Raw genomic sequence first — 144179 nt, forward strand, 5'->3', positions numbered from 1 at the left:
TGCAACGCATATGTTGGTGTATTAGTCTCTCCCCCCACAGTTGCAGCCTCTATAATAGCTACACAAAAGCAGTCATTTGCCGCCCCCTCCTGGTGGGCGCAGTAATGATTGCTTGTTACATTACGTCATAGTTGGAAAAGAAAACAGTTTATGGGTCAAAGTGTCTATGAGGTCATTTTAAAGAGCCCCATAGTGAGACCTCAGCAGACTATTTATTAAAGCATACTGTCTTCTAAACTTTAAACCACAATACTATGGTTTAAAAATATAATTTAGACGATATTTATCTAAATAAATATGATTGATATTTAGGAATATAAATATAAGTAATTCGAATATGTTAAATTGCAAGTCAAGTGTCAATGTGTAGAGCAGGCTAACAAACAGGGCTAAAAGAATTTGAAAATCATCATTAACACTTTCGACAGTTCAGTTATGGCTTCAATTCTTAAATTGAGCAATATTCTAATTTTACCATTCAATTTTGTTCTCACACATGTGTTGCCAGGTTTATCTTTTGTAAATACAACACAAGTTAAATAAATGCCCACGGTGATAAAGCATAGTCTTATATGCTTTATCATCGTGGGCATGTATTTAATAAAAATATATAATGTCACATTTTCTCCAAACTCAGAGAATCACGTGAACGACGTCATAATGTTCGGAATGATTGCGTGTGCGACCAGAACCCTTTTCGTCATAACCGAGCGGCATGACGTCGAGCCGCATCAAACAGTTCCATTAAGGCAGGGGCTCCATTATGCAGAAATACCCAAATGATTGGTCTAAAATCAAAAGGAATGGTCATAAATAATAACGCGAGAGTTTGTAAGTTTCCTGCCGACTGTAGACACAACTGTCAAAGGCAGCAGCGGATCCGCGCATGACCCAGCACCCATACTGTTACTGTACACGGCCGCGGAGATAATATCCGTATCACACAAAAAAATTACGGCATAATTCCGAGGTAAGGAACGGAATCGAGAGGCTGCGCCGAAACTGCGCGACGCTGTGTCTTCCCCTCCGCTTTCCATCGCGGGCACTTCTTCCAGAAGATTACTGCACTAAACATATTCCTGTGCCTCCTTTAGCAACAGCGCAAGGATTTTTTTTTTACTCCTCCTTCGTATTAAAGTCGCCATTTTGCTTCACTCCCTAAAGCTTCTTGTATTTTCATTTTTTTATTTTTTTTATTCGCGGCGTTTCTGCGTATTTGTGCTTCTGAGTTGGCATTTAATCAGAGGTTAAAGGGAGAGCGCGTGGATTACATATTAATGAAGAGGGGCACCGACTGGAGTCTGCAAACAGAGTGAAAGTGTTCGGCTTGTGTGCATCAGCTTTTTCTCTTCTTTTTTTTCATCTTCCACATCCTTCATCATCTACCTCCGCGGATACAAGCAGCTGGGGCCGTGATTGTGGCGACCGATCGTGACGCTCGTCCTTCCGCGTCGGACGCGACCGACCCACGCGCCGCAGGTGTGTTTGCCATGTAAAGTCGCGCGGCTTGACGCGAGAGTAAAGGCTACAGCCTGACCCCACGTGGGTGACCCCGCTCACCCGCTTGTGTTGGGTGGATTGGGCTTTTCAGGTAGGTGTGGTCTTCGAGAAGTCCATCAATATCGGTATCTGTCAATAGTGTCAATAAAGGCATTCCTTTGCTTTATCTTTGCAAAGCATTATTGTGTTAGGCATAACGGATGTATACAGACTGATCTGGTAATGAATTATAAAACAGAAATGTGTTATGATGTGTACGTGAGAACTATAAGACATGAGACAACACACACACACACACACACACACACACACACACAGACAGACAGACAGAGTTTGATCTCTGGGAAAGCCATATTTGGGTCATTCCTACTATGGTGTACAAAGTGTATTGTTCCCCATGAAAAATGTCTCAATATATTGGATAACATCTTAAACTCTTGTCTAATGTGCGATCACAGTATCTCAATGCAGTGAGCATTCAGGTGAATTTTAAATAATTGCACTACTTTGGTTTGAGTTAATGTTGCCTTTTCCCAATGTCTCCAGGTGCTATGCACTGACTTCTAAAAAGAAAAACTGGCAATTTAGGTATATTAAGGAATAGTTCCAGTGCTTCTTTTTTCTTATTCTATCCTTTCTATAATATCACTTTCCATCCTGTTAGTCTTATACTAGTCTTTATATGAGTATAGTTAATTATTTTTATTATTTTCTCCCCTTTTTCTCCCCAATTTGGTATGCCCAATTCCCAATGTGTTCTAAGTCCTTGTGGTGGCGTAATGACTCGCCTCAATCTGGGTGGCGGAGGACAAATCTCAGTTGCCTCCACGTCTGAGACCGTCAGTCCGCGCATCTTATCCCGTGGCTTTTTGTGCGCATTACCACGGAGACATAATGCACCTACGGCATCCACGCACAACTCACCATGTGTCCCGCTAAGAGCGAACCACATTATAGCAACCACAAGGAGGTTACCCATTGTGACTCTAACCTCCCTAGCAACCAGGCAAATTTGGTTGCTTAGGAGACCTGACTTGAGTCACTCAGCATGCCCTGGATTCGAACTCCAGGGGTGGTAGTCTGTGTCTTTACTCGCTGAGCTACCCAGGCCCCAAACAGCCAGTACATAATAATGATATCATCCTCCAGTAAGTGGCATAATATTTGCAAGTATGTATTTTATTGAATTCTTTGATGTTGTTTGGTATTAGTTGGTCTGTCTCACTCTGAAACATTCCATCCAATTTGATCAAAGGACAGAAATCAGAATGATATTATAACATTTTCAAAACATAGTTAAAAAAACATCAGAAACAAAAGATTTGAATTTCAAGTTACCTCATGTCTCAATCCCTCTCTTACTTTAGCTCTTTATTTCTTCTAATTTTCTATTAGATTCCATCCTGTTAGGCATCTTGTTAATTTTCATGGCATTGTATAAATAAGGAAGTTATACATAATTAAGATTAATAATTTTCATAGAATACCATCAATTTTGCATTTATGTTACATAAAATTAAAAATAAGGGCTGAAAAAAGCACCACCTACTATTACTATTAATGTGAATATAAAAGACTCTCATCACAAAGTGAAATATGATATTTGTAAGACATCAAATACAAACATCTGATTTATGCCCCGGATCACTGCTGCTGTTAGCCCCGAATATCTAAAAACTTTACACCTGCTTTTAGCCATTTTTTACTTGTCTCTGAGCTTACTTGTGTGAATAATCCAGTGTTATATCTTAGATGTCCAGAACAAAATATCCAGAACTGCAGGAAAAGCATACTAAAGAAATCATCAGACAAATATGTTATTGACTTCTGGTGGTAAAAGGTTTTATATTATTACAAAGTGAGAATCTCAGATTTCTAATGACGCCTAGACTGAGCTTCTAGTCCACTCAGAGGCCTAGATATTCGATGAAACAATGGGGGTGGTGCATGAACTGAAAATTAGACAATGTCTATGGGCGAGCACATCTACGAGGGCTAAAATGTGTTAGAGCGCCACCTACATTTCTACATCGGCATTTTGTAGTGGAAGGTGATAGATCAAAAAATATTTTTCGTTGTACTTGCTGCCATCTAGTGGAATTAATAAGACTTTTTAAGGGGAGATCGTTTGAACAGAACCAGAATTACATGCTTTCAAATTGATGGCAAAAAATATATATACTGTATAGATAAGAATTTTATCATAAGATTGTAAATGTATACAATATTTTTTGTCTCTTTTTTTTTATTATTTGGGGGTGTTCTGAAAAAGTGAGACAATTTTTTGGTCCACAATATGTGTGAATGGTGAGCTTTTAAATTTGATTGTAAAAAAAATTGCAAGCGGCAGCGCAAAAATGCACCATAGTTTAAGGGGTTGGGTGTAGTCCACTCAAATATGAAAACTCTGTGATTTATTTACTCACCTTCATGCAGTTTCAGGATGAGTAAATGATGACAGAATTTTCATTTTTGGTTGAACAATTCCTTTAAATTACAATACAAGCCAATTCATTTTTAAATGTTACAGAGTTAAAAAGGTACTGCATAACAGGAATGACCCATATCCACGACCCCTCTGATTGTGCATGCACACTCCATTCACAGCCTTTCAAAAGTCTTGATGTGTTTGTGATAAATTCCCTAAATACCATAGCACTTAGTCCTACCAGCTGCTTTTGCTATTACCTTATTGCTCCTTTTTGGAACCAACTTCTGGCTCACAAATGAGCTTCACTCCATGAGCCATAAATAATTTGGTCTAATGATATTCCGCAATTGTAGATCTATCTTTCTTCTATGTGGGTTAGGTGATGGGAGGGCCGCTGGCATTAGCTCACTGGGCCACAAGAATAAGTAACTCCAGTGTTAAGAATCCCAGTTTGTGGTTTACATAATAGCACCCTGATAAATTGAACCTGTGAACACTACCAGTGGTTTGTTTTGCATTGACAGTCTTTGAATAGGCAAGGGCTGCTACCTCATGCATATGATAATGCTTATACTACTAAAATTTCCCTACACACACATATCCGTGGACATAAAAACAGGAAGTAGTAATATGAGGGAATAGATCTTGTTTTCTCCTCCCATGAAATTGTCAAACTCAATATCTCTGTGCGTGTGTGTGTGTGTGTGTGTATATATATATATATATATATATATATATATATATATATATATATATATATATATATATATATATATATATATATATATATATATATACAATGCATGAGTGTATGTGTATATGTACTTGCAGTATAGTTTGGAAACAAAATTCTCTCTTAATGTGAGCTAAATCTGGATCTGGTTATTTGGAAAGACTAATTATAAACAAAGATAATAATGTTTTGTTTTTATTCTAAAAATGCAAAAGGTTTTCTTAGTTAGGGTTAGTCAATAGTCATTATAATTAGTTATATATAAAGTAATAGAAGTGACTATTCTTTATTGCCAGATTAATCCCTCTCAAATAGCATTCACCAGAAATGTATTTGTGCCCACTGATACGAAGACATTCCCATGCCATGCATTTGACAAAATAGCTGTCTTTTAACATATGATAAATTGTACAACCAGATGCCCGGTCACTGTTCTGTAAATAATACAACACCAAATTAATAGTGATTTTAAAAAGACAAAAATGAAAGGCCAAGTCTAATGAGGAACTGAAATGACACTGATTTAAGTTAATAAGAAAGTATGATCACAGTCTAATCAGTGCTGTTTATTTTCATTAGTCTTTGTCAGGCTTCATTTATTACCATGAAATGCCCATTTCCCTTTTAGATTGATGGCCATGGAAAAAATATCTTCAGCCAGAATTCTCATCCTGGAAGGAGTTTGTAAAGCTGACTGTATGGAGTTATACATTATAATATTACAGAATAATTTTATGTATTGATGTAATCTTCAAGTTGCTGTTAAAAGAATTAACAGATGTTAATTATAGATAAAAACTATAGATGGAGAGATGTAATTGTAATTTTCCCTTAAGCAATCAGGAATCCAAATCACAGATGTGCATATAAGATGTGAAATAATGTCTATATTTCTTGCTTGTTCATTGTTACACCCAAGTTGTACACTCAGTACCACACATTTCTCCTGCACAATGACTCGTTAGGGTTCTACATGAATAATATTGTAGAACATCCTATTATGTACTTCAAAGTAAAACATGAATTGAAAGTCAGTAACTGTAATCTGATTATAAGAATTGGAAATGTAATGCATTACACTACTTGTTTGTACTAAAAGGTAATTAGATTACAGTAGATAATTACTTTGTAATTGGATTAAACCCAACACTCCTTGTGATCCCCCAATTTGAATACTTTCAAAACAGTGTAAGCATCTTTGTGTTTATTTTGTTTGTATGCAGATAACATGTTTTCTTTGGCCTGATTTGTTTGTGTCCTAAACAGGAATGGACACCTCAACTGGTGCCCGGGTGGCGAAGCCATCCTCGGGCATGTCCAAAGGGCGCACAGCCAAACAGGCCCACCCCACGGAGATGGCCCGAATGGGCAGCATTGAAAACGACAATCACGGTGAGAACGCGTGCTTCTTGGGTTTACAAATACTGTACAATAAAGAGCTAAAATGCACTCAGAGCATGCAAAGTATTAACAAATCATTGGTTGAAGCTGGTGGCATTCACCAATCATTACTTTTTATATGTTAGTCATTTTAAAAATAATTCAACATTTTAGAATCACTAACATCATTGTAAACGTTACACGTTTGAATAGCTGCATTTTTATGACTACGCATGATATCACTGTGTCGGTATGTCTTGCTGAGGTTTTGAAAGAAAACAAATACATTTTGTGTATATATATATATATATATATATATATATATATATATATATATATATATATATATATATATATATTATTTATTTATTTATTTTTTTTTTTATTTATTATTATTTTCAATCAATTTCTCACACAGTTGGAATTATTTCTAACATACAAAACAATTTATCTCCTAATAACATTTTTCGTAAGATATTGCACTTGTTAACCAAGTCAACAAAAGTGCTAGTGAAAAGCTTGCTTAAGCTGAAATATGCTAGCGGTGTTTATGGAAAACAAAGAAAAATCAAGATAAATATCACTTGTGGACAGGATCTTTCAATTGGTAGTAATTTCCAATCAACCTGTAAAAAAAAAACCAAAGGAGTATTTCATAAATGTTAAAAATGTAATTTCCACCACGGAATTCTAATAAAAACAAAACAGAATTTGGGATGTGGTGGAAATTACACTATGTTGAGAATTTTTACGAGTTTTAGAAGAAATGTTTTTACTTGATTTTATTGACATTCACATGGCTGAAAATACCCAAAGTTGAAGAAACACCCATAAATAGTTAGAAATAATTATAGATTTTTTATTTACTGTAATTTTTAAATGTGTATCAAATACAAACAGATCACTGCTGCTATAAGCCCCAACTATCTGAAAACTTTATATCCGTTTTAACCTAAGGCAGTTTTCTATTTAAACTTGTTTGCAAGCTTGGTTTGGTGAATAATCCACTGTTATATCTTAGATTTCCAGAACAAAATATTCGGTCAAGCAGGAAAAGCATGCTAAACAAATATTTGGAAATATATGTTTTATATATGTATGTTTATATCCCAGCTTTGTAATGACACCTAGATTGAGCTTCTAGTCCACTCAGAGGTCGAGATATTAGATGAAACAATAGGGGTGGTGCATGAACTGAAAATTAGACTGAATGTCTATGGACAAGCACGTCTGTGAGGGCTAAAATGCAATAGAGTGCCACCTATATTTCAGATTGGCATTTTGTGATGGAAAGTTTTTTTTTTATTGTGCTTGCTGCCATCTAGTGGAATAAAATGAGACAATATGGAGGGAGATGGGGTAAACAGAACCAGAATTACATGCTTACAAAGTTAGGAATGATAAATCATTTTTTATTCATTATACGATTGTAAACATATCCAATATTACTTATAAATAATTTAAGACTTTTTTTTATTTGGGAGCGTTTCTGAGAAAAATTAGACCAATTTTTGTGAATTAGCCCACAGTATGTGTAAATAGTGAGCTTTTAAATTTGAGTTTGAAAAGTTGCAGGAGGCAGCCCAAAAAGGCCCCAGAGTTGAATGTTAAACACCGTAGTAACACCAGAAGGCCACATGACGACTTACATTTCATCAAGATTGGCCCTTCCAGGAGCAATAAGTAATACACATGTAGAGAGAGTGCAAAGTCTTACTCACACAAACAAAAAACACCATCAGGGTAACACATGTGACTAAAATAAGAAACATTCACTAAACAAGAAACATTCACTAAACAACATCAAATATAACAGAACTCCCCAATGTACATAACTGATATACATTTTAAGAAGAAACATTAAATCTAATGAATTGTGATGTCATGCAGGGACTTCTGGAAACACTCGGTTATTATTTTTCACCATGATTTTAAAATAGTTTTGTGTAAAAGTATATATGTATTTTCTTGTTAAACATAATATCATTTTTTTTACCATTAATTATACAGTAAAATCATACTTTTTACATCTCAAAAACATACAATATTTTACTGTAAAACTACTTGTATAGTCTTAATATATCATAATTAATATATTCAAATATAATATAATTTTTTACCATATATGTACATTTTTAGAATACCGTAAAGTTTTTACTGTATACTGTACCAGTGTTTTTTGTTTTTAATAGTGTGGAATCATTAAGCAGCCAGAATCATTTAGTGGATTTATAATCAGAATCATATGGAATCCTTCTGTGAATTTGGTAAATATGAGGCCGGTGATCGTAAATATGATGTGATGTGCATTTAAGTGATTTTAGTCATTAAGTACGGACCCATTTGGCAATTTATTATTTCTTTCTCTCTTTTTCACTTACTGAAAAACAGGAAGCTTTTTTAGTACCAATGCAACAAAATGAAGAGCAAAGCTGTTTATTAGGTGTGTAATTGATGCATTCTTGTGCAGCCACTTACAAATGTAGTTTTGTTGCCCAGGCCTGTCAATAAACCAACTAAATGAGTCTTATTTTCTGGCCAGCTTTATCATTGCTCTTCATTACCAGTAAAAAAACACATACAAACTAAACTGCACTGTGAAAATCCTCAAGTGAATCTTAATTATTACCAATAATTTGCATCCGTCCTGATTCTAAAAATCTTGGGGTATGTCATAATTGTGTATGTACTGTACATCTATTGCTGTTTAAAGAGTTCTTGTGAGGAAATTCTGCTCCATTCTTTTTGTAAGTGCCATTCGTTTCCCTTTTACAACAGTCAAGTGCTTTGAAAGGGCAGTTTCATATTCATGCCATTTTTGTTTCAGTATTAGGCCAGCATGGGCATTATTAGTCACAAATTGAGGCTGTCTCTTGTAAATGTAATTTGATAGGCTAAAATAATAATACATTTTTTATATTTGCTAAACGGAGAGTTGTGCTATGATTATGCAGTTTAGCTGCTCCATTTGTTTAGTGTTTTGTAAATGTTAAATACACCAGCTATAACACACAGTTTTAGTTTGTAAGCTAAATTTGATCTAGAAGATTTTGTAGCTACTGCTTTGAACTCACCAATCCCATAATTCTTTGTTCAGAGTAAAGTGAACGCAGTCCGTCTTACTGGCAGAGGCCTGCTGGAAAACAAACTTGGCGTTGATTCACGAATGAGCTGGGAGAATGATATTTGTGCACCGGGGCCATGCTGTTTGAATTTAACTGCAGATTTCAAAGAGCATTTTATTACTTTCACAGCATCAGGCCGAACTGTCTCCTTCTGAGAATATTTATCGCTGACTTTTTTGACTCCCCTTTTAGATGAACACCTCCTCTCTACACAGACTAGATGTTCAAACATGGGTGCCTAATGCATTTATTTAAAGCTTGCTGGAACAGATGTCGTATTTAGTGGAACAACAGTCTGTCATTAGTAGTTCTGCCGACTGTTGAGGCAGAACTAAATACAGTCTAAAGGCTTCTATGGTCAGTCCATACCAATACCAATCCTCGAAACTGCAGCAACAACTAATATAAATACACTTATAGAAGTCTAGGTTTTTCCTGATTCCATAAGTTTTAGTAATCGATACCAATGCCAATTCTTTTATTGGCAAAAATGTATTACAATTTGTAATATTAAAATAAATATGAACAAATTTAATGAAAACAATGGCATGTACATGTAGCTTTCAAGTATTTTTAAGTAAGTGCTTGAAGTGTTTCAAGTATTCAAGTAAATATTCAATAATCTGGATGTAATAACACAAATCAGATTTTTTTTATCCTGCCTGTTTATATTCACTTATAGGTGGAGTAAGCGATTCCTGAGAAAGACTGTTGATATTTGAACTCAACAGACAGACAAACACACCCTCCCTTCAGAGCTCCTTCAGAAGCTGGAGTAGTGTTGTGTGGATCGGTCTGATCCACTTTGTTTATTTTCCCATTTACAGAGCCAGAGCGGTGTACAAACACCAGATTTATATTTTTCAGCGCACCCACAGAATGGACAGCTAGCGGACCGTGAAGAGATATTAGTGGAATTTGACAGAAAGTGTGTTCGATTAAAATGACTTCCTCCACCTTTAACGCTTTACCAGTTGAGTTTATAGCAATTACTCACAGCCAAGATGCCATGTTAAAAAGTATGTAAGGTAACTTATATTGAAAGTGGTTTCAGACTGGCTTCCAAAGTTTCATAATGTCTAATTCAACTATGACATTTTTTTTCGAAACCTCCATCAGATGAAAGTTTGTATTTCTTTTCCACCAATCGCCAAATTGCGTTTACAGGGTTTGTAGGACATCATACAGTTAAAATAGTGGTATCCTGCAAATGTTGCCTCAAGGATCTATTTGTATTTGATTTTACCCATTAAAATGACTTCTGTGTAACCTAATTTATCATGTAAATTTAGTTGGTTCAATATTTTTTAATTTGATAAAACCAGTTAATTTAGATGTTACCACATGAATAACATTTTTTAGGTTAATATTTTTCTCAATGTAAGCAGCGAAGAAGGCATCTTTTTTTTTTAGTTTGGAGGTATAGATTTATTTATATGTACTTTTTGGCTTCCTATTTGTGGCCTGTGGTTGTTGCTTATATTATAACTTATAAATAATGTGTCTGCAAAGAATTCAGACGAAACAAAAGGGTTTACTAGCTGAGGTTATGATGTCACAATGTCACCGATTAGTCAGTCCAACTGAAAGCATTCAGGCAAGCCTCCATATGGTGTTGGTAAACCCAAAGTGCCTTACTTGAATTGTCTTTCTTTGTGTGTGAAAGCATGTATGTGGTTGCAAGTGTATGGCTTCTTCTGCCAAGGGTGCGAGACAGTTGTCTGGTCTTAATCAGTTAGACGTCGGCAGCTGAAAGATAAAACTCATAGGCCTGCAGCCTGTTTTTTTTTTTTTTCCTGGAATGGATGGTGCCATAGAGAAGAATATGGTACCTTTATTGTTTACATGAAACATTTTGGTTACTGTTGTAACCTCCGTTCCCTAATGGAGGGAACGAGACGTTGCGTCGAATGAAGCGACATTAGGGGTCTTTCTTGAAGGCTTGAAGGGTTACCTCTGAACTTGAGAAAAGGCCAATGAGAAATTGGCAGACAGAATTTGCATGTCCCTCCCCTGGACATACGGGTATAAAAGGAGGGAATCGTGCATCTGTCAATTCAGGTTTTGCACTGAGGAGCCGAGAAAAATGTTCGGCCATTACAGTGGCTCAGTACAGCATCATGGCCGGGGGGACACAACGTCTCGTAACAGTAACCTAGATGTTCCCCATCTGTCGCTCACTCGACATTGTGTCGAATGAAGCGAAACTAGGGGTCCCTATTCAATCACGCCATAAGCTGAACAGTGTACGTAAGCTGCTGATGCAGGGGCGGGCAGGCAGTTGTATGCCAAAGCAGCAGGCTGCATCAGACTGCACGTACCCTTCCCCAACGCCCATAAAAACGTCATAAACTTATTAGGTTCCCCCCCGAAGAAGGGAACAAGTGACGTGTCAAGAATGGGAGCAGGCCGCGCCAGCCGTGCCTTTTCTCTCTCTATGTTTCTCGCATAGAGTTAAAGTGGCTGGGGCCACTTAACGCTATAACACACTTCGGGGAAGGCGTTCTTTTCCAACTCTTTTAGGGGGAAAAGACCCAGTGGAGAACACATCCTGCTGAGGCTGGGGGTAGGTTAAATGTGGCGAATACATCACATGGTTTTTCAGGTCACATGTGGAAGTGGCGAGGTGGTAGATCCTACATAGCGAGGGAGGAGTTGCTACAAACACAGCGACCGGCATCTGACTGCGTCATGGTGAACTGATATAGTGGCTACATAAACCTTCAAGGTGGAGGGGGACAGCCTCCCCTCCAGCCTCTCCTGCAAAAATGAGAGCACTGACCCGACTGCGCATCTCCGAGGGTCTTCAGATTGGGAAGAACACCAATTCGTGAACAAACACCACTTTAGGGCTTAAAGCTGCCTGGTAGAGGGAACTCTGGCTTGGTTGATCGTGTCTATGACAGCAGGTGGTAGGCCACTTAGATCTTGTGATTGAGGAGGAGGTCCTTTGTAGGCGTCCTCTGGACTCGTCAGAACCAGCAGGCAAGGGTGCTGGGACTGCCAATGTTTGGCGCCGGATTGCAGTGAGAATGGCATTTGTGGGCCAGATGACCCAGGGAACGAGGAAGTAGCTCTTTTATTGAGATTGTGGGTCAGCAAATATTTTATTTGTTGTCAATATATTGTGCACCTGTAGTTTAAATACATGTCTGGGTGTACTGGTGAGGGGATTTGAGTTGTGAGGTTATAGTATCTTTACATAGTAGCCTACATCTTTGATTTCAAAAGAGCCAGGATAATTCTTTTTTTTTCCATGATAGGCCCCCTTCAACACTACTTGATAAACATGTTTTAACTGGATCTTTTTGGGGGGATATTAAAGAGATTTGTCTTTTTCCACATAGGACTTCTTGGGATAAGCATAAAAACATTTCAGCTAATTTCAGCCTTTTATTTTGCATATGAATTGTAGCATACTCTCAAACGAGGCCCACAAATTCTGAAAAACGGGAACGTTTCACTGTCTTTCATTCAGTACTTGGATAGGGTCTTCATATAAATAAATAAAAACTACACTGTAGAAATGCATTAAAATGTTGTGTTGAACTAAAAATGTGCTTCATTTGCATAAGTCAAATAAATAATTTAATACCTGTTAAAAACAAAAGTTATGCGCTGCAACCAATCAAATGTCCATTATGAGCATGAACGCAATGATGAATCAGAGTGTTTAGATTCATCTAGGCCCAGACAGAAACTGACTTTGTCATTTTCTCTGCTGATTTTGTTGAAAAATTCCACAGATTCAGACTTATTGTCTGATGCATGTTTTATGTCTCACATGAACACGGTTCTCAACTTGTTTTGAATGTGTATGTCATGCATTTGCCCTAAATATATATATATATTTTTAATGCAAGTTCTATTTATCGAAATGTATAATCCCGATTAGAAAATCAAGGGAAATAAATGACTATTTGACTTTTTGTCATTATTGTGCAGCCCTAAAAGAAACAGATTTTTAACAGTCAGATCATGTAGTATGGTTGTGTGGTGTAAATATATATATATATTTATACCACAGGTCTGTTGAATGCTTGATTCTGATTGGTTCACAGACATTCTAAGGTGTGCAATTATAAGTAAATGTACATCTATAAAGGAGTTCCAGGACTTGACCGCATAACGGTTCCATATCACTTCACCAAATTATTTCTGTTATTTCAAAGAGCGCTACAGGCTACCACAACAAAATAACCAGTTAAAACAAATACATTGGTTAAAGTAAATTATTGGTTAAGAACATCAAACAATGTCTAAAATATCCTACATTTATTTCAGTTTCGGTTAAAAAGAGCCCTCTGACTTCTTTGTCTCCCCGCACGTACGTACACACATGAGTCACGACCAACAAATAGAACCGCACCCCCCGCAACATGAAAAATTTATATTATCTGAAATATCTTTTAAAGTTTCAATGTATTTCACCCTAATCAGCCTCACATAGCTGTAATAGAAACACCACGCAACCCCCCTTCTCACACACACACACACACACACACACACACACACACACACACACTTCTAAAATTACGTTTTTTTAATTAGCAAAGAAGGCTTGAGCTGTATCAAAGCTAGATACACTTGATCAATACAATGGTTTCTATATTATCTGAAATATCTCTGTGAAAAACCCTCACGCACCCCTGCTCACACACACACTCCCACACTCGTGGACACACATAAGCGTAACACACACACACACACACACACACACACACACTTAAGACCCAAACATACTCGTAAGAGAAAAACAGAGTAGTCATGTCAGAGCACTCCTGCATCTCAGTGGAGATGAAAAAGTTAAGGTATATAACGGGAATATGGCGACACACATCTTGGTGATTTTGAAGCCATGTTACTTCTGAAAAGAGCTACAACAAAAAGGTAATCCCACAACTGATCCCTCTCATTTTATGAGTTTCTTTCGATCCCTCAAATACAAACTCACACATACATGCACATACACTCTACATTATTACTTCAGTTAGTCATCGAGTAAATCACCGCAAGTCTCCATTGCAATTTCTAACGTGACGTTTTCGAATTAGCAACGAAGGCTCGGACTGTAGCCTGTTAAAGTAAGACACTGAATCCGTGGTGGAAGAAAGTAGTTCCACTCACAAGAGTGTTTTAGGGACGAAAACCAGAAAATGTCTTGAGATAAACCCCATAACGATGTCTTAAGGTGTGGTAACCGTGGTATAAGTGGAATAATGGACTCAGGACAGTTAAATAATAATGCACACCTGAGCTGGTAATGCACGTTGTGACGGTAACACATTGGGTGTGCATTATTTTTCAACAATTCAATGGGCCGGAGTCAATTTTTTAGGGGGTGTTCTGTCTATTGATAAATCCCAATCATATTTTCCCTCCTTTTCTCCTTCTTTCAATCTATTTATCTCAGTCTCTTTCTTCTGGTATTAGTAAGTTTCCCTGTGGAAAGCTGAATGACTGTAGGGCTTGCTGAGGCATTGGATAGCCGTTGGCAACAGCTGTGTGCAGTTGGCGAGTGCAGCTGTAATAGTCCGTAGGAACAAATAAGGTCATTCTTACTGACTGCTGTAATTGTAGTGAAGTGCGGAGCAGACACACTTTTTGACTGCATGTCTTAAGAACCTTTTGTGCGAGTGTAACATATGCCTCTGAATAATTGGCCTTTTTTCTGTCAGAGAGACTAGAAAAATTGCTACACATACTAAAGAAAAGATTCATTTTTCAGGTTTTAAGTTATCACACAGTTATGTAGTGGTTCTACTTAGTTGAACTCTCAAGCCACAATTAAAATGTATAAATGTCATTGCATTAGATAACAACATATCAAACCAAGTGTCATATTTTAAAACAAGATAACCCATGTACACTTTAAGCAACAGCACCTTAAAAACAAATGATTACAAAAGTGGCTAACAAAAGTAAAGCTAGTTCTGAGAAAATCTGTAGCATTTTTCGTTTTCAGATGTCACTTACTTTAATATTTTGTTATATAATGCAATGAAAGTGTGGCTTAATTGTCCAAATACTTTTTGGAGCCACAATGTTTGTTAATGACACCTTCGTTGTCCTTTATACATTAGACAATAGTCACCTGATTCATAATTTCTTTTTTGGATGGTGGTGTTGCTGTGGTGCTGAGGTTGTCAGGCGCCAGGTCGCCGGGGACAACGGAGCTCATTCCTGACCCACTGCATAGTGTCCATCTGTTCACAGCCTGAGCTCCACCCATTCCACAGAGTCACTGATGAGACCATGTTCTCTCTAAATAGAGTTTTGAGTAATTACCTGTATTTGAGAGGGACATTGATTGGAAAGTTAACCATTTCCTGTTGTGTGACTTAGGTTCTTAATCTGCTTTTATTTGTCTTTTTATATATTCATTAAGATTAAATAAAGCAATAAAGGATGAAAGGGCATGCTACATAGTGAATAAATGTAAACATTTATTACATTTAACCAAATTTAGGATTGCCGTGTGAGCGTGTATTCATATTTGCTTTCATAATGCAATATATAATGAGCAAAATGAATGACTATCTATGCATGAATCAAAATCACTGAAATTAGGGGCGTAGCAACCATTATAACAGGGGTGGAGGAGGGGGGTGGACAAAGTTATTATGCAGTTATTACACAGTTATAACAAAACTGGAGATAACAGAGTGATGGGCCATGAGCTGGGGAACCAGAGAATAAACTGGAGGTGGGGGCACACAAACTTCCAGGAGTCCAGGAACAGATGACCCAAGAGTGGAGATGAAAATCCTAGGTAATCGTAAATGGGAAGTGATCAGCTAAAATAAAACTTTTAGCTTAACCAGGCCATGGCTAGGAAGATGCCAAGGCAGAACAAGACCTGCGAAACACATTGATTGGGTCAGGAATAGCACAGTAGTCTGTGCGGGCAGAACTGGGAGAAATGTTTAGTTAAACCAAGAAAGGGCTAAGAGGGAATTCTTGATTGGCCGGGACATGACCAAGGGAAACTTTCTATGATGACCAGGTCAGAGCCATGGGGAGGTTGAAGACCAGCCAGGACAGGAACTATTTAGGTCAGCCAGGTCAGGGCTAAGAGGTTGAGGCAGATCAAACGGGACAGAACTTGGGGAACTCTATTGGTCAGCCAGGTCAAAGTGGTGAGGTTGAAGTAGATCAGCCAGGACAAAACTAGAGGAAATCTCTACATTGGCCAGGTTAAGGCCAGGAGGAGGGAGGATCAGCCAGGACCTGACTGGGGGCAAAGGCTGTCTACTAAGACCTGGTGACATCTGGTATTGGTTACCAACTTAAGCTGGGCCAAAGGTCTTGCAGGCTTGCCCTTGGAAGTCTGGACCGGGGAACCTGCATTAGGCGAAGAAGAAATTAACTGAAGGACTGATAATTTCATGTTTACATCTGGTTAAACCCAACACTGAGCCCTTTTATCTCTTGGCCATTCAGTAAAGAACTTCAGCTGCCTCAGTTTTTCCATCATTGGGTTAATAGCGCTGGACTAGATAGGTTTAAACACAGGGGCATCCATGTAAACTGTGCTATGGATTGGAATATTCAGGGATGCTTAGACCCAGGAAGAGTCATCAAGACAGTGGGTGGAATGTTACATGAGATTGACCAATAGATAGGTCTAAGTCCATTGTAATACTCAAATCCGGCTTGAAGGACCATGTAAAATATTTGAGGGAGGTCAAGGAATACTGAATCGTAGGAGTATCAGTGTTCCAATTAAAACACCTTGAGAAAAACATACATTTTCTTGATTTATTCATCATGACCAATAACAATACATTTTGGGAGGACTCACAATTGTACAACCAGTTGTATTCTAAAACATATTACACAAAAGACATGAATATACAGTACATGCATAAACAATATCATAATTACTTATAGACAGAAACTACTTTCTTAATGACAAAACAGACATTGCAAGAAGAATTATAACATAAACATCCATCCATCCATCCATCCATCGTCAACCGCTTATCCTGTGTACAGGGTCGCGGGGGGCTGGAGCCTATCCCAGCTAACATTGGGCGAAAGGCGGGGGACACCCTGGACAGGTGTATAATATTGATTATAACATAAACATGACTTACATAATTCACAAGTTTATAGCGCCAACAAATAGAGGTCCCAAGCTGGAGATCTAGAGGAACAAAAGGAACTGGCAAACACTCAACAACCTCACTTATAAAGGCTGCCATCTCATTAGTGGCAATGCAGCTGCTGATAGTGGGCGGGGCTTCAATCAGGTCAGAGTTGTTAGGATTTTCTACAATATCCTTGTATATTGCAGAGACAACACATGTATAACAGTGAAATAGCTGACAATAACACTCGACTCCAGTATCTTACAAGAGATTGATCATTTGAACTTCAAGGTCTAGTCGCTGCATCGCATCGCTCCTCATTTTCATAACATTTTAACTCAACTGTCGCCACATCACATCTCCAATGGTTGTTGTCACTACAAGGAGCTGTCAGTCAGTATGTTTACATGCACTTTAAAAGAGTGATTTCAGTCAGACTAAACTTAAACTTAAAATGTCAAGTAAAGGATTTTTGCAAACTCAGACCTAGGCAATGCGATTTTAGCTCAGCTTCGTCTAGCACGTGTACACGTTTATCAAACCACTATAGGCCTCAACGTGATGCCCAGCGTGTATAACCAACAGTCCTTTAGCTGACATCTTCCTTCAAATATTCGATCACGCATTGTATCATGTACTGTATACTTGGACAGACAGATGATAACAGTAGCTCAACTTCTCAAAAACTTGCTGTTGCACAATTGTAACTGTGCATGTAAATGTAAGTGAATGAGACTTAAGGGAAGATATTGATTCTTGTCCTTTTCATCAAGTCAGTGTCAGATTGTTGACATTAAATCTTGATGATATTTTCATCCTTTAACCGACAAACCCTTATTTCTTAACATCAGGGTACTGATGAGATATAAATCATTGGCAGCTATCACCACAAGGCAAACATTTATTTGGTATCATTTATTTAATGTGGATCCTCAAATCAGGACAAAAAGACAAAAAAAGAAAAGCAACAACAACAAAAAACAAAACAATAAAAAATGTTTTTAGCAGCTTCTGATTACAATTCTTTTGATTCGTGCTGGTTCTGGATTAATGTACAAGGACAACATATTCCTGGAGCGTTATCAACAGCAGTGAATTATTGGATGCTTGGACTGTCGCAGACTTTGTGTCCCTGTGTGTCCCAGATGATTGCTGGAGATGAAGCCTAGAACAAGCTCTGAAAGGCCAATGATGTGTCCACAGCTTTATAGAGAGTAGTTTAAAAATCAATTCAGCCCTTAAGAGTCAGTGCAGGGACCTTGAGTCAAGGGAAATGGATCCTTTTCCGCCTTCTTTAGTGATCCTTGTATGTGCTCGCGCACACACACACACACGCATGTTGTGTTTCCATGTTTTATGGGGTCTTTCCTTAGACATAATGGTTTTTATACTGTACAAACTTTATATTCTATCCCCTAAACCTAACCCTACCCCTAAACCTAACCCTCACAGAAAACTTTCAGCATTTTTAAATTTTCAAAAACATAATTTAGTATGATTTATAAGCTGCTTTCCTCATGGGGACCAACAAAATGTCCCCACAAGGTCAACAATTTCGGGTTTTACTATCCTTATGGGGACATTTGGTCCCCACAAAGTGATAAATACATGCTTACACACACACACACACACACACACACACACACACACACACACACACACACACACACACACACACTCATGTTGTGTTTCCATGTTTTATGGGGTCTTTCCTTAGACATAATGGTTTTTATACTGTACAAACTTTATATTCTATCCCCTAAACCTAACCCTACCCCTAAACCTAACCCTCACAGAAAACTTTCAGCATTTTTAAATTTTCAAAAACATAATTTAGTATGATTTATAAGCTGCTTTCCTCATGGAGACCAACAAAATGTCCCCACAAGGTCAACAATTTCGGGTTTTACTATCCTTATGGGGACATTTGGTCCCCACAAAGTGATAAATACATGCTTACACACACACACACACATCACTCATCTCCCTAGTCTCACTATTGCTGCAGAAATCTGAATCCATTCAGGAATTTAGTTTGCTCTGCTCTTTTACACACTGGCTCATTTTGAGTCATTTGAGTTTGGATGCCAGCTTTAAAAATACCAGCGTTTTGGCTGTTTTATGATTCATTCAACAGCGACATTATACATGTGAATAATAAATGATATAATATTGATTATAAAAATGGATGCTGATTGGTCAGTACAGTGTTCCAGCTGTGCGAAAATCCACAATATAAGAACAGCTGTGACCTTTTTTACCACAGCACTGCACAGAACACTTAGCAGATTTTTATTTCTTTTGCAAAGCAACACTGATATTTTAGGGACTATATCTCCAAGCGGAAGGATGGCAATGAATGGATATGCTTAATAAAATAACACTTAAATGAAAATTTGTTTACCTAATATTGTAATCATGTAAGCAATAAGGCCATGCTACATTGTGAATATATTCACATTCACAAACTTTATACTGGGAACTTGCAGTTTTTTGCAGGTCCAAGTTTTCTTTTTATTCTACTAGTATAATTTCTCCTAAGGTTTTATTTTTGAGATGCTCTGACCCCTGATATTGCTCTCTTCTGGGAAAAGGCCTAATAGTGGGGAAATCTGTTGCTGCTCTGTTTTCTAGAACAATGAAAGAAAGTGGAAATAGCGAGAGAGGCAGCCAATGTGTCCAGCTCTTGGTTATGATATTATACACCCTTAATGGCTTGAGCAGACCCTCTATAGCTTCTGTGGTTGTCCCTGCAGATTTTCGAATACACAAAATTTGATTCTGCTTTTCACTGTGTGTGTTTCTTGTTTTGTGTTTTTAAAACTACCTTAAGGGCTTGAAACAAAGAACTATGTGCTTGTATACGAACACAGACCAGATTCAAACTTGCATCGCCCAAATGAGAGCTCAATGTATAGGAGCATGTGCGCTAACCGCTAGACCACAACTTTAATAAGTTGGAAACATTTTACTTTCTTACCAAAGAGACTTAAGCACTTGCCAGGACAGGCTAGATGAACAGTGCACGACATGAGAAGATATAGGAAAACAAATTGGGTGGTGGTCTTAGGACTGTAAAATAGACCGACAATAACAGACTTGCAGTAGCCTACTCAATGAGGAGCCAAGTCGAGGATAGGGTCAAGGTGTTTAGGGTGTTTAAATAATAATAATATAATAAATAATAATAGAAAATTTGAATAGCAAATGCAGTTAATGATATTAATATACAATTTTTTTTATTATTTTATTTTTTGCAAAGTAGAAATGCACATTTAACAGTAAATCACTGATTTAAATACAGAAATAATTCTACTGATATAGCAACAATTAAATCTATATAAAGTTAATTAACACTTATTTGTTGATGGGTTATGCTCAAACATTGTTATTGACGTTCATTAGAACTGAATATATTTAAAAATCCTAATCAAGTCACAAATCCGCCCTTAATTCATTGGGGTCCAAGCTTTACAACTCTTTTGTTAAATTCTCCTTTGTAGTTGCCCTTATGAAAATGTAGTGCTTGCATAGTATCTAGAGGTTAACTGTGGTGTTAGTAAGACCATGCTCCTCATTACCGTGGCCACATATCATTATGGTTTCTAAAATAACAGATTATAAACATTTTCATGGAAAAACAATATCCTAAACACATGAAGAAACTATAAAAACTATCTCCATAAAAGTGACTTAAATTCCCAAAATATACAATATTTAATATAATTATAATAATATTAAAATTTATTGTAATTATATACAACATTTCTGCCAAAACACAACAGTTTCTACAGTTAGTGTTAGTACAGTAACTGCATAGAGAATGTCTATAAAGGAGGTGATGTGTGGATTGAAAAGCCTTGTAATTAGCGTTTGTGTGGCACAATGTTATCGTGCTAACCTCATAACTGCTGTTTAGAATGTCAGGGCTGTTTAATCTAGTTTCATCCAGCTTCAACACAGTTCCTTTAACTAGGTTGACCATATGGTTGTTGTCCAAAAAGAATTAATTTAATACATTTATACATATCAAATACATTTAATTAATAATAACATTAATAGATTTAATAATACAGCAGAAAATAAAAACAGAAAAGATCAGATGCAAAAAAATAACTAGTTTCCCCATAGGTTGCAATGGGTATTAATTCTCTTAAACTCTCATCCTCCACAATATTAATCTGCTGATAGATCATGACTATCTGGTTTGTTACAGCAATCGTGAAGCTGAGTTAATGATTCGTTGACATGCAAGTGCCAGCTTTAGAGAGATTGTAAAATTTCCATCATGGTCTTTTTTATTGTCATATTAGTTTAAATTTCCCTGGTACATAGTATATTTGATGTTGTCTCGACATAGTCAACATTTCCAGTTAATAACGACAATGCGTAGTAGGGCTGGGAATTGCCACAGACCTTATGATTTGAAAAATTACAACAGTATCTTGTAGCCGATTCAATATGTTGCATTTCGGTAAGTATTGCGATTTGATGTTACATTTAGCTGTTAACCCCCCCTTTTATTTTTATATATAATAGAAAGAAATGTTTATTGAAAAACAGTTATGTCTAACATGACCATTCTTTCACTCTGTAATACAGAAATTTCAGGTAAATATTTTCAAAACTACCAATTTCCATAATCGATTAGTCAATGCACTGGTTGAGCTATTAGTCGACTAGGATTTTTTATTTTTTTTTTAAGCATAAACCTTACTAAATTTAGTCAATTTAATAAAAAAAAAAAGATTTAATATCTTATGCTATATTGCTTGTTAAGTACATATATCTTGTTTAAGATATTTATATATAATTTGTGATGCGCTTTAATGAGCATTAAAAGTACATAGCTGTTAGATTATAAACATTGTGGGAACACAGCATGTAGTTCACGGCATCCAACAGTTTGATGAGCCTTTTTAGAGCTGAACTATTTATTTTGTCAGTGTCAGACAGAATCTAAAAAACGACTCCTGAAAAATACTCTCCACAATACCTCACAAACCTGTGGATTATGCATAATAACAGCAACATTACCCACAGCAGAAGATCTGATGTCCGACAGTAAACAAGTGGCGCTTTGACGGCTGTAGCATTGGCACATTAAAAGACTAAACTAAAAGAATTAAAGAAGCAAGACTTCTCGAAGTGAAAAGCTGTTTGTGTGGCTCTCTGCACAAATATAGCTTCCTTTATCTATCTTATTGTATTGTGTATATATACTATATATATATATATATATATATATATATATATATATATATATATATATATATATATACAAAATACAATTTATTTATTGTGTGGGTTCGTGTTGTTCTACAAAATTCTCACAAGATTCACATTTGCTGCTTAGATAGAAGTACCAGTTGGTTTAGAAATAAGGGTAGCATTTAGGGGTTAATTTTAAAAGTGTAAGTCTGGGGGAGTCACATAGTGCCATTCGGGGGTCGGATGTGTGAATGACGAGCTCTGCTCACTTTGCTAGTTTTTAATTCATTTTATGTCATAAACTGGTGAGATTCGATACACCCTGCTACATAACTGTTCTATGAAGTCAACATGTCAAAGAATTCAAAATCCTCAGGCTCTGGTGTTCTGGAGAAAGACACTTACGTGCTCAAGCTGTTACCTCAGACTGGGCAGCAGACCAGGGACTCAATTTGGACAGTGCAGCGGGAGAAATTCAACAGCAACTTTCCAGCATGTCTGTGATGTTGACGAAGGTCATAGCGGACCTGGAGAATCTGGCTGTTATTCGCTGATCGATTGTGGTGATGGAGGCGAAATTCTCTGAACTGGTTACAAGAATCGGGGATGTCTTAAGACGGGTCGATTATCTGGAGTCATCAGAGAGTGAATTAGCTGCTAATGTGCTAGCAATCAAGACAGATTTGGAATGCGTTTGGGAAAAGTTGAAAAATGACTGGAGAAAAATGCACAAGGGTAAATCTTGTCTGAGATATCATGACGTTGTGACAGGACCGCTCCAATCCCACAATCAGAAGCATCTACTTCAATTATGAAAGGAAGATTGGGGTCGGGTGTTTCATTATAGGAGCGGGTTGTGAAGCTTGACTTAAGGGAGACGAAGGCTTGGTATGCAGCGTCATTCCATGGCAACTTGTTGGGTTTTCCCTTGAGCAATGATGTGAGTGGTGTTGCAATGATACTGTAGTTTCTGATGAAGTGGCGGTAGAGATTGGAAAAGCCCAGAAATCAATGTAGTTCTTTGATTGTGGAAGGTCGAGGCCATTCGGTAACTGCTGTGATTTTAGAGACATCCATTTCTACACCTTGGTAGCTGATATTGTAACCTAGGAATGTGGTATGGGAGATATGAAACTCACATTTTTCTGCCTTAACAAGTAGCTGGTGTTCCTGGTGATGTGATAGAACTGTCCTGACATGTTTTGAGAATTGATAAGGATGTCGCCAATATAGGTCACCACACACCGATTCAGTAGGTTTCTTAAAATCTCATTGACCAAAGACTGGAAAACAGAGTTACTCATAGTGCCCCCTGGTGGTGATAAATGCAGTTTTCCACTCATCTCCTTTTCTGATTCTGATGAGGTTATAAGCACTTTTTAGATGGAGCTTAGTATAAATCTTAGCCTTACGGAGTTGTTCAAGGGCTGAGGGTATAAGTGGCAGTGGGTAACGTTATTTCAAAGTGACAGAGTTCAGGCCTTGATAGTCGATACATGACGTAGACCTCCATAATTTTTCTCCACAAAGAAAAAACCTGCAGCTGCTGAAGAGGTGGAGGGACAGATGTAACCGAAGGCAAGGGCTTCCTCAATGTAATTTTCCATAGCTAGTGTCTTGGGGTGTGACAATGGATAAGCCTTGCTTCTAGGTGGAGCTGTATTAGGCAGAAGTTCAATGGATGGTGAGGAAGAAGTTGAGTAGCTTTGACTTCATTGAATTCTGCAAAGTCCTCGGCAATCATGATTACTTTTTGGAATTCAGGGCTTTTAATGCTGGTGGTAAGACAAGGCACGGAGACAGCAACATGAGAATGTTCATGACAGAAACTTGACCATTTCGTGAGCTCACCCTGGTTCAAGGATATAGAAGGATCGTGGATGGCCAGCCAAGGATGACCCATGATAAGAGCGTGATTGGGTGAGTTTATGACATACAGTGAAATGTTCTCCACATGAAATAGTCCAATCTCGATGGTTATGGGAAAAGTCTGTTGGGTTATACCAGTACCAATGGGAGTGTTGTCAACTGTGGTGATTTTAATCGTTGGAATGCATTGACTGGTGGGTATATTGATTTCTTGTACGATCTCTTGATTTATGAGATTCACAGCAGCCCCAGATTCCATTAAAGCTGTAAAAAAAAAAAATATGATCACCAAAGCAGATTGCTACAGGCAACAAAAAATGGTGAAGGATAGGTGATACAAAGTTTGTGGTACTCACTTTCAGCCTTGATTCAGGGGAACTTGATTTCTTGTGTGGGCATGCAGCATTAAGATGACCTGGTTCACCGCAGTAAAAGTAAAGTATTTCATTATGTCGATATTGGCATTCCTCCATAGAAACACAGCGTAAACAACTTGTATAGGTTCGGTCAAACGTTTGACCTAGTCAAACGAGGTCTGGATTTGAGGATCTTTGTCCTAAACAGCGGCGGCCAAATCGAGTGCTTTAAGCAGAGCCATCATAAAGGTACATTTCTTGGTATCTTGATTAAATTGTTTTAGGTTGATTAGAGAAATAAACTTTACACTGTCTTAAAAAAACCTGGCATTTCTCAGCAGAAACATCAAACTTGTCAAGATGAGCAAGGCTTACCGGTTTAGCACGGGGAGCTGGCAGTGAGTGAATGTAGTGAGTCAAACATTCATTGGCGGCTCATAGGTTGTTCAGCTGGTCTTGATAACCCTTTAAACCCTCACACTGGTGTGCAAATGCAGCCTGTAGCTGTGAGACATGGTAGGCTAAGTATCCTGTAACGAACTGGCCATGGAGACGGTGTTAGGATCCATGTGCAGGAAGTTTATTAAAAGATACACAAGCAAACAACCTAAAACAGCAGGAAGAGAGACGTAGTCATAAAGCAGGCAGATAAATCCAATAAACCAAATAGACAGTCCAACCAGGCAAACAAAACAAAGGGTTTACCAAAAAGCAGTAAATCCAGAAAAACATGCAATGGTCATAACATGAATCAATAGGCAATGGCAATGGAAACACAGGCAGGGCAAACTGGCAACATTTTGCACAGAACAATGGAACTGCATGGCTATATGTATACAATACATTATACATGTAGTAAACAGGAAATGAGCAGTGAAGAAATGGGTGAAGATCAGTATTCAGGAGAGGGCTCCCTCTGGTGGTTGGTAGGATGGGTAACAACCTCAGATGTTACATATGCATTCGGTCTTAGACATTTGGCTTATTGGTCGCTTCCACCTGAGAGAGCCCCTCCCTGGTTTTGTATTGAACAGAAAGTTATTGCCTCTATTTCGCCACTGCAAAGCCCTGCTATCAAACTAATCGAAGAAGTTAAGTTACACCCCTCTATCTCGTATTTGCACTCGGCATAGACAAAAGTATCCAGAGGGTTTAATTCAGACATATATTTAAATGTTGCCTTGAACATATGGCTGAACCCTAAATGATGTATTAATAAGTCCACTTTCTGCAGGTCAAGACTTGATTGTGAGGAGGTTACTACACTCGGTGACCTACAGTATATGAGAATTGAGTATTGAGATCTTTTGAAAATGTCATTCAACATATTGGGATTCCCATTTTTGTAACAAATTTCTTTGTTAATTTTTGTTAATCAATTAAACTTAAAGTGTAAGTAGAGATATAATTAAATGCAGGTACTTTAAATGTAAGTACAATGCAACAACATGTCTGTACATAATATGTACATTGTATAAAATCATTGAGTAGTAGTTAAATACATCTAATACAAAGTGGGTCAGAAGATTGTTTTGGCAGTAGAAAGCTGGCAAGGCAAAAGATCATAGGAGATCTCTTGAAGAAGATGAAAGGAAATGGGAACTAGGGGCAAGTAGTCTGTGACAAGCTGGCGTATTTTCTTGTCTTAGATGATCTCAAACGAGGAGTGGGTGACAGAATCATTGGGTTGTTTTAGCATTGAGTGAGAATTAGTTGAACGATGGTCAGTTTATTCTCAAACTGTGTCAAGAGCTCTTCCACAGTGAATGTGGATGGTGGATGGAGAAGTGATGAGAAGGTGGAGATGCAGTTGGCTGGGGTTGGACATGTTGATTCTGGATTGGAAATACAATGTCTTGGATGATAAGATGTCAGGGGAATATTCACTGAGAAGTGCGTGTTTATTTATATGTTCTTTAGGGGAATTGCATCTCCGCAGCATGTAGCAGCATGTTCTGTTACTACCGAGTGTCGGATCTCAGAAAGCCACATTACTAATTAGAGCTACATGCACTAAAATTACTTTCTGAAAACCAAAACATGCCAATAAATGCTGGAACATTTTGAAACATACTGAAAAACTAAAACACCCATTAACACTGAAGTATGTTAATGGAAAATTAAACACTTCCCCTTGCTAAATATTTGAACATACCACAATATATCAGTAAATACTGACATGATTAATACTAAAACAATTGCTGCCAGATAATGAAATAAACATGGGACATGCTTAAATATGAAACGATGTGAATACTGAAACACAATGCTGTAAACATGTTGTTTAGAGAAACCTATTGAACACTTATTGAATACTTTATGAATACTTATAGAACACCTTATGAACTCGAAATGAGTACCTTATGAACACTTATGGGGGGAATTCAGTAATAATGAATTGCACCCGGAGGAATGGGTGGGGGTCGTGGGTATGAGGTGCTGTTACAGGCTGAGCAGAGAAGAGAGTGGCTGGGTTATTTGATATCATTATGCAGTTGGCAGCACTCCGTTTTTGCTTTACCCCCTGTCTTTCTCTCTATCTTGTGTTCTTACTCTCCAACTAACACACTCACTCTCTCTCTCTCTCTCTCTCTCTCTCTCTCTCTGCTTCTCCAGTGAGGATGAAAATGTACAATGTGCACTGCAGCCAAAGACAGCTGGGAGGGTCTCTAAAAAATATATGTGTGTGTATGTGTGTTTGTGGTGGTTGTGGTCTGAGCTCATTTGACCATTTTATGGTTGTGTACAATGTCTTTCTATAATAGTGGTTCTTGTGTCTTCTTGGGGAATGTGTGTGTCTTTGGACACCTTTTGTTGTGCAATGGGCTGTTGGTAGAGAACAGAGAGGGGTTTATTTGCCTGAAACAATGAGTTTTTGTGTGTGTGCGTGTGAGTGTTTTGAATAGGACAGTTGGTATATTGTGCTGTATAAGAAAATCCAATGGGATTATACTGTATACTCCAGAAACTTGCGGCCATGATGCTAGGGTGTTGTGGGTGGTTGCAAGGGTGTTGCTATGCATTTGCTAAGGTGTTCTGAGTGGTTGTAAGCATAGATATCTATTCGTAGATACCTTATTAGCAGCTGTTTCTAAGGACTGCAATACGTCGTCGCGTATTGACAGATACGTTCTGCAAAAGTCTGTTGTGTTTTCCAGCCAATTTACAGATTATATGATTTTCCATAAACATTGGGTAATATTTTAGATTTTATAAAAATAATGATTTAACTTTTAAAACGGCTTTTTTCCCCCATAGCAAACTGCAAATAAAATCCTCTACAGATGAATATTTGTTGAGGACTGCAAATAGCATGGCAAACATACTGAAAATTATCACCCACTCAGTCGATTCATTACATGATGAATTGTAACCACACTTAAATTAGTTCATGTAGTGCTCTGCTTCTTCCTCGTTCACTTACATTCAGCTTTCCTTGTTGACCGTTCCAAGATGGTGCTGCAATTGACACATCCGAACAAACCGAATGAGGCATCTACGTATGTACAGAACTGTGCAAAAGTTTTAGGCACTTAATATGTTCCACAAACACATTTGTCTTAAGATGGTTGTTTATATCTTCAGCTTTATTGTGTCAATAGGAAAAATATTACTTTTGCAAATAGAAAAGATTAGAAAAGAAGAACAGGGAGCCCTGCAACAGATGGCATGGCCCCCACAAAGCCCCCACTGAACATTTTGTCAGTCTGAGATTACATGAAGAGACAGAAGTAATTGAGACGGCCTAAATGGATAGAAGAACTGTGGTGAATTCTCCAAGAAGCTTGGAACATCCTATCTGCCAACAACCAAGAAAAACTGTCCAGGTATACCTAGGAAAATTGGGGCTGTTTTAAAAGCAAAGGTGGTCTCTCTGAATATTGATTTAGCTTTTTTTTATGTTTACTGGACTTTGTATTATGTTAATTGATAAATGAAAACTATTTATGTCATTATTTTTGAAGACATCCTCACAATGTTTACAAATGAACATCAACTGTAACAAGATAAAACTGAAATGCACAGCTTTTCAACACTTCATTTACAAATTTGAAGGCTGTTTAGTGGATCATTAAAGGTAAACATTTCTTCTTATTATTATGCAACTACAAAACTGGTGGTGCAAAAAAAGAAACTACCTAGTAATAATGAAACCCTTCAGTTTGATCTTAATGCCCCAATTTATAGGATTATTCCGGGTTCAATACTAGTTCAGCTCAATTGACAGCATTTGTGGACATAAGGCATTGTGTTGATTGAGGCATTTACAATGTAAGTGAATCTGTAAACGTTAAAATAATTACTGTTTCAAAAGTATAGCCACAAGATGTAAACATTATGCATATTGCTTACTAATATCACTTAATAACGTTTTCTTAGTAAAGTTTCCAATTCTACAACTTTGTTGTCATGATGACGTAACACCGTAAACCCTAAAACCTGAAAAATGACTGTAAAAAGGGCAATTTAAGCAACTTTACAACTCAAATACATGAGTTTTAACAGAAGAATTAATGTAAGTACTTTGATAAGATACAATTATAAGCTTCATATTTCTGCCTTTAAACCCTCCAGAAAATGTCCCCATTCACTTCCATTGTAAGTGCCTCATTGTAACTTCGATTTTTGCATTTTCTTAATGGAAAAGAGTGAAGTACTCAACATTATGCTACAAATGTTGTTGGTTGAGCTTAACTTGTATTGACCCTGGAATAATCCTTTAAGTGAGATCTAATGCACAGCTGGTGTAACCCTACCCAGGTCCCTAGATATAAGTGAATGAGATTTTTCCACCTGTTTTATCATCCATCATTTGGAAATCATACAATTGTAAAACCAGTTGTGTAGAAGAGTAATAGCAGATCTCTTTTCAAAAAGATTCACAATTCATGTCATTCATGTTTATAACACAAACAGTGTGGGATAAGTTACACACCAAAGTTTACCACTTAGGGTTAGAGGTGTGTTCAAATACATATGTTTGAGCAACAGTAATAGTGATGCTTAGCTTTAGCCAGCATGTGTATGCTTTAAGCTCTCTTGTCTATTATGTATATCCACTCTAAAAGTAGTCTGACGTATACTAAGATTAATTGCTCTCAATTCTATAGCAACACAAACATGTCTTCCCTGACAGTAACATTTTAAAATTAGGCCTCTTTATCTAGAGGACCTTTATTTTTGTAAGCAGAAATAACAATTTACTCCTCATTTCCTCTTTAGCAGAAGTGTTATAATGAAAGATAAAATATTCTCTCAAAAAATCCCCATTTCATTCCAATACATTTGTGTTTATGCTTCTTATCTCTTAAGTACCGTAATGCTCACTCACACACACATACACACACCGGAAGTTCGTCCTTCGTTTTCGAAGAAGACCAGCTTTCGTCACCATCGTGGGGTTTGGGAGGGGAAGGGAAGGGAAGCGAAGATATGTTCATCGATCAGCAACATTGTGATCAGCAACTGAATGTCGGGTTGCAGTGGGGGCAAACCGGAAGTGGTGCAGCAGCAGTGGCAATTGGGATTCGGGTTCTTCCTTTTCTTTTTTTGTTTTTCTTTGGCTGCAGCAATCCGACTGGCTTCAAAGTTTGTGGCTCCTGATTTTACAGCAGTCCTCCAGGCGTTGCGATCCTGCGTGTTTGCTTCCCAGTTGTTGGGGTCAATCCCGAAATCCTTGAGTGTTGTCTTCAGCGTATCTTTGTAACGTCTCTTTTGCCCACAGCATGATCGAGCTCCATTCTCCAGTTCTCCATAGAAGATGCGCTTTGGTAATCGCTCGTCCGACATGCGTGCGACGTGTCCACTCCAGCGCAGCTGAATTTTTTTCTGCATTGTAAAGACACTGGGTAGATTAGTTCTCTCCAGGATTTCAGTGTCCGTGATTCTGTCCTGCCACACACAGTTGAGATGGAAGTGGTTCAGTTTCCTGGCGTGTCCACGTTTCCGAGCCATACAGCATGGAGGACAGGACGACGGCCTTGTACATCCGTAACTTCACAGGCAAGTTAATTCCACGCCGATTCCAAACAGATGAGCGTAATTGTCAGAAGTTGCAGCTAGCTTTTGAGATTCGGGAAATAACTTCATCGTCGATCAATACGTGTCGTGAGACGGTGCTTCCAAGATAGGTAAATTTCTCGACGGCAGATAGAACTTGATTGTTGATGCTCAATACCGGTTCTATGTAGGGTGTGCCTGGAGCAGGTTGATGCATCACAACTGTCTTTTCTGTACTGATTGCTAGTCCGAAGTTGTCACAGGCGGCGGAGAACAAGTCCAAACTTCTTTGCATATCCATCGCGGTAGTGGCATTAAGAGCACAATTGTCGGCAAAGAGCATCTCACGCACATGTTCAAAGGAGACCTTTGTCACTGCTTGAAGCCTTCGCAGGTTGAACAGTTTCCCATCTGTGTGGTAACGGAGTTTGATGCCGGGGTTCTCGTCTTTGTAGGCGTCCCACAACATTGCGGAGAAAACGAGACTGAGGAGCGTTGGAGCAAGAACACATCCTTGTTTAACTCCGGTGGTGACAGGAAAGGGTTCCGAAGCGACACCATTGTCGATAACACACACACACAGACACACACACATGTTTGTTTTCCTATCCTTATGAGGACTCTCCATAGACATAATGATTTTTATACTGTAGAACTATAGATTCTATCCCCTACCCCTAACAAAAATATTTTTTTCATTTTCAATAAAACATCATTTAGTATGTTTTTTTTTAAGATATTTGAATTATGGGGACACTAGAAATGTCCTCTTAAGCCACATTTATAGCATAATACCCTTGTAATTACAATTTGTTACCTAAAAAAAAGTCCTCGTAAACCACTTAAGCCTTCCCACACCCACACCTACACACACACACTCACATAATGCAGTCTTGTGGAGAGTCTTTATTTACAGTACACCAATCTTTAGTATCTGTTCTTTCGTCTAATTCAGCCTGAACAAATCTCTATAATTCTCACTAAGATTAAGGTTCTGCCTCTAAATCCATCCCCAATAGCCTCTTGCCTAAAGTGTACCTCTTTCTTTAAGCTTTCCAGAGAGCATATAAACAGCATATCATTTTGCTATTGACTTCCCCTGCCCTTCTTCAGGTAAAATTAAAGATTACATTTAATCCTTTATTCAAAAGGACTAAAACCACAAGATTAACAGGGTTACCTCCACAGAGAAGCATCCAGAACATTTGTATTGATAAAGATGAGATCCCTTCACAAATATGATATTTTTGGGGTCAAATATTAAACCATTTATAAATCAAGTTTGCCTTGCCTTTTTTTTTTTATATTTAAAGATTTTGAGAACCCAACATACAAAAAATAATTTTAAAATAGTTGTGCTACTTTAGCTAGCGTATTTCAATGCAGAACCCTTCATTTAATTGACACCACATGCTGTCCAATTTATCAAGGCACTTCATGTGCTGGTAAAGCATATTATGCTATATGTATTAAAACCAACTAATTGTTGTTATTTTCAATGCAAACATAGCTTTCTATGCAAATAAAACATATTATAGAATGTGGCGGATTCACAAGCATTAGTGCTATTCAACTGACACAATTAAAATTGTGCTATTGCCACCTGTGGAAAACTGGCAGTTAACATATTTTATTATTTTATGGATGTTTGTGTACACTTCCTAGTGCACTAGTTGATGGCAGGCAAGTATTCAGTTGAAAAATCGCTCCTCTTCAAAACCTAAGGACTACGTCCAATATATGTTGTGATTTTCTGTTTATATCTTTCTCTCGTAATAGCGTCTAAACTAGTACAGTACGGACTTTCCTCCATCTCGTCCATTCTGCTTTTCACTTCCTGCCCTAGCTGCAGTAATTCACTAATCTGTGATCATGTGATTAAAAAGAGCATTACAACCAGACTCACACTTTCAACATTTTACACAGTGATACTGTATAGCCAGACAATGCTCTCTTCACTATAGAGAGATATTAAATGAACCTTGTGAATATAAGAAGGTGTTCACACATTGTGTGGATTTGTTATGTTGGTAAGAATGGAGGAAGCACTAACTGTGCTTGGGCATTATAAAGTGGGTTATTATGGGATGAGTTGCTCAGACTGCACCTCAAAAGCTACTTGACATATTAGCTTAACACAGGGACTAATAACTGCTGTGTTTACAGTCACTTCAGAGTCTTGCCACTTTTATTGTTCATTTTCATCATGTACCAGCCTGGATATTGCACTGTGGATAGCAAACTGATTTTCACATAAACACAACATGAAACAGAATTTGCAATGTTTTCCCTTACTGAAATAAACAATTCAGAGGGAAATAATGTGGATAGGACTTTTATTGGTTTTGAAAGTATGATATGATATTACTGGTTATCACAGGAATAGTTCATCCAAAAAGGACCCTCACCCTGGATTTACTATAGTAACCATAGTTCGCTTTCAATGTTGGTTACTTCGACGCTGCATCAGTAGCTGATGCAGTGGGAGATTTTCCTAGGGGAGGTGACATTGAAACCCTATACTATCATGCTAATTTGATTGGCTGGTGATGCTTTGTGCTCTGCCCTATGCATGTGTCATCATGTGCATATAAGCCAGCTACACACCATAAGAATTTTCCTCTTTCAAGGTTGCGTAGACATCTCTAGTTCTCTTTAACCCTAAAGCAATGCTTTGCTGTTCTAATCTGCACCTGGTCAGCAAGTATACTCCTCCTCCCTGTATGCTCCAGCAAAGAAGCGTATCCTTTGAACACTTCCACGTTATTGTATTGTTCACACAATGAATTGTGTTTTCTTTCAGTGAATAGAAACTAAAGAGCCTTTTGCTTAGTGACGTATTTTTAAAGATGTAATTTTTGCAAATGTTTCCACAAGCACATATAAATCCCTCTGTCTGAAAGGCACAAGTGCTGTTTTCCAAACAATGCTCATTGAGTCTAATTGCGTTCACTGTGAGTGTTGAAATTCAATAAGCTTTCAATTTGCTCTCAGCTAGCTCTCGTTCTGATCGCAGAAGTCGTTCCCATCTCCTTCTGCTTGCTCCTCTGTGGCTCCCGAGGGACCGTATGAGTGAGATGCGAGAGGATACCGAGTGCAGAAATTTAGGAGTGTTTGTCGTAGCCTCAAGCCTTGCGTGTCTCCTTTTATCCACATCAAATGGCTTTGCCTCAATGTCGTTCTGTCCTCCACTGTACTCTCAGAGGTACAATGCCTCCTCGCTAAAGATGCCATAAAGGGAAGTACCAGCGTGCGAAGCACAGATCGGCTTCTACAGCCGTAGAATCTGGTCAACAAGGAGGTGTGGCCCATACTGGACTTGAGGCACTCAGATTTTGTCTCATGTCAATCTGATGGACTGTTTGGTGTAATTTAATTTGCTAATTAGTGTTCCTCCCATGGTGAGAACCCAATGCATTTCACTGTGCAGATGACACTCTGCATTCTGCAAGAGTGTTTGGATCCAAGACTCACTCCATCCATGCTCAAAGTATACGTTACTGTCATAGTGACCACTCATGACCTCTGAATGCTTGTCTGTAGGCAAACACTCTCTGGTCAATAGATACTCTATTTGAAGACTGTTCTGTTTCTTGCTTTGGCATCAGTCAAATGTGTCGGGGACCTTCAGGCTTTTTCGGTCAGCAACTCTTGTTTAGAGTTCGGACCGGTCCTTTTAAAGGCCTTTCTTAAGCCCAGAATGGGTTATGTGCATAAGGTTGCAAGCGTTCTTTCCTCTTTCTGAGTCAGACAAGGCTAAGAGACTACAAATGCTCTTCATTGTGTCTGAACAACACTTTGTTTGATTTAGAAGGCTGTTCACAGGGTTTGGCCAAGCAAAGAATTTCCCCCTTGGTCATTGATTCCATTGTGCTTGCTTATTTTTCGCAAGACATACAGTGTCCCATGGGTGTTAAGGCTAATTCCACCAGGAGTGTGGCTGCCTCCTGGGCATGGGCAAAGGGTTTGTCACTAGAATACATATGTCTGGTTGCCAGGTTTTATAACCTGCATGTATCTTCCCTCTCTTCTCAGACATTCAGGAAGAGAAAGAGGGTTGTTTATCCAGTGATCAGTGACCAGTTGGTTTGTGTTGTTGTATTGGGTGTTAGATAAAAACTGTGGTCTTTCTACTCCCTCTGGTGAACATTCAAACATTCTAAACCATTGGCAAGTGTCATTGTCCTAAAGCCCTTGACCAGGCAACTAATCTGTTCCCCTCCTTTCCACTAAGTGAGGAAATGTGTTAGGACATTGAACCACTACCTATGACCACTATGGCTAGTGTCTCTGTCTTGGCATCGAGCCATGTGGTTTATTGTTCCTGCAATTTCCTTCTTATTTTTCAATATGAAGCAGTGGTTATAGCAATGTCTTTTTACTGCCAGGTTGGCAAGTGGGCATTGTCCTGTCAGTATCACAGCATTATGGTATACGGCTCCCACAACTGGCGCAGTGTCGAAGTGATTTGAAATGGAACATTTTAGTTACTTATGTTACCTTGGCTCCCTGAAAGAAGAGAACGAGACAGTGCATAGCAGTGCCGCGCTACTGATTTCCCGCTGTTAAGGGATGGAGAGATGCTCACTTCTTCCAGTCAGAAAATCCTAAAGTTGTGGCACTGGGCTATATAACTCATGCATAAGGCTGAGCACCAAACGTCACCAGACAATCAAATTGGTGTCATGGTATAGGGATTCAGGGTCAGTGCCCCTAGTAGGAGCTACTGACACAGCATCTCATTCGATCCTTTCAGAGAGCCAAGGTTACATCAGTAACCGAGACATTTAACAATGGTGATTGTAGGTGGTGCCATGCAAGGTTGGGGCGTGTGAATGCGAGCTCTGCACACTTTGCTAGTTTTAATACTTTTTGTGTCATAAACCGGTGAGTCTTAACTGTTCTAGGAAGACAATATGTCAAATAATTAAAAACCCTATGGCTATGGAGACATTAAAAGACACTTACAAGCTGAAGCCCTTGAGCAGCAGGCTGAAAGCACTATTTGGAGTCAATTTGGATGGTGAAGTGAAGGAAATTCGGCATCAATTGATGAATGTCGGCAATGCTGATGAAGGTCGTTGGTGACTTGGATATTATCTTACAAGACATTGGAGTCATTATTGTTTTGGCAGAAATTAACTTGCAAAGGATGATTTTGGCTAATATTTACACACCAAATGCTGATGATATCGCAAGCTGCTGGCACCCCTCATGATATAATATTGGGAGAACACTTTCATCTTTTGATGGACTCAGTCCTTGATCATAGTGAAGCAAAAGTGTGCAAGCCCCCTAGAGCCACATTGACGCTTCACAGGATGTGTAAAAATCTTGGTCTTACAGATATTTGGAGACTTTTGAACCCATCTGGTGGGACATAAAAAATGTTCTTCAGTCCATAAGATTTATTCTAGAATATTTTTTTATATATATCTTAGTCCCTCATTTCATCTGTTGTTGATTTTCTCAGATCACGCCCTGGTGAGTTTAGAGGTGTTGCCACATACAAAGAAAAATAAATCATATAGTTGGCGCTTTAATGTATCCCTTTATGGCCACCACGCCACCATGAGGACTTAGAGTGCATTGGTAATTGGGAAAAAAGGGAGAACATACAAAACATATAAAAAAGAATGAGACGCAACAGTCCTGCTGATTCCTCCGAAAACAGTGTTAGCAGAAGTACATGCAGTACAATAAGTAGTGGAGAGAGAGTTTCCCAAACGTGACACAAAAACAGAGAGTATATCCTGTTCAGTCCAAGATCCCTATTGATTTTTGAGATTCCCCATTACTACTAGAATGGAAAGAGAGAATAACAAACCTATAGAACTCCATGCTCGATGCATGATCTGAATTACAGCCACACTGATAAGGTGAAGCACCACATTAACCTCAGTGATAGTACACCATTCAAACAAAGAGCCAGGTCAATCCACCATTAAAATGTTGGTACAGTCAGAAAAAACCTAAAGGAACTTCTTGTCTCAGGCATAGTCAGTGAGTCGGAATCCCCATTTGCATCTCCTATAGTGTTGGTGTGTAAAAAGAACAACTCTGTGCACTTGTGCATTGATTTCAGGAAGTTGAATTCTCAGACTGTAAAGGATGCATATATGCTCTCCCGAATATGGAAGAAGCTTTTTCAGACTTAACTGGCTCAATTTGTTTTTCAGTCTGCGATTTAAAATAAGACTACTATCAGATTGAGATGGAGGAGGCTGATAAACAAAAGACTGCATTCGTGTGTCCCTTGGGGTTTTGGGAATTCAACCAGATTCCACAAGGAGTTACAAATGCACCGAGCACATTCCAACGGCGGATGGAACGATGCATGGGAGATCTTAACAGATGAGAGGTGCTGGTATTCATTGATGAGCTTACTATCTCTTCCAAGATGTTAGAGGAACACGAATCCCGATTCCTGCAAGTCCTGGAACGACTGAGCGAATACGGGTTTAAGTTTTCCCCTGAAAAGTGCATGTTTTTCCAAACGTCTCTCTGATACTTACGTCACATCATGTCCCAAAATTTAGGTGAAAAGGATCTAGCTAAACTAGAGGCTTTAAAATCCTGGTCAAGACCCAACACTCTTAAGGAGCTCACATCCTTTCTACGGTTCTGGGTAGCTCATGCAATGTGCTCAAAAAGCCATGTGATAAGCTGCGTGGACTGACAGTTTCAGACGCAGAGGCTACTGAGGTACGTCCTCCGCCACCTGGATTGAGGCAAGTCACTACGCCACCATGAGGACTTCCAGCGCATTGGGAATTGGGCACTCCAAATTGGGGAGAAAATGTGAGAAAAAAAAGATTACTTCTCACTGATCTCACCACAGGATACCCTCCTCTGCAAAGCAAATGTAAGCTGATCCAAGAGAAGAATAAACAATATTTCAACCCCAAAGAGCCATTTGAAGATCGATGGACACGAGAGATTTGAAATGTCTCAAATCAGACAATTCACCCTATATTATTTGGCGGAAGCGGAACAACAGATTATGCTACCTGAGGCAGCGAAAGCCCTTTGTGAAAGACACCAAATCTACCAACCTCATGGTTATTCTGAACCTCCATGTTGATGCTATGCTTCAAGGATTCCAACAGGAAGATAACCATGGTATTCCAGTGATTCCCCAACTGTCAGAGGAGGAACTGAAGGAACACCAGGGGGCTGATCCAGAATTTAAGAAGATTATTAAGTACCTGGATTCCTAGAGAATAGCTGAGAGACTTGAGTCTTCAGCCATATCCCTTTGGTTGAGAGAATGGAATCGATTGGAGTTGAGGAATGGAGAGTTGTTTAGGAAGAGGCAGGACCAAGGAAAAGTGTTGTATCAACTAGCATTGCCCCCTAATGTTCGAGCCATGGTCCTAAAAAGTTTACATGATGATATGGGCCATTTGGGCATTGAGAGAACTCTTGATCTCACTCGATCTTGGTTTTATTGGACAAAGATGTCTACGACCGTCGAGGAGAAGATTAAAACCTGTTAGAGCTGCGTGAGAAAATACTCCACCCAAACAAGCTGCACCATTGGTGAATATTAAGACCAGCAGTCCTTTGGAGTTAGTCTGCATAGAATTCTTTTCATTAAAGCCTGATCAGTGAAACCTTTGTGTTACTCTGTTACTCTTGGTGTAACCTTGTGGCGACTGACCATTTCACCAAATATGGGACAATTTCCTAATACACTATGGATTTCCTGAGAAACTCCACAGTGATCAAGGGCAAGGCTTCCAGTCGAGAACAATAAAAGAACTCTGTAACATAGCAGGTATTCGGAAGGGGAGAACCACTCCATATCATCTGAGAGGGAACCCAGTGGAATGCTTTAATAGAACGTTCCTTCAGATGTTATTGACCTTGGAAAATAAAGGAAAAACATGCTTGAAAACTTCATCAAACCATCGGTGCACAAGTATAACTGCATGCGGAAATTACGCTGGATTTATGCCGTGCTAATTAATATTTAGGAGTCAACCTCGACTACCACTTTACTTAGCCTTTGGCTAACCTGTTGACAGTCCACCTAACTCTCTCTCACAATACGTATGAGGACTGAAGAGTCATCTGGAGGAAAGCTACAGAGTGGCCACTGAGAATGTCTCGAAGGTGGCGTAATGCAACAAGCAGAGGTTTGACAAGCATGCTGTCAAAATATCTGTTGATACAGACGATAGGAATGATGTTTGGTTGCGTAGTGATACTGATATTCAAAGGGACCAGCTAGAGATTGATCAAAATGGATAAACTGTTATTAGACATTGCCATAGACTTCGAGAACTCCCAAAAAGATTTCAATATCCTAAATTAGGTAACCCCCTTATCTTGGTTATACAGTCTTTGCTACATGGACTCAGTACAGCCTTTGCCACGTCACTGGAAGAGTCCTTAGAGACTCCTCCCCAAATTCACACTGTGAACCTCTTCCCACCTTGACTTCACATCCAGAAGAAGGATGAAACGGGACATGCATACCTTCAGGAGGGGAGAGTGTAACCCATAGATGGTGAAGCGAGAAGGAGACAAAGGTGAGAGAGAGAGACCTGAAATAGAAAGAGACAACATTACCGAAAGAGAAATTGAATATGTACTCTATATATGTATATGAAATGATGGAGCAACCACCAGAGTCTAAATTGATCTTGAGAACCAACGAGAATGGTTTTTAGAAGCTAACACCCTCCAATTGGAGTTAAGAGCACAGAATTGGATTAAACTCCGCCCCTGCGCCATTTTTACCCTGACGGCACAAGATGAATGCTCTCTTTTGGCACGCGATGTGAGCAGCAGCAGTCATTGATCCTCTCCCGGGAACAACTTCTCCTGCATCGAAGATCACAAATGAGGATTTTGCACAACATCAGAGCAGCAAGGATTTAAAAGACGGATTCGCTGTGTCTGATTTATTTGGATGACGCAATCGTCACAGCCGTGAAAACCTCGAGCTGGGGATTTAAGATTGATATGTGTGAGGATAACTTGGATCTAAAGTTAATGTGAGGACTGAGCCCCGTGCATTGCAAGAGAAGCCCCATGTATGTGTCTTCCTTGGCCAGGTTTGTTTTTGTTTGATTCCTTTCTTCTGTTTATTTCTCCATGTGTGTATCTTCACTGCAACTGGATGTGAACTTGTCCTTGCACTAAACGCCGTGGGTGCTGGAGGTGTTTGGATACGGCAAGCCACCCAAATGATTCCTTTCCTGTGAATAGAGGAAATTGAGTGCCAGGAAATGTGATTCATTTTGTTTGAACATTGAACCCGTTTTCTTAAATTTTTTTCATTTTACATTTCTTGACAATTGAGTCAAGAACTGGAACTGATTAACTGAATTTGATTCAAGGAGTCAAGCAACTGAACTAAACTCTGGATTGACTCTTTCTTTATTAGAAGAAATGTCATGCTTGAATTGAATTGATTGTGAACAACAAAATTTGAAGCTCTGAACTAAAGTCAGCTGAACATTTATTGTCATTTACTTTTCATGTCTTATTGCATTCAAACTTGAGAAGTTAACAAGTCTAAAGGTTGATACTTACCCGTTTGCAGTACCTTTCAAAAACAAGAAAAGAATAATTTTCAAACTGTGAACACTCACCAGTGATTGAATGTATCATTGAAATATCTGCACTGAATATTCCACTTACCTAAAAGAAAAGAAATTAAGAAAAGAAAAAACATTTCCATTTAAATATACTTACCTAAAATGAATCGGAGACTTTTTGTGTGAGTTATTCATTCCCTGTTGACAGTATCTCTCTTTCTCTCTGAAGTTGTACCCTGCCTTTTGATATCTGGTCCATACATACCCGTTAAGCCAATGCTAAATATAAGGGAATTGTTTATTTTAACTGGTTTATTTAGCTCTAAAAAAATGACGAAAAGTACCATAAATGTGGTATTCCATATACTTACAGCACACCAGACGACTTGTGTGCTATATTCCAAGTCTTTTGTATTCATATAATAGCTTTTTATAAGTGAGGTAAAGAAGGACAAATAACCAGGTGCTTTGACGAATCATGCACTATAACACCAATCATATTCATTCAGAAAGTGAATAAGGTTCATTTTAATTTCCTGTTTTTAAACACACATGCTCTCGGTTTTTAAAAACATCTGGCATTGGTCAGCGACCACAGTCCACTCTACCTGCTCTGGTAACAGGGCCATCTATGAAGGAAATGATAGAAGAAGAGCAAGCCAGGCCGCTGTTAATGCTCAGATGTGAAAAAGGGCTGATAGCAGGTACTCGCTGACATGTAATTTGCACGCTGTCTATTGGCAGACCCGCCCCTCCTCCCCCTTCTTCATTCTCGCAGTGATCTCTACCCCTCCCACACGCTTCTGTGGAGAGTCACAGGGCTGGCAGTGCTGTTGTGATGGAGGACACAGCTTATTGTGAGCGAGAGGAGTATGCCAGTGAAGGTACCTGTCCTCCTTACACAGAGACAGTGAGTGAGGAAGGAATAAAGTAGAGGAAAGATTAATGGTTGATTAACTGTAGTCTGTGAAAGGCCGTTATCCACAGTCACTCTCTTCAGTTGTCTGCTGAAATCAAGTGTGTATGTTTCCGTGTACACATACACACACAATCTCAGCAGACAATTTGTCTGAAGACACTTTTTTAGTGTCCTTATTAGTTAGTTGCTTAGCAGCCATAAGCCATCAGGCCTCTATGGAGTATTAGTGCATAATTAGCTGCAGTTTGCTCAATGTTTGACCTTGCCGCTGTGTGTATGGATTTGCAACAACTTTCCGTGGCATCGGCCAACACATGCTATCATCTCCCATTCTCCCAAGATATCAACAAAATAAGCAATGTGTACGCAGAATGCGCCTGCACTTGACTGCGTCTCTGAATGTTCGTTCAGCTTTACTAAAGTCCCTGAGGGGACGTCTGGAACATATGGAGCGCTGCAGTGTTTTTAGGTGTCGGCAGGAGTTTCTTAGCCAATCATTACTCTGAAAGGTAAACGACTCTTCTTTGATAAACTCAAGGAGTTTTAGAGTTGCGAGGATAAGATAAAAGTCTGATAAAAGTCAAAGTAAAATCTAAATTTTCTCCATTAACTTTTTAAATACACATTCCTGGTCTGATTTTATTCCAATAAAAATGTTTTGTTCTTGTAATCATTCATCAAAAAGTTATAACTTGCTCCACCTCTGAAGCAACTTTTCTTTTCGTAGGGGCACGGACAGGGAAAGTAATGTTAGCAATAGCCATATAGCTATTTTGGCATTGTTTTAGGCTACTGGTATAGGTCATGCAACCTTTCTAAAGCTTGCCAACAGTTAACAGTAATTAAATGCCAGATAATGTTTGCTATTATAAAGGTTATGGCAACAAAAGCAAATAACAATAGATGTGAAAAATAAACGTTATATTTTATTTAAGATGAATTTAATAAATATCTGCTTGAAGAAATATGGCCTGATTTCTGGGACAAAATTGTCAAATTCTCCACAATAGACTGTAAATTCTAGTATAGAATGCCTACTTTTCATCATCAGTTCGTGATGGATATAATCAAGACCAGTTTCGCCCTACACTTTTTGTTATTGAATATTTTCACTTGAAAATCTGTCACTTTATGGATGAAAAATATGTCGCAAATGTTTCATTTTGTTTTTAAATTTTCTTTCTCAGGTTCCCCCAGCAATGAGAAGTCAGAGGGCAAAAAGAAAGGGCGCCCCCGTGTGGAGATGCAGGAACTGCGCAATATACCCGTGAGAAACTAAAATAAACTATTCATTTTGGAAGTTACTGAAAGAATGAAACTATGCCAGATTGGGTTTTCAGGGACTTTTTTATGCCATTTGTAAAAGGAGTAAGGGGACTTTCCAAACTATTTCCAACTGTTTTACTTGGAACATTACATTTTGATCTTTAATAGTTTCTAATGCCTGTGTGTGTGTGTGTGTGTGTGTGTGTGTGTGTGTGTGTGTGTGTGTGTGTGTGTGTGTGTGTGTGTTGTTTTGCTCTTGCTGTAGGCCCATATGATGGTTCAGTGGAAAGAGGAGTTTAAAAATCGTTCCAGGGTGAAGTGTCCAAGCTCAGGCTGCTGGTTGGAATTCCCCAGTATTTACGGACTTAAATATCATTATCAGCGATGCCAAGGGGTAAAACCTTTATCTGATCAATATATTTTTTTACACCCCAAAACCTCATACGCAACCAACATTTACTGATAAGGATGTCTATTTTTTTATGCTGACATCTAATTGAAAGCACTGCCATACAGCCATCTTGCTTTAACATCATAACATTTTGTTAGATATTTACTTAAATTAAAAACATTTTGCCAGTGTGGTAAGAACAATACACTTAATATAAGATACATCCTCTGAAAGCACGTCTTAATATCTCAGGCAATTTAGCTGTTTTAGATACGTCTTGTTACTGATCCAGAAAATTCTTTTTTTGCTGTTTAAAACTAGCCTTAAGGAGGGCTCACAATAGACTTTGAGCATTAATTTTTTTTTTCAGATATTATTATATTATATGATGTCACACAAGAGCTTTTGCTTTTAATAAAAAACACAGCGCATTGAAATATGTATTCTGTGTGTGTTTGGCATTCAGGCAACCATAGCAGAGAAGCTAAGTCACGGATGTCCGTACTGTGAGGCTGTGTTTGCCACCAAGGTCCGTCTTCAGAAGCACAAGTTGTGGAACCACCCAGAAAGGGTCAACATGGAGACCAAATCTGGGGTCACCCTGGGGACCAAATCCATTCCTAAGTCTGAATCCAAACATCAAAAGAGTCCTATGAAAGGAAATGCCAAAAAAAGGTTAGAAACCATATTGCTCCTTATTTGTTTTAGCATATTTCTGAACAGGGTGCTGTTAAGGTTGACTTCCCTGAAAAGTATACGCTGTATATATTTGCACTAGGTGTCACCTGCCACACAGCGGGTCTATTTGCACTCCAATAGTATCATGAAAACACAGAAATTATAGACAATCTGAGCCCCCTAGTGTTGCTGCAGTGGTGTGGGTTGTAATGACGGTGTGGATGTGCTTTTGGAGTTGGTGTAGGTTTATGTGGGAGTCTTTATAAACACAATAAAAACACTGCAGTGATATGGTATGTTAGTATTTTATTGCACTTATTGCAAACAAGATGCTTTTTTGTTGCTTTTACACTTAACCAATTTACCAACGTTTAAACACTGTGGCAACAATGCTCTGTTTGTTTGAGCATCCCTACCAGCCTGACATAACAACAAGTACCGCCACTCCCTATAAGCAGACTACGCAGTCTCAAGCTCACCAACTCCCTAGGGGGGCACCATCTTACCCTAGGAGGGCACCAGAATGTCCACTAGCTGCCCTTACTCGCACGTTATACGTTATTCAAGGACCCGAAAGCAGTTGCGGAACATAGATGATCGCTTCGTGCTCATATCAAGCGAACCAACCCCCTGGTCAGACGATCGCTTCACACTCATATCACATGTGTGTATGTATATATATATATATATATATATATATATATATATATATATATATATATATATTATATATATATATATATATATATATACACAGTATATAGCATCCATGATCTAATTTAATGAAACACTGTGGTGGAAATTGATTATTGATTATTTTTAACTAAAAATGTTTTACTGTACTTTAATTCTTGCAATAAACATGATAAACCTAAACAATTGTAGTTCCAACTTTGGTGCAATTTGTTTTTGAAGCTGTTTCCCTGTGAAAAATGTACTATTTAAGGAATTATTATAAGGACTTTTTGCATTAAAATTCCTAAAAAGTCCATAAATGTAATTCCCTGAAACATACAGATAACCTACTTTAGCATTAATGGGACATTTCTGCACCAAATTCAAATTAGCATTTTCAAATTGTAAATTTTTGGCACACTTGTACCCCCAGAACCAAAACAGAAAGAACAGCTTCAGGATAGGTTTTGTTTTCCACACTGCCATTATGAAGTTCCAGATGAAGTCCTCTTGTAATACTATGGTATCAGTCCTCTGTGGATTGACTATAATAGCCTGTTTTCCCTCTGCTCCCATAGGCCCATGGGAAACAGCCCTCCATCGCCTGTGTTTTTCAAGGTGAAGAAGACCCAGGAGGTGTCTCATCCCTCACAGAATGGGGAGTACGCCCTCCAAAGGCTGGACAAGAGACAACAGCAGCAGCAGGGAACATCTTCAGACGCTGAAGGCAGTGAGAGTGAAGACGGCAGTCTACCCCCACCCTTCCCTGAGGAAGACCCCGAGAGAATGAAGCACAGTAAGACTGCTACACATTGAGATTACTACTTTACATCTAAAAGCATTTAAAACACCTTTATTTATTTTTTTGGATTACTGATACCACAATGATACCAAATAGTACATGGTCCTCAGTGTGTAAACAAACAGCACACGTTTACAGTAAATACATTTATAATTGATATGTTGATGGATTTTTATTTCTTCTTGATACTTGATACCAGTTGAAACACAAAGTTCCTCCTCTGAGAAAAGTAGTTCCAATTAACTTCTAAGAATTTCCAGGGCTTGACCCCAGAATGAAAACTGTCTGCTGTAAAAACATGCTGTTGTTTTTTCCCACACACATTTTTAGACACATCTTACTTTTTAAAACAAGAATCTCTTCCATTCCCAACTTCATTTACACACCCCAGAATACTCTCAAAACTGTGCTTCCACACTGCTGCTTAAAGGGCCAACCTACCCTGTCTGACAAATGTCAATCACTACATTTGTCAGAAAGTATACGCTGGCCCTTTAAGCAGCAGTGTGGAAGCGCTGGTCATTAAGTCTCTCTCTGGTAGCTGCTGATGGCTGCTGTCTCTGTCTCTGCCTGGCAGAGATGCAGTGTGTCAAGATGTCGGCATGGCTTGTGCTGTGAGCTTGCTACTTATGGCCTTTGTTTGGGTATACGGTCCCTTCGTTTGTTGTTCCACGTCAGAGACAGGGGCGAGAGCAGTGTGTGTGTGTGTGTGTGTGGTGAGATTGTGTCTGTGTCTGAAATGTCAGCAAAATAACTCTGGAGCAGCTGTGTTTGTGAGATATAAGTTGTCAACCAAGGCCTTGATAATGCATACATACTGTATACATGGACACAGAATAATGGAGACACATGACATATCCACACTGTTCCCATGACTGCTACATGAAAGTTGTGTCAGTTTCTCCATAGCAGTGACAAAGACAGGAAGTTCAACAGCATGTGAAACAGCAGGTGTTTACTTGACTCTGGTACACTGAAGTTTTGAGCCTCATTAATGAGAGACAGCTTGGTTTCCTGCTTCTCTACGGGTGCTTTCACACTAGCACTTTTGGTGTGCACCTGAGTTTGTTTAACGTCAGAGTTCGGTTCATTTGTGCCTTTGCTATGAGTACATGAAAATGCAAATACTTGATTTGTAATTGCATTTAATTAAAGGCACAATGTATGTTTCTATAGTTTTAAAATACAATTTTCAATTATTTTCAAATATTTTCCAGGAAAAAAAAAAAAACGGTTTAATGAAACTAAGATTTGGATCAAGCAATTGACACAGTATATAAAGTATGTAAAACCATCATGTTTAGATGATCTACATGTGTAGTTACTTATAGCAATAGCTCTTGAATTTTGTTCTTTACTGAATGGTGTGGCTGTGATCTGGCTTTGCCATATTATTGAGATGTTTGACCTCTTGTTGTTGTTCTTCTCCATTTGAGCCAGGGAGGAAGCAGAAAACTCCAAAGAAATTCACTGGGGAGCAGCCATCTATTTCAGGAACATTTGGCTTGAAAGGTAGCACACACACACACACACACACACACACACATACGCACGCATGCACAGATGCACGCACACATGCGCACACACACACCCATTTACTTCTATTACTCTTAAAAGTGCACTCAGTAACTTTTGTCTTTGTGTCATCTTGGACATAATTTTCTAACATATTAAAACAGTTTAACTAATTCTTGGAAATAAATTCTCAACTTTTGTATAGAAATTAAATCAACATCAACTACCAACGTATCTGTAAAGATTTAATATCTCAAAAACTTGCTGCTGGGATAGAATTTCAATTGTTGGCTGGCGTTGCATGATTGGGCCTACTGAGCCCAGAAGCAGAGCTGCATCATGGGGCCCACTAAATGCAGAGGTGGAGCTGCACCACAAGGCCTAGAGGTGCTTGTACAAATGTGGCTGATTTTCACATCATAAGGCCTTTCAGAATATGTCTGAATTAATAATCTGTCTTTTCATTGCTGAGATGTTGGTAGGCAATGTTTAAAACAAAAGGATATTGATCAAACTGTCACTTTCAGTGGCATTCTTGCTCGAGCCCCCATTTATTTCTGAAATGTTTCTTAGCCCATCTTGCACTAAGCCAAGCTTTCACATTAAGGGAACTAAATTAATCTCTTAAATTACAAACTGGGGTGCCATGACTGTCAATATTAAAATATTTGAAGTGACCCTCTCAGACTTTGACTTTCAAGATTCAATCTTGGTCTCAATTAAAATAATACCCCTTAAGATTTCAGTGGTACTTTACCTCCAGTATGTTTGTAATTAGAAGCCTTATGCTCTGTTGTAGAAATAATTACCCCTGTCTGTGCTAATAGGGATATTATAGAGGTGTTTCATTTCCTGTTGAATTTATATTAGTCCATATATCAGACACATTGGACCAGGAGACAGACCACAAGAGAGTTTTTGTATATCGCCCTTGTTTCACTGAATGGTAGGATCTCTTTGTTTGTCCTTTTTAAGAAGTACTTTACATTTTTACATTACTACGGTATATCAACCATCTCTTTCTCGCTCTTTATTTTGAGGGAGCTGCTGAATGTGTTGTGTTTTGTACAGGAATGAATAAGGTGGAGGAGAAGTTGAAAGCTGGCCGAATGAAGAGGGCGGAGGGGCCTCTGTTTACTGAAGAGTCCCAGAGGAAGCAGTCAGTACCAGCTCCCACCAGAAAAGATCCTGCTGCTATCAGTTCAGGTCTTTCTCTCTTCACTGTTTACAGTATATGGCCCCATTTACACCTGCACCTATGTTTAATCACTAGACCGTTTATGATAAATGAATTCAGTCACTTATAGAGATTAGCAGTCATTATAAAAAAAATATTTGACCACAGAAAGCCGTGATTGACCCAATCAGAATGAAGTATTCCATAGAGCTATGTAAAAAGATATTTAGCCATCCTACTCCCAGAGTCTAATAACTTGGTTCCTATGTGCAAACCTGGGCATTTGTATTCTTTCTCTGTCTCTCTGTCAGTGCCCCCTGCTGAAGCCCGGTGGCAGAACACCATCTCTGAGAGGGGGGAGGTGGTCTGCCCAACTTGCTCCATTGTCACCCGCAAGACCGTCCATGGCCTTAAGAAGCACATGGAGATCTGTCAGAAGGTTAGGGGCCATACCACCGGTCACTCTGATCAGCTGACTAACTCACTATTGTCATTATTACACCATAAATGTAGGCCTTAGAAGAGTGACATGATTATTAATATTATTCTCAGCATTTCCAAAGGGAATGAGGATTTGCTGAAAGGTTATATTTGTGATATAAAGATGATAATATATAATATGCACTGACTAGAAGTCAGCAATTTGGATGTTTATTACCCTGAAAAGTATAAGAGTCAAGTGCTCTATTAAAAAATGTCTCTGTATGTTTGAGCTTTCCGAACAGCAACAATGGCTCAACCAAAAGCGTAAGTTGTTTGTTTGTCCAATGGCAAATGGAAGAAATGTACGAAAAGAGTGTGTTTGAAAAAAAACGACATTTTGTCATTATTTTTCCAATTCGGTTTAGTGATGCTAACTTCGCAGAAATGATAAGGTTCAGCTTTAAATCATACATTTGGCTCCCTGTTTGAAAAACGTGTTCCTTCCTTAACACTTTGATGTCACTTCACTCAATTCATGATCCATTAAATGCATCTTATTCCACATAATGAGACTTCAGACATCGACATAGATCCCTGTCTTTGACGTTTCCATTGACATTATGAGGAATCCACATAGATTATTCTGCCCTCTAAAGGTAATTTTCCTCAGATATTGGCAACCCAAACACATAAACCTCACATGTACTGTACAGTGGTACAGTGGCTAAAGTGTCCAAATATTTCCTGGGGCCAGAGTACGGTATAAAAAGAAAGTCATAGAATAAAGGAACAGAAGTGCAAGAATCAAAACTTTAATGTATGACTTTCCCTCTATTGTTTTAGTACAACCAAACCACAATGGAAAAGGAGAGGAAAGTGTTTCAGGCATGCAATTAGACACCTCTCTCTCAGGACCCCAAGCACAGGGCCAGAGGGAACCATTAGGAGCACTTTATTGATTGGCCGTCTGTGAAAGAGATGCAGAGAGCGGACCTACCCAGCGTGCATCTGGAGTAGAGTACTGTAGTGCCGGCCCACTCTAAAGCACAACTCTATAAAAATGATGACATGTCTATTAAAGGGGAATCGATCTGTTGCGTTATTGTGGGGTCATGAGTAATTGCAGTTTTTCTGGCCTCTTCCTGAGTCCTGTGTGAAATCAAAACAGCTGTGGTGAGCATTAAAGGAGACTTTTCGTGGCAAAAGAAATGTATTAAAACAATAATTATTGACCACATCGTCTGTGGACTTCGCACATGCTTTATGCAAATATAACTGACAATACAGATTTCTCTCACTTTAATTATATATTAGAGTGAAATCATTCTATAGGAATAAATCCCAATATAATGGCAATGATTGTCATGTACAATTAGTAGGGATGCACAATATCAACAGCCTACTGTACATATTATTGGCCTTTAACCGGGAACATTCAAATATTATTATCACGCCGATAATGGAATTACCGCCGAGATTTTCAGTGATAATTTGTTACAGTTTATTTGCTTGCAGCTGAGAGTCTCTGACGGCCTGTGGCTTCTTTCCTTTAGGACAGTCTCAAACCACACAATGTGTTTGAGTGAGAACCAAGCTCATGTCACTCTGTGAAAATTATTTCAACATCTCTGCACCTTGTTACATTGTTTTGGGTCTTGTTTTAGTCATCTGCTGTATGTAACAACATGCCATTTTCCATAGTCTGTGACCATGAGGCAATAAACGGAAACGCGTCAAAAACATGTACAGTGTGTGTTACTTGGGAGCAATCATTTTCGCATATTACTTAATTAAAATTTAACAGAATGTGGAAATTAGTATATTGTTACTTACAGAACAGCATTGTGATTAAAACAATTCCAAACACAACTTAAAACGGTTCATTTATCTTGAAATAATCCTCACAGAGTGACTCGAGATGGCTAAAATCACTAGTTTGTGAGTGAAACGAATGTGCTTGTTGGATTTTACCTATTCCCATTATGATTGTTGTGTTCACATTTCATAAATTATCCATTGGAACTGTCACAAATAAGTGCTATAACAAGTGTATAAGCCCAATGCACACACATACATAACACACTTAAACCACTGCTTCACTCACAGTCTGGCTGCTAGCATAAATATTACCCCATGTATACTGAGATTAGGGTTAGTATTGTATGTTTTGATGTTTAATGATTGTTACATGCCGTTTATAGCCTGATTTTGGTTTAAATCATTAAACCATTGCTGTTAGTGGGTCATTAGGATTACCATAAACCTTCAGATATTATAAATGTGCACCATACAATTTATGCAAGTGTATTGTCATTTATTTGTCATTCAAATCAGTATTCATGCGTAATATAGGCACATTTCTGGTTCATGTTACATTCTCCAAACCTTAAATAGCAGCTAGTCTAAATTCCAAGCTTTTAAATTACACATAATTATCAAATGAGAAATTAGAAATATCTTTTTTTTTATGAATTAGCTAGCTTTACCAGGTTAAAGGATTCAAATTGAATCTTTTTTTTTTCAAATATATGTTATCGTATCAGCCACAATAAGCTGAAATATCTGTTATCGGTATCGTCCCATAAAATCAATATTGGTGCATCCCTAAGTATTAGTAATAATAGTACAGTAGCAATAATAATACAAGTGTTTCCACTTGCCGTTCGGGGTAATTTTGGGATGCCTGTTTCGGACACATGCCCTAAAGCTGAAATCTTATAAATCTCTAAACCTTTCTCCAAACAAAGGTGAAATTATCTACCTATTGGAAACTAAAATGAACCTCGCTTTGGCATTATATTTCGTACCCAGTGTGAATAAGCACATAGGAATGCATTGCTTCAATATTCAAGATGAAATTAGCGGCAAAAACAGCTCCATCTTTCTGAAAAGCAAGTTTCAGACAAATGGCCAAAAAGCGTATCTTTGTGACTAAGTCCCTCCCCTTCTTGCGCTCAAAAATTGGTATTTTGATATTGTGGATGGTATCATAAACATTCGCTCTATTTCCTGCAGCTGCGGGATGCTCTCAAGTGTCAACAGTGTCAGAAGCAGTTCAGATCCAAAGCTGGACTCAACTACCATTGCATGGCTGACCACACTAAGGTGAGTGTTTAAGTGCATCTATCTATCTGTCCGTCCGTCCGTCCGTCCATCCATGCATTTGAGTTTTTTATATACAGTATATATAACTTTAAAAAGCATTCTTAATAAAACATCTTTATAAAACAATTTGTATGTCAAGTGCTTTTAGCAATATTAAGCATATCTAACTATATCAGTTAATGTTTTTACTTTGGCAGCCCTTAAAATACAATATCTAAAATTAAAAATGGAATATACAGAAGAAGTTAACTACTGAAGCTAGAAAACAGAAAAACTAAACTAAGACTAACAATCATAAAGTAAAAATGAACAAAAACAAAGCTAAATTGACTGGACAAACTAAAAAGACCACCTGACTCACATGTAAAATTGATTATTTTAGACACAATTGACACAATAATAGACACAATAATAGACCAAAGTAGGAAAAAGCTACTCTTATCTCACTACATTTTCTATACCGTCTTGTTCTCTGTCTTCCCCCTCATTATCAGCTCTTGGTGTCCTGTGTGCCTCTGGGTACTAGTGCTGACATGTTTGGGTCTTAATTGTCTGTGTCTTAATTTATTTATTTTTTGTTAAGAACTGAACTCACATCCCAGACTTTGCATTTGCCCTCTGGTGCTTTGTTTTCAAGTCTCTGGTGTCCTGTTTAGATATCTTTTTTTATCTCATTTCCAATGCTGATGTTTTTAACAGCCAATATACAGTGTTGTATAAACCATAGTCTGACAGTTGCCATAAACACGCCTTGAGGAATGGCCCCTCTATAAAGGTTTTAAAGAGTGCCGGGATGTCTGGCTTTTGGAAAGCATTGATTGAAACCACATTGGTTGTAATGTCTTGGGGAAGAGTCTCTGCAGAGATGCTGATCTAGTGCATTGTGTTTGTTTCCCATTGCTAAGCCATCGGTGAGTGAAAATGAGGTTGGGGAGGAGCAGGAGGAGAGAGATAGACTACGGCGCGTCCTCAAACAGATGGGCCGAATCAATTGCACCAATGAGGTAGGAATTTGTCGCCTGGGTTACTGTCTGTCTGACTCCCTTGACAACCTCCTCTGTCCTCCATATGTCCTAGCACACCTGTCTCTCTCTCACACTTCCGGTTTTGCTTTTGCCTGCCTGTGCACTCCTAAACACACAATCTAGTGAGCTGCCTTGCTGTCTGTCTCTTTCTGAAACATGCTTATTAAAAATAGAATTGAATGATGATATTCCTACAAATATGATTTTTTTGATAAATAATAGTAAATAATAGTAACAGGGTTGACATAGTCTGCTTTTGACAAACTTAACAAAATATAAGATAAAATGATAAAACCAAGAGACATTTACTTTCAGAGTTCCAATCCTGAAATGATGATGATGATGTCATTAGCTCATTATTTTTGTGTGGTGTGTGTGTGTCTATAGAATATTAGCTACATAGAATCAAATAGCACAACAATTAATGCTGATCTACACTGCTCTTGCCAGAAGGGCTGTCTGTTTGAAATGTCTGATAAAGAGAGAAATATGGTAAATATGCCTGAAAGGGGATCAGAGGAGGAAATACTTGAGAAATGCTGTGTAATTTTCATAACTTATTTCTGAAATACTTGTGTGAAATATGTTAATTTAGTACAGCTTTAGACTGATGGTTTAATCATTCACTGTTCAAGGCTTAATCTTCAATTTAAGCTCCTGAAGTTTTACATTACACTAAATGGCATTACCTGGTGTACAGTAATAACAAACAGCCCTCTTAGAAGGAACCATTTGCCCAGACTGTAAACCTAGAGAAAGACCATGGGTCAAGCAAAAGGTCAGTGTGTAAATTAATAAAGCGTGTTTGATTCTGTCTCATACAGGGCTGTTCAGCTCACTTCTCCAGTCTGATGGGTTATCAGTATCATCAGAAACGCTGTTGCGGAGAGTTTATGGATTCAGAGAAGCCTGTGTTCATGTGTCAACACTGTGGTAAGACCTATCGCTCCAAAGCTGGCCGTGACTACCACCTGCGCTCTGAGCACCCCGCCACCGGCCTGCCCACGCACTCGGTGAGATTACACACCCAGATAACATGGCATTGGCCTAATCCCACATCGTTTGAAAAATGTCATGAGCACTCTGGTTTTATTGATCATTCATTATCCCAGAGCGTCACTTGAGAGGTTTAAATGGGCCTTCTATTTACTGTATTAGTAGACGCCATTTTTAATTTGGCGTGATTGAAAATGAGGCTATATAGGATAGCAGAAATCCCATAAAGTCAGCCTGATCTTTACAGATTAAGGTAATTAATAATGTTTTTGACATCCATCCTTAATTTGTTTTCATTTTTATCACATTAAATTAGGCATTTATATAGGCAAATATTCAACAGGCAAAACATTTTGGAAGGAAATATATCTGTTAAATTTGATAGCATGTAATATACACCAATGAGTAAAACCATTATGACCACTCAAAGCTGAAGCAAATAACGTTGATCATCTCTTAACAAGGACACATGTCAAGGTCTGGGTAGACTAGATGGTAAGTGAACAATCGGTTCTCCTAGTCAACGTGTTCAATGCAGGAGAAATGGGCAGGAGTAAAGACCTGAGTTACTTTGACAAGGTCCAAATTGTTGTGTTTGTGCTCTGAAACGGCAAGGCTTGTGGGGTGCTCCCGTTCAGCAGTGGTGAGTACCTACCGACAGTAGTCTGAGGAGGGACAAACCACTAAAAGTTGCCCAAGGCTTATCAATGCGTGAGGGCAATGAAGGCTATCCCATCTGGTCCGAACCGACAGAAGGTCTACTGTGGCACAAGAAAATTTTAATGATGGTTATGGGAGGAACGTGTCACAACCAGCTGCATATGGGGCTGCGTAGACGCAGACCGTTCAAAGTGCACATGATGAACCCTGTCCACTGTCGAAAGCACCTACAATGGGCATGTGAGCGTCGGAACTAGACTTTGGAGCAGTGGAAGAAAGTCCCCTGGTCCGATGAGTCCTGTTTTCTTTTACATCATGTGGAGGCCGTGCAATTCCCCAGATTTTAATCAGATTGAGCATCTGTGGGATGTGCTGGACCAACAAGTCTGATCCATGGTGGCTCAACTTAGCAACTTACAGGACTTGAAGGATCTGCTGCTAATATCTTGGTGCTAGATACCACAGGACACCTTCAGGGGTCTTGTACAGTCCATTCCTCAGCGTGTCAATGTTGTTTTGGCCATATGCAGAGGACCAACAGCATATTAGTTGTGTGGTCATAATGTTTTGGTTCATCAGTGTACATGTTATACATTGATTTATTAACCTTTTAGAGATTGTTTCCTTCCCCCACACATCATGTAGCTCACAGCTGAGGAGTGTAAACATGAAAAGAGGAAAGAGAAGGAGGAAGTACATGAGAAAATGGAGAAGGATGAGTCCAACCTGAAGAAAAACAGGGGCAAGGTAAAGGAGAGAACAGAGGAGCAGGTGGAGCAGGTGGAGGAAAGGAAGGAGGAAAAGCCAGAGGTGGAGGAGCTACTGGATTTGGACAGGACACCCAGCGGCAGGGTGCGACGGCGCTCTGCTCAGGTGGCTGTGTTCCACCTGCAGGAGATTGCAGAAGACGAACTGGCAAAAGACTGGGGCAACAAACGTCGCATCAAAGATGACCTCGTGCCAGACATCAAAAGGGTACACAAACATACACACAGCCTGCTTTCATGATTCCTGTGTAAACATTGGTGTATTAGTGTTGACTAAGGCAAGCATCACTATTTGTATTGCTCATATATTGAGTTAAGGATTTGTTTAAAACCCCTAACCTAAGCACTAAAGAGATATTTCATCCAAAAATCATGAATGAAGTCATTATTTCTTGTTTATTTTTGTTCTGTTAGCTCAACTACACACGACCAGGCCTCCCCAGCTTCAACCCCGAAACTGTGGAGATCTGGAAGAACGAGGTGAAGGAGAAAGGATTCATCTGCTGCCCCAACTGTGTAAGAAAACGCTCTTGTTTTTCAGACTTAACATTCTTCAACAGCTACTGGTGTCCAGTTGACAATTTCCAACCCCAGTATAAAAGCATGTGAATGATTATAAGTCACAAGATTTATATATAAATTGTTTTTGCTGTTGAAGAAAATGGAAAACACTTGTTTGCTATAATTTGTTCAGAATGACTTTTTCTTTATTTCATAACAGAATTGTGAAGCTGTGTACTCAAGTGTATCTGGACTCAAAGCCCACTTGGCAAACTGCAACAAGGTACAACTAGGCCTCTGCAATCTTTGCCATAGTTGTGTCATGCTTGAAATACCGTCACTCTTACAGCTGTAATTGTTCTCCGTACAGGGAGGGGGCGGTGTGGGGAAGTACACCTGTTTGCTCTGTCAGAAAGAGTTCAGCTCTGAGAGCGGTGTAAAGTACCATATCAGCAAGACACATTCTCAGGTAATTCATGCTGTCTTACAAACACCCGGGGCATGTTCAACAAAGTAAGCATAGCACTTACCCTTCATTATATCCCAGAATAAATTATGACCTGTTCACACCAAGTCTGATGCGAATAAACAGCTTGACAGTTCGCAAACTATTTTTGCAACAAAAATCTTCGTCTATCTCTGAAGAATTTCTTCCCATATCCATGAATGTAAGCGAAAAGCACCCTGGCCATTCATGTGCTTAATTATTCTGGCTTAATTATGCAACACACTGTTACACCTTGTCCTAACCAGACGCAGAACAATAAGATTGCAGTGACAAGCAATCTGTCTGTCCACACTAGACAACACTAGACGTGCGTGTGTGTGTGTGTGTGCTTACTTCCAAATTGATTTTGCCTTACTTGTACAGAACTGGTTTCGGGCATCTGACCATGAGGTGCCAAACAACAAGAGGAAAGAACTAGAGAGCAATGGCTTACAGAAGGATGTGAAAAACGGAATGCCTGGGAAGAAGAGAGGTCGAAAGCCCAAAGAGCGCTCCCTGGTCTCCATCCCATCCTTCACCCCAGCTCCAATTCCGTCCCAGACCATAACTCCAGCCTCAGAAACCCAAAAACCTGCCCCCACCCCTATTGCCAACACCCCAACTACACCCTCTGCCCCAGTGAACAGTGAGAATCCAGCCCAGCCTAGAGACACACAGCCCCCTATAAAGAAACGGGGTAAACCTAAGAAACCGCCAACCACTGAGTAACACGGCCTTTACTATGTCAGCACCAAGACGGGATGCTTTCAGAAGTACACCAGTAAACGAATGAAATGAAAAAAGATTAAGCAGAACAAGGGAATGACAAACAGCAGAAAACACAGATGATTTGCTCTTGTATTGATTTCACACTGATCTTTGTGTTTTTTAATCTGAGTATATACATTGTGTGTTCTTGTGTATACTGATATACTTGTATATTACTCCTATTATTTTATTTTTTTCTTTCTATTTTTAGAGTTGATTTTAATAAGCTCTCAAAAAGGGTCAAGAATAGTTAAACCACCAGTTGATATAAATGGTATATATATATAAAATATATATATATACACACACATACACATACACATACACATAGGCCTTTATGGAAGCTTTTTTTAGAGCAGAAGTTGCAAACATTTCTATGTAATGTTTAGGTAGCTCAGTTAATATGTCCGGTGGTTTCATTATTATTATTATTATAATTATTATTATTTGTTATTATTTTTTTAAGAGAATCAAACTCATTCAGTTAGCATGGTGAGCTAATTTACTGCTAATGTTTTTATCATGGATATACTCTGCTGTGTATATATAATATCTATATATGAATATATTCAAAGCAATTCATTTTCGTCCATCGTTTTCAAATGAGGTGTGTAAAAAAAAAGCTGGTCATCTTAAGTGGTCATCATTTAATTTGCTTTTCCTCGGATGTATTTGTGTTTGTTTTGTCATCGACAGCTGAACAAAAGGTTGGAATTAGGTTGATGGCTGTTGTAACACTGTGCTACTGTGCAATAGTGTTGCTTTCCTGGTTTATCGTCTTGTCTCTTGCTCAGAGTTGTAAGGGGTCTGTGTACTGGGCCCGTAGCCTTGTGTAACACCTTTTCCCACATCCCTTTGGGCTGTTTGCAGTAGTTGTAGTTTGCCTCAGTTGGTCAGAGGTCATTGTTAAAACCTTAAACTGCTTGGAACGTTGGTAGTGCTATGTGCTTTCATTTTCTCTGTTTATAAATGTTTTGTACAGTGGGAAAAAATGGATTGTGGTGCTTAAAGAAAGAATATACAGTGCAGACATTTAGAGAAACTCAAATAGCAAAATGCAAAGTTTGTGGCAGACATGTGCTGTTATAATGAACAGAAATGTGTTGGCAGGAAATAGAACTCTGAAGCACAGTAATGCCATTTGACATCTGTGATGCTAGCTTAAGCTAAATTTAGTACTGCACTATAGGAATATTCAAACTGGCTCAGAAATGAAAACGTCATGAATAGAGAATCCTCTGAAATTAATTTGGGCAAATCTCATGAAACCTGTCAAGAACATGCCCGGGTCATATTTCATCCCAAAAATCAAAAAAAAAAAAAAAAAAAGAGGTAGAAGAAATTTTATTTTGTATTATATAATACAAAGTAAAATTTCTTCTTCTAAAAAAAAAAAAAGAGGTAGAAGAAATTTTATTTTGTATTATATAATACAAAGTAAAATTTCTTCTACCTCTTTTTTTTTTTTTTTTATATTTAAATACTTTTTTTTAACATTATGACATTATTTTCATTACAGTTGAACGCACTTTACCCCCCGATTCTCCAAAACTTTAATTCTTATTATTTTAAAGTGAAAAAATATAATATTTGGAATCTTAAGTATTGTATTTTTATATTGCCTTTAATTAAAAAAACATTGTTTTACAGTATTTTATTGTAATCATATTTATTGTAAAAAATAATACTGTATTAAATTAATTATACTCTAATGATAATCTCCACTGAGAATAATAACAATTCTCAAAAACTCAAAAACATTCATTACGGTAATGAGAATATGGTCAAAAATGTGCTTAATTGCTATGAAAATAATGGCTTTATATATATTATCTATCTATCTATCTATCTATACACACACACACACACACACACACACACACTGGCGACCAAATGTTTGGAATTATGTAGAGATTTTGCTCTTATGGAAAGAAATTGGTACTTTTATTCATCAAAGTGGCATTCAGCTGATCACAATGTATTGTTAGGACTTTAATAACATGAAAAATGACTATTACGATTGTAATTTTTTTTTCAGAATTTCAAAGCGTTTTCATCAAAAAATCCTCCACTTGCAGCAATGACAGTTTTGCAGATCCTTGAAATTCTAGCTGTCAGTTTGTCCAGATACTCGGGTGACCTTACACCCCACACTTCCTGTAGCACGTGCCATAGATGTGGCTGTCTTGTCGGGCACTTCTCACGCACCTTACAGTCTAACTGATCCCACAAAAGCTCAATGGGGTTAAGATCCGTAACACTCTTTTCCAATTATCTGTTGTCCAATGTCTGTGTTTCTTTGCCCAATCAAACCTTTTCTTTTTGTTTTTCTGTTTCAAAAGTGGCTTTTTCTTTGCAATTCTTCCCATAAGGCTGCACCCCTGAGTCTTCTCTTTACTGTTGTACATGAAACTGGTGTTGAGCGAGTAGAATTCAATGAAGCTGTCAGCTGAGGACATGTGAGGCATCTATTTCTCAAACTAGAGACTCTGATGTACTTATCCTCTTGTTTAGTTGTACATCTTGACCTTCCACATCTCTTTCTGTCCTTGTTAGAGTTAGTTGTCTTTTGTCTTTGAAGACTGTAGTGTACACCTTTGTGTGAAATCTTCAGTTCTTTGGCAATTTCAAGCATTGTATAACCTTCATTCCTCAAAACAATGATTGACTGACAAGTTTCTAGAGAAGCTGTTTCTTTTTTTAGCAATTTTTGACCTGATATTGATCTTAAGACATGCCAATCTATTGCATACTGTGGCAACTCAAAAACAAACACAAATACAATGTTAAGCATCATTTAATGAACCAAATAGCTTTCAACTGTGTTTGATATGATGGCAAGTGATTTTCTAGTACCAAATTAGCAATTTGGCATGATTACTCAAGGATAAGATGTTGGAGTGATGGCTGCTGGAATTGGGGCCTGTCTAGATTTAATAAAAAATTACTTTTTTTTTTATTAGTGATGGTGCTGTTTTTTACATCAGTAATGTCCTGACTATACTTTGTGATCAGTTGAAGTCCACTTTGGTGAATTAAAGTATCAATTTCCTTCCAAAATCTGTACATTATCCCAGTGTATATGTATGTATATATATATATATATATATATATATATATATATATATATATATATATATATATATTGTTTTGTTGTTTAACATCAATTGAGATTAAATCTAAACAATAAAAATTGGCTTAAAGGGATAGTTCACCCAAAAATTTTGTCACCCCATGCCACCCCAGATGTGTATTAATTTCTTTCATCTGCAGAATACAAAGATTTTTTTTTAAATATTCTATCTCTGTTGGTCCAAACAATGCAAGTGAATGGTGTCCAGAACTTTGAAGCTTCAAAAGCATATAAATGCAGCATAAAAGTAATACAAAAGACTCCAGTGGTTAAATCCATGTCTTCAGAATATGATACGTGTGGATGAGAAAAAGTAATTTTTTTTACTCTAAATCTCCACTTTCACATTCATATGTGAAACTCAACAGGCACCAAATGTGGCTTGTGAAAGCAAAAGTGGAGATTTAGAGTAAAATAATCTGTTGATCTGTTTCTCACCCACATCATGCATATCACGTTTGAAGATAAGGATTTAACCACTGGAGTCATTGTGCAAAATTCCTTTTTTTCCTTTTGATTTTGTGGTAAAAATGTGATTTGGACATGTTTTCATGAGATTCATATGTGTATTTAACTTTTGATGGGTCGAGCTGGTCCTTGTACAAGCAATGTGTCTCGAGTGCACTTGAAGACGTCCATGACTGTATGCAATAGTGAGAGTGTTTTGCAAGGGTTGTCAAGCATGTAATTTAAAGCATCGAAGAGCACAATTAGAATGGTCAGACTTTAACTGAACATTTCCTTGCCTTGTGGTTACGAATCAGAGCGTAAAGGAACAAAATGAATATATGAACTGATTCCCTACCTTCTGATTAAGGCCTATTTGAGAACAATGCTTGTCTTGCACTTTAACCCCTCCTCCCCCTTCCCTCCTTATCTTGCACTTTTTAGGCACTGTTAGGCTTCCATCCTCCCAACTTTTAATGAGCAGCTCTGTGTTGTCGGTGCCCTTTTGAGCAGATCTGAGATCAATTTCCCTTCTGTAAATCCACCACTTGAGAACTGATCACAGCTTAGCACGAACTGAGCCTGCCCAATGCCATTTGATCCAATGCCATGTGATCCAAACCCAGGGCTTTTAAAACAGTGATACATGTAATGATACTCAACAGTGATACTCCATTCCCCAATTTAGAAAGCAAATCTATGTCAAATATTAAATGAAAAATTATGTTTAAAGCCATACTGGAAGCAGTGTATCTTTTTATTCTTCCTCAGTTTGTATAAAAGATTATAGATTAAAAAATATATAATTTGCAATAGAAATTCATTATCTATTCTAAGAACCCTATTTGTTCTAACTGAGGTACTTGAAATTATGAAACAATTGCCATAAAGTTATTAAAATACAGGTCACAAATGGACAAAAAGCTTAAATTATTAAAAGTATATTTATCTATTGAGAAAAAAAACAAATAAGCTCAAATTTGCATATATACATTTAATTTATTTTATTCTAATATTTGTAAATGCGATCTTAATCTCATATTTGCTTAACGGGGTCATGAAATGAGGAATCAAATTTTCTTTGATCTTTTAACATATATGAGTTCATTGTACTATAAAAACATCCTGTAAGTTTCAGAACTCAAAACTTCCTCCTCACTGCAAATAGAGCATATATTGAAACCAAGCTGCAAAAACGACTCGTTCTCTGCTTCCTCCACATTGTGATGTCACACTGTGGTAAACATTTGCATCTGACCACCTCCACAATAACACATCAACCTACTTTACCTTTAATCACTTCTGTAGCCTGTCCAGTAGTGTTGAGCAGTGAGATGGCAATGAGAGAGCAGATCAATAACGAGTAGAGAGCCAATCATAACAGTGGCTGTTTACTGTAAATTCTTAAAGGAGAAGCAGCACCAAAACCAAGCTTTTTTGACAGAGGGTCAAAATGAGGGTGGAAAATTATCTTGTTTTATAATATATGACTGTTTTTTGGGCAGAAACACTTTACTAATATTATAAGAGAACCTTAAGGAACAGTTTAAAATAATCAAAAAGGCATGTCATGACCCCTTTAAGAAAACTAGGGTTGGTAGTTGTTTTAGGGAAAAGGTGCTAGTAGCCAATCTACCTTAAGGATTGTGGCGCATGAAGTTGTGAACCAGTTAGACCACCTTGCCATTGAGTCCCACATTTCTGACATGAAATGTCATAGCAAATGTCATTTTTAACTGTCCTTCGCCACAAATGAAATGTCATGCATTAAATGGCAAATAAAAGTTCTTCTGCAACTTCAAGACCCCATTGCACTGTACTTTAGTTTATCTGTCTTTTAAAAAGTTGTGGCTTTCAAGAAGACAAGGCAACATAGTTAAGAGCTCAGTCTTGCTCCATAACCTTTTTGTACATTTTGTTTGCTAAGTGACAGTTCTTACACTGTAAAAGTGTAACGTTTCTGTCTTAGATAGATGAGCCACGCTTTTGGAGTTTCACCCAGTGGAAGTTTAGTTATTACACAATATTGCTCAATTTGCCATCTCATATGAAATTACACTAAAGTGGTGCATAGTTTCTGCTAGGAATATTGTGCGTGGCTTCAATTACCCGTCTTCCTAGATTACGTGGCGTACACATATGCAGACATTTACGATCATGACACTGCAACCGATTTTTTAAATGACAGCAATAGCTTGCAGTCGAAAGTGCTGCTGCAACTTTAAATATGATTTCCAAAGCTTGGTGCAAATTGTATTCACTTTCTTCTGCTTGTTTGCTTCTTTCTTTGTGACATAGTTGCTTTAAACAATTTTAATAGGAACCTGCGCTTTTCTATACAGGTAAAAGTACATGTTGAAAATGTCCTTTTGTCAAACACTATACACAGTTTGTGTGAGTGGGTGTGTGTGTGTGTGTGTGTGGGCGTGAGTGTGTATGTAGGTGTGTATTTCTGTATTTAGTGCACTTGTAATCCCATGAAATAGGCTTGAATATGGAGTGTCGGTAGAGATTTTGGTGAATTTGATTGTGTGCTGTGGATTTTTGTACTTAGGGAGTATGTAGAAAGTGGAACCAATTTTTAAAAAAAAAAAATTGTTTTCATTACTTCAACTTTTATGTGAAATGAGGATTTGATCTATCAGTTTTCTGAGTCCGAGCAGGGCCGTCCTGTCCTAGGCCCTGGGACAAAGGTGCCCACCAATGTTCCTCTATGGTAGTGTTTCCCAATCCTGGTCCTAAAGTACCCCCAACATTGTTCATTTTAGATGTCACACTTATTTGACCCACCCAATTCTGCTCATAGAGCCTCTACTAATGAGCTAATGAGTTGAATCAGGTGTGTTAAATAAGGAAGACAAGCAAAATTTGCGGTGTTGGGGGTACTCCAGGACCAGGATTTGGAAACACTGCTCTATGGAATAGCCTATTCAATGGGTTCGGGAAAATAAACATTTTGTCCTGGGGATTGTGAATTTAAGCGACGACCCTGGTCTTAGGTACAAAAATGGTATAGTCCACAAAAGAGGACATTTTATTCAGATGCTCTGAAAACTGTTAAATCTATCAATACTTACCAAATAATGACAGTAATTGGCAGAATTATCTTTTATTTCTTTCAGATTTTTATCAAGGTTGGCAAGAGTTCTGAATCTAAACTAGTATTCTCTCTCTTTTTCCCCTGGTGTATTAACTGTGCTTTAATACCCCTCAAATAATTAATAAAATGTTGACAAAGATTTGACCAGCTGAGTTGCATTCTTATATTTATATTTGGGTGAATCTTGCAAAGAAATGTCTTGGTTATATTTCATCCCAAAATCAAAAGAAAGATAATAAAATAAATAAGAAATTATATATTTTTTTTATTACATTTTATAATAATATATAAAATTATATTTATGTAAATAAAATTACTATTGTTCTGTTTTAGATCTGTTTTAGTTTCCATTTGTTTCCATTAAGACATGCCTAATTTTCATGATTCAAAAATATGCTTAGTTTTTTTCATGTACACACATATATATATATATATATATATATATATATAAGTAATATCATACGAGCAAGAGTGCGATATGGTCCTACATCAGCACTGCTGTGATTCGGCCATAGGTAATTACAGCAGTGCTGATGTAGGACCATATAGCATGATTGTGAATGTGATATTGCTTATATACAACAGTTCAATGAACACGTATGTTTTAAAAAATTAGGAAAAACCGAGTAAGGTCATAAAAACGCATTTGTGCATGGAACTACTTTCTTACACGACAGATCAGAATCTGCCATTGCTGCTTCAAAACAAATGATGCTTCCAAACCTTTATTAGTAATTCAAAAAGTTCACTTCAGAAATAGTATCACGGCTTGTGCTGTTTCTAACAAGTTATTGGATAAACAAGGATGGATTGATGGGTGTGTGCATATCTATGTGTGTGTGTGTTACAGAGAGAGAGAGAGAGAGAGAGAGAGAGAGACGGAGCCAAAGCCGGATTTACCACCGGGCCGATTGGGACGGTGCCCGGGGGCCTCCGACATGTAGGGGGCCTCCAAGACCGCATTGAATGTATGGCCTCATCCTTTTTTTTTTTTTTTTTTTTTTATTAAATTAAAATATAATTAATTCATGAGTGTGTGTTTGTGTGTATGTGTGTTAACAATCATTTATTTGCACACAAAAAATTATCATGATCAGTTTTTTGGCTGTGTCTGATGATGACAATGAGTCAGGTTACTGCAGAAACTGTTGATAGCGGCAAGACCTGCAGTAGAAGATAGTGTGAAAAAAAGAGAATTGAGGACATCGAAAAAAACAAACAACATGGATAAAAAACGGTGGAGCAGTGGAGCCACAAAACGGAAAGCTAAAAGGGAGAAGGATAGCAGAGAGGATTTAATTAGGAGAAATATTCCAACCATCTCCACTTTTTTCAAAAGTCGGCTCGACGCAAATAAAGAGCCTGGAGGCGCCTGCGGTGATGCTAGCGAAGAGGAGTTTAGCACAATATCCAGCCTTGCTATTTCAAATAAACCTGAGCATCAGCACCAGCACGACAAGACTGAGAACCACAGCCCGGCTGGAGTGACAGACACCTGTTCAAGTGCCCCCCACCACCGCTTGAGACCGAAATAGAAGCAGTTGCTTTGGAAGCCGCTGAAGGCGGCAGAGACCCGGCGGCGACGGGTAGGTTAACATACATTACCAGTTTGACAGCCTCAAAATGTAGGTCTATCTATTATTTTTTCCCCTTATTAAAAACCCTGATTATGATAGATGCCCGGATCGGCGCCGAAGCCTTCCGAATCTGCGTGCACCGACCCACCTAAATAAATATTTTTTCTCCAGCACCCGCATTTCACCACCCCTCTGTCCCCGTATGATAAGTTGCTTTTTAAATCATGTAACGTTGTTGACTGTTCATTTTTATGACCAGATATTCGGTCTAGGCTTATCAATGCATAATATGTGGGAGTCATTCTCTAGTTTAGGGTACTTTCACATAATATTTCACATAATATTTTAAAAGTAGCCTATATCTTTCGTCTTTTTCCATCAGTTCAATGCAGAGAAGTATTGCTTTGTTGTTTTTAATATTTTTAGAACCTTCCGCTGATTACCCTCTGGGGTCGACGGACGCGACGGCGCCTCCTGCTTGATTTTTTTGTCATTACAGCGGAAACAACTTAAAATACTCCGTCATTTTGGGGCATACAGGTAAGTGTAAGACATCATTAGAGACTATAAAGTTTCTACTTTTATTTGTGTACACTCACAATAACAACAAATCCTTGTGCTTTTGTAAAATAAAGAAAATATAAAAGGGTGAGCTCAGACATCTGTCTCCACGAGCATATTTCTGAAACACGTCACAAACATGAACTGAAACTCCACGATATATAATCACACAAACATGAAACATATGTCTAAAGGAAGCTTAAAATGTCTACTTTTAAATAAAACAATTCAATTTTAAAACAAATATTCTCCTGCAATGTAATCTGTATGAAACAAAGCGATGTACAGTTTTTCTGGCTCAGCGAATTATCTCTAATGTTATAACACCCACCAGCAGAGCGCGCCATTCATACGGTAATGTGCTGAGGTGTTCAATGCGTTTGGGCCTCGAGTTCTGGAGGGGGGCCTCCAAGATTTTGTGCCCAGGGGCCTCTGCTTTCTAAATCCGTGCCTGGACGGAGCGTGTCACCTGTTGCCACTCCCAAGCAGAGATGCTGTAAGCATTCTGATGGTCAGCTTTCTCAGCTGAAAAATAGCGTCCAAGCGGGGGTATTTCTCCCTATTTCATGGTAGCCATGCAAGATTCGATCACTACAGTGGCGGCTGCTGGTCTTTCAAAGAGGGGAAGCTCATTTTCGGCCTACATTATAAACTTATTTACCCTATTTTTTGCACTAAATCAATCTTAGGTGTTGATCTGCCCTGCTGTTTAATTCAAATTTTTTCCTTGTAAGGAAGACTTTCAAATGGCTTCGCCAAAATCAGGTCGACAATATTAGCACCGTCTGCCATCGTGCGCAGTTTCACCTGTACGACGCTAGCCTAGCCTACTGTATGAATGAATGAATGAACGAATGAACGAACGAACACTCTAAAACAAAATATATTAAACTTGGTAAAACTGAAACAAGGAATGTGGTGTATAATTGTGTGAAATGTATTATGCAAATTGACTAGCAATTTCGCCAAACAAATATAAAGAAATAGGTTGCAGCAGTTTGTCTTTCGGCTACACTTGAGAAATCCGCTGATGGGACTGAGCGTGAAATAGCTTCAGTGACTTCTTATAGTACAGATTCAGCTGTCAATCAAAAGGAGATGCAGTCTTTCGACAGATCCTCCAATCATCACGCGGAAGCCCGGAGTCCGGGCCAGCCCACTCCTCATTCACCCCCAGAGACGCTGAGCGTCCGTGGGCGGGACATAATCGCAGCATTTATCCAATGACCGTCTATTTTCGGAGCACTGAAAAAAACTGTTCAGAGCAGCCCCATTGAAGTCAATGGATATGGAGGACTAAACATGCAAAAATAATAAATAAATACATAAATAAATAAATGTAATAATAAGAAAATAAATAAAGGATAAATGTCTTGATAAAACAAATATAATTCGTTTTTAATGAAAGTTATTCCTGAATTTATTTTTGTATGACTTTTTTTTCCTTTATTTATTATTTTCTCTTTTTATTTTTATTCTTTAAAAAAAATTTATTCTTTCATTTGTTTTTGTTTTTTTTATTATTTATTTCTGCATTCATTTATTTTTATATTTATTTATTCCCACATGTATTTATTTCTATATTTAAATATTCCCACATGTATTTATTTTTGCATTTATTCTTACATTTCTGTCTCTTGTATGATAATGATGTGGGCGGCTCCTGCTTACCATTGGCTTATTATATGAAGCGTGTGCTCGATTACTCTTGACTTGTTTTGATGTGACACTAGGTCATAGCTATATCGCGTGTAAACTATAGCTATTTGTGGGGCTATAAACATAAGAGCTTCAGTCAAGCCAAGATTTATTGGTTATACTAAAATCACAAAATAAATGGGGAGCTGTTTCATTCAACAAATCCACAAAATGAGCAAGTTTCATAAATGATATGATTTAACCTTGTCCTTTTCTTTTTTTCTGCGTATATAACTTCATATTTTGATATCTGCAAATCCCTAATATTGTTTTCTGTTGTTATGATTGTTCATTGTAAAAGATACAACCATGCTTCATTTCCCTGATCGTTTATGTATGTATATAAATCTATAGCTGACGCTTCATATCTAGAGAATAGCGCGACATGCGAATGAAGTGGATAATCACGCATCAAATAACTGTTTCATTTAGAGTAGAGGTGCTGATTGATGTTTTAGGGGAGCTGTATACCGGTATGAATGTAGAAGCACATCCTGGATTGTTAAACTCTCTGCAAAACGTTTCCCTGCATATTCTAAATCTGTGCGAGTCAGGATGTGTTAAGGTGGGACGTCCATCTGCTTCCGATAATACTATTGAGCTCTTAACCAATGATGCACTGGAGCTCCGCAAGGACCGCCTCCCTCATTTACATGTTGCACACAGAAAAGTAAAAATAAATACACGTATAAATAAATAAATATATATGGGAATATATAAATATGGAAATAAATATATGTGGGAATAAATAAATATAAAAAATAAATTAACACATAAATAAAAAAAATATGCAAAATAAATGAATAAATAATTAAAAGCTAAAAAGAATAAAAATAAATATAGAAAATAATAAAGGAATAAAGTCATACAATAATAAATTCAGGAATAAATTTAATTAAAAACTAATTATATTTGTTTTATCAAGACATTTATTCCTTTATTTATTTTTGGATTATTACATTTATTCATTTATTATTTATGCAGGTTTAGTCCTCCATAAATGGACGCTCGGCTTCAACAGGGAAATGCACTGACGCTACGGGAATGTATGAGAAGTAAATCGAGTCAGCCGACCTGCTATATTTAATGTAGCTGATTCTGAACGTGTTCTAACGCATTTTTAGTCAATAAATTGTTTACACAATAGTACATATTTGACCATTATTTTTTTGACATTATAGGGGAAGCTGAGCTTCCCTTGCAGTCTTAAAGAAATCCCCACTGGATCACTATAGAAACAGCAATGTCCTCTGCCATTTTTTAAACAGTGTGTATCCAATGTGGAAACTCGGTAAGCGCCTCGAGTTCTGTAATCAAACAGACCTTTGTGTCTCTCAGCTGCAATGAGCCTTAATCCTCAAATTGTTCATTTAAAGCTGTTTAAAACAATGTCCTAGCTTAAGTAATGTAGTGGTAATACAAGCGATCATGGAGTGCTGTTCTACGTAAACAATGATTGACGGATTCACTTCACGTCACCAACTGGCTCATATTACACACAAAAATTATCTTTTGCCACCACCTGCTGGCTAACATATGTAATTTCACTCCTAACAGATATATACTGCTCTTATATGGCGTTATATATGTGCCTCATTCCTGAGCGAATAATTGTAAGTTTTGAGCACAGAGAAATATATTTTGCAAGCACATTGCATTATATTTTGAACAGAAATTAACAATCGCAAATAAAAAAATCGTTTGAGCAAAGAAATAACGATTCCATGCTCAATAAATGTATTTGCTATTATCCATATTAATGTGCAATAATAACCCTCTCACGCAGTTTACTCAGGTGCTCTCACAAATTTATTCTCTGCGCTCTGTCAAGTCCCTCTCTCTCTCTCGCTCAACCTCTTAATTCTGTAGCGCTCAACTCTTGACACACACGCGCTCAACTCTTGACACACGCACGCTCAACTCTTGACACACACGCGCTCAACTCTTGACACGCGTGCTCAACTCTTGACACACACGCGCGCTCAACTCTTCAAACACACGAGGCTCAACTCTTGACACACATCGCGCTCAACTCTTCAAACACGCGCGCTCAACTCTTGACACACATGCGCGCTCAACTCTTCAAACACACGAGCGCTCAACTCTTGACACACACGCTCGCTCAACTCTTCAAACACACGCGCGCTCAACTCTTGACACACACGCGCGCTCAACTCTTCAAACACACGCGCGCTCAACTCTTGACACACATGCGCGCTCAACTCTTCAAACACACGAGCGCTCAACTCTTGACACACACGCGCGCTCAACTCTTCAAACACACGCGCGCTCAACTCTTGACACACATGCGCGCTCAACTCTTCAAACACACGCGCGCTCAACTCTTTACACACACGCTGGCTCTACTTGCAACAGCGTTACAAGTGTGCCACAAAATCAACCAATCGGAAAAGTAAAGGTCAATTGTGATTGGCTGTTGGTCTCCATTCACCACGCAGCACAAAGATGACGAAAAATTTATTTTATGGATAGATGTCTTCTCTAGCCACCATCAAACATGACAGAGTCAAATGGTGAAAACTGCAACAATATGCCACAACGTCAGGTGAGTTAGTAATTTCTAGTTTTATGATGTTATGGTTTTCTATGCCTTTGATGTAACCCTGCTATTATCTCACGAGGCGTATTGCATTCACTTGAGAAAAAAAATGTACTCTGTTTTTCTGAATTAACGACTTAATTATCTCAGAATTACGAGATAATTTTTCATGGAAAAAAAGTTTTTGCTCTGTTTTTCTGAATTAATGAGATCCCTCAAAATCCTGCCAGGAGCTCTGTTTTAGCTGGATGCTATGAATTTATAGAGATATATTTTAAACTTGGCCTTCAATACAAAGACATTACTGTCTATGACATTTGTAATACTGTCATGGCTGAGACACGCTTTGATCTTCCAAAGGACACTAATTACGAGAACTACCGAATTCTAGAACTACTAGAATGGCCATATGTGGTCATTCTGACCGTTCATACTAGACTGTACCAAATGTCATGTCATATTTACATTCGAAACTTCTATTGAGGTTTTAGAATGAAGCTTCTAATGTCTGTCGTCATATTTTATATCGTCATCACCCTAAAAATGTATTGAATAAAATAGAATAATTTGGATCAAATGGAGCGCTAGCGAGCATGATAGTCCTACATAATACGATCTTTTTTGTAATATATAATAGTGCTAGACTATATAAATACATAGGCCTATATATTATATATTAGCTGCTAGACTGCCCGGAAGGTGCGTGCCTAGCTTTGTGTACAGCAAGTTTTTCCACCACAGTGAAAATGTTTTCGAAAGTCTAAACGCCAACAAACATGGATTGAGTCGAATATTTAGTTAGATAAAAACATGTTGTGAATTTGGGAAATTATTACATCTATCCTTTTTCAAAACATGTTGACTTTTGGACTTTACAACGCTCTGGAGTTATTGGAAATTGGAAACAATCCTATGCAGCCACCACTGGAATCAAAATCCATGAATAAATGAATCTGTTATATTAATAATAAACACCAGGACACGAAATTTTAATTCTAATGAATGTGAAAATGTATTAGTTCATCGACAACCACAGAACTTGCTATTGTAGCTAATTACAGATACAAATTTGATTATTTCTATTAAATTATTCTCCTAAAAGGGGGCCCCCTTTTTTGTTCAAGTGAGCCCACTTTTAGGAGAATTCGTTCAGAATGATTTTACAGCATACTATTTTCATAGTAGTTTTACAGCATGATATTTTTGCTCACTGTAAAACAAATATTGCTTTCTAAATCAGTTTTCCCACAGTTTAGCGAATGTTCATATTCTTTATTAACCGCTTTGGCCATTTTGGGTTTGGCCTATATGTGTTTCATACATGTCTAATGTTTTTACTATGCATTGAAATACACTTTGGTGATGTTTTTATAAGCTATTGTATTGATTTGTTTTTATGTTACAAAGAGAATAATTTAATATAAATAATCAAATTTGTATCTGTAATTAGCTACAATAGCAAGTTCTGTGGTTGTCGATGAACTAATACATTTTCACATTCATTAGAATTAAAATTTCGTGTCCTGGTGTTTATTATTAATATAACAGATTCATTTATTCATGGATTTTGATTCCAGTGGTGGCTGCATAGGATTGTTTTCAATTTCCAATAACTCCAGAGCGTTGTAAAGTCCAAAAGTCAACATGTTTTGAAAAAGGATAGATGTAATAATTTCCCAAATTCACAACATGTTTTTATCTAACTGAAATATTCACCTCAATCCATGTTTGTTGGCGTTTAGACTTTCGAAAACATTTTCACTGTGGTGGAAAAAACTTGTTGTACACAAAGCGTAGGCGCACCTTCGGGGCAGTCTAGCAGCTAATATATAATATATAGGCCTATGTATTTATATAGTCTAGCACTATTATATATTACAAAAAAGATCAGTATTATGTAGGACTATCTGCGTTAAGCTTGGCTCCATTTGATCCAAATTATTCTATTTTATTCAATACATTTTTAGGGTGATGACGATATAAAATATGACGACAGACATTAGAAGCTTCATTCTAAAACCTCAATAGAAGTTTCGAATGTAAATATGACATGACATTTGGTACAGTCTAGTATGAACGGTCAGAATGACCACATATGGCCATTCTAGTAGTTCTAGAATTCCGGTAGTTCTCGTGTAATTAGTGTCCTTTGGAAGATCAAAGCGTGTCTCAGCCATGACAGTATTACAAATGTCATAGACAGTAATGTCTTTGTATTGAAGGCCAAGTTTAAAATATATCTCTATAAATTCATGCGCATCCAGCTAAAATAGAGCTCCTGGCAGGATTTTGAGGGATCTCATTAATTCAGAAAAACAGAGCAAAAACTTTTTTCCATGAAAAATTATCTCGTAATTCTGAGATAATTCAGAAAAACAGAGTAGATTTTTTTTCTCAAGTGAATGCAATACGCCTCGTAGATAATAGCAGGGTTTCATCAAAGGCATAGAAAACCATAACATCATAAAACTAGAAATTACTAACTCACCTGACGTTGTGGCATATTGTTGCAGTTTTCACCATTTGACTCTGTCATGTTTGATGGTGGCTAGAGAAGACATCTATCCATAAAATAAATTTTTCGTCATCTTTGTGCTGCGTGGTGATTGGAGACCAACAGCCAATCACAATTGACCTTTACTTTTCCGATTGGTTGATTTTGTGGCACACTTGTAACGCTGTTGCAAGTTGAGCGAGCGTGTGTGTCAAGAGTTGAGCGCGCGTGTGTTTGAAGAGTTGAGCGCACGTGTGTGTCAAGAGTTGAGCGCGCGTGTGTTTGAAGAGTTGAGCGCGCGTGTGTGTCAAGAGTTGAGCGCGCGTGTGTTTGAAGAGTTGAGCGGCGTGTGTGTCAAGAGTTGAGCGCTGTGTTTGAAGAGTTGAGCGCGCGTGTGTGTCAAGAGTTGAGCTCGCGTGTGTCAAGAGTTGAGGGCGCGTGTGTCAAGAGTTGAGCGCGCGTGTGTCAAGAGTTGAGCGCACGTGTGTGTGTCAAGAGTTGAGCAAGCGTGTGTGTGTCAAGAGTTGAGCGCGCACAGAATTAAGAGGTTGAGCGAGAGAGAGAGAGAGGGACTTGACAGAGCGCAGAGAATAAATTTGTGAGAGCACCTGAGTAAACTGCGTGAGAGGGTTACTATTGCACGTTAATATGGATAATAGCAAATACATTTATTGAGCATGGAATCGTTATTTCTTTGCTCAAACGATTTTTTTATTTACGATTGTTAATTTCTGTTCAAAATATAATGCAATGTGCTTGCAAAATATAGTTCTCTGTGCTCAAAACTTACAATTACTCGCTCAGGAATGAGGCACATATATAACGCCATACTCTTACACCTTACGCCCGTTTCACACATACTCCGTTTGCAGTGCGTATGCGGTGCGTATTTTTTTCCGTTCCCATGTTAACAGGTTAGAGCTTGTACACTGCACGCGGATGCAGTCCGTCGATCCGTTCCAGTTGCGGTGCGTATACAGCAGTGCAGCGATCGTTTACGCACCGAGTCTATTTTTGCTGTGCTGCACCGCACTGAATTAAAGTGGCAGCGCATTGTTCACATTAAAATAGACATAGATTGACAAGAAACTGTAATCATTTCATACGCATAATTTCAGTTAATGTGTTCTACAGTTACTAAATTACAGGGTCAAGAAAAACAAAAAAGAATGATTATAGTCCCAAAAGTTGCAAAATGCCATCCTATATGATTTTTTACCCTAAAAAAAGACAGAGTGAACGCAAATGCGTCTCATTCTTCTCCTTCTTAGCAACAGATATAGCGCGATAGCTTTTCTTCAACTCGAACTACATGTAAAACAAAGAATCACAATGATTAAAATGAATTTTCATACTGTTTCAATGCCTTAAACAATCTCAAATTTAACGTTTGTGTTTAAAATCAAAATTCCTTACACATTTTTGATTTTGTGGCACACAGAAACTGCGGATCAGTAGCGCACTGCAAACGCAACATATGTGAAAGCACTATAGCGCGTGCTGCTCCTGTACCGTATAGGGCCTACGCACCGCATACGTACCGCATACGCACTGCACACGGAGTATGTGTGAAACGGGCGTTAGTTTAGAATGGCACGAAAACAAGCGGGGTGATAAACACACAGTGAAGCGTCCGAGTGCTGATCCTGTCAGAACATCAGTGCTCATGGAACTTCTCTTGTCCAATCAGATTTGAGGACCGGAACTAACTGTTGTGTGTGTGTGTGTGTGTGTATATATATATATATATATATATATATATATATATATATATATATATATATATATATATATATATATATATATATATATATATTATGCTTAGCTTTGAAAAGAACATATGTAGTCAGTAAAATAAGTAATTAAACTGCCAGTTCTCTATTGCATTTATGACTGGGCACTCAAGACCCATAAAAGGCATTTCTAGATTAAAAAAAAACTAAAATAAAAACATTCTGGGATATGTAGTTTTCCTGTGTTGAAGACCGATGTGCCCCTTTATCATAAAACTACATATCCTAGTATACACTAGTAGCGCCTGCCGTCACAACAGCTGAATGTCAAATAGGAAGCTAATATGTCTGCCGTGTGCGCAGACGGTAGGGTCTCAGCGATGGAGTGCGGAGATAAAGCATCTATGCGGTCAGCAAGGTATGTTTTAAGTACTTTAACACCTAAATCCGAGGTGTTTAAATGTCTTATTCTCTTTATATACGTGTGTATATAGTTTAGCGCGACATAATGATGAGCGCTCGAGCTCATAGTGACCTGTCGCGTGCTGTGAGTCAGTGCAGCGCAGTGTGTCTCGTGTGTTTCTGAAAAACATAAAACACGTTGATGAAATACATCTATCCTATCTTTGTAAGCGCGTAATGAAATAACAAAAACAATTCTAACTTTAGAAATAATGGCACTTGAACAGGGTTATGAAATTTGATAAAATGTGATCCCTTTGATTCAAGTCTTCGGTGATTGATGGGTCTGTTATCTGCAGATAACAGGTTTGTCTGTTTGTCTGTCTGTCTGTGTGTGTGCACGCGCGTGTGCTTATATGGTGTTTATATGCACTCATTTTCTATTTTTAACATATCTATTAACGCAATATACTGTACGTGTATATCTGCGTAATTCTGCTCAGTGTTACTGTATGACAGTGATAGCACATGGCGTGTGTTCCTCTCTCAGTGTGTTTATGACTCATATGCTGTATTTATAGCGTCTTTTTAAGCTACAACTCCTATGAAATGTATTATAATTATGTAATTAAACTATTCGACGTATTGTAGAACATTTGATGAAACCTGTAGTCAGGAAGGCTTCATTACACATGATTTTTCATTTGCAGAATTGTGTTTTGAAAAAATACACAAAATAAATACTTTTTAAAGGGCAGATTCATTTGGAAAGTTTAGCTTATGATATTCATCGAATTTATTTCCCCCTCATGTTTTCTTTGAACAATACCTCCTCTATGCAGCGTTACAGATGACCGCTTGAGGGCGCAGTCATATAACTGTGTAAAACGAACTACAGTATAGCAGGTGTCACATTACAGGTGAACAGGGGAGATATTTTAGGGTAAAAACACCCAGCTGCTGTTGGGAATGTTCTCTGTATGTGTCAGCTGATATGTCAGTACACTTATTACAGCCTGCCTGAGGCAGCTTAAAGGGACCGTTCACCCAAAAATGAAAATTCTGTCATCATTTACTCTCCCTCATGCCATCCCCAGATGTGTATAATTTTCTTTCTTTGGCTGAACACAAAGATTTTTAGAAAAATATTTAAACTCTGTAGGTCCATACAATGCAGAGTGACTGGGTACCAAATTTTGACGCCCCAAAAAGCACATGGATTATGTTATGCTACCTTTATAAGACTCCAGTGGTTGAATCCATGTCTTTAGAAGCAATATAAGTGTGGGTGAGAAAGAGATCAATATTTCAGTTTACTTTTTATTTATTATAAAAAATTTTTTTAACTATAAATCTCCACTATCACATTCTGAAAGAGAAAGTGTAGATTTATAGTAAAAATGATTTGAAATATTGGACCTTATTTTCTCCCAAAGTGATCACAGAGTTTCAGAAGACATGGATTAACCCACTGGAGTCATATTGATTAGTTTTATGCTGCCTTTGTGTTTTGGGGGGCTTGAAAGTTTTGGTCACCATTAATTTACATTGTTGGACCTACAGAGCTTATATATTCTTCTGCAGAAGAAAGTCATACACATTTGGGATTGCATGAGTGTAAGTAAATGATGAAAGAATTTTCACTTGGATAAACTATTCTTTAAGTGCTTTGCCAATGGACACAATAGTGATTTGAACATATAGTCTTTAGTTCACTTGCCCAGATTTTTCACTAAACTACCGTGTTATGGAATTTGCCCCCATCCTTATTTCTTCTGTTTTTGTGTATCTCTCATACTAAATTGTTTCAAAAATTCTAACAAAATCTAACATAAAACATTAGGGATGTCCCGATACCACTTTTTCCACTTCCGATCCGATTCCGATATCGGAAATCTCAGTATTGGCCGATACCGATCCCGATCCGATACAGTGTTGTTTTTTTACATAATCAGTTTATAATATCTTTACAGTATTGTGTGGAAATAATTGGGTGTACTCTTTAATAGGCTATGTAAAGAAAAACAAACTGTTAACTACACATTATTTCAATATAAATGTATAGCCTAAGAAACACTTTATTATTAACTAGCATACTGGCACTCCCTGAGTTCTGATTACACGCACCTGCATATCATTAGTGGCTAATCAATGACTGCATAAATAAATACCCCGCTTTCGCATGCGCTCACACACACACTCTCTCTCTCTCACACACACACACACACACACACACACACACACACACACACACACACATCACACACACACTCACTCACTCACTCACTCACTCACTCACTTTCTCACTCTGTGCCTGTTCTCATCGATAGTATTTCTGAGACTCCAGAACTTTCTACTATGTCAATCATGTGTCTTCATTATTGCCTGCATGTATCATAAAATTGTTTTGAGTTATCTCTTTCATCATATCTATACACTGTCTGGATATTACTTACCTGCTGTTTGCCACTCTGCTTAACTGAATTTACTCACAATATTTACATCACTGTTTTAATCCTCTGCTCAATAAACCCTGCTACTGAGTTCATATCTCTGCCTCTCCGTGAGTCTCCCGTGACAGCTTTAACTTTTAAACCCTCACCCTTTTTATTCACAGTTTAATTCGCTTCTTAATTAAATTCTGGTTAAATGCACCTCCAGTGCCTTTCTAAGTCCATATTATAAGTGAACCGAACTGCTGAGCATCTACATCTGAGATGTTCGTTTGTAGCGCACAAATATTGTGCACGGGTGAAGGCTATAAATAGCCGTGCGCGTGTGTGTAAAAGCACCATTCACTACCACAGTATCGATGCGATACCGATCTAGGTATCGGATCGGGACATCCCTATAAAACATAGGCAGTCTGAGTAAACACAAAATACAGGTTTTAAATTATAATGTTATTTATTGAAGCAAAAAAGTTTCAATACCAACTGGGCCTGTGTGAAAAATTATTTGCCCCTAAAAGCAAATAAAAGCATTTATCACACAATGCCAAGGTCTAAAGAAATTTCAGAAATTATGAGGAAAAATGTGATTTGAATACATCAATCGGGGAAGGATTATAAAGCTATTTCAAAGGCTCTTGGACCAAAGAACTGCAGTGAGAGCCATTATCTCCAAATGGAGAAAACGTGTCACAGTAGTGAACATTCCCAGAAGTGGACAACCTTCCAAAATTCCTCCAAGAGCACCTCGACGACTCATCCAGGAAGTCACAAAAAAGTCAAGGACAACATCCAAGAAACTGCAGGCCTCTCTCACATCAATAAAGTCAATGTTCATGACTCCACTATCAGACAAAGACACTGGACAAAAATGCCGTCCATGGAAGAGTGACGAGGCAAAAACCACTGCTTACCCAGAAGAAAATTAAGGCTCATCTGAATTTTGCCAAAACACACCTTGATGATCCTCAAAACTTTTGTGAGAATGTTCTGTGGACTAATGAGTTAAAAGTGGAACTGTTTGGAAGACAGGGGTCCCATTACATCTGGTGTAAATCAAACACAGAATTACACAAAAAGAGCATCATACAGTCAAGCATGGTGGTGGTAGTGTGAAGTTGTGGGGATGCTTTGCTGCCTCAGGGCCAGGGCAACTTGCACTAATTTAGGGAAACATGAATTCTATAACATTTAGAATAATATAAAAGAATTAGCCTCATGGTCTTTTCTTTATTAAAATTATTGCATATTTGTTTTGAATTCAAGGTTTCTTGTGCATGGTGCCAAAAAATAATAATATCTTTACATCAATACTTTTTTTTTTATACTTCAAATAAAAATAGCAGTGAGGTTTGGCAGTTCATTTGTCTACAATCGTAGTTAAGTATTGCATGTAAAGAGTCTTTTTATGCAATATTTTACTACGAGCTTAGTCCAAACAACGAGTGTAGACAAATGAGTTGCCGAATGTCACTGCTATTTTTAATGCCCTGATAATATAACTGGCACAGTAATTAACATATTAAATAATGTACACTAATAAAAAACACCAGGTTTATTATATAATATGAGGTATCAGAACATTACATAAATATTCTAAAAAAAGTATGTGTTTTTGTGTGTGAGACTAGTAAAAGAGCACATCACCTGTGTTTGCCAGTTGATTAGTACCACCAATGCACAGCTCTGCACAATCAAAAAGCTCTTATCTCATGGTCAGATATTTTTCAGTGTAGTTCGAAGAAAAAAAATTAGGGATGCACCGAAATTTCGGCCGCCGAAAGAGAAAAAAGGCCGAAAATATATATACCTCCTCGCCCCGCCCCTCAGTGCTCCGATTTCACTCTGGATCGATCTAGCCCTTATCACGGCGCTACCAAACAAAGGCCGATCATGTCAGCGGTGTGGAAATTCTTCAAAGTTTCTGATAAGGACATCAAATTTGCGATCTGCAGTGTTTGTTCAGCAGAAATTTCAAGATATATATATATATATATATACAGAGTACAGCAAGAGATTCTACAGGAAAGTGCCCCGATCCACAGCAGTGCCACAACTAGCGCAGCTACACCACAACTTGAGACGTCTCTAGCTGAACTACGCCAGAAGCGACAATCCCCTTTACCTTGGTCGCATAAACAAAGACCACTTTCCTTTGCTTGCGCGGATTGCACGCAGGTATTTATCTGCCCAAGCACCAGCACAGAGAGTGAGAGACTGTTCAGTGCAGCATCTCATGTTCTTGATGAGCTCCTGTCAGAACGTTTAGCAACTTTTGTTCTTGAAGAGAAACCTGTCACTTGTACTTAAATAGAAAGCGGTCCAATATGATGTGAATAGCAATTACATTACACTTGTTCTTCACTTGAGGATACATCTGTCGTTTACAGTTGAGGTTGGATTTAGTTCAATTACTGCTGTTTTGCACTGTTGTTTTGCACAATAATGTTCACTTAAAGTGTACATACATTTACATAAACAGAATAGAGCACTGATCTATATATATAATTATATATTATAGTTATATATGTGGAATAGAGGCCCTCTGCCATTCTGTGTTCTGCCTGTTGTTTTAATTAAAATTACTGTTGCATATTTAAACTTTTTCAAAGATGCTAGCTAAGTTCATTACTTGACTGTTGTTTTGCATATAATAGTTTTCTAAAACTTTACATTATTTGGATAATTGTTAATAAAATCTGTAAAATTATATTTTTACAGAACTGAATGAAGAATAATATTTAATAATGTTTTAATATATTTTTTGTCCAATATTGGGGTGTTACTTTCAATAAAAGTGTGATGTATTTTATTGGTTTGTAGTTTTTCAATTCAGATTCATTAAATTCATGAAATTAATGAAAAAGTATAATATTAATACAATTATACACACAAAAAAATCTTTTTTTTTTCTTAAATAGGTAAAAAAAAAAAAAAAGGAAGTTTCGGTTTCGGTTTTCGGCCAAGTGCATCCTGGATTTTCGGTTTTGGCCCAGAATTTTATTTTCGGTGCATCCCTAAAAAAAATACTACTTCAGATTGTCGCGGACAATTTGTCAGGCTCTGTGTGAATAGCGCCTCGGGAATCCATTGTTACTATTTAAAAGCTCATCAAGAACAAATATTTGCACCATGTGAATAGGCCTTAAAGTAAATTTTAAGAAAAAGTCTTACTATAGTTTATAAATACCCCTCTCTACCTCCACTTGTGTTTGCTGAGCTTCTTCAACTGGAAATGTAAATTGCACAAATTATGGCACTAAAATTTTTATGGCAATCAATAAGTCAAACTAGGCAATATTAACAAATGTATAAATTCAGTTTATGTATTAGGTTCTTAAAAGTTTAATTCTATTTATTGCGGGAAGTAATACTGTTGAGATGGCGATGCAGTGATTATTTAAGTAACTATTGGGACACTTAAAACACATGTGTAAACAGATTATGGAATATTTAGTAGTGTATGTGCACGTGATGTAGCATTAAGCCCAGCATTGGCTGTGACACACTCTTTGAGATCAGAGTTTCATCATGCTGTTTTTCCTGGTGTCCCGGGGGCATGTTGGTGATAGACCCTAAAGGGCAGGTTGATAAGATGATCGCACAGCCCTTGGGGGTAATGTTGGGAATGCACAGATATCTCTCTCTCTCTCTCTCTCTCTCTCTCTCTCTCACTTCACACCTGCTGTCACTTCCACCACTCCCACCTGACCGAACAACCTGATTTGGTTATGTTCCAAGCTTAGGAACACAATTCAAAGTCACTTTCTCTCTCACCCTTTTGCTTGCTGCTCTCTAAGTCTTTCATTGTTTCTCTCTGTATTGAGGCAGTAACAGTCTCAATCAGCGCTCCATTGCAACATTGAGTGTCAAAGACAGGTGAGCGACCCCATAAGAGGCCAGCGGAGGGAGGCGTGTGTGCTCTGCGTGTGTTTCCAACCTGCTGCTATTAATACCACCCGCCAAACATAATCCACGGGATGGCTTATATCCTCTTACATTTGTTGGCAGGGCTCACTGAAGCGTTTTGCAGAAAGAGAGAGAGAGTTGCAGTGCTACAGTGTTTCTCTTGAATGGTCCCAGCCCACAAACGCTGGTGTCTGGGAAAGCAAAACAGAAGAAAGCAGTTTCGTTTTCTCTCTCTTTCTCCTCAACATCTCTTGCCCTGCACAGCTTGCAAGAAAGAAGGAACTCTAAGTGCTAGTATATCTGTGCATGTCCCAGTGGTTATATTAGCGCTGATCTCTCTTTACTCTGTTTGCCCATGATGAACACTCTCCCAGCATATTCTGGAGCCCGAATATCAGGCTGCTGGGCTCTTAGGTCGGATGGCAGGTAAGCTGGTTAATCTTATTCATTTTAGAATGTAATCGTGGTGTCCGTGTATCTTTCTCTCTGTCCTCAGCTGTCTTGGACACTTTTTAGTTGGGTCAGTCCAGCTCAAGTGGTCCAATTATTGTAAAGCTGGTTGCTTGACAATTTAGAATTTTCCAATTGTTTTTTTCATTAACTCTGTGTTGTCATGGCACACAACAACTTTTGGTTATACAGCTGTTTGCGGAAACCTCAATATCTCTGTTCAAGATGGTCCTAGCTCCTTGGAAGAAAAACTGGTCTCTAGAGCACATTACAAGGTACATGAACATATAGAAACATATCGCACATTCTTGTTCCTTACACTTAGAACTTAAGTCCTAATGTAATGCTCAAGATTGCTCAAAGTTCCACTTTTAGGGTAAATTAATTTTTTTAGAGAGCACCTAGGTAATTATAGTGTGCATGCAGAACATTTCAGGTTTGAGACTTCTTATTTTATGTTTATTTTTTACGAGGGTGAGAAAGGGCACATTTTTAAAAATTCTCCTCACTTTTGTGTTGAATATCTTTGGTGGGGGACCAGATAGGAACCTGACATTTTCACAGAAATAAGTCCTAGTAACGTTCAGTTTGAGATTCCACTGGTTACAGAGCTAGGGCTAGCAGAAATCTGGGGACAAGCCTACTTTATTCATACATTTTGAGAAATGAACAGATATAGTATAAGATTAACAAAAAACAATAAGGAACAGAATTTTACATTTACATTTACATTTATGCATTTGGCAGACGCTTTTATCCAAAGCGACTTACAGTGCAATTATTACAGGGACAATCCCCCCCGGAACAACCTGGAGTTACGTGCCTTGCTCAAGGGCACAAGGGTGGTAGCCGTGGGGTTCGAACCAGTGACTTTCTGAGCAACAGCCCTGTGCTTTAGCCACTACGCATTTAGCCACTACGTATTTTACATACGTACATGTATATAATTTATAGAAGCTGTAAGATTTCCTCACTCAGTCTCTCTGAAATGTTGGAGGATCCGATGACAGTAGTCAATCTGGCAGGTGTCAGTTTTGTGAGAACATTGTTCATAGGAACCTACACTTTGTTCTCAGTAGACATTTTGAATGATGATCTTGGTCCTGGTGGGTGGAAGAATTTTACAAAAACATCTGTCTTCCAAACTGATGTCCTCAACCAATGGTGTCTCTTTAACACATTGAGTTTCTCAGCCAGAGAATTCATCCCTAGAGAGAATGAAAGTGGTCATTAGGGCTGCAACTAACGATTATTTTGATAATCGATTAATCAAACGTTTATTTGACTATTCGGTTATTATTGCAACAAATAATCATTAGCTCTTAACCGATTTTTCAGCTTGTGCCCATACTTAAAAGTTTGTATTAAATGTGCTTCCTAACAATAAAGAGGACAAAATCATCATTTAAAAATACCTCTAAATGACATTCACTGAATTAAAGGGGAAATGTCATCAAGTGTTTTTGTCTTGTTTTACATTTAAAAATCCCTGAAAAAAGATACATTTACTTGAGAAGCAACATAGAAGATATTTAGACTTGCTTTGAGAGAATGTATCTTGAATATTAGTGTATTTTTGTATATAAGTGTATTTTTTATTTGGTTATATTCTGCGAGTGCAGTAAAGACAAAATATACTTATATTCAAGATCTATTCTCTAAAAGCAAGTCTAAATATCTTATATGCTGCTTCTCAGGTGAATGCATCTTTTTTTTAAATGGATTTTTAGATATTTTAATATTAGTATTTTTAATATTATATTCAACATTCTCAGATAACAATTTTTTTTCTTCTGAATTATAGTTGCTAAATTGTTTTACATTGTTTTAAGAGTTTTCCATATTTATATTGGAAAACAAGGCAAATCAAAAACGTATTTTGTTTCAGTGTCACCTTTCTGTTCACTTTAATCCATCTTTAACTCACAAAAAAAAACCTCTCTCTTATTAATAAAGCTGTGTATTTCCAATTTTCTTCATGATAAGTAATGCACAGTGACATATTATGATTAAATAAGTCGCGAGCCAATTCATTATAATCTAGGTGCAGCAAGCATCCCCGCGTCAGAGTGCGCATCAGCCGGATGCAGTTTCAGTCTCTCCCCTCTGATTTGTGCAACTCATAGAAGAGGCACTGACTGCAAAGAAAAATGCCAGTCTCAGAGTTTCTAGTTATTTACATGATCTGCTTCCGTATTATTTTAATTTTAATAAAGCTATAACTCATTGAATATAACTGTATTTAAGATGCATGTCGGGTGTTTCCTTTAAAGAAGCTCGACACTAGTTTTGTTTCAGCGGAGCGGCAGCTCCAGCTCCACTTATTCCACAATGAGAGTGCCTTTGTATTTTTGCATTATAATTCCCTCATACTTTGCGATCTCAATCTACTGACGCTGTGGACTGGAATCTTTGTAATTCTTCCTCTCCTCAGTTGGTGCGAGCTGCAGTGCTGCTCTCATCATTTAAAGTAATCTCGTTATATTAAATTAGATCAAACAGCTATTCGACATCTAACATTTTTGTCACCAATTTTTTATTGTAGACTTTGCCTAGAACATCGACTAATCATTTCAGCATTAGTGGTCATATCCAAGGGCGCCGTAAAGGGGTGGAAGGTTAGGACGATTCTAAGGGCCCAGGCTGATTTAGGGCCCAGAAGAGCAGACCCCCTTTTTCTTTTCTTATTTCTTTCTCTTTTTTATACATACATTAAATGTGCTAGGGCCCCTCATTCACTAAATGTGTATTTTGTCCGTTTTGACCATAGATTTAATATTTAAAAAACAAATAATGTATTTACTGTTTCAGTCACACCCTCCCCCTCACAATGGTTCATTCCACCTGCGCTGTCAGAGCTACGATCGCTAGTGTAGCGTCTCTTGCTTATTGCACTTGCTATGATGCAGTGCAGACAGTGACACACGCAGGCATGTCACATCAAAAGTCAGGGCATCAAAAACGGAAAAAGAAGACAGAGAACGCCGAAGTCGACAGCATGTCACACAGTTTTTCAAAAAGAAAGGTAGCTTGCCCTATTCCTGTATTCCAAAACTTTCAGAGTTACTTATTTTTGTTGCTACATGACCTGCTTTTATCTAGCTAGCTTAGTAAAATAATTACTGAATTATGATTTACATCCAACAATAATAACATCTCTGCTGTCTCCGGGGTTATCATGTCTCGTAGACACAGATTCAGCGGCTGCTGCACACCCACGTCCTCCTTCCCCCACGTCCCCGTCTCAGCCGAACAAGATGAGCCTGAGCGCGAAACTTCACGAAGATTGAAGCCTCTAAACACGTCTTAGCTACTGTGTTCGCCACATGATGATAACTTTACAAAACAAAAAGTAATCTACACGCTTCAAAAATTACAAAATCAGTTTGCCGTGTGTGTGTTCTGTGAAGTGACAGTGCTGCTGCTACGATCGATGCTGTCAAACTTGACGTTCTTAATGTGAATAAAATGCCCCAGAAAAAATTATATAAAATTTAATAAAACATGTGTCTGTAGTAACCATTGGCTATAAGGAGTTTACAAAATAGATATTTTAGTATTTTATATTAAGAAAACTAAATAGGAATGTGCTAAGTATCTTTTTTAAAGTATACTGGACATGTTTATTGGGTTAAATTTTATCTGTAAAAAATTTAGGGGGCCCAGAAATTTTGGTTTCCATAGGGCCCAGAATTTCTGGCGGCACCCCTGGTCATATCTGCTCTGTCAGTAATAACCCACTGCTGAAAGGTGATGTTATCAGGAAGTGTGTCATCTTTGTCTGACACTTCAAGCATTAAGGCCTCTATCCCTGGACACTGGTCACGCTTGTTGAGCATGCAGTCATAACTGTTTGTCACAGACTAGATGTTCCAGCAGGTCCTTGTAGTCCACTTATAACTTTTCTGACACAACCATCAGCTTGATGTTCTGATGTTGTGTGCAGACACAGACCGTGTGAAATCCAGATGCTCCTGCCAGCGTACACCATTTTATTAAGGTTACGAAACGCTTTTGTTTATGAACGTTTTGAAGAACCCAATGATAGATCATGCTTCACTATTGCCAATATCAAAAGTAGTACAATTTCAGACGTAATTGACAAGCACAAGCTATTGTATGTCAATCATAAACATAATTACTGTAAAATACTGTCCATTTTTGTTATGCTTATAGTACATATGTTCATTTCTTTAAATTATTGAATAAAGTAGGCTTGTCCCCAGATTTCTACTAGCCCTAGCTCTGTAACCAGTGGAATATCAATGCTACTATAGAGGACTTATTTCTGTGAAAATGTCAGGTTCCCATCTGGTCCCCCACCAGAGATATTCAACACAAAAGTAAGGGGATTTTTTTTTAAATGTGCCCTTTCTCACCCTCGTAAAAAATAAGAAGTCTCAAACCTGAAATGGTCTGCATGCACACTATAATTTCCAAGGTACTCCCTAAAAAAACTCAAGACTTGAGACTCTTCCCATTATAAATGCACACTAAAAGTGGAACTTTTGAGCAAACAACCTGTATTGGACCACTTGATATGGACTGACCCAGTTGTTTAATCTGTCTGCAGACTTGCATGAGTTTGTGTGTTAAATGCAGCTGCTACTGTCAGGACCCCCCATCCTCACCACTTGTTTTGTTTTTACAACCACGTTTGCATTGGTAATTAGCATATTTATTCAATGAAAGAAATAGTTCCCCAAAAATGAATGTCCTTTCATCATTTATGTCTTTTCACATCAAGTATGACTTTCATCACAGATTGCATGAATGATGGTCATGTAGTGTGCACTTCTGCGATTTCCCCAGGGCCTCGTTTCCCAATAACGATTGATCTTGGCGATTAAGAGCGTTTTCTACGAGCGATTATGAATGTTCGTTATTTTTTATGTGCATTTTCCAAAACTGCACTTAACATGAACTATCGAGGATGCTGTGTAAGTGCTACTTAAGAGAGATGCTGTCCATAAACGCGAAGTGCTGAAATGTATCCGTATAGTTGTCATTGTAACATCATCAAGACAGAGAGTGTATGTATGGTCCTGCTAATGACAAGCATTAATTGAATATAATGAGATTCACCGTACTATTGCGGAGTGCAAAATAAGGAGACGTGTGGAAGCTGTTCTGTGCAAATCAGTGCAATAAACTGGCACGAGCCCTTTCATGTTGTTTGTTGACATGAAAACTATGACCAGGTCTACTCTTGGATCACCCAAAATGGAGACTTTGCACTTGGCCTTACAGCACTTTCTCACATGTTTGATTGCTTGGACCGGACCCAAGTAAGTTTTCTTTCCCTGCCCCTGCTGGTCTCTGCTCACATCATATTATTTGGGTCCATACCGTAGTCCGATTGAGTCATCAACATGAGTACAAGTGACAGCTGTTAACCACTGTAACCAGGTAATAGGGATGCAACTAACGATTAATCTGATAATTGATTTAATCTAATGATTATTCGACTATTCTGTGATTTATTATAGAGATTAATCATTAGCTCTAAACCGATTATTCAGCTTGTGCCCCGATTTAAAAGGTTGTATTAAATCTGCTTACTAACAATAAAGAGGGCAAAATATATTTTTTAAAATACCTCTAAATGACAATCGCTGAATTAATGGGGAAAAAAATACTTTAAGTTTAATTCAGTAAAGAAATTCATTGCAAATGGAGTGGTGGTGGCGTATTGAGCGAAAGCACATAACTGTTAATCAGAAGGTCGCTGGTTCGATCCCCACAGCCACCACCATTGTGTCCTTGAGCAAGACACTTAACTCCAGGTTGCTCCAGGGGGATTGTCCCTGTAATAAGTGCACTTTAAGTCGCTTTGGATAAAAGCGTCTGCCAAATGCATAAATGTAAATGCAGAAAATCCTATTGTTATCAAGTGTTTGTCTTGTTTTCCATTTTAAAATTCTCTAAAAATCCTTAAAACAAGATACATTTACTTGAGAAGCAACATATAAGATATTTAGACTTGCCTTAAGAGAATGTATCTTAAATATTAGTGTATTTTGTATATAAGTGTGGTATAATCATTTGGTTATATTCTGCGAGTGCAGTAAAGACAAAATATTCTTATATTCAAGAACTATTCTCTAAAAGCAAGTCAATATCTTATATGCTGCTTCTCAGGTGAATGCATCTTTTTTAAAAGGATTTTTAGATATTTAAAAATATTTGTATTTTTTATATTATATTCAACATTCTCAGATAACAATTTTTTCTACTGCTGTGTAGCTGCCAAAGTAAATGTTGTTTTCGATATTTATATTGAAAAACAAATCAAAAACGGTGTATAACGGTGTACACTCTCTCACCTTTCTGTTCACTTTAAACCATCTTTAACTAAAAAAAACAAACTCTCTCTTATTGATAAAGCTGCATATTGCCAATTTTCTTCAAGATAAAAAATGAATAGTGACACATATATTATTATTCAATAACTCGCGAGCCATCACGTTATAATCTAGCTGTTTAGAAAAAGATTAAATGTGCACCGCTAGAAAAATGTCCAGCGATTTTTGACGCTTTCTGCCTGCCTCTCATTAAGATTGAACTAGCCACTCACGCTTGCCACTGAAGTGGCCTTTAGGGATTAATGTGATCTCATGTTACGTAAAATGAGATAAAACAACTGTTAGACAAAGAAAAATTTAGTCGATATTGCTGATCATTTTTCACATTTTATTTTACCATTAGTTTCAGCATTTGTCACATTTTAGCTTTTTAAAAATATACAAATTCCATCAATAAATATGATCTTGAAATTGCATGTATTATATTGCACGTATATCCTATATTTTGTACATGTTTATTGTTTATATGTGTAATCCGTTCTATTTACAAGTGTTTATATTGAAATGTAGAACAAGTGCTAAAATGGTTCTGTCTCTTTAAGAATTGTGGCAGATTAGCAAGCATATTACAGAAGAATTTTGGTTGAGGGCATAACAAGAGTGAAGTCGCACAGCAGGTGTGATTTGAATGAAATGGTAATTATTTTTTTTTTTGATCAACAGCTGAATATAAATGGAAAAGGATGTTAAGAGACATTACAGCCCTCTACATTGCAAGTAAATCACTCATAAATGTGATCAGATTTCACGCAATGTGACTAAGGGAGTATTTACACTTTGTCACGTCATGTGTTTTTACTGCGTGCTCTCTGATTGAATCGGCACATTCCATTTACACTTGGCCACAAACGTGTCTCCGCCAAATGGATAGAAATCAGGTCTTCAATTCCTGCACTATATACAAATAAAACAGAGTTCAGTTCTGTGATTTTGCTAATGCCGGGCAGAAAATATTAACGATGTGATTTATATTTGATTCCAAGTGACTTTACCTACCTCCGGAGGATAACAGAGTAACTGAGGCTGTCCTTTTGAGTTATTTACAGTCAGTTGTTGATCAAAAAGTAAAAAGAAACATTAATTCTAATCAAACATTGCATGGATGACGTAAAAACAAAAGTGCAACTCAACTTCTCTCTCTCGTCAATGTATGATTCGCTTATTCAATCGTAAACACTTGCTCGCGGGACTGCCAGTAATTTGTATACCTCATTAGACAGAAGACTGATTATTTCCTCTTTTCAATGATGAGCTTATGTTTTGGTCCATAGAAGTTCCTGTATTTGCTCTGTAGACTTATTATAAAAACCATTAAGTCTCATTTGTTTGTGATCAGTAAGTCAGAAGTGACACAGGAAATGGCAACTTTTAGTTTCACTATTGTTTTTTCATTTTAATAGTGGGGGTGGGGAAGGCTCTCTGGACAGGCTCCTCCCCTCTGTCAACACCACCCTGTCACCGCGGAAACGAACCACCAGCAAGTGTAAATCAGAACCTCCACTGCTGAGGACCAGCAAGAGGACAATCTACACAGCCGGACGCCCACCATGGTACAATGAACACGGGACCCAGTCTAAAGATGCTTTTGTTATTGGTGAGTATATTAAAGTGCTCGAGTGAGAATCAAAATTATCTGCCAACCCATATGAAATCACATATTCATTAGACCATCTTCATGTTTCTACTTTACTGTGGAGTTGTGGTGGAGTAGTGGGTTAAAGCACAGAACTGGTAAGCAGAAGGTTGCCGGTTCGCTCCCCACAGCATCCACCATTGTGTCCTTGAGCAAGGCACTTAACTCAGAGTTGATTTGGGGGGTTTGTCCCTGTAATACATGCATTGTAAGTCGCTTTGGATAAAAGCATCTGCCAGATGCATTAATGGAAAAACTATTTATGTTCTACTCTTTTTAACCATACCTGTAGGTCTTTGTGGTGGCAGTGCCTCGGGCAAAACAACAGTCGCCCGCAAGATTATCGAGGCTTTAGATGTTCCTTGGGTTGTTCTTCTATCCATGGATTCCTTTTACAAGGTGAGTTTCTGAAAAGTAAGATGTCATTGTCGGTCAATCATGCATGTCCTTGTTGGTTAACAAGCAGGAGCTGCAGTGAATTTATAAAGGTGTTTATTGATATCTACATAAGGATAGTGAGCCAAACCCAGTCTATAAATGAGATCTTCCGAATGAATTAACTCACTGAATCAGTCATGGGGGTTACGGAGTCTGGACGTTGATTCAGTAATCGTCAACCATCAGATCCAGAACCATAGACCCTTCCTCTCTGACACACAACTGCTTGTTCAGTCACGTGTCATAACTAGACTGGGCTACTGTAACTCTCTCATTGCAGGCCTTCCTGCATGTGCAAATAGACCTCTGCAAATGATCCAGAATGCATCAGCACATCTGGAACCAAAGAGAATTCATGTTACACCACTCCTTGTCTTTCTCCACTGGCTGTCTGTTGATGCACGGATCAAATTCAAGGCTATAATGCTGGCATACAGAACAGTCACTGGGTCTGCTCTAGCATACCTAAAATTTCTGCAGAGCTACGTTCCAACCAGAAGCGTGCGGTCAGCTAATGAGCGGCACCTTGTTATACCAACAAAACTCTTTCCCGGACTTTCAGTTTCACTGTACCTTGTTGGTGGAATGATCTTCCCAACTCCATTCGTGAAGCAGATTCACTCTTTGCCTTCAAAATAACGGCTAAAAACACGTCTTTTCCATGAACACTTAACCATGCACTCATAAAAAATAAAAAAAAATTATATATGTATATTCCCGTTTCAATTTGATCTGTCTTTGATACTATTCTGATGCTAGTGAATCTTTTAATCTTTCGCTTATGACGTATTATTCCTCTTTTGTAAGTCACTTTGGATAAAAGCATTTTTTTTATCCAAAGGAACTATTTTGTCAGGATTCATCAGACTGGTTCAAACCAAATTCATGAACTACTGAACCACACTTAATTTCTTACTTTTGACAAAGTATACTTTGTCGCTTACTGAACTGCAAGCCTTTTTGACATGTTTTAGCAAGAGATGGATGTGTTAAGTATTGTGAAACTTAAATCAGTATCATAATCAATGGTTGCTCGTATGACAACATTTCACAGTTAAACATGTGCTACAGATTTTTTTGCTACAAAATGGTTTGATATAATACAAATTTAACATTTATAATAATTAATTATGACAAACCCAATGCAAAACCACAGATATATATGAAAAAGTGTTCAAAACCTGGCCCAAACAGTCTGCACGTTTTTTATTTCATTTGTTTTTCTGTCAATATGAACTTGACCAGATGTCTTTGTCCATTTCGCCATGTTTTGCTGTTCTGAGCACCACATTTTTAAGATGCTGTGTCAAGTTTTAAAATAACTTTTAAACTCAAAAAACCTGCTTTCTGTTCCATTCGTTGTGCTGCGTTTACTTTTTTTTTTCTTTTTTATGAAGCATGAACACGTTCAGTCTGAGCAAACCTTGAGAGTTTGGGTAGGGGGGTCCATGGATCTGTAAAGATTGATGGTCTAAATTCACAAATAGCATGTGGACACAGTCTTCACTTTTTCAGGAAGTTTAGTTTGGCATTTCATATTGACCTATATATTTAGACGTACTGTATGTTCCCTATAGTGGGAATTCCTGTTATAGGATTGGCTCAGTGTGGAAATACTAGCTACTATAATAAATACTACCAAACATCATTATGATCAGACTCGTATTTAGGAAGAAAATATAAGTATGTTAGGATTAAGCTGAGGAACGTAAAATACCCAGATCAGTAAACGTGCATCTGTCCATTAACATAAAGAGAGAGACAGAGCATGATGCAGTAGAGTGTAATACAACTGAATGAATTGTATTAGCAAGTAATACTGAAACTACATTCTTTATCACCACCTGTTTGGGGCTGGTGGAATGTTTCCGCAACATCACCATGTTAAGTTATAGGCACAGTCTCTCTGGAGCAACCTGGAGTTAAGTGTTTGCTCAAGAACACCGTAGTGATAGCTCATAGTTTGCAACCTACTGGTTATCAGCCTTAATATTTAGGCCTTGGTCTCCACCATTGGTAGATTGTTCAGCTGTGCTGAAGTCAGAGGTGTAACCTTGGATCTGTGGTGACGTCTTTCCTACAGGTTCTGACAGCTGAACAGCAACTGCTGGCCGCTAATAATGATTACAATTTTGACCATCCAGACGCCTTTGATTTCAGCCTACTGGTGCACACGCTCCGTAAACTCAAACAGGGCAAGAGTGTGAAGATCCCAGTGTACGACTTCACCACACATGGACGACAGAAAGAATGGGTGAGTGCACCCACTGCATAGAGAGGTGATCATGTGGAAACTTATTTAAAAATGATGTTCCTTTCAAACAAGGGCATGGGTTTGACTCTCATGGAAAACTCACATTGATAAAATGTGTAACTTTAATGCACTTTGGCTAAAAGCATCTGCTCAATGCATACATGTAAACATGACAATTAGTGTTTAAATTTATGTGTAGATCATCTACAGTTGAAGTCAGAAGTTTACATACATTTAGGTTGAAGTCATTAAAAAAAATTTTTTTAACCACTCCACAGATTTCATATTAGCAAACTATAGTTTTGGCAAGTCGTTTAGGACATCTACTTTGTGCATGACATGATTCATTTTTCCAACAATTGTTTACAGACAGATTGTTTACTCTTAACTGACTATCGCAATTCCAGTGGGTCAGAGGTTTACATACACCAAGTTAACTGTGCCTTTAAGCAGCTTGGACAATTCCAGAATATAATGTCAATCCTTTAGGCAATTAGCCATTTAGCTGATAAGCTAGTTGAAGTCAATTGGAGGTGTACCTGTGGATGTATTTTAAGGCCTACCTTCAAACTCAGTACCTCTTTCCTTGACATCATGGGAAAATCAAAAGAAATCAGCCAAGACCTCAAAAAAAGTCTGGTTCATATTTGGGAGCAATTTCCAAATGCCTGAAGGTACCATGTTAATCTGTACAAACAATAGTATGCAAGTATGAACACCATGGGACCAGGCAGCCATCATAACGCTTAGGAAGGAGATGCATTCTGTCTCCTAGAGATGAATGTAGTTTGGTGCGAAAAGTGCAAATCAATCCCAGAACAACAGCAAAGGGCCTTTTGACGGTGCTGTCGGAAACGGGTAGACTAGTATCTATATCCACAATAAAACGAGTCTTATATCAACATAACCTGAAAGGCTGCTCAGCAAGGAAGAAGTCACTGCTCCAAAACTGTCATAAAAAAGCCAGACTACAGTTTGCAAGTGCTTGGGACAGAGATGAAATGTCCTCTGGTCTGATGAAACAAACTGAACTGTTTGGCCACAATGACCATTGTTATGGTTGGAGGAAAATGGGTGAGGCTAGCAAGCCAAAGAACATCATCCCAACCTTGAAGAATGGGGTGGCAGCAGCGTATTGTGGGGTTGCTTTGCTGATGGAGGTACTGGTGCACTTCACAAAATAGATGGCATCATGAGGAAGAAAATTATGTGGATATATTGAAGCAACATCTCAAGACGTTAATCCCAGGAAGTTAAGGCTCTGTTGCAAATGGATCTTCCAAATGGACAATGACGCCAAGCATACCTAAAGTTGTGGCTACTTATTGTGAGAAGCTTGTGGAAGGCTACCCAAAACATTTGACCCTAGTTAAACAATTTAAAGGCAATACTACCAAAACCTAAACTTCTAACCCACTGGGAATGTGATGAAAGGAATAAATGCTGAAATAAATAATTCTCTCTACAATTATTCTGACATTTCACATTCTTAAACTCGTGATCCTAACTGACCTAAGACAGAGTGTTTTCTATTATTAAATGTCATGAATTGTGAAAAACTGAGTTTAAATGTATTTGGCTAAGGTGTATGTAAACATCTTACTTCAACTGTATGGTGGGTAAACTTATTTGAAATTGCAGTTTGCCAAGTTACAATTTACTCAATTCTCCAATCAACAAAACTTACTTTATCTACTTCTAGCAGATGCTAATTTGAACATAGAAAGTTACACTAACTAAAACTAATGAAACTAACTTGAATGAAACCAAACAGGTTTGCCTGAATTGGACTTTGAGGACATTGTAATGCATGCACAAATAATATATAGAGAATAATTGTATTTTACTGCAGAATTTCAATTCTGTTGATGTTTATCTACCTGTAGAAAACAGTCTATGGAGCCAGTGTCATCATATTTGAGGGAATCATGTCATTTGCAGATAAAGAGCTGCTGAAGGTAAAAAAAAATCAACAAAATGTCTTTTTTTTTTGGTGTATGTATAGATGTCAGTTTATGTCTGGCATCTGTTTATTTTTGTCACCTTCTCAATGACTTGGTTTGGAGCATCATCTTTCTTGTTTTAGCTGTTGGACATGAAAATATTTGTGGACACTGATTCTGACATCCGGCTGGTACGGAGACTCAGAAGGGACATCACAGAGCGAGGCCGGGACCTTGAGGGAGTGATCAAGCAGTACAACAAGTTTGTGAAGCCAGCTTTTGAACAGTACATAGAGCCCACCATGAGACTGGCAGATATTGTGGTGCCTCGTGGTGAGTAACATGTTCATTATACACTTTGGGTACTTGAGAATGGAATACTATTTAAAAATACACATAATTTACATAGTGTGCACAGTATACATACTGCAAAAAACTATACAAATCATATACAAATCATAGGTAGTAGCCTATACTATTCCAAACTTAGCCATACACGCACTCGCACACTTGTTTAATTTGATGTCTTGTCCTTTATTTCCTGTAGGTGGCGGCAACATGGTGGCCATTGATCTCATAGTGCAGCATGTACACAGTCAGCTGGAGGAGGTAAGGACAACTGACATTTCAAGAATATTATTTAGAAGAAAAATATACAATACAGCTAATGAAATATTCTGTTGTCTGGATCGAAGACAGTCCCAACCTAAACTTTCACAACAGTGCCCAATAGGTGTCCAATATTGTCCACTTGTGATTGAAAGCCTAAAGTAATTTTAAACCACCTGACAATCACTTGCATGCCATAGTTTTCCAGTATTACTTTTGCATTTACCAAATTTACAGCAGTTAAACAATGAAAATATTTGTACTTATAAGTATTTGCAAATCAATCCTGTGGAACACAGGAGTATGCAGAGTGTTTTATTTAATACATATTGTATTGATTATTAAAGGTGATATGTAATTTGTAATTCGTTTGGCATTCAAGTACTTTTATGCTAGCTTGACAGAGGCAACCTTAAGCTATTTGTAGGGAATTTCCCCCAATATGTGTAAACCCTGTCTCTGTGTCACTTAAAAAAAAAAAAAAAAGTTTGTTTGATCGTCCTGACCTGCTAAACATAGCTATATTTACTCAACCAATGGCATACGTTTAGGGTGAGACCATCTGTTTTGACTGACAAATGGTAAACTGGGAAAATCTTTTAAAGAAATAATAAATAAAGAAGAGTGTGTGGAACTCAAGAAAAGCAGTTTTATTAACACTTAAGTGCATTTGGGTGATGGGAATGCTTTGCAGTGAACTAATATTTGACTGCCATATTAAATACTGACTAAAGCAAATTATGTTTCTATAATACTGGTGTGACACGTTTTGTATGGCCTTGCTTCCTCACTGCACTCGGATTTTTGTCTCCCTCCCCTATCCATCTCTCCCCCTTCCTCCTCTCGCCGCCGGTGCCGCAGCGTGAACTCAGCGTCAGGTAGAGTAGAACTGCTCATCACCCTCTCACTTCCTATCACTACCTCCACAATTCTCCAAGGCAGAAGTTTCCCCTCAGTGCTGATCTGGGGTCATTCCCAACAATCCGATTTAGAAATATTGAAATTGAGAGCCATCAAAAACTGGCCTGGTCTATAGGGGCAACTTCTGTTTAGAATCTTTCTGTCCCCTTTACTGCATGACTGCATCCTCCTTATCCTGAGCAGTGCTGCACATCCTGTATTGAACAGAAGAGGGCAATATATCTTTAAATTGGCCATTACAATAGGCAACAGTGTTGTTAATTTTTCAAATAATGAACCAAATTTATGGGTGAATAATCACTAACATGTTCGAAATCATATTTGACCTCAAAATCAAAATCAAAACTGTATTTGCTACATTTAAATGTTTTTTTTTTATGGATTTTTTGCAGTGTGGCATTATTGTCATGACAGCTAAGCACATTTCTCCCTCAAGTTCTAATGTGTCGGCGCATAATAGATATATATTTTTTCAATAATGATCCTTATATGATTCTCAAGTAATTTTGCACTATTACATTAAACTGCTGGTTGTGGGCAGGTTTAGCACTGTTGCTTTATTATCAATGTTTTGGTCAAAGACTTCAGGCCTTTCAAATTAATTTTAATTGTATAACAATAAATAATATTTACATAATACAGTGATGTTTTTAAATCTGCATTAAAGGCCGAATTAAAAATACTACCATGATACATCACAGTTTAAGGTTTGGTTTGGTTTTGAATTGTTTGTGTAGTGTAAAATGAGATTTGTGTGATACACCAAAATAATCTTTCCAAAGTATTAATTAACAAACAAGTTTGACTTTGTCAAAGAATTGCAGAATTGCAGGGCCCAAACTTTATTATTAGATTCATATTAATGTACATGTATATTATTCACAGCACTGATCAATCCAGTAATGACCAGCAGTAAAGCATCATGTTATTGATGTGTCATGATATTAGAGTTAATGAAGGAAGATAGATGCTGTGTGCTGCAGTCAGGAGGAATGCAGATATTTAGTGTTTTACAGCAGACTCTCCCCCTGCATTCTGTGTCTAAAAATACTCTGCTGTCTTCCTCCTCTTGACCTCTCTTTGTTTTTCTTTTTCTTTCTTTCTTAAGCTCCCCCCCCCACCCCACCCCACCCCACATGGTTGTCTCTGTAGCTATTGTTGAACACAGCGTCTCGCACACAGTAAAGTTTCCTATGTCTACTACAAAGAGCTTCATTTTTCCGTTGGGCTACAGACGGTAGCACATAATCACGAGAGTGGAAGAGAGCGAAAGAAACATGAGGAAGTACAGCCCCGACACAGGATGTAGCAGACGTTTGTGTCACTATATGAGAGGATGACAGCTACAGCAGGACTGACACCAAACTAACATGTTTGACACAAATAAATCAGAATAGAAAAAGATGCATTTGCATGGTATTTTCAGAGCTTGTGTATAAGGCTTAAAGGGATAGTTCACTTAAACATGAAAATTACGTATTCATTTACTCATGTTGTCCCAAACCTGCATGAATTTCTCTCTTCTGTGGAACACAAAAGAAGAGTCTTAATGCAGCTCTTTTCCATAAAACAAAAGTGAATGGCAGGACATTGTCAAGCTCCAAAAGTGAAATGAAAATGGGGAGAAAGTGTAATGATATTAGTCTATACCACTCATGCTCAATATTCCAAGACTTCTGAAGCCATAGCTGTGTGAAGAACAGACTGATAGTCTTCCCTTCTGTCACAAGTCACAAATCGTAATTGCATTTTGTATATTATAATACTGCACTTTGGTATGCATAACAGCAGTTTAGACTTCAATGACATCAAACATTGGTTCCATGACCAATCGTCTTTATGTGACATATTTGAGTGTAATGACTTGATTTAGATTACCTAAATTTAGGTCTGTTTCCCTTCATCATATGACATCAGAAGGCAATGTCCATATATGAAGACGTGGGGTCACACGAGGATATAGTGCACAAGTAAATTGGACAAATTTTATGCTGCTTTTTCCTCAGTTTTAGAGTGCATTGTAAAGAAAAGAGCAACCTGGTCATTCTGCTAAACTTTTTTAGTGTTACAATGAAAAAAGAAAGTCAAACATTTTCATTTTTAGGTAAACTAACAGTTTAATTTTTTTAATTTGATGACTGAGATACACAAACTTTGTGTGTTGAAGTGCCGTTTGCAGCTGTCAGACTCTTATTCCACCTCATCCTCCTTCCCCTGATGATGTGACATCTTTTCTTTTCCCTCTCTTCCTGTTGTCATTTGTGTTTCGGTTTGTCTGTTTGTTCACTTCCCCCACAGAGGAAACTCCGCTGGGATATGTGAGCAGATTTGCTTCTGATTTTGTTTTGGTTTGCTATTGTTTGCTGTTGGATTACAAACCAAAAGCACTGTAGAACACAGGGGATCTTGGTGTGTCTTCCAAAGACTGCATATTTGACTTTAAATTGTCATATCAAATATGTTTAAAATGTACACTCACATGAGATGAAGAGTCTAGTCAGTACAGTCCTAGAGAAAAAGCTGCTTTATTCTACATGTGGTACTAGGTGCACATTCATGAGTGCTGTTATGTTGAGATCATATAACCAGATGAATATTACTCGCATTATCTCAATAATCCCTTGTTATTGGAAGCTTTCCCGTCATAAGTGAACCATAGCCAAGGGCACCGTAAACACACATTTTACTGAGTGCACCTTTAATCTTTCCATTGAACCTTAAAACATAAATATTTTGCATGAGTTTATAAGAGTTTACACTGAAGGCAGTGTGTAACAGCATGTAGTCTTTGACATTAGTGTTTGTGAAATTGAATAATGGGATATCCCACAAAGACTGACCTACCCAGAGATTACAGAGCTTTCTACTGTATGTGATAAATATAGTCACTCCATGTTACAACATTTTTTTTTTTTTCATTTAAGTATCAAATATAGCAATAAACAGTGACTTCAAAAGGATTTAGACACATTAGCCAAACTTAATGTTTGAATGTTATTGCATTAAATAAACAAAACCAAGTGGTGTTTATTTGATTTAAATGTATTACACAGGCACACTTTTCAAACAAAACATTTCACTAATATTGCATGGTATTAAAATCACAATTTGTTTACTGATGCTATATGATTTGGAATTCCATTTATAATGCAATGACGTTCATACGTTTCTAAGTGTGGCTTTATTGTCAAAATACTTTAAGGGGCCACTAAAGAGCTGTCTTATAACTAAATACAAGCTCTTAGACAGGTCAGTCTTTTAATTTGGAGATTATCCCTTTGTTATCTATTATATAAATCATCCCCAAGCTTATAAATCTTTTCCTGCTTTTCACTAAATTTGCATTAACATTTGAGTGATCAATGTTTGTATGACATTAATACTGTTTGTGAATCTGTGACATATGTCTTTGTATGCATGTCTGCCATTTTGTGTATGCTGACATCGGTGGTGATGATGGAAACAGGGCGGCACTAGCATCTGCCCATCAGGCTCAGCCCCTCCCACAGACCTTAAGTGTTCTGGAGAGCACACCACAGGTCCGCGGCATGCACACCATCATCAGGTCAGTCAGTAACACGTGTATGTGCCACAACTATTTGCTTTACTAACCTCATGCCAGAGTTTGTGTAAAGAGACAAATCTGAATCCAACTACATTTATGCATTTGGCAGACACTTTTATTCAAAGCGACTTGCAGTGCATTCAAGGTATACATTTTATCAGTTTGTGTGTCCCCATGATCTTGGCGTTGTGAGCACCATGCTCTACCAGTTGAACTACAGGAGCCCTAATACCAATAAACTAATACCAATATGGAGCATAGCATATGTCACGTATGGCTGAATACCAGTGTCTAGAAACTGTGCAATACCTCGTGAGTTGTGTGTTCAAAATTATGTTTTAACCATCTATTCGTTTTTAGGCCATCTACAGGATATGCCATTGTGCTCATTAAATAAAAAATTACTTTTAGCAAATATATATATATACGCTTTCTCATCTGGGAAAACAGAACAAAAATCTTGTTCACAGGGGTTAGTAAAAAAAAAATGTTTTTCCACAATAAAATGCTTTTAAAAATGAGAACATCCCCTCCCTACAATATAAATGCCCGCTGCCTCTGACAAGCAGTAGACAGTCGAAAATCATGTTTCATCTGTGTGTGCGCCAACACTCTTATTTTATTTCTTTTTCCAACCAGCAATTGGTTGCAAAGGAAGTGGCTGAAATTTATTCATTTTGAAAGTGTCTTCATTGCTTTTATCACTTGTACAAACTGTCAAGTGTGGTTTTGCTGGGCTGTGACAAACTAAAAGATTTAGAGTGCAACCATGCCAACCCATTTTTAGCTGTCGTATATTTTTTCCTTTTTTTTTCTATATTTCATAAAATCTTTCATAAGAGTTTTAAGCCATTAACCGAACAAACCAGCCCTGAAGTAAATCACAGCATTACAAACTTTGATTAGAAGCAAAAAAATCTGACAAAACGACAAAGGTACAAAACTGTAGTTAACATCTTTCAAGAGGTCATGATCTACAATACCATGAATCACTGCAAATTATGTAATCGTATTAAAAGTGATGGAATAATGCAAATCTATTGATTTAAGTTGTTAATTATAAGCATAGAAACAATATATTTTAAATGTATTGCAAAATATTCAGATGTGTGATAACATATGTAGTTTGAGTGTGTAGGGAGATCGATTCAATTTAGTAATTTAGAGTATATGACGGAAGTTGATGGTCGCTGCAGAGCTCGTTAGCCATGATTTGTTTCCTGTGATTTTCTGATTGTTGGATTGTTTTCCTTTAGGATCATGGATAGTGTAGTTATTCACCACAAATTCTGCTATCAATCGCAATAAAAAAAAAATACAAATAATTCTCCCCAATTTGGAATGCCCAGTTCCTTATGCGCTCTTTAAGTCCTCGTGGTGGCGTAGTTACTCAATTAGCCTTGCGCCCCACCGAGAGTGAGCCACATTATAGAGACCACGAGGAGGTTACCCCATGTGACTCTACCCTCCCTAGCAACCGGGCCAATTTGGTTGCTTAGGAGACCTGGCTGGAGTCACTCTGTATGCCCTGGATTCGAACTTGCGACTCCATGGGTGGTAGTCTGCATCAATACTCGCTGAGCTACCCAGGCCCCCATCAATTGCAATTTTTATAAAATGAAGTTGAAATAAAATCGGCTAATGGCTTCAACAGAATCATATACATAAATGATAATGTACAGTCAGCCAGTTGTTATCGCAAAAATACCGGTCTGATATGTCTTAATCCCTGTATGAGTGGTTGTTAACCACTAGATGCCGCTATTGACCAATCAATATAGAGTATTTCAGAGACCCATGTAATAAAATTGATTAACAACCTCGGAGCTCATGTTAAGTCTGTTTGTGAAGGTTTTTATGCTATCATTTAAAGAGTTCTTTTGTCAAGAGAATTTATGGGATTATTTTACTTCTGGAACCAGACTGTTGGACTCTGCTTTTTATCTCTATTGGCTTTTACACAAAAAAAATATGCTAGGGCCCAACTTCCTGTTTTAATAGGAAATGTGTCAACATGGGAAACAAAATTGTGTCCGTCAAGCAATTTCTTGGGGCGTTGAATGGCTTTTTTTTATTTTCAAACAATAGCTTCACTAATTTGTCAGAAATCAATGTTAAAATCCAAGCAAGTGAATGTGTGACGTATATTTATAAATTACCAGCATTACAATCTTTTTTCAATCAATTTTGAAACATTAAAATTAACATATCTTAAGTTCACTTGAGGCTATTTTAACATACACACAAAAAAAACATGGGGTGGTAATGTGTAGTTTGTAATTAACCCTCATGTGAATGTGTTGCAGGAACAAGGAGACCAGTCGAGATGAGTTCATCTTCTACTCCAAGAGGTTAATGCGGCTGCTCATCGAGAGAGCGCTCTCCTTCCTTCCATCTCAGGTGAGAAAGAGGAGGAATAGAATGTGAGAGAGACCAGAGTGAGAATGATTGGTGGGAAATCTTTAGATCTGGCCCAGTAACGGCACACAGGGCAGATTTGAGCATGTGGGCATGAAGGTTTCATCTTCAGCATGGAAACTTGGCTCACTTGTCCACCACAGTGGAAATTCAGACTAAAAATCACAACATGAGATAAAACAGCTTAGCAACGAGCAGCAACAGCCTTTACAGTCGCTGGAGAAGTGCAGTGAACAAGTTAACTTGATGCCGCTGCTGACATTTTAGTGGGTTTTAATCACAGATGAAGATCAGTTTAACTAGACTTTATTTGCTTGGGCAAAAACTGTTTAATTTGACGTTAAAGATTGTCTGTTGTGTGCTTCAGGTCCATATTGTTCAGACCCCACAAGGAGAAGATTATGAGGGCAGAACCTTCCATGGGAAGAGGGTAAGAGAACAGTGTTGCTCTAGATGCATCCAAATGTCATTCTGGGAATTCTTGTTGGTTCAGTCTAATTAATCTGCTTCTATTGGCATTTTATCTGTGATAATTGGAATGCATACACCAGACAGAATAAGGAAGCTTACTATTAAAAAAAGAGATCACATTGCCTAACAAATTCTCTTTTGCCTGCTCACCTTCACCCCCTTCTGTGCTTTGAGCAGATTACGGGTGTGTCGATTCTTAGGGCGGGAGAGACCATGGAGCCTGCACTCAGGGCCGTGTGCAAAGACGTCCGCATTGGCAAAATTCTCATTCAGACCAATCAGGACACCGGAGAGCCTGAGGTACAGCGCCTTTTCTACCGTTACAGCCTCCTAAATTTGACAAATCTGAACAATAATTATTGAAAGTGTAAATATCAACTATAAAAGGAGCTTACATTTGTTTTGAGCCCTAAATATGTGCAGCAGTTCAGAGATATTTATGTATAACAGTATTTTGTGCAGTATCTTAATTTTGCTGCCTTAGTCTAACGTTTATTAGATATTCAAGAATATGATGCTAGCTTTTTTTGTGTAATACTTTAAAATATGTACCAAACATATTCTTGACAGGCTTTGTGAGATTCACTGAAATATTCTTTACAAAATATTTATTGACAGACTCTTCATTTTGCTGCCTTATACCGTGTCCTAACCAGACGTGACGCCGCAACACTATAAAATGTATCTTTTCCGTGTTAATCAGAGTTTTTATCTTTACCAACCGTGACGAGCCACAGGGCACATTCTAGGCAAATGGTGACTACTTTGAAGATGCCAAAATATAACACAGTTTTTATTTATTTTGGATTTAATTTAGTCACAACATATTTCCCATAGTTCTGTTTGTTATTCCGTAGTTTTGATGACTTTACTATTATTTTATAATGTGAAGGAAAAATTACAATAAAGAATAAGTGTTTCAAAATGTTTGGTCGGTAGTGTGTGTGTATGTTTTTGATGTTTTGTTTTTGCTTTGTTTTTTGTTTGTTTGTTTTGAGATATATATATATATATATATATATATATATATATATATATATATATATATATATATATATATATATATATTGTGCATAGTGTGTGTGTGTGTGTGTGTGTGTGTATGTATGTATGTATGTATGTATGTATGTACACTCACCTAAAGGATTATTAGGAACACCACACTAATACTGTGTTTGACCCCCTTTAGCCTTCAGAACTGCCTTAATTCTACGTGGAATTGATTCAACAAGGTACTGAAAGCATTCTTTAGAAATGTTGGCCCATATTGAGAGGATAGCATCTTGCAGTTGATGGAGATTTGTGGGATGCACATCCAGGGCACGAAGCTCCCGTTCCACCACATCCCAAAGATGCTCTATTTGGTTGAGATCTGGTGACTGTGGGGGCCATTTTAGTACAGTGAACTCATTGTCATGTTCAAGAAACCAATTTGAAATGATTCGAGCTTTGTGACATGGTGCATTATTCTGCTGGAAGTAGCCATCAGAGGATGGGTACATGTTCTCATTCTGTTTACGCCAAATTCTGACTCTACCATCTGAATGTCTCAACAGAAATCGAGACTCATCAGACCAGGCAACATTTTTCCAGTCTTCAACTGTCCAATTTTGGTGAGCTCTTGCAAATTGTAGCCTCTTTTTCCTATTTGTAGTGGAGATGAGTGGTACCCGGTGGGGTCTTCTGCTGTTGTAGCCCATCCGCCTCAAGGTTGTGCGTGTTGTGGCTTCACAAATGCTTTGCTGCATACCTCGGTTGTAACAAGTTGTTATTTCAGGCAAAGTTGCTCTTCTATCAGCTTGAATCAGTCGGCCCATTCTCCTCTGACCTCTAGCATCAACAAGGCATTTTCGCCCACAGGACTGCCGCATACTGGATGTTTTTCCCTTTTCACACCATTCTTTGTAAACCCTAGAAATGGTTGTGCGTGAAAATCCCAGTAACTGAGCAGATTGTGAAATACTCAGACCGGCCTGTCTGGCACCAACAACCATGCCATGCTCAAAATGGCTTAAATCACCTTTCTTTCCCATTCTGACATTCAGTTTGGAGTTCAGGAGATTGTCTTGACCAGGACCACGCCCCTAAATGCATTGAAGCAACTGCCATGTGATTGGTTGATTAGATAATTGCATTAATGAGAAATTGAACAGGTGTTCCTAATAATCCTTTAGGTGAGTGAGTGTATGTATGTATGTATGTATTTGTTTAGACATTATTACTGCTGTACATGATTTTAAGGTTTGCCTTTATGTTCATGTCCAGCTGCATTACTTGCGTCTGCCCAAAGACATCAGCGAGGATCATGTGATTTTGATGGACTGTACTGTGTCCACTGGGGCTGCAGCCATGATGGCCATCAGAGTTTTACTTGTAAGAATGTGTTGAATCTTTTTTTCTTTTGTCACACAAACATGCGCGCACACACGCGCACAACTCCGACACCTCTAGTCGTCTAATGGAATTTATAGTGTGCAGTGGCACAGGCATACACGCCTACTCAAGCACCACATGTAAAGTGGCCAGTTTTTAGTTATTTTTTTTTGTCTGAGTGTAGGTGTATGATTTGAAACCTCATTGTCTCACATCTACCCTACATCATGACATAACTTTTTCAATTTCTCACGTTAATTTCACAATTGATGTAAGACTCAACTGTGTTTATTGCTATTTCTTTCTATGTTTTTATGTTGTTTAACTATAGCTGCTTTTGGCCCTGTGGATACTTCCTTAAAACACACTTTTCACACACTTTTCACTCACTATTTTATATAATTTGTCTACTAAGAATGTCAAACTGTGGACGTGCATGCATCACCTATTTTTTTGACCAATGTAATTTCCACAACATCTCAAATTATTTGCTGGATTACATTTTTTTTCAGTCATTTGTCTTGCCAAGGCTAATTTCATAGCTTGCATTTTATGCAGCCTAAATACACAATTTATACACTTTAAATACATACAAATAAATACACTTTTTTTTCCACAATTTGACAATTACCACTTTAATGGAAATGACATGATAAAAATATCTGAAGTTGTATTTAGTTTAATTGTTTTTTTGTCAAATCACATATGTCATATTGCATTTTAAGAGACATGTCATAGTAAAAAATTAGAATATTTTCACTCTGTTTCAATTATCATTGTTTAAATATTTGGTAATATGAATTTGGTACAAGGCTAAAACAATAAAATCAACACATGAAATGCTTTTGAAAAGTAACAAAAATAAATTAAGGCTTTGTAAAAGTTTCCAGTTTGGCATTTTAAGTTTCACAATAATTGTTCTTATCTTGGATTAAGGCCCATGATGTAATCACTACTAATGCTATTTAAAGATAAAATAGTAACAGCTGTTAGTGTTTTACTGACCGGAAATTGTGTTAAAGCAGTTTGCGTTTAAGCAAGAAGATCAATGGCTCTGTCTTATAATTATGGCTGTAGACATATTTTATTTAATCTATATATAGACAAGCTTTATGACATGTGTTTGTGTGTGTGTGTGTAGGATCATGATGCTCAGGAGGATAAGATCCTACTGGTGTCTCTGCTTATGGCAGAGATGGGTGTGCATTCTGTGGCCTATGCCTTCCCTCAGGTCAAAATCATCACCACTGCTGTCGACAAAAAGGTCAATGACCTTTTCCACATCATCCCTGGCATTGGTAAGTCTGAGAACCTTAACTTTATTTGCTTGAATATAAGCCTGCTGCTCTTTTCAATTTGCTTGAATATATGACTAATTTCCTGAACACAAACTTTGTTAAACACACTTTATAATACTTTCATAAATTCTACACTTCATAATCAAAAGAGAAATAAATATTTTGCTTAAAGAAAATGAATCTGCCTTTAGGATCATTAAGATGTTGTTGACAATATTTTCATGTCAACAAAGCAATTTAAGCCTCCAGTTCTCATTATTGTAATAAAAAATAAAAGTATTTTCATTACTATGAGTGATGCAAAATAAATACATTTGAAGTCAGAAGTTTAAATGCACCTTAGCCAAATACATTAAACTCAGTTTTTCACAATTCCTGACATTTAATTGTAGAAAACATTCCCTGTCTTAGATCAGTTAGGATCACTACTTTATTATTATTCTGACATTTCACATTCTTAAGATAGAGAGAATTATTTATTTTGGCTTTTATTTCTTTCATCACATTCCCAGTGGGCCAGAAGTTTACAAACACTTTGTTAGTATTTGGTAGCATTGCCTTTAAACCTCTCACAATAAGTTGCTGGAATTTTGTCCCGTTCCTCAAGATAAAACTGGTGTAACTGAGTCAGGATGTTTGGCCTCCTTTCTCGCACATGCTTTTTCAGTTCTGTACACAAATCGGATTAAGGTCAGGGCTTTGTGATGGCCACTCCAATACCTTATTGCACCACAATACGTTCATCTCTAGGAAACTGAATGCGTTTCCATCCTACATGAACCAGACTTGTGGAGGTCTTGGCTGATTTCTTTTGATTTTCCCATCATGTTAAGCAAAGAGGCACTGAGTTTGAGAAAATACATCCACAGGTACACCTCCAATGCGGTACACCTTCTATCAGAAATGGTTTGTTCCCAGTGGTTGGACATACATCTGGATATGGCGCTGATGTGGGGGTCACTCTTGGTCGCCATGGGGTTTACTACATTTTATACTAAAGAACCTGGCTTTGCTATTTTTACACATTTCTTCTAATGCCAGCCCTTGGTTTTGAGAGGTAAGGCTTGAGACTGATTATGCCTTGGGGCCCTTTATTGAGGCAATTCTTTGTTTTAACATAAGTCTTATGTGCTAAGTCAAGCAGTTGTTGAGCTGTCATCGTGCAAGGGCAGGCTGTGAATCCTAGATGATAGCTCAATCTGGGATGCAGGTCTAGAAGGAAGATGGTTTTGAAGTTGATTTCTTTCATCTCAGGTTTGTTCCGGGACTTGAAGTAGGCTTGCCGTAGTCGAAGGTAGTAGGCTTTTATGGTCTATTTCCGTACATGTTTGGTGTTCAGGTTGGTAAAGAGTTCTTGCTCAGACTCTTGGTCTGAAAATTCTTTATTCTGGGCCACTCTAAGAAGTTGGTAGTCAGACTTTTGTGTGGTCTGGCTGTCTAAGTAAACGTCATACCTCAGGAGTTATCAAGTGTTATCCATAGTAGGTAGAAAGTGTCTCTGTTAGTCATCTGAGGCCTCCAAGTCTGTCATGCAGGTAAGCATGGATATCGTGACCCTCAGCAGGATTTGGCGTGAACTTGTCAATGTTCCTTGCCAGCTTGTTTAGGTCTTTCAATTCCATTCCTGGTGCTACTTTAGGGTTCGTTGGGATATGTTCACCATTTCACTGTTGTTGGCAAGGGGTTCTTGGAAGAGGGTTGGTGAGGTTTCATGCTGCAGGGCATTCATCATTCATTCATCATATGGTAGCTTTTGGTTTGAGGATGCTGCTTTATTGAACAGAGGTGCAGTTATGGGATCACAGTCCATTCTAAGCTCTCGCCTTAACTCATAAGATTGTTTCAGTTCGTCTCTGACCATGTCAAGCTCATCTTTGGTGAGGTAAAGTTGTTGGGTCAGTGTTTCAACTTCAGTTCTGGACTTTTCCAGATGGCCTTACAAGGCCTTGTTTTGAGAGTTCATGTCTTCCAAATCAAACCTGTTTTTTCCCTCTCGTGCTTCGGTGGGCTGGAGTTTCTTTTACAGGTCCTCTTGGGCAGCTTTAGCCTGCTGCTCTCTGTACTTGGTAGCTGTCAGGGCTTCCTGGAGCCGTTTTATTTCTCTTGTTGATGCTGGATCCAATTGTTTGGACCTTGCATCAATCTTGGGCTTCAGCTTCAAGGTCTGTGCAGCACATGGTATTCGGTAGCAACTTTTGGGTCTTTGTGGACTGCAGCTTTAGGTTGTTTACTTCTTATGTCAGTGGCGTCCTTGTCACTCAGTTTCATCTGACCTATGATGTTGTGAGCCAGGGAGCTGGTGGTTTTTCCCAGCATGACATTCAGTCCTGCCTCAAAGTCTTTCAAGTGGGCTGTGGGATCAGTCTTCAGTGAAATGTTTGACACACTTTCGTGGAGGACTACGGAGAGAGCTGACACAGATCTGCACAGGGTTATGGGCCTAGGTGTAGTGTTACAGCTAGGTGTTGGCTTCAGTGTGTGGAGACACAAATAAAGGGTAGTAACAGCTTGTTTTCAGTGAATGTGGGCAACTAGTGAAGTTTTCTTTTCAATCTGGCTGGATTGACACCATACACCTGTTTTATGCGCCACGTGGTGACTGTTACCTGGCGCTTCTCTCTGCAATTTATTTCCAGACATGGTTGTGTTTGTATGCCGGAATTTGGATTGCGTTGATAAACACAAAGAGAGAGTGGTTGCGTGAGGGTAGACTAGGGAGAATACGCACAATTTGGTGATATATATCGATATCGTTTATCGCCCAGCCCTACAACTAACTAAACCCTTTCAACTAACGTTTTCAACAGTGATTTCATTGTCTAGATTAACACTGAGCTTAGAGCAAAACTGAGAATGAGAGACAAATATTGAAAATAGTTTAGATGTATTTTTATTTTTAGCGCATTTACACAATTGAGTCAAGTGCTCACCGAAAAGACTGGTCTTTAGACATGTCTTGAAAGTTGCAAAGGAATTGACTGTTCAGGGAGCATTGGAAAGATCATCCCACCAGCAATGAAGTGAAAATTCAGGAAAGTAATTTTGTGCCTCTGTGTCGGTACAATGAGTTGCCATTTACTTACCGATTGCAGGTGGCTTCTGCAGTAATACAGTAAAGAGTTATTGTGTTAAAGTAATAAGAATCACTATTGAGAGAAATGGGAATTTAAAAAAAAATGTGCTTGGTTTTAATGCAAATAATTTCACACTGCAAATAACCTTAATGGTCCTAAAATTATGCTTCATTTTCTTCATTCAAATTATAATTGCTTGCCTTTTTTAATTATTTTGGTGTGAAATGTGCACTGGACATGTATTCATAATTCTCTTTGTTTTTGTTTTTTAATTTTGTCAGGAAATTTTGGGGATCGTTATTTTGGCACAGATGCACCTCCAGACTGGAGTGATGATGACATGGATGAGCCCAGCTACTGAAACCCCCTCTGGACACTCCTCTCACCTGTACTTAGTATAGCACACAAAGACTATCAACCTGGCCTGATAATTGACATGTCTATTTGTACATATATTTTTATAGTTCTTTGGGCACCCTGAAGTGTTTTGCGGAAGTGTTTTATTTGGTTTTATTTATGATGGTTTTATTGTTTCTTTGTTCATTTGTTTTAAATGGGTTATTTAATGTAATGTAATGTTTTATAAAAGTAGAATATATTGTTTGATTGTAAAGCACATGCGGCAAATTATTTGCCTTGCATGTTTGCTGGCACTTTTGGAATGGGCAATTTCGCAATTTGTTTGGCATATAAACTTTGGTCAGCAACACAGTTGAACATTTCTTGTTGTCATAGCATACAGTATACCTTGTTCTTATTTTATTCCTTTCCTTGGCTGTTTCTTGCAGCAGTCAAGCTTTCTGAGAGCAAAATAAGTCTCGGAGCATTGCCTTGCTACACATAGACAGTGAGTTTCTTTGAAGGACTACTTCATCGGAAAAAATGTGTGGGCGTTGCTTTTTTTAATCTTTGCTTTTTCTCTTTTACCTGCAGACAGCTACTGACCAAACCACAGGCTGTTAACAATTACACTTTCAACAAAGAGTCCTCAAACATATACAGCGATTGTAGGACAAAGAGCTGAAGGGTTTGACTTTACGTTGCAGGTGCTAGAAATTATCATAGTGATTTTTGGTTGCTGTTTTTATTTTTATTTTATTATTGTTCACAACATGTTGTTGTGTTTAAGAATGAACTACATGGTTCTATTTTGACCCACAAAAGTACAACATCTTGCATTTGTCCAGTTTCTAGCTGCCTTTTACTATATATGGATCAGATGTGCTTGTTGTTCGCATGCTTGAACATGGCTGTGTAAGAACCAAACTAGCTCAAAGGAAACGTGTCTAGTCTGAAATTCAACCAAATTAAGTATGATTGCTTTTATTGATGTTTTATTTGTTTTATAATTTTTACCGAACTTTGCGAAAATGCACCTAGACTGAAGAAAAATATTTAATCATGGAGATACGGTATGACTGTGTGTGTGCGTGCGTGTATTGTTTGAGTACCCTACCTTACAATATTTGCAGTTAACTAAAAGTATGCTTTATAGGTTTCCATGGTTGCAAAATACCAATATGTTCTCATTTTCAAAGTTGAAATCTGCTGTGATAATGTCAAGGCCTAGTGAATGTATCTACTCAGATCTTATTCCCACAACAGGAATAGAAGTCATCAGCAACATTGTGTTTAGCTATCTTTTACATTTTTATATATATATATATATATTTCACTGCTGTATGGAATACTTGATTCTGATTAGTCAATTGTGGCATACTGTGCTCAAATATTTTTCTATAATGGCCGTTAAACTGTCAAATTGACTGTTGTCCCAGGCAACTGCTTTCTTAAATAGCTGTTTTAGTTTCATGTCTCCCATATCACTCCGAAGTCTCTTTCCTCTTGTATAATAAAATTATTTCAGTGTCATTTCATGTCTATTTATTTAATTTATTGGTAACGCCACAATAATGTTCTGTTTGTGAACATTAGTAAATGCATTAGGTATCATAAACTAACATTGAACAATATTTTTTGCAGCATTTATTCAACTGTTTTTTTATACATTAAAAAGTGTTCATTGAACACTAATGTTCATACATTAAATCCCTGTAAATCCAAAGCGAGAGTTGTGTCCGGTTCCTCGGCACAAAGTCGAGTTTGTTCCATGTGGGGGTTGGTCTCTGCCAGGGCTGCGCTTTGTCACCAATCCTGTTTGTGATATTCATGGACAGGATATCGAGGCGTAGTCGGGGTGGGGAAGGTGTGCGGTTCGGTGGGCTGGGGATCTCATCGCTGCTTTTTGCAGATGATGTGGTATTCTTGTTATCATCGGTCCGTGACCTTCAGCTCTCACTGGATTGCGTGGCAGTCGCGTGTGAAGCGGCAGGGATGAGGATTAGCACCTCTAAATCTGAGGCCATGGTTCTCAGCAGGAAACCGATGGAGGCAAAGTTCTCAATCTACTGGTCAATTTTTGTTCCTACCCTCACCTATGGTCATGAAGGCTGGGTCATGACCGAAAGAACTAGGTTGCGAGTACAAGCAGCCGAAATGGGTTTCCTCAGAATGGTGTCGGGCTTCTCCCTTAGAGATGGGGTGAGGAGCTCTGAGTAGAGTCACTGCTCCTTTGCATCGAAAGGAGCCAGTTGAGGTGGTTTGGGAATCTGGTAAGGATGCCCCTGGGCACCTCCCTAGGGAGGTGTTTCAGGCACGTCCAGCTGGGAAGAGGCCTCGGGGAAGACCCAGGACTAGGTGGAGAGATTACATCTCCACACTGGACTGGGTACGCCTCTGGGTCCCCCAGTCAGAGCTGGTGAATGTGGCTTGGGATAGGGAGGTTTGGGGCCCTGCTGGAGCTGCTGCCACCGCAACCCAACTACGGATAAGCGGTTGAAGATGGACAACCAATAATTTTATTTCATAGCCCTTTTCCACCGAAATTGCGATTTGTATCATAGTGTGTTTGTATACAGCTTTTACTCCTGTTTTTGAGGACATATTTAAACATATTGATTCATCTAATCCATCATTATTACATTGCTTAACAAGATTGTCAGAGAGGACATCTACGCTAAAGACAACAGGTTATGTAATTACATATTGTCTGAACTATGGCTTTAAGGTGCACACAGTAATTCTAATCCAATACACTTTTTGTAAATTTCTGCAAATATCTCCTCAGTCAGCTAGCTGTCCGTTCTGTGGGAGGGCTGAATAAAATCTAGTATTTGTACACAGCTCTGGCTCTGTAAATGGGACAAAAACAAAGTGTAACAGACCGATCCACACAACACTACTCCAGCCAATCAGCAACAAGGGGTGGTTCTTATGCGTGCACAGGGTGGGGGGTGGGGGCAGAGCAAGAGGGAAATTCATAAGAAGAGCGATAGAAAATCTGGCTGATGCGAACTTTCTAAACTCCAAAGAGGACAAATGGCTGAGAAACAGACCAAGAGAAAAAGGTCAGATGACTAAAAACTAAAAATGAAGGATTATGATCGAAGTCGAGGGCTAGGAGCCGCATTAATTTTTCAGGGATGGAGAGACCTCAGATAGGTAATAGGCTTGAAGATAGATGCAGAAGTTGCTGTTTTTTTTTCTCGATGGGTGGGTAACATAAATTTTGCTATGTTTCACAGAACCCATATATGCTGTTGTTGTAATATTAAATTTAGCAGCAGGAGAGTTGTGAGTGTCTGGAGCTGGTGTGAGTAAAATCTTCTTGTGTGCATGAATTTGAGGGGCGGAGCTTCCAAAGGAGCACTGAAGGGAGGGGTGTGTTTGTTTTGGCAGTTGAGTTTGAATATCAACAGTTTTCTTAGGTATTGCTGAGTGCACCTTGATGTAGCTAAGTTCTGTAAACTGTTACAGTGGAATTTTTAACATTTAACATCTGCGTAGCAGATGGTTGTATTTGTGCCATAGCATATAATATTATTGATTGAAAATCCCACCATTTTATTTCACAGATAGCCGCAATCTTCCGAACTTAGTGAGTAGCTGGTCAAAAATCCCCTTTCAGAACAAAACGATGCACAATATAAGATGACAACAGTGTAAAAGCTAACAAACTTGGCAAATATAATAACTTGCTGAGATCAGCTGCAGAGGACACCGGCAATTCTCTGTTTTTCACGAGCGTTACTTGCTGAATTCAATGCCCTGGTTAGTTAGCAGCCTGGTCAGTGTCTGAGTCCAAAACATCGTTGCTCTGTCCACTGTCGCTTTTGCATATGTTCTTATGGACCCTGTACTCCCTTAAGTGTTTTTCAATTTGTTTATGATTTAGTTATTTGTCCGATTGGAGGTGTTGTGCATCTTTTCGTGCTGTATCTTCCTTCTTGTAGTGTATTTTTTTTCCCCTTTGTGATCTCTCTAGTTTATCTCGGATCTTCGTAAATCCCATATCACAAGTAGAGCACTTGTTTCGTCATGTTACCTGAATGCTTTTTATGTCTGATAATTTTTTAGTATTAGTTATCAGAAGAAATACTCCTTGCTGCAGACGGTAGCTACTGTTGTTGTTTGGGAAAACTTTGCCATGGTGATGAAACATTATTTCGCCCTCCATCCCCTGACGTAATCGGTTCCTGCATAGAGACCAGCAAGCTTTTGGTGCCGGTGAGGAATCAGGTTTTTGGCCTTGTAACAGCCTTTTCTGTGGTGGAAATGAACAGAACAGTTAGAAAATTGGCACAGGAACCCGTACCTGAACCATGTCGGTGGAAAAGGGCTATCAGGGGACCCAAATTTAATGCATCTAAGAATTGCACCATTTTTCACCAATTTTCACCTTGAAAACCTGTCCATATGTGTAAAAAAAGCTGGCTTTTTTATGACACATCTTCATGACTTTCTTACATCGAGAAATATCTTTTTGTGTGCATTTAGTTTATAACAGAGACAGCGGGATTGAAACTCATTCATATCTTGAACACAGGAAGGATACTGTGGTTGTCCTCTTGATATGGAAACTAACCCAGCTATCTTTCATCTGTTTCCATAATTAACTCCACTCTAATACAGATGATAGTTAACAATAGCATGAACTAATTACCCTTCCACTTGTATGCACTGAAAGGTCAGCTGACTGTTTTTATCTTAAAAGTTAAAAGCGAACCAAATTAGCATGGCATATTTGTGTTTAAAATAAAATGCTGCTTTGCAAAATACTTAAATCAATTAAGAATATTCGCAACCTCTTTGACCCATGAGTTATACAGCTTTTAGTTTGGTCACGACTAACAAATGGGGTCAAGGGTTAATATTTGACTTTAAAATGATTAGAACTGTTTTGCTTCATAAACCCTCTTGCAGGTGGAGGTTTTCCCTACATGCTTAAACAGAAAGATTCTGAGCAACCTGAGGTTCCAAAAAGAACTAAAAATGCTTTTTATGGCCTAAGATAACCTTTCTAAGAACCCTAAAGAACTTAAAAAAACCCCCTCAAAAATCAATGTGCTGATCTGAAGGACCTATAATGTAATATCAGCTTTTTTAATCTCCAAAGAACCATATACAGCCCAAAGCCTGTATATGGTAAGAAGAGGATTCTTTGCTGTACCTAGAATCCATAGCAAAACATTTATTTGTAACTATTTTTTAATTTCATATCATTTTAATTTCTACATTTTTGCTCTCCTTTTGTCAAAAGAACAATAACCACGTCATAAAACATACAAAAGAAGCACTTGAGATTAATTAAGCTCTGGTGGCCCTTAATATTGAGATGTCATGGAAAGTTTACCACAAGCTTGTTCGTAGTGACAAACAGGAAGGAGGCACTTAGCTCGTGTGTAGCAGTACTACAGCATCACAAGGGCCCTTTAGGTCACAGAGCTGAGGTGTGTAAGTGAGCATGAGCATAATGGTCCGGTTTCTCCAGAGACATGCGTCTGGGCTTCAGCCAACACTTTGAAGGCCTCAAAATTATTTCCCGGTGTGGACCGACACGGAACATACGAGTTGTCTCTGTAGGTAAGACAGAGGTGAGTGCCTTTCACTTGATGCATGTACCAACCCATGATAAGTGCCAAATTATATGTTGATGAGTGAGAAATCAGGGATATTTTTAAGGTTCTGATTTCTCCAAGATGTTGTGTTAGCTGCATTTGCAGCAATTTTATCATGTACAATGAATACAGAGTGTACAGGTGATGAGGTGTGCATGATCAATGCATTAGTGATGGTGAATAATTCATAAAATGTTTATGATTGCAAACATCATCCTTCATCAGAGACAAAGGCTGGAGCAAGGCTTTATCATTTATGAGCTACAGACAGATCCTAAGCACATAGAGAGAAAGATGGAAGGTTATAGCTGTGGGATGTTATTATTCTGAAAGCCATGAGGCCATTAAACTCAAACAGAGATGGGCTAATTGTCTTTAAGTGGTTAGAATACAATATTGGGTATCCTTCTAAATTGTTCTGTTTATATTTGTATTTCATTGATTTTTTTCATCACATTAATTAACAATTCAGGCTTTACAGACATAGGAAATTAACAGGTTAAAGATTTTCAAAAGAAGGGCTATTATCCACATGGAAAAGGCGCGGAAGCCGACAAGCAAAGGTCTTCAAGTATATATATAGCCTGATACACAGTGTATACAGTATGATAGTATGGTGTGTGTGTATGTATGTGTGTGTGTGTGTGTGTGTGTTTGTATATATATATATATATATATATATATATATATATATATATATATATATATATATATATATATATACTCAAATGAGCAATGTGATTTGTTAAACTTTATAATCATTATATATATAATATATATATATATATATATATATATATATATATATATATATATATATATATATATATATATATATATGATTATAAAGTTTAACAAATCACATTGCTCATTTGGAGCCTCAGATTTCTATAATGCAAGTTTTTATGGGACGCAAGCAGTTTGGTCTATGTATGCTTCGTTTACATCATGTCAAGTGTGCAAATTTTGATTCACATACCGAAAATGATCTCTGTTGAAGTTGTAACAGACACATAACAGGAAACCAGATTATGGATCTACTGTTACACATTTGTCAAAAGGAAAATGTCATATTTAACAGAATATGTATTGATTTGCATAATTAAATATTTTTGTATGCTTTTCCATCTATTTGTATTTTTAGTTGCATATTCGCAAATGATTTGAGGTCAATGCATGCTTTTTGTGTGTGATATTTTTCTGTTAAAATACGTAAACCCTGCACACAATCATTTGTTTCGTCTCTCATCTCCGCCCTTATATGAAATTGTTGAATATTATGTTTCTTTTTTTTTAATAGCAAGAGAAAATGGAAGTAATCCGTGATCAGGGCAATGTGCCCATCGTGTATGAGCAGTGCTTTTGAGGACTGTCCAACCTGAGAATGCTGGTGTTCTTGGTCAATCTCAGGTCCGTCAGCCCATAAAAACCTGTCTCGCTCGAACCCACTGTGATGCACCAATGGGCCTTCAAACCACCTAAATGTAGTATTGTTCATGTATTATTGGTAAAGACACTGCAGAATTTGTCATTTGTATGCTGTATTTGCAGTGTTGTATGAGATCCTTTTTGTGGTTGGTTAAAATATTAAATACTATTCAATACTATCTGACTTTGTCAAAATTATTTAATTGCAACTCCACAGAAGAATTTCAACAGATTTACAAGATATTAGATATATTAAGCTAAAATATAGAGATACATTTATTTTGGGTTTAAACTTGTTCTGAAGTATCCCAATAATGTTTTACTGAGTGAGAAACCTCTCCAAATGATTAATCTAGTGAGTGAAAACTCCTAACGAATCGGACTGAATCGCAAATCGATACAGACCATTTTACTAACCCGTTTGAACAATTCACTGAAAAGAACCGACTCAGAAGAATGATTCATTCGAAGGGTTAGTCATCGCTAGTTCTGATTCTAAACTGCTGAATAAAATTTTGGAGACCTGTCATGCTAGCAGGATAGCATACTTTTCAAATACACTTTAGTGTAATATCCTCAATGTACAAAATGAAATTGGAAAGTTGCCGGTAATTATGTTTATTCATTAGCAACAAAAACACCTTGACTTTTAAATTAAATTAAATCAAAATAATCAGTGCAGTTCAAGACCCTTCACATTTGTCTTTTCCCTCCTTTTTTTTCTTGAAACCCCTCCCCTTTAAACACCTCAATTTTCCCGCGCAACCAAGAACCTATCACAGTCCTTCTAAGAAAAAGACTCGAGTACATGAATTTAGCATTAAAAGAAAAACATGAATAACTTCATTTTTGTGTCTTACAGTATGATCATTGGTGTAATGCTTCTCAAATATCTCTTATCTGCAGCTTTTCTGGTCAAATCCTTATTTGTGACTTAAAGCCGAACAGTCTCAGAGCCAATTGGTGTAGCAATCTGATAATGAAAAAGAGTAACCTACTTAGAGTGGGTCACTGGGTTAAAGGATTAAAACTTTCAACAAAGCAGCGGAATGGTGAAATAGCAATCAGGCTGACGCATGTCTCTTTAAACAAGCTTAATTAAACTTTAAAACACTTAATGGTGTAGTTCCATGCACATTTTCCCAAGCATTAACCTTAAGCCACAAAGTCTGTTAGGTGTCATTCATGGAATCATAGATTCAAGCCATTGTCCACAGTGTGTGGAGAGTGGAGAGGGACACTGAGAGCATGGTGGTTTAAAGCAGTTTAGTGACATTTTTGTTGAGACACGGTGGTCTGTGAGAATAGTGAGGGTAGATAAAGAGATATAGAATGGTAGTGACTTAAAGCAACGGTCACTGTTCACTTTCATTAAGTGGAAAAAGTTGCAAAAAAAATGAATAGTTACTGAGACTCAGCCTTCTACTAAACATCTTCTTTAGTGTTCCACTTGAAAAGAAGGTTGCATGAGTTTGGAACAATATGAGGGTGAACAAATGCTTTTAATTTTGAAAAGGTTTGGAGATGATAAGGCAGAAGATGGAGCCCTTGATCGCATGTGCTCTGCGTTGTCTGCTGTAGATTGCCGCCAATAGACTCTCACTCATACTGCACCACTAGAGGGAGCATTGCCCATGTTTGTGTGACGATATGACCTTGTAGCCTACTAACTAGTGAACAACACTTACCAGACAAGTCCAAGTCAGCTGCATTCAAAATCAGTTTGGTTGTTTAAAGTCTGAATTTAAAGACATATCTTGAATTATGACATTCTCTTTTTAGTTTGTATTGCGCAATTTCTTATTTGGGTAAAATGAATTTACACATTTAAATGTCAAATAAAAATTCTATCAAATTTAATTTTGTAATATTTAACTAAATTAAATTGATAAAACATAAAATGTAAAAAACTAAATATTTTATTTGATTAAACATTACTCAGTTCAGTGTGATGGAATTCTGTTATGAAATTGAATTGCTTGTTTCATACAAAAAAATGTGTTAATTGTGTTTTATATGGTTTTTAAATTGGTGATTTAAATGTATTTTATTAGAACAAACAACCAAAACACAATCAGTAGCAGCATGTACATAAGTGTTTGCATAGCTATCTTATTGGGACCTACGTATAATTAGCTTTATTATAAATACTTATAACCCTACACAAACCTCTATTATTCCTAAAATGCAAATGTTTTTAGATGTGAATAAAAAGTGGAAAAAAAGAAATTATTTTGGAGCCTATACTGTAATTTATTTTCTATTTACTTTTTATTTCTTCCCCCTTTCAAGGACGTATGCTAAGATTTAGCTAACTAGGACATTTGTAAATAATTTTGTCCCTTAATAATAGGTACTGTAACTAGATTAGAAACACACTTTAGGCTTTAAGGTATAGGCAAGATAATTTCTTAGATTAATGTAGAATTTTCTAAGTGTTATAATGATTTTGAATGATCATAAACCAATAAATCCAACGATTTATTGCAACGCTGCTGCTCATACAAAACAGGAAATTGAAAGACTAGAGCTGATCTGAACCATTGGCAGCCATTCAAAAGTAGACGTGTTTTCTAACAAAAAAGTTGACCTCTTATAAACTTCTATTTTTCCATACCTTTTCCCATTGACGAGTGATCAGTCACATGACAGCCAAGCCTGCAGGCAGCAGCCCAACCAGCGGCACTTAAGCCAAGATGGTCGCCTCGGGAACCCTGTGCTAGCTGAGCAGATGCCATTGAAATGAATGGGAATGCTTATGGATAGTTTTCACCAAATATTTTAGAGCTCCTTGTTCTGAACTGGTGTGTGTATCAGTAGTGTAATTGTACATGCTCAAGTATGTTTTTTTTATTTATTAATTATTTACACAAACACATACTGTATACAGCATTACTCCTCAATGTTGATAAAAACCAGTTTTAAATGCTTTAATATATTGTTAAAGCGTATTCTTTTTCACAGTTTAGTTTATGAAGAATAAGAGGTGTGCCAGTCAGTTTATTAATGTATATAATATTAAATTATCGTTTAGGCCTGTCATGGGAAAACCAAGCACAGAAATGTAGGGGTGTAGAAGATATGTACTGTACAGTCAGAGACTATTTAATCCAAGACAGACCACTTTTATTCAAATGAATGGGAGAGATATAGTGGGCGGTTGCTACGAGGCACGTTTCGCAGGCTTGGTTGGCAACGTTCTCTGATTGGTTGATCTTTCTCTGCTGGACCATGTGTAAAGTAGTTGTTTACCAATCAAACACGATTTTTAAACCATGAAGTTTAAAATACACAGACTGATGGCTTCAAGCATATACCATCAGTGAACAACCTCGGAGCTCACGGTAGGTCTGTATTTAAAGATTTTTAAGTTATCGTTGAAAAAATAAAAAAAATGAATGGGAATTTTACTTCAAGAACCAGATTGTGCCCGCCCACTTTTTCAGCTGTCTGGGTTCTGGAAGTACTGTATTTTCCCCTTTAATTTCTTCCACAGACTTTTAATAATAAATAAATTGTTTAATAAATACTTCATAAAAGAGTTGTGAGCCATGAACCAAACCAACCAGATCCTAGGTGAATCACAACATCACAAACTTTGAGTCTAAATTATTTGAAAATCGGACATAAAGACAAAGGTACAAGGCCATGTACTGTCTTACATGAGGGCACAAACTACAATCCCACGATGCATTGCAAAAATGTGATTGAATACAAAATTATGGGAATATATAACTTGATTTTAGGTTGTTGATTATAAATATAGAAACAATATATTTTACGTGTATTGCAAAATATTTCAATATGTACAAAGTAGTTCAAATGAGCAGTTTAAGGGTGAAGAGAGAACGACTCAATTACGTCATTCACAGTGAGTCATGGGGTAGGCGGTCACTCCAAGGCACAGGGTTTCGATGGCCGTGGTTCTCTGATTGACGGATCGTTCTCTGCTGTACCATGGGTAATGTAGTTGTTTACCATGAATTCCGCAATCAAACAATGAAGTTGAAATAACGCAGACAGATGGTTTCAACAGAAGCAAATTCAATCTATGAACAACCTTGTAGTTCACGGTAGGTCTGTCTTTAAAGGTTTATAAGTTATCGTTGAAAATCTATTTGTCTGTGGGATAAATTAATGGGATGTAATTGTTGTCAGATTTTACTGCTGATTTGAAATATGTTCTTTGATCGTAATCTTGTTTAATATTTTATAAGATTTTAACTATTAATATTTTTATTTTTATAAGATTTTGGTCTTTCCACATTAAAGTAGACAGGAGCTGCATTTAATTCTGCTTGTATTCATAGAAAATAACTGCCCTGGAGCATTCCCACAAAGGTCACCGAGTGGCTTGACTTGCCTTGAAAGGGATTTTGGTACGTTTCAGCAAGGTGCACACACCAAGTATTCAACAAATTATATATAAAAGAAATCACGTAGGATTGGGTCAGGTAGTCCAAGGTCAGAAATATAAACAAAATAGACTTAGAGACTATAGAGAATATGACCAAGAATTTGTACATCTTTGAATTAATCTCCATTATCAGAAACACTGGAGTACAACAATAGGCTTTATCCTCAAGGGGAAGAACCACACAATTGTGTGTGTGTGTGTGTGTGTGTGTGTGTGTGTGTGTGTGTGTGTGTGTGTGTGTGTGTGTGTGTGTGTGTGTGTGTGTGTGTGTGTGTGTGTGTGTTGATGAAAGGTTAGGTCTCTCTGCTCAAAAGAGGCTCAGTTTGTTTAGGGTGAAGAAATATTTGGATAAGGTATTTGAGCGATGTGGGCAGGTGGTTTCCATTACATTAATCTATGATTGGGAAGGGTAATGTTCTTAAATTGAATTGTATTCCAAAATTGTATTACCAAATTTAACTACCTGCTGCAGTCTCTCCCTGTAGATGTCCCCCTCTCTTTTTGCAATTTGATAGCATAGTGAAGTCCTTCATTTGGAATGGTAAACATCCCAGATTACATTTCAATAAGTTACATAGGCCAATTGACATAGGTGGGTAAGGCCTACCCATGATTTTGTTTTATTATTTTGCATTCTGTCTCAGACATTTGGCTCATTGGTCGCTTCCACCTGAGAGAGCCCCTCCCTGGTTTTGTATTGAACAGGAAGTTCTTGCCCCTATGCAAAGCCTTTCTATCAAACTAACCGGAGAAGTTAAATTACACCGTTATCTCGCATTTGCACTCGGTATAGACAAAAGTGTCCAGAGTGTTTAATTAGGGCACTTATTTAAATGTTGCTTCCAGCATATGGCTGAACCCCAAATTATATATATAATAAGTCTCCTTTCTACTGGTCAGAGTGGATTGTGAGGGAGGTTACTACACTCAGTGACCTATATGACAGTGGAGTGTTGAGATCCTTCTAAAATTTGGTTCAACATTTTTGGATTCCCAGATCTCAGTTCTATAGGTATTTACAGCTGTATTTACAGCTTTGTGCTGTTTTTGGGATTAGTTTACAACTCCCTAAAGCGGCAGATACACTGGGAGAGGTGTTTACTGCTTTTGGAAAAGGTCATGAGTCATCAGTGTATTACTCCCTGTTAATTCAGAGTCTGGGGGACAGAGCTTCAACTTCTCAAGAGATTATGGGAGAAAGATTTAAACTTGGTATTGGAGGAGGGAGTGTGGGCAAGGATTCTAAAAACATCAAGTCTGTATCTAGAGATGCAAGGGTGTGCTTTATGCAATTCAAGATTTTACATTGATTCTATTGGACCCCCTCTAGATTGTATAGGCTTGGTTTTAAAGACACACCCACCTGCTGGCGATGTCAATCCGAAGATGGAGACACAAGGAGTGTCTTGAGGGAGTTTTTTGTTGAAATGAAATTATCCTCATGTTGCATGGATATTGTTCCTCCACGTCTTCTAAAAGACTCACTTGATGCTATTGGTCCTACTCTACTTGTGATTATTAATAGCAGCCTGGCCTCGGGAGTCGTACCTAAGTCTTTTAAACAGGCATTAGTGGAACCAGTAATTAAGAAATCTAACCTGGATCCTACAGTCTTTGCTAATTTTAGACCTATCTCGAAACTTTCGTTTCTGTCTAAATTACTGGAGAAGGTTGTATTTGGACAATTGAATGCATTCCTAGATCTACATGGTATCCATGAAGTGTTTCAGTCTGGTTTTAAGTCCCAGCATAGTACGGAAACTGCACTGTTGAAGGTTTCTAACGATTTGTCACTTACTACTGACTCGGGGAACTGTGCGATTCTAATTTTACTGGATCTGTCCGCTGCATTTGATACCATAGACCATAAGACCATGGTTACATGCTTAGAAAAATGTGTTGGTATTGAGGGTACTGCGTTGGCATGGTTTAAATCATATTTGTCTGAAAGAACTATCTCAGTTCGCCTTGGAGAATTTGCCTCCTCAACGGCTTCTTTTACGTGTGGGGTCCCCCAGGGCTCCATTTTGGGGCCTATTTTGTTTGCCTTGTATTTGCTCCCTCTGGGACACATTTTCAGGAAGTTTGGACTATTGTAATGGCCTCTATGTAGGCATTAGTCAGGCCTCTCTCTCCAGACTGCAGAGGGTCCAGAATGCAGCAGCTCGCCTGTTGATGGGTACACGAAAGCGGGAACACATTACCCCTATTCTCTCCTCTCTTCACTGGTTGCCTGTCCATTTTAGGATTAATTTTAAGATTTTGATGTTTGTTTTCAAATCTCTTAATGGTCTTGCACCAAAGTATCTGTCTGAACTGATCAAGCAGTATGCGCCGCCAAGAGTGCTTAGGTCTGCTGACCATTTGCTTTTAGTTTAGCTGAAGAGCAGGGGTGAAAGAGCATTTGCAGTAGCTGGACCAAAGCTTTGGAACAATTTGCCCTTGTACATCAGACAGGCTCAGAAACTTGCTGCTTTTAAATCTAGTCTTAAAACCTATTATTATAGTTTGGCATTTGACGCTATGTGAGAGTTGTTTTATTGCTTTTGTTTAATTGTTTTTATTTTTTGTGTCATTGATCGTTTGTAGCAGTAATATAGGATTTAAGTGTACAGCACTTTGTCAAACACTTGCTGTTTTTAAAAGTGCTTTATAAATAAACTTTGACTTTGACAACCCATGTCTTTTGGGGGGGGGGGTCCACACACTATATGGACAAAAGCACCCACACATTACACCTACAGGAGCTTTTATGACATCCCATTCTAAATATATAGGCAATAATATCGAGTTGGTCCCTCCTTTGCAGTTATAACAGCTTCCACTCTTCTGGGAAGACTTTCTAAAAGATTTGGAGTGTGTCTGTTGTCATTTTTTCACAGTCTTCTAGAAGAGAGTTTGTGAGGTCAGACACTGATGTTAGTCGAGAGGGTCTGGCTCGCAATCTCCATTCTAGTTCATCCCAAAGGTGTTCAATAAGGTTGAGGTCAGGGCTCTGTGCGTGCCAGTCAAGCTCTTCCACACCAAACTCATCCAACCATGCCTTTATGGACCTTGCTTTGTGCACTGGGGCACAGTCATGCTGGAACAGAAAAGGCCCTTCCCCAAACTGAATTTTCCAAAATCTCTTTGTAAGCTGAGGCATTAACATTTCCCTTTAGTGGAACTAAGGGGCCTAGGCCAACCCCAGAAAAATAACCCCTTAGCATTATCCCTCCTCCACTAAATTTAAAGTTGGCAAAAGCAGTTAGGCAGGAAATGTTCTCCTGGCATTTGCCAAACTCAGACTCGTCCATCAGACCGCCAGATAGAGAAGCATGATTCGTCACTCCACAGAACACGTTTCCACTGCTCCAGAGTCCAGTGGCAGCATGCTTTACACCACTCCATCCAATTTCACGAACTGACTTGATATATATATATATATATGGGGGGGTTAGGTGTAATAGTTGGGGTTAAGAATTGATTCTGTTTGTATATGTACTGCTTTTCTTTGTTTAATATATATGAATCAATAAAAAAATGTTAATCATAAAAAAAGAGATATTTGAGTAGAGGTCTGTTCTTTAAGTGTATACTTTGCCTTAGAGAGAGATAGAGGACTGTGTATGTGTGGGTAGGCTGAAGGTTAAATGCCATCTGGATAGAAACATTTGAGAGATCATGCATGCTTGTATTTATGTGGGGTTTCAGGGGATTCTTAGCTATAGTTGGATAACAAATTTGTCCCCAGAAGTGAGCTAAATTAGACAAAAACCTCCCTTTGGGTACATCCAGTGCCATCCTCATTTGGAAAAACAATTAATAAATTAATTAAATGTTAATTAATGTTTTTTTTTTCATGTTAAGTTTTCTCTTATGCTCTTCTCTTATGTTATTCTCTCATGTTGTGTCTTTAGTTATTATTACTGCTTTAGCTTCATATAACAACAATACAAGTCTATGGAATGTCCCAATTCAGATAAGTAAATGTGTGTGTATCTGTATGTGTGTATGGGTGTGTACATACTGTAGCCTTTGTGTGGTAACCGTTTTAACCAACATTTCTTCTTCTCTTTCTTCACTTCTCTGTGTTCCACACCACTGATGACAAAACTGCCTCCACAAACACAGGCTGAGCGGAAGAGATGGCCAGTGAGTCTTTTGTTAATTGATTTTGTAGGTTTTTCGTCTCATCTCTCTCTTTCACATATAAAGTCAGGTGCTTTTAAGATTTTTAGGTCATTTGTGCCTCATCATAGGTTCTTTCTGATTTCACATCCTTCTCTGTTATGAGAAAATGAGGGTTTTGTGTTAAGAGGGCAGCAGTGAAATATTGTCAATCAACTCATGAACACAAGCTAAAACATAGCTGATCATGAACAAAATAGGTGCGCAAGAGGGAGGCTGTCTAACTGTTGTGTAAAATTGACTTTTTGCCACATATGAATAGAAACTGAATAGGAATCAACTATTAAGTTTAAAAAGAAGCTATGAGAATTATTAGTGCTTTTGCTCAGGCAAGCATCGCTTACGATTACGATTGCTCATACTTAGTGTTGGGGATATGAACAAATCCTTAAACCCTCAATATTAAATTTGGCATTGGACTGTTTGTGAGGAAAGGTGTGCTATAACTTTTCTAAATGAATAGGCTTACACTTTTCACTTGGCAGACAATAAAACAGTGGAAAAAATCTTAATTGAATTAAAGTAGGTACCTGAGCCATATGTTGAGGCCAGAATTTTAAAAAGGCTCAACGCACTTTTCTACCATCTGGCCAACCGGTTTTGAGTTTGATGAGTAACGGTTCCAGTAGAATATCCCCTTGAAAACAATTTAATACGGTACGATTACAAACTGTTCCCAGCTAACCATTGTAACCCACACTCGCACACACAAGATGAGACAGTCACAATGTATATCAAAACTGCTTTTATTTTTATAAGAGCAGGCGAAGGTACAATAAGGAAAATCCAGAGAGAATGGTCGAGGAAAGCGTAGGGTCGAGAGCCGGGTAATCAGGATGAAACAGAAGGGCAAATCTACAAATAGAGTGGTCAAGGGAAGCGAGGGGTCAAGCCGGGTAATCAAATATATAGCAGGGTAATCTAGCAAGTAGAAAGGACAAGGATAAACTAGGGGATCACTAGTAGCTGGCAAAGTGCAGGGGTAAACTATACGATAACCAACAAATGCGAAATGAATGTGTAGTGGTAGATATAGTGAACCAAAGCAGCGGTGCAGGTGAAACGAATGACAGGTGATTGGGACTGTGGCAGGTGTGTGCAATGAGGGGCTGAGAGGCGAGTGCGGAAGCGTCTAATACTCTGGCGATAGGGAGCGGGCATGAGTGCCCGAGGGGAGAATGCGAGCGAGCATGAACGCTCGGGAAACTGAACTAGTGTGGGAACACGAGGGAATGGGTTGAGCCGAAGAGGCGGGATTCGTTACAGTACTCCCCTCTGCTACGGGCGGCTCCTGACGGCCGCGCTCGGTTACGAGGGCGCGACCTCTAGGAAGTGGTGCAGGGCGATCGGGATGCTGGCGGTGGTAGTCCAGTTTGAGAGCTGGATCCAAGACATCCCTAGATCGCACCCATGACTGTTCCTCAGGTCCGTAGCCCTCCCAATCGACCAGGTACTGCAACTCGCCTCCTCGACGTCGGGAGTCAAGTAGAGCCCGGACTGTATAGGCGGGCTGGCCACCGACATCGAGTGGTGGAGGGGGTGTCTGGGCTGCCGTGGGTGGAAACATAGGGCTGTAGTGCACTGGTTTGAGAAGGGACACATGAAACACAGGACAAATTTTGTAGCGGGGTGGTAAAAGTAACTTATAGGTGACGGGGTTAATACGTGACATAATTTTAAAGGGCCCAATGTATTTCGGACTTAGCTTCTTGGACGGCAGCCGGAGTCGGATGTCACGGGTGGAGAGCCAAACCCTTTGGCCCGGATGGAACAGGGGGGCAGGACGGCGTCGGCGGTCTGCCTTAGCTTTCTGGGTTTGGACCGAGCGTTGTATGCGGTCATGGGTGGCCCTCCAGACCTGGGCGCTTCTCTGGGCCCAGGCATCCACCGCTGGAACGTCACTGGGGTTAGCCTCCCACGGAAATAGAGGTGGTTGGTAGCCGAGGACGCACTGGAAGGGGGTGAGGTGTGTAGAGGAGCTGACCAGACTGTTCTGGGCATACTCGGCCCAAGGGAGGTAGGTGTGCCAGCTGCCTTGGTTTTGGGCGCAATAGGACCTTAGGTACCTGCCTACCTCTTGGTTGAGGCGCTCGGTTTGGCCATTGGTTTGAGGGTGGTATCCCGAGGAGAAGTTGAGCTGGATGCCCAGCCTGTCGCTGAAAGCTCGCCAGAAGCGGGATGTGAACTGGGTGCCCCGATCAGAGGTGATCTCCTCGGGAATGCCAAAGTTCCGGAAGACGTGGGTTATCACCAGGTCGGCCAGCTGTGTAGCATTGGGCAACCCGGGCAGAGGGATAAGACGGCACATCTTCGAAAAACGGTCAATGACCACCAGGATCTCGGTCCGGCCGTCGGAGGGGGGCAAATCTGTGATGAAGTCCATGGCTATGTGAGACCACGGACGGTCAGGTACGGGCAATGGCTGGAGGAGACCTGCAGGAAGGTGGCGGGCGTTTTAGACTGGGCACAAACTGGACAAGAGAGAACAAAGTCAGAAATGTCGTCAACGAGTGAGGGCCACCAATATCTCTTAGCGAGCAGTTGGGTGGATCGGGTAATCCCCGGGTGGCCAGAACAAAGTGAGGTGTGTACCCACTGCATGAGCTGGGGGCGGATAGCAGTGGGGACATATACTCTGTTGGGGGGGGTCTGAGGAGGCGCGGGTTCGTCACCCTGGGCCTGTAGGATGGCCTCCGTCAGCTCCCACTGGACGGGTGCTACGACGGACGACATGGGGAGGATGTTCTCTGACCCGGAGTCTCGGAACCACGGTCGAACAGGCGAGACAGGGCGTCCGCCTTGAGGTTCTGGGAGCCCGGACGAAAGGTTACGGTGAAGTTGAACCGGGTGAAGAACATTGCCCACCTGGCCTGCCGAGGGTTTAACCTCTTGGCTGCGCGGAGGTACTCAAGGTTCTTATGATCAGTGAAGACGACAAAGGGGAACCTTGAGCCCTCCAGCCAATGGCGCCACTCCTCCAGGGCCAGCTTGATGGCCAGCAGTTCTCGATTCCCGACGTCGTAGTTTTCCTCGGGGAGACAGCTTGTGGGAATAAAACGCACACGGTTTTAACTTGGCAGGAGTTCCGTGGGGTTGGGAGAGTACAGCCCCCACCCCTACCTCAGAGGCGTCTACCTCTACCACGAACGGGAGAGTGGGGTCGGGCTGCTGAAGGACCGGCGAGGTCGTGAAGGCCTCTTTAAGGGCCTGGAAGGCTTGCTGGGCAGGTGTGTTCCAGGTGAGGAACTTCGGGTTGCCCCGTGTGAGGGACGTGAGGGGTGCGGCGATTTTGCCGAAGTCCCTGATAAAACGCCGGTAGTAGTTGGCGAAACCCAAGAACCGCTGTAGTTCCTTGAGCGTGCTCGGTACGGGCCAAGACAGAACCGCAGCCACCTTGTCGGTCTCCATCTCCATGGTTCCTGCTGATAGGACATAGCCCAAGAATGAGACGGAGGGGCGGTGGAAGGCACATTTTTCGGCCTTAACAAAGAGATCATGCTCACGTAGTCTCTGCAACACCCTCGAGACGTGGACGGTGTGCTCGGAGAGCGTGGCGGAGTAGATCAGCAGGTCGTCGATGTAGACGAGAAGAAAGCGGTCTAGCATGTCTCGGAAGACGTCGTTCATGAACGACTGGAACACTGAGGGGGCGTTGGCGAGGCCATACGGCATCACCAAATATTCATAGTGCCCCCTAGTGGTGATGAACGCCGTCTTCCACTCGTCCCCCTTGCGGATGCGCACGAGGTTGTACGCACTCCTGAGGTCGAGTTTTGTGAAGACTTTCGCCTTACTGACCTGCTCGAGGGACGGTTGGATGAGAGGTAGGGGGTAGGCGAATTTCACAGTGGCTTTGTTTAGGGCCCGGTAATCGATGCAGGGGCGGAGTCCGCCATCTTTTTTCCCACGAAGAAGAAACCGGACGCCACCGGGGATGTGGACGGCCGGATGATGCCCAGCTTGAGTGCTTCATCGATATAATCCTCCATGGCCTTGGTTTCGGGCAATGTTAGAGGGTAGGCTCGGCTCTTGGGGAGTGGAGTCCCCGGGAGGAGTTCAATGGCACAGTCACTACTACGGTGGGGGGAAGGCGTACCTGGGTCTTGCGAACACGTCTGCAAACGCAGAATAGTCAGGTGGGATGGTAACAGACGACTCCACTTCGGGGCTCTCTACGGAGGTGGAGGACACAGGAAGGGAAATACAGTGGGATAGGCAGTGGTTTGTCCAGCGCAACAGCTCCCCCGTGCGCCAGGAAATATGGGGGTCATGGAGCGCTAACCAGGGGTGGCCTAAAACCACAGGGTCCCTAGGGGAGTGTATAATAAAAAACTGGATTACCTCCGTGTGGAAAAGGCCCACTTGGAGGGACAATGGCATGGTCCGGAGGGTGATGAGACCTGTTCCGAGGGGTGCCCCATCCAGAGAATTGATTCTGAGGGGTGGTACGACCGGACAGAGGGGGATGGACAGCTCCTGGACCAAGCCATCGTCTAAAAAATTCCCTGCCGCCCCGGAATCCACTAGGGCTGGGGTAGGGAAAGAGACATTGTTAAAAATCAACGTTACTGGGAGGCAGACTTGTTTTTGGGTAATGTTGAGAAAAACAGACGTTCTCACCTGGCTTCCAGAGAGAGCGCCCCGAGGGCAGAGCGGGCAGGAATTAACGCTGTGCCCCGGGTTGCCACAGTACATGCAGAGGTTCAGCTTCAGCCGTCTGGTTCGCTCCGCCAGAGTTAGTGGGGCGCGGCCAAGCTGCATGGGCTCAATAGCGGAAGAGCGCTCGGAAGCTACGGGTCTCGATGGGTTGCGAGCTGTTGGAGGCTCTTGGACTACAGAAGGGCTCCGAAAAGCACGATCCCGAAGCAGATTATCCACGGTGATAGAGAGCTGTATATAGTCCTCCAGTGACAGCGACTCCCCGCGGCACGCTAACTCCATCTGGAGTCGATCATTCAACCCCAGGCGGTAAACAGTTAATAATGCCGGGTCGTTGAACCCGCTACCCGCAGCAATGGTGCGAAAATCGAGTGCGTAGGCGGCGGCCGTGCGCGACGCCTGCTTTAAAAACATGAGGCGGCTGCCGAGATCTCGGCCAGCTGACGGGTGATTAAAGACCACGGCAATTTGGTGACAGAACTGACTGTATGATAACAACAGGGGACTCTGCGCCGTCCACAATGCGGTGGCCCATTGCCGTGCTTTGCCCGAGAGCAGTGAAATAACAAAGTGCACCTTCTCACAGTCGGTTTGCAAAAGGGGGTGATACATCATGTACACAGAGCATTGCATCAAAACCCCTGGCAAGCGTCCGACGAACCGTCAAACCGCTCGGGGTTTGAAAGCTCGCGGCGCTGGGGAATGCATTGGGAACATCACCAGTGGGAACATCAACGGACACAGGGACAGGTGCAGGCGGAACAGATAAAAACTGAGTAGAAATAGCACGTACCGTCTGCAGGATCTCCTGAATCTGCTGTCCCTGAGCCGCGAGAGTTCGGTCGTGTTGGCCGACCGTAGATCCCTGGGCGGAAAGCGCCGTGCAAATCCGCTCCAATGAGCTGCGGAAATCTTCAGCGGTTTCCATTGTGACTGCCTGCGGTGGGGTTGGTTATTCTGTAACCCACACTCGCACACACAAGATGAGACAGTCACAATGTATATCAAAACTGCTTTTATTTTTATAAGAGCAGGCGAAGGTACAATAAGGAAAATCCAGAGAGAATGGTCGAGGAAAGCGTAGGGTCGAGAGCCGGGTAATCAGGATGAAACAGAAGGGCAAATCTACAAATAGAGTGGTCAAGGGAAGCGAGGGGTCAAGCCGGGTAATCAAATATATAGCAGGGTAATCTAGCAAGTAGAAAGGACAAGGATAAACTAGGGGATCACTAGTAGCTGGCAAAGTGCAGGGGTAAACTATACGATAACCAACAAATGCGAAATGAATGTGTAGTGGTAGATATAGTGAACCAAAGCAGCGGTGCAGGTGAAACGAATGACAGGTGATTGGGACTGTGGCAGGTGTGTGCAATGAGGGGCTGGGAGGCGAGTGCGGAAGCGTCTAATACTCTGGCGATAGGGAGCGGGCATGAGTGCCCGAGGGGGGAGAATGCGAGCGAGCATGAACGCTCGGGGAAACTGAACTAGTGTGGGAACACGAGGGAATGGGTTGAGCCGAAGAGGCGGGATTCGTTACAACCATGCTCAGGACAGAGGACCGTGCAGGTGGAATGGCTTTACTGATGTGGCAACTCATGATTGGTCACTTGCCTATTCAGTCCGTTCAAATTGTGCTTTTGCAGCAACACAGTGGAAAAATAAATCGTAAAAGCTAGATCTATGGTTGCCAACTTCTTACCATGCAAATACAGGACCCTTGAGAATTTTAAGCACTTTAATACAGGACAGGGTCCCTCTCAAGCGTTTCGCCGTCCAACGAGGTGCCCCTTTTTTCTGCTTCAATATAGGACAATAGGCATCTCACGTGCAACGTTTTCATTTCGGCCCAAATATTGGACATCTTGGCTCAATCGGGACAGTTGGGACCTAATCCTAACTCAGTCATATTTAACTTTTGCAAGGCTAAATGCTGTCATCTCATTGGAAATCCACATGATCAAGAATTTAGCCTGATGGACTGCCTATGGTGAACAATGTTTTCTCTTAATTTATTTTGTTTGAGGTTCGAGTCTGGTGAACTATTAAATAAAAATAATTAAACTTGCCTTAACATATGAATTTGCAATGTTGACCAATTGGAAGTAACTTGGTTTGGCAGTGACCTCTATGTGGGCAGTGCTTAGTATAGCTACACTGAGTTTTCACAATGGACGAGGAAATCATTAAAGTGGTAACATTCTTTTACATCTCTGTCCCAGAATGTAAAGTGCAGAATAAAAAAAGAGACTGCTTGGCTAGTAGTTTTAGCTGGTTTTGTGCCAAATTTCCATCAACGACCCAGGATTGGTACAGAATGGCACAGTTCTGCAGGAAGAACCATTCGATCTGATGGTAGAAGTATGTAGAGGTGAGAACTTTTGACTAAGGCCAGCAAACAAACACTCAGAACACCCTAGTAATCATCAAGCAACAGGTTTAAAACCACTCTGAACATATTAGCTACTGTGAAATGCCATGGCAATGACTCACAACACCCTATCATTGTGGCCACAAGTTTTGCATGGTCAAGCACCACTCACATTTTCCTTTTTTATAAAATGTTTATCCCATTTTCTCCCCAATTTGGCTTGCCCAATTCCCAATGCTCTCTCTAATTTCTCGTGGTGGCGCAGTTACTCGGCTCAATACGGGTAGCGGCGGATGGTGTGTCTCAGCTTCTGAGACAGTCAGCCTGCGTATCTTATCACGTGGCTTTCCGAGCATGTTACCACAGAGACTAAGCACATATGGAGACTCCATGGAGACTGCCTCTTCCACGCACAACTACATGCCCCACCGAGAGCGAGAACCACCACAAAGAGACTCTACCCACCCTAGCAACTGGATCAATTTATTGCTTAGGAATACTGTCTGGAGTCTACAGTCTTCCTAAGCATCTTTGCCAAGTGAGAGGTGCATGTGTGTGTTTACACAACTAAATTATGCTAAACATTTTCTGCTGTGATGAAATCCTTTATTGATTCAGTTTTGCAGTGTGTCATGAGAACAGTTGTGCCTAAACAGTGTAGAGGCTAGAGGCAGGATGCATTGCCTGCAATCTCCTGAAAGTTTCATATAAAGCCATCGTGGGTTGTGGATCTTGGATAGGTAGTCAACAGTGGTCACAACCTCGTCTCTCTCTCTCCCTCCCCACTATTCTCTCCGCTCTTCTTCTTCCATTGTTTGACCCACTTTGCCTCAGTCTGAGTTGACAGCTATAGAGATTATTGATTGGGGTTTTATTTCCTTATCCCTCTCCCTCTCAGCATTTTACTCCGTCTCTCTCTCTCTCTCTCTCTGTTTCATTTTCTGTGTCTCCTGTGTGATCCAGTTCTCATTTCTGAAGTTTATATATATATATATATATATATATATATATATATATGTAGGAATGAGACAGCTGTACTCTATCCACCGCTTTCTCTCTCTCTCTGTTTTTTCCCTTAATTGTTGCTCACAGTTCCTCATAACTTCTCAATTTCCCACTGCTCTCCTTTTTCACAGAATTTATTGGTCATGAGTTACAGTGTGAAAGTGTGTAAAAGCGTTGTTACTGTACATGTCATTAAGTTGAGGATGTGAGACAAACTTTCATGATATTAATGTGGTATATTGTTTTCACATACACCCTAAATATGGTTGCCACTCCTCTTCTGGGTGCTTAATCCTGTTCTATAGAGACAGAGTTCTGTTATTTACATGAGTAACAACCGAACTCACTCACGAAACAGGTAAATGTACAAGATGGTGAAATCATAAAAAAAAAAGTTTTTACTTTTATTCCTATAGAGATTGACCAATCAACAAACAGTTTCATATCAATACAATACAGACATAGCATTTTAGCTAGCCTCCTATGTAACACTTTATTTTAAGAAAGTAAACATCTATGAGAAAATTATTCATTCCATGTTTATTTATGTGATACAAATGACTGATGTCAATAACCTATAATACGCTTCCCTCGTCTCATTCCAAACCCTAATGTTTTCTTTCTTCTGTGGCATACACACAAAAACAAAAAAAATCCTAAAATCATGGCAAATATGGTATCTCGCTAGCCAGAGATCAAAGGCACAGCGCAAGCAACTTTCAGGGAACGTACATTTGCTACATGGTGACGCTTATCTGGTATTTGACACATCCGGTCCGAATTTGAGTGGAAAAGCATTTGGAAAAAACACGCCAATATCCTAGGTGATAATGTTGCTAAATCACAGGGCAAGAAGTGCTATAGTGAGGCTGCTGTAGGCAGGGATTGAACGAGGGTCTGCAGTGCTCAAGTGTTCGGTGTTCTACCACTGAGCTAACTCCCCAATAGTTGAACCCAAGAGCAGAAGAGCAATGACTCTGGAAACCTGCGTTTCTTCCAAAAAATATAATCTTTACTTATTACAAAAATGAGCAAAGTACAAATAAACTAGGAAAGCTGAGCGTCCACAAAACTGAGAAACAAAATAGACACAAGGGTCAAGAAAGTACAACAAGGATGAAACTAAACTTAAAAGCTGGTCACTGAAGGTTCATAGGCTCAAGACTGAACACATTGGCAAGAAACAAACAGACTTATATAGGCCTAGACACAGGTGAAGGGAATGAGGATAAACGAGCAGGGGGTTGAACCGGGTTAGGGGCGTTGGTGCCATCTGCAGGGGTGGAGAGGAGCATGGCACGGGAGGCCCAAGGCGAGCGCCCTCTGCTGGTCTGGAGGGGAACAGCACCCCAAGGAGGAGATCCCTTACAGGTTCATGTCATTTTAAGATTTTGATAGCTGTCTGTCTCTGTCCACCAGCCATGTGTTATCAGGGGTTATCCATACATTATGGTTGAGAGTGAGAATGCAGTTTTAACACTCATAAACAAAACACGGCACCTCTGTCTAAAGCAGTTTACTAGACGTCTTCAGTCGGCAGTTGTTAATATTACTTAAAAAAAAAAAAGCTTTTCTGAATGAACTGAATTTATGGTGGCATCCATGCTTCTTGTTTACAGTCTCGAGATGCCAAACTCCTATGATTATCACTATGTCAGTCATCATGAAATAGGGAGTAACTCTTGTATTCTGTACATACTTGTAACGATGAATTGTGGGTTTCAGTCCTGCATTTAATGGCAGTTGTTACACCCAAATCCTTTCAATGTATGTGTAGTTTATATACAGTAGTATGTGGCTTGTGTGTCCTTACATGTATATCTGTGTTTGCTTTTGTTTTTGCAGGGTTAATTTGACTATGATATGACTACTTACATTTCCTCATAGATACTGAATGTGGGTTTCTCCCTATTGTTTGAAATTATGTAATCTTTCAATTGAACACATACTTGGGGACTTGCTGTAAATGTTTAAGATGAGGTGAGAGAAGAGAAGAGCTGGTCAAGAGAGAAAATGAGGGATGGATATAGGAACTGAGAAATGCAGGGATGGAGGAGTGACCTGATGAGAAAGTGTTTGTGACTTCAGAGAATCTTTCTGAGAAGATAAGACAAGTTCTAGAAGTGAGTGTCATCCGGGGGGGGGGGTTGGTTACAAACTGGTAATTACAAGAGTATCACGCTATAAATGTGGTTTATGAGGACATTTCTGTGTTCCCATAATTCAAATCGCTTTCAACAATTCAACATTTAGAAGTTTTTTGGAAAATGTAAAAATGCAGAAAGTTTTTTGTGAGGTTTATGGGTAGGGGTAGGTTTAGGTTATAATCTATAGTTCATACAGTATGAAAATTATTATGTATATGGAGAGTCCTCATAATGATAGCTGCACCAACATGTGTGTGACTGTGTGTGTGTTTGTGTGTGCATGTGTGCGTGTGTGTGTGCGTGCATGCCTCTGTGTGTGTGTGTGTGTGTGTGTGTGTGTGTGTGTGTCGTGTGTGTACATGTATTTTTGGGTGTTTTTATATCGTTAATGTTTCTTTTTGTTAATGTTTCTTCTACCTCAAATTATGCGACTTGTCGAGGAGAGGTGTGTTCTTTCTTTTCTCAGTTATCTGAATTATGATTAAACCTAGTGGACAATAAACAGGCAACAACAAATACCTTAGACTTACATTGAAGGAGAGAACTGAGTCATCTGTACCTTGAGTCATATGTGAAGTAAGTAACTACAGTGCATTCAGAAATTCATCAGACCCCTTCTTTTTTACCTTTTGTTATGTTGAAGCCTTATGCTAAAATTCTCAGTTTACACCCCATACCCCTAATGTCAAAGCAAAAAACAGATTTTTGATAACTTTGCAGATTTATTAAAAAGAAAAAACTGAAATATCACACTGACATAAGTTTTCAGAGCCTTAATTCAGTACTTAGTTTGGCAGTGATTACAGTCTCAAGTGTTTTTAGGTATGATGCGACAAGCTTTGCACATCTAGATTTTGGGATTTTCTGCCATTCTTTTCTACAGATGTCAGTGTGATATTTCAGTTTTTTTCTTTTGAATAAATTTATCATAAATCTGGTTTATGCTTTGTCATTATGGGGTATGGAATGTAGATTGCTGTGGAAAAATATATAATTTGAAGCATTTTAGCATAAGGCTGCCAGATAACAAAATGTGAAAACAATGAAGGTGTCTGAATACTTTTCTGAATGCACTGTACCTAGAAACCACCCAGAAAACCAGGCTTCAGTCCCATCAGATGAGAAGCAAATGATCTGCTCTGACCAAACCTACTGTATCTCTGGAGCGTGAGCACATCAACTATTCTTCTCTCGATATTGCAGCGAAGACCAAAAAACTAATGAGACCCATTTAAATTTACCCTTTGCTAAGCTCTGCCCCCCTTGGTTACAGTCATTGGAAAATAGCAAATACGTAGTAGCTTACACTAAACAGCACTGAGGAGGAAAGGAGCAACTCTGTGCCATAGCATGCACAGACATAGGCGGAAATGAGGGTTGTCCCCCCCTAAAATATCATTAAAATATGTGTATTGTAAATAATATAATGATATATTCTTAAAATAACTGTTTGAGAAATAAAACAATACAAATGCAAACGGGGCAACAACAAAAAAAACCTTGGTGTCCCCTTCAAAATTTGCTCTTGAGAATTGTTATGTTTATTGTCCCCCCCAACATTTTGAGGAAATTTTCGCCCCTGTGCACAGAGAAACACTACTCAGATTTTCTTTAGAACATTTTAAAATCTTCTTTTCTAATGTTGTATGGAAGTACACGTGTTTGAGTGTGGCTGTATTTGTAACAAAGAACAAAAGAGAAATTAATGAATAAAGACCAGATTGAGATAACAGCTTGACAGCACTAAGGTACAGCTCTGTGTGTGTGTGTGTGTGTGTGTGTGTGTGTGTGCCCCACGTGTTGTGCAAGAAGAACCACCCTAATAACTTCCACACTCCCACAGGATGGAATGGAATGGGTTAAAGGACGCTCAGGGTGAGGCATAATTGGAAGGCATGGGAAGCTATCCATCCGGCCTGCTTGTGCGGGTAGAGAGAAAAAGTCAGGTCAGACAAGGAGGCGTTTAGGGGGACGAGTGATAGAGAGCAACAGAGGGAGGGTGCAGGAAAAGCATAATTGAAGGGTAGGCCCAGTGATCAGAACATACAAGGAGATATTTAGTCATTATCATCATCTAAATAACAGAAGAACAGACACACTCAAACACACATAATTGTATTGAAATATGTTATATGCAACAACAGAGATATGACAAATACACCGATCAGCCACAACATTAAAACCACCTGCCTAATATTGTGTAGGTCCCCCTCATGCCACCAAAACAGTGCCAACTCGCATCTCAGAATAGCATTCTGAGATGATATTCTTCTCACCACAAGTGTAAAGAGTGGTTATCTGAGTTACCGTAGATTTCTCCGTTGACCTCTCTCATCAACAAGGTGTTTGCGTCTGCAGAACTGATGCTCGCTGAATGTGTTTTGTTTTTGGCACCATTCGTAGTGTTGTGAGTGAAAATCCCAGGAGATCAGCAGTTACAGAAATACTCAAACCAGCCCGTCTGGCATGCTATTCCAGAATGCTATTCTGAGAATAGCATGCCAGACTGTTTTGGCGGCATGATGGGGACCTACATAATATAAAAAAAAATCTACTATTTGTACACAGCCCTGGCTGTGTAAATGGGACAAAAACAAAGTGGATCAGACCGATCCACACAACACTACACCAGCCAATCAGCAACAAGGGGTGGTTCTTGTGTGTGCACAGGGTGGGGGGTGGGGGCAGAGCAAGAGGTAAATTCATTAGAAGAGCGAGAAGTTGCTCTTTTTCTTCTCAATAGGGGGGTAACATAAATTTTGCTATGTTTCACAGAACCCATATATGCTGTTGTTGTGATATTAGATTTAGCAGCAGGAGAGTTGTGAGTGTCTGGATCTGGTGTGCGTATTCGTATTCATGAATTTGGGGGGCAGAGCTTCCAAAGGAGCGCTGAAGGGAGGGGTGTGTTTGTTTTGGCAGATAAGTTTGAATATCAACAGTTTTCTCAAGAATTGCTGAGTGCACCTTTAATTATCATAATAATAACTATAAAAACATATTCTGCCTAATGATAAACAAAATCCCACACAGTAATGTCAGGCACAGTTCTGAGGTAAGCTATTGGTAGTTTTTCCTTCAATTAATAAAATCCATTATGAGCAATTTGACAGATCATCACGACTGCCACTAGGGGGAGAAATACGACAGTTATATGCGAATGTCGGAAACAGTGGAAAGTTTGCTTTACACGGACACCTAGTGGTGTGGATACAGCATCATTCAAACAAAATAGTTTTCAGTTGCAGATGCCATTGTAAAAATTCACAGTCAGCCATTATTAATTTAATCAATAAGTGGATGTGTCAAATAACAGGTCGGTTACTGAGATTAAGTGAGTAGTATTCTGCTGGTCATGTGATTCTAACATGGCAGCGCCCATGTGTGGACCCTCTCCATGTAGAATAAAACAGCTTTTTATTTGGTTACTGATGTGACTGAAGTCTTCATCTCATGTGAGTGCTCATGATTTTATACACACAGTATGTTTCAAAATTACAATTAATTTCTTAAGGAGTACAGCTTTTTAATGAGGAAAAAATTTGTGAGTGTCGCAGTACAACCACAAGTCTGCACTTACAACCTCTCAAATCTGCCACTGTGACTTCAAATATTAATGCCTTGACTTTTTCAACAACTTTTGCAATAAACCTGTAGCAAAACAATGAGTGCACTTGTAAGTCAAGAGGAGACAGCTGGGGTTGGGTGAGGGTGCGGCCAATGAAGTACTTAGGTTATTGATGTCTACTTTATAAAGAATCCATAGTAAGATATAATGAATCTACATACCATTGCATTACAAATACAATTTTTATCAATCAGAATAAAACTTATCACTAACGGTAACTTTTAAATGTCTTTTACATGACAGTAATTCTTTTGTTAGTAAAAGGTCTGTCTTTTAGAACTCCTTGATTTCATTCTGAGGCTTAACACTTTTTAAAGATACAGTACATAATCGCCTGATCGTGATTATTTGCTCTAATCGTGATCATTAGAGATTACCATGATCATTGTGTGCTCTAACATATTACCATCTAAATAAGGAAACTTTAAATAAATAACAAAGACTATTATTTCAAATAATACTCTTTTGAATTGCAATTTACAAATATTTATTTGACAAGTTCTCAAATTCAAATCTACAAGCTCTCAAGTTCTGCAGGGCATTGTGGTAATGACATAAAGTTCAGTTTCAATTGTTCACGGAGTTGCGAATATACAACCTTGCTTCTATTTTAGCATCTTCTTTGCCAAATTCATCAATGCGTTACATGAGAGCGGTTTGGTCTATTCAAATTAATTCTATAAGTTTTTGTCAGCATGGTCTGAAGATTATATGTGCCACAGTTGGTAAATACTAGATGAATGTTGTAGGAGGAGTTCGAAAAAATATGTTTTTCAGAAAATAGCGGAAAATAGTTGAGTGGAAATTGACAACATGGTTTCCATTCAACTCAACATGAGCTAAAGAATCAAAGGAATTTTATTTCTAGGCCAAATGGGTCAAAAGTTAAAAGCAGAAACACAAGTTTAATTTTGAACAAATTATAGAGAGTTACACACCGAAGTTTGTTAAAATCCCAAACCCTAACACCAAATGTCAGCAACTCAAACACTATTCATGGCTTAAGAATGGTCATTTCCAGCTCCATGTATCTGCCCTTCTGACACATCCTCCACATCAACACATACCCACATACAGCCCCTACCCTTTCAACCCACGCAGTGTGCTCTTTCCTTCGCTCTTTTCTTCTCTTTTTCTTCCTCTCATGTAAGTAAGCTGCTTAAACACCTACCAGCAGTGACATCATGGGCTCTGGTGCCAGCTACTTTCCAATACATATCCCCTTATTGCAGGAGGGAAGGAGAAAAGGACCAAGACACAAAAAAGAGAAAGTGGTTATCGTTTTTTCTGCACTATGTATTTTCTTGTCTTTTCTTTCACTCTCTGTGGCAAAGGCAGAGGCTGGGGGCCTGTCCTGTCACATTAACCGCTGCTCAGACACATGTAGGCCTCCACCTCGCTAGTGTGGAAACGGGTCTTCGGCCTCTGTGACGATTAAGACACAAAAGTTATAAACAAAAAATGTATGCTCCCCAAGAGATTGGAGGAGTAGGCTGCAAAGGAGTGAAGAAAGAAACAAAGATAATGAGTGTGTGTTGTTGCCATCTGGACAGGGCAATTCACAGCTTTTTAGAAATGCAACACCCTAAAACTATACCAAATATTCCAAATAAATAAAATGTATACCTCTCTACCTGGCTACAAACGAGACTAAAAAACTAAACAAAATAAAGTTCAACTTTGAATAAAAAACAAAGACAATTGATGCTTCTTAAGATATAGGCTAAATATAATAGAATATAATTTACTGAAACAGCAACTTTGCAACATTAATGAAGAGCTGTATAGCGGGAATGTTTATAATTTTATATTATTTTTGGAAACTGTATGTCGTGTATGTAGACTATATTAGGCACAGGGGCACATCTTATTTTGCAATTTGATTTTGTCCTGTAATGCACAGAACTATAGAGCGCAACAGTGTCCGCCCACATTTTCAATTATCTGGTTATAAACTTTTATTTGAAGTAAAAAAGTATTTGAAAATTGGACAAAAACACAAAGATACAAGACTCTATACAGACCGTCTTTCAAGAGGGCACAAACTGCAATCCCGTGAAGCATTGCGAATGACGTAATCAAATGAAAATATATAAAACTATTGACTTCAGTTTGTTGATTAAAAGTTTAGAATCAATATATTTTAAGTTTCCTTAAAAACATTCTTATATATACAAGTTGTGCATCATGAACTAACAATGGTCAATATTTTTATAGCATTTATTCATCTTTGTTAATGTTAGTTAATATACTTACAATTGTACATTGTTAGTTCATGTTAGTTCATAGTGCATTATGTGTTATGAGTGAGGACACACGGCCGGCCCTTAATTGGGCTAATCAGTCAGGAGGGGGATAAAGACGAGGTGGAGGTTCGAGAGAGAGGGAGACGCACGCGGCCGCACTGTATGTGTTTGTTTATGTTTGTTTTACATTTAATTTTATCATTAAACTTTACGTTGACTGATTCCTGCCTTCTCCTTGGGCCCTTAACTTGTTACATTGTATAGTGTTACAGTCTTGAGAATATAATGAGAATCACCATTACAAATAATGGGAATTACTGAAAAACTCAAAAGTAAAATGTCTACATGCATTAGATTAATGAGAATTGAAGAAACGTATTTAAATGTGTCATGAAAATAACATCACAGCAAAACCCAAAAAAATGTATGGTCCTAAAATGTCACGAACCCCGCTCCCTCGCTCCGCCCCCTCGAGCTTCCACGCTCGTTCTGCTCCCTTGAGCTCGCACGCTCGTTTTGCTCCCTCGAGCTTCCACGCTCGTTTTGCTCCTATGAGCTCTCATGCTCGTAGCAGGTCTCCCTCCTCGGGCTCACATGCCCGCTCCCAATGTCCAGAACATTATGACCACCTGCACTCGTCTCTATCACCCCTTTATTCGTTTCACCTGCACTCGTCTCATCACCTTTCATTGTTTACACCTGCACCTTCCCCTATAAATACCACAGCACATCCGTTTCACGGGGGTTGGTTATTGTATTTAGTTTCCGTGTCTTTGCCCCCGCTAGTCTCGTCTAGTTTTGATCTCCTCTTGAACTCCTCTTGATTACCCCCTTAGCTTGCCAGCTCCTCGTTCCCCTAGTACCCCTGTCTACTCCCTTTGTTAGTTTACCGCCTCTCGATCCTGTTTACCCGGCTTTGACCCTCGCTCCCCTCGACTACTCTCCCGGATTTGCCCCCTTTACTCTCTTTGATTCCCCGGCTTTTGACCCTACGCTTCCCTCGACAACTCTTCACTGGATTTGCCCGTTTGTACTTTTGCCTGTTTTTATTGTTTCAATAAAAGCAGTTTTTGACTTACATTGTGACTGTCTCATCTTGTGTGTGTGTGTCCGGGTTACATAAAAATAGACTGCATTTTCTTTTGGTGTGAAATGTGACATCGAGAGATTGATGTAGACAGTAAAACAGTGACACAATGAAGAAGATGAAAATCGTTTGAAGAACACTTGACACAACAGAGATGACTTTTGACATTCATGTTGAGGAAGTTCTAAACAGCTCAGTCATGTAACAAGGGTGTTTCCCTGTAAATCACACATTCTCGTGGGCAACAAAATGGTTGTCTGAAAATTATTTGTGCTTTTATTGACATCAGTTCCTCTTGCGTTTTACACCTAAATAAAACCACACTGTGAAATCTTCAAAAACTCCTAGCAAATATTTTGTGCAGGAATCACCCAAGGGCAACAAATAACGAAAATACTCTGCATAGATCCTGGAATGCATTTGTTTTGTCTAATAAAAGAATACATAAACACATTGATTTCTTGAGTAAAGAGAGCACACACACACACACACACACACACACACACACACACACACACACACACACACACACACACACACACACATGAATACATACATGAGTGAAGTAGTGTAGTTCCCATGCAGAGTCAGAGCCGATGACCCAAGTACCCTCGTGGCCGAGCGCTGCCCCTTTCCTGCGAGGTCAGAGGTAATTTGTTCTGGTGTGGGAGTGTGTCATGGCCCCTTAAGGTCAGGAAAGGTCAAATTAAACGGCTTGCTGCTCTGCGGGAGGTCATTAAATCAGGAGGCATCGTTGAGGATTAACTCTTTCCTCCCCCTCACGCAACATACAAGGCTCTCACTGGACCTTCAAACAACGTGTGAGAGTGTAAAGGTTGAGATAGCAGTGGAGTAAAGTAACTTATGGAATTCTACAATGATTTGTTATCTTTGACTTCATTTTCGCTCTTTTATTTTTTGGCAAATCTATATTTTTAAATAAAAACCCTACTTAGCCCATCTTAAGCCCAACCAACCTAAGGTAGTTAGGTCTAAGATGGTTTAAACCAGTCTAGCTGGTCTCCCAAGCAACTGACAGATGCCCCGAACCTCTCCAAATCAATTTTTATTAAATAATCCTGCTGGGAAAAAAAAACTAATCTGATTTTAACCAGCCTAAGGTGGTTTGCTGGTTTTAGCTCATCTCCAAGTCTGGACATAGTGGTGTTCAGCTGGTTTTCCAGCCTGACCAGTTAACAGATGCCAAAAACCCCTCTAAAACTGTTTTATTTAAAAACCCTGCTGGAAACAACAAACAAACAAACAAAAATAAAATACATAAAAACCTTAAACTATCCTAAGGTCTTTTGCTGGTATTAGCTGGTCTCCCAGCCTGGCAAGTTGACTTTCAGCCAGTTCTAGCTGTTCTCCCAAGTAGGTGTTTAGCTGGTTTAGTTGCTAGTTGTTTTATAATATTATATATTAACCTTAATATTATGTTTTACTCTCATTTCTCTATATGTGCATGTACATACTGCCAGTCAACTTGTCTTGTAGGTGAATTTAAGTGAAAGTGTCTCAAAAGTTTTCTTTCTTGTTGAGCAAATCAACAACAAACTCGTCATCGTGGCAGCAGCTTGTAGAGAAATCAGTATATTTTTTTTGGGATCGGCTAGCAAAAGAACTTGTCGTTCGTATTGTGATTCCATGGTTATTTTGTAATCTTGTCAAGTAGTTCTTCTCATCTGTAATAGAGAGTGGGCAGACCAGTTGAAAGGTGATTATTCGTGATCATTGCCTTGATCATTCTTGTGAATGGCGAATGCTTTTCGTTTGTGATTCACCTTTAATTATTGCATCACCTTTGGTCTTAAAAAGGCTTTTAGGGTGGTTGAAACTGTTTGTATAAAAATAATTGCTGTTATTTGATTACATTTTTAATCATGATTTATCTCATAATTTCTCATAGAAAATGCATTTATTTCCTTCTTAGTAAAGAAAACAATATATGTAACAATAATGCTTTATTAACATTTTTCAAACAAAACCTTCTACAATGTAAAGATAGAAACGCACTAAAATAGCACCAATTCAAGTAACATTAAACGATTCCGTTGGGAGGTTGACCGATAGAAAAAACATAGGTTGTGCATTCATTACAATGCACATTAAATCTCTTTAAAACTCTATTCCTCCACAATATTAATCAGCCAGCAGACTGTGGCTATCCACTTTCATACAGCAATCATGAAGCCGCGTTCACAATTCTCTACAGGGCGTCAGTGCCAGCGTCAAGTGCCGCTTTGAACTCCACATGAAAAGCATTGTAGACAATGTCTCATTCTGAGTTTTAGTAATATTTAAGACTTGACGTGATTCTGTGGGAATTAAATTGTGCATTACAGAGGCTGTCAAGTACTTGTTTTGTACAACAAATCGCGTTAAGAGGTATTTCTCCATTATTTGATCACTGACATGGAATCGCTGTTGTGTGTTTGTGTTGTGTCCATCAGTGTAATGACTCTGGGCAGACACATCACTCTTCCAACCAGTTTTTATGCTGATTTATACTGCATTAACTTTAAATGTGTTAATTGCGTAATTGTAAAACTTTAATTGTAAAATAAAAAAAATTAAAAAATTAATCGCATGCGTTAACATGTTAACTTTGACAGCTCTAATAAAAATGTATATATTTTTCTATTTCAATTCTATTTTTTATTAATAATTTATAATAATTGTATATATATATACAGTATATATATTATTATTTTTTTTTTAATTATTATTATTTTTTTTGTTTTTTTTTGTTTCATGGAACATTTCAAGAATGCATCAAGTTTCTTC

The 144179-nt window shown here is 38.6% G+C and overlaps 2 protein-coding genes and 1 long non-coding RNA gene across 9 annotated transcripts; 2 read left to right on the forward strand and 1 right to left on the reverse strand.

Moving 5' to 3' along the window:
- The first annotated feature begins 759 nt into the window (after positions 1–759).
- Positions 760–64057, forward strand: LOC127618574 (zinc finger protein 512B-like). Of its 2 annotated transcripts, none has more exons than XM_052091117.1 (17): positions 760–1591; positions 5931–6056; positions 42356–42435; positions 42700–42828; positions 43292–43500; positions 44757–44974; positions 46421–46492; positions 47567–47701; positions 47984–48111; positions 51111–51200; positions 52106–52204; positions 53050–53238; positions 54527–54856; positions 55063–55164; positions 55370–55432; positions 55520–55618; positions 63939–64057. In XM_052091117.1, exons 2-17 carry the CDS (start codon positions 5933–5935, stop codon positions 64026–64028), a joined length of 2157 nt encoding a protein of 718 aa, XP_051947077.1. In that variant the 5' UTR covers positions 760–1591; positions 5931–5932; the 3' UTR covers positions 64029–64057. The 2 variants fall into 2 exon arrangements, with proteins under 2 accessions (XP_051947077.1, XP_051947076.1); XM_052091116.1 differs by lacking the exon at positions 63939–64057 and adding an exon at positions 56021–57730.
- Positions 24427–25146, reverse strand: LOC127618576 (uncharacterized). The gene is made up of 3 exons (XR_007967460.1): positions 25074–25146; positions 24699–24757; positions 24427–24606 (listed from the first exon to the last, which is right to left on the reverse strand). It is a non-coding gene; the product is annotated as an uncharacterized LOC127618576 (long non-coding RNA).
- A 9970-nt stretch (positions 64058–74027) lies between the features above and the next one.
- LOC127618353 (uridine-cytidine kinase-like 1) lies at positions 74028–110152 on the forward strand. Of its 6 annotated transcripts, XR_007967425.1 has the most exons (16): positions 74028–74125; positions 88684–88877; positions 89209–89315; positions 91438–91608; positions 93495–93566; positions 93695–93884; positions 94099–94160; positions 97380–97399; positions 98548–98646; positions 100953–101046; positions 101432–101494; positions 101713–101835; positions 103801–103908; positions 105050–105206; positions 108562–109127; positions 109214–110152. XR_007967425.1 is itself a non-coding variant. In XM_052090720.1 (15 exons), exons 1-15 carry the CDS (start codon positions 74052–74054, stop codon positions 108639–108641), a joined length of 1611 nt encoding a protein of 536 aa, XP_051946680.1. In that variant the 5' UTR covers positions 74028–74051; the 3' UTR covers positions 108642–110152. The 6 variants fall into 6 exon arrangements, 5 of the variants coding, with proteins under 5 accessions (XP_051946680.1, XP_051946679.1, XP_051946682.1 ...); XM_052090720.1 differs by lacking the exon at positions 97380–97399 and adding an exon at positions 95022–95038 and having other exon boundaries at positions 108562–110152; XM_052090719.1 differs by having other exon boundaries at positions 108562–110152.
- The last annotated feature ends 34027 nt before the right edge of the window (positions 110153–144179 follow it).

This window comes from Xyrauchen texanus, chromosome 25, assembly GCF_025860055.1.
Source record: "Xyrauchen texanus isolate HMW12.3.18 chromosome 25, RBS_HiC_50CHRs, whole genome shotgun sequence".
NCBI lineage: Eukaryota > Metazoa > Chordata > Actinopteri > Cypriniformes > Catostomidae > Xyrauchen > Xyrauchen texanus.

Coding starts and splice junctions, on each gene's coding strand:
- LOC127618574 (XM_052091116.1), top strand. CDS start 5,933: ATGGACACCTCAACTGGTGCCCGGGTGGCGAAGCCATCCTCGGGCATG. Junction 47,702..47,983: donor TCCTGCTGCTATCAGTTCAG/GTCTTTCTCTCT, acceptor TCTCTCTGTCAG/TGCCCCCTGCTGAAGCCCGG. Junction 52,205..53,049: donor GAATCAATTGCACCAATGAG/GTAGGAATTTGT, acceptor TGTCTCATACAG/GGCTGTTCAGCTCACTTCTC.
- LOC127618353 (XM_052090719.1), top strand. CDS start 74,052: ATGTCTGCCGTGTGCGCAGACGGTAGGGTCTCAGCGATGGAGTGCGGA. Junction 94,161..97,379: donor TACACAGTCAGCTGGAGGAG/GTAAGGACAACT, acceptor CTTCCCCCACAG/AGGAAACTCCGCTGGGATAT. Junction 103,909..105,049: donor TGGCCATCAGAGTTTTACTT/GTAAGAATGTGT, acceptor GTGTGTGTGTAG/GATCATGATGCTCAGGAGGA.